The 133,383-nt window shown below is 39.6% G+C and overlaps 10 protein-coding genes and 1 long non-coding RNA gene across 13 annotated transcripts; 7 read left to right on the plus strand and 4 right to left on the minus strand.

Moving 5' to 3' along the window:
* Positions 1-9,482: 9,482 nt before the first annotated feature.
* LOC114243495 (ecdysone oxidase-like) lies at positions 9,483-13,199 on the plus strand. The gene is made up of 4 exons (XM_089731773.1): positions 9,483-9,624; positions 10,945-11,078; positions 11,590-12,361; positions 12,430-13,199. The coding sequence occupies exons 1-4, from the start codon at positions 9,483-9,485 to the stop codon at positions 13,125-13,127; spliced, it is 1,746 nt and encodes a 581-aa protein (XP_089587899.1). The 3' UTR covers positions 13,128-13,199.
* Positions 13,200-21,614: 8,415 nt separating this feature from the next.
* Positions 21,615-25,864, plus strand: LOC114243492 (ecdysone oxidase-like). Its single transcript, XM_089732076.1, has 3 exons — positions 21,615-21,756; positions 23,357-23,490; positions 24,043-25,864. The coding sequence occupies exons 1-3, from the start codon at positions 21,615-21,617 to the stop codon at positions 25,588-25,590; spliced, it is 1,824 nt and encodes a 607-aa protein (XP_089588202.1). The 3' UTR covers positions 25,591-25,864.
* On the minus strand, positions 23,310-30,805 carry LOC114243430 (ecdysone oxidase-like). Its single transcript, XM_028174915.2, has 3 exons — positions 30,433-30,805; positions 28,925-29,058; positions 23,310-28,464 (listed from the first exon to the last, which is right to left on the minus strand). Exons 1-3 carry the CDS (start codon positions 30,572-30,574, stop codon positions 27,973-27,975), a joined length of 768 nt encoding a protein of 255 aa, XP_028030716.2. The 5' UTR covers positions 30,575-30,805; the 3' UTR covers positions 23,310-27,972.
* On the minus strand, positions 24,264-27,988 carry LOC149501734 (ecdysone oxidase-like). The gene has a single exon (XM_089732072.1). The coding sequence runs from the start codon at positions 27,854-27,856 to the stop codon at positions 26,915-26,917; it is 942 nt and encodes a 313-aa protein (XP_089588198.1). The 5' UTR covers positions 27,857-27,988; the 3' UTR covers positions 24,264-26,914.
* A 2,362-nt stretch (positions 30,806-33,167) lies between the features above and the next one.
* On the plus strand, positions 33,168-35,997 carry LOC114243490 (ecdysone oxidase-like). The gene is made up of 4 exons (XM_089731774.1): positions 33,168-33,309; positions 33,590-33,723; positions 34,398-35,472; positions 35,526-35,997. Exons 1-4 carry the CDS (start codon positions 33,168-33,170, stop codon positions 35,936-35,938), a joined length of 1,764 nt encoding a protein of 587 aa, XP_089587900.1. The 3' UTR covers positions 35,939-35,997.
* A 1,969-nt stretch (positions 35,998-37,966) lies between these two features.
* chm (lysine acetyltransferase chameau) lies at positions 37,967-68,314 on the plus strand. 3 transcript variants are annotated; one of them, XM_028174917.2, is made up of 11 exons: positions 37,967-38,128; positions 38,924-39,736; positions 40,311-40,462; positions 40,697-40,833; positions 41,512-41,705; positions 42,561-42,766; positions 43,346-43,538; positions 43,958-44,152; positions 64,385-64,478; positions 67,595-67,848; positions 68,178-68,314. In XM_028174917.2, the coding sequence occupies exons 1-11, from the start codon at positions 38,114-38,116 to the stop codon at positions 68,283-68,285; spliced, it is 2,361 nt and encodes a 786-aa protein (XP_028030718.2). In that variant the 5' UTR covers positions 37,967-38,113; the 3' UTR covers positions 68,286-68,314. The 3 variants fall into 3 exon arrangements, with proteins under 3 accessions (XP_028030718.2, XP_028030720.2, XP_028030719.2); XM_028174919.2 differs by having other exon boundaries at positions 43,361-43,538; XM_028174918.2 differs by having other exon boundaries at positions 40,314-40,462.
* On the minus strand, positions 52,025-53,937 carry LOC114250529 (uncharacterized). Its single transcript, XM_089731810.1, has 2 exons — positions 53,803-53,937; positions 52,025-53,338 (listed from the first exon to the last, which is right to left on the minus strand). The coding sequence occupies exons 1-2, from the start codon at positions 53,808-53,810 to the stop codon at positions 52,720-52,722; spliced, it is 627 nt and encodes a 208-aa protein (XP_089587936.1). The 5' UTR covers positions 53,811-53,937; the 3' UTR covers positions 52,025-52,719.
* A 619-nt stretch (positions 68,315-68,933) lies between the features above and the next one.
* Positions 68,934-72,511, plus strand: LOC114243432 (uncharacterized). Its single transcript, XM_028174920.2, has one exon. The coding sequence runs from the start codon at positions 68,934-68,936 to the stop codon at positions 70,386-70,388; it is 1,455 nt and encodes a 484-aa protein (XP_028030721.2). The 3' UTR covers positions 70,389-72,511.
* A 4,655-nt stretch (positions 72,512-77,166) lies between these two features.
* Positions 77,167-96,063, plus strand: LOC149501735 (uncharacterized). The gene is made up of 2 exons (XR_016324029.1): positions 77,167-93,800; positions 93,903-96,063. It is a non-coding gene; the product is annotated as an uncharacterized LOC149501735 (long non-coding RNA).
* A 969-nt stretch (positions 96,064-97,032) lies between these two features.
* On the plus strand, positions 97,033-99,010 carry LOC149501736 (uncharacterized). The gene has a single exon (XM_089731811.1). The coding sequence runs from the start codon at positions 98,459-98,461 to the stop codon at positions 99,008-99,010; it is 552 nt and encodes a 183-aa protein (XP_089587937.1). The 5' UTR covers positions 97,033-98,458.
* Positions 99,011-128,099: 29,089 nt separating this feature from the next.
* Positions 128,100-128,879, minus strand: LOC149501737 (uncharacterized). The gene is made up of 2 exons (XM_089731775.1): positions 128,866-128,879; positions 128,100-128,574 (listed from the first exon to the last, which is right to left on the minus strand). The coding sequence occupies exons 1-2, from the start codon at positions 128,877-128,879 to the stop codon at positions 128,100-128,102; spliced, it is 489 nt and encodes a 162-aa protein (XP_089587901.1).
* Positions 128,880-133,383: the final 4,504 nt, after the last annotated feature.

Genomic DNA, 133,383 nt, shown 5'->3' on the forward strand with positions numbered 1-133,383 from the left:
CTCCGTCGGCTGGGCGTCCTTGGGGTGAGCCGCGCCGTCTGGTTGTAGTGTTGACCGCGGTAGCCCCCCTACCTCATCCGGGTTCTGACCTCGGAGGGGATCGGACGTCGGGTGTAAGAGTGCAGGGGAGTCGTTTAGTGGGTGGGTCCTAAAATCCTTGGGCCCGCGGTCTGCTCACAACACCATGCAGATCGTTGAGTCTCACATACCCCGCGCGCCCCTTTTGCGCGGGGACCTCGTAGGAGGTTCGGACCTCTACCCGAAAAAAAAAAAAAAAAAGAACATACAGCAGTTATCAAGAACATAAATGGACTTAGACGGTTTTTCATATTTGCATTTACGTATTTTAACTTGTCAGGTTATTTTATTTAAAATCACAAGTGAGATTGTATCCGCACAAAGTAATTGTAATTTATATGGTGTGATATTTTTATTTGACATGAATGAAACAAAATGGATACATAAATTAAGTAAAATTAAATTTTGGAACGAAGTTCCTTATCGCGCGTTGTGAAAGGAGGCTAGACGGAAAAAATTCTTACGAAAAGTTGTCACGACACTTTTTAGATCCAATTTCTGACCAATCAACATGTAGGCGCTTATCGCGTGACATTGCTCGTATCCGATTGGTCCGCATAATGAGTACAGTTTCTCGAGATAGCGTTTCAACAATAGTAATTTAGTTCATAGTATTGTTTTTTTTTTCTTCATAATGCCGTAATTTATTATTATAACTTAAAAAAAAAATTACAATTCCTTCACTAATTAATCGAAAGGAACTTCGTTCCATCCGGGTGTCCCTTGAGACCTCTGAAGTTTTTTTTTTGTTTTAAAATTTATGTGTTCTGCTTTTTTGTGTTGTCTGATGCTATAATTTTAACTGTCCTGTTTTTGCGAGTCGTAAACATAACAAAAACTGCTTTTACGAATTATTCTCGCCTTTACTATTCTATTCACACGACCACGTAAACAATAAAAGGTGCCGAACGTCACAAAGAACAAAATTAGCATTAGAAGGACGATAAAATTAAAGCGTAAAGTCGATTTAAATAATGTTGTTATTGTTGCGGAAAGTGATTGTGATAATAATATATGAGTGTATATCGCAATATCTTTCTATAAAACTGAATGTATAATATGAATTATTGAAATTTTCATATTATTAATGTTGTGGGACGTACAAAAAAGGACATTCGTTTTTTTTATTTATTATTAAAGTATTTATATGAACAAATGTTTTTCGTTTCTTTAAAAGCGTCTAATTAAATAATAATTTAGCGGTTCAGTTTCAGTTTCAATGGGAGCTTCAGGGTAATAACTTACAGGCTAGTTAACTAGGATTATCTATGCTGCTAAAAAGCATTCGAGAATTCTCAGATTTCTTTACTTAAGTCATTTTAAGCGATTAGATCCATTTAATTAAAAAAGTATGTATCTAAATTTACAACTGTGTAATTATTGAAGTTAAACTTCTAATGTGACTTCCAACCAGGTTGCGTTGAACGTTTAACGCTACCATGGAATAGAAAGAGACAGATTACGGAGTAACAAGTAACAGACGAGAGTAAATGCGTAGCACTCAAACGCATGCGCGTAGTATACCTGTTACAGGCCAGCGCGAGCACTAGATACGAGTAGAGTCCAATATTATAATAAAGTATCTAAAAAAATATAGATATTTATTTTTCTACCTATCATTTAAAATATATATGTCGGCGCAAATATCACTATTTACCTACTGATCGTCAACTAATTACTCTGTGATAAGAAATTGATGTTAAACAGTTCCTTTTATTGTAATTTCAATACTTTAAAACGTGTTTGAAAAACGTGTAAACCCGCTCACGTGTTTGAAAAACGTGTAAACACGCTCACGTGTTTAAAACGTGTAAACACGCTCACGGGTACGAAGCCCCATAAATACGGCCGTGTTGTGTAGCACTGATTTCCCGATCCTGCGGACAGAATGGAAAGCAGTCGACGTCGCCCAAAACACGTCATCTCGGATCCTCCCGATCCACTAACGGTGCTTTTAGGTACTTCAAGCACCGGTCACCGTTCTCGTCGAACCCGTCGCTTGCGACGAAGGGCTCGACGAGTAAATTAACTCTCAGACACAGCCCACTGAGTTTCTCGCCGGATCTTCTCAGTGGGTCGCGTTTCCGATCCGGTGGTAGATTCTGCAAAGCACGGCTCTTGCTAGGGTTCGTGTTAGCAACGTCATCAAGTTTGAGCCCCGTGAGCTCACCTACAAAAGTTAGGGTTACGCTGATATAGCCTCTCAAGGCTCTCAGCTTAGGCAGGAAAAAAAAAAAAAAAAAAAGGCACTGATTGATTCGTGTCCGAGCCATAGTACAGTACGGATCTCTCTGTAACGTTGTTATGCTTCTCGTGCAATATACGAAGTTCTCGTGAAGCTTTGTTTCGGAAACCCAAACATGAGTCATTCGTCAACCAATTAATAACACTTTTTAAAAACATCACGGCGGTCCCTCCTCCGTCATATATAATATTAATGTTGAAGATGTCGCATCTCATAAACACAGCATTCCCTATTACAAGAGCAATCTGATTGAAGGATGAAAAGTGAAGAAAACCACAATACTACACATCGAAAAAGAAGTTTCACTTCATTCACGTGCGCACCGGTTTTTTTTTCTCCATTCCTTTGAAGACCAAATCTCAGTTCTATAAAGCTTACTCAATTTCGCTTAGCTTAACTAACTTAGCTTGCCTTTCAAGCGTCGCAACGTAAAAATGACTTAAAATTTAATAACTACGAAAGTACCCAAATAATTATAATTGCATCAAAACAGTATTTTTGGAGTTTACTCCTTTAGAATCGATTTACATATATAGGCCCGGGGTATGAAAATTATGGGGACCAAAATCGTACTAGCATGTCACACGAAATGCGTTATGCGCATGTCACACGAAATGCGCGCCGGGCTGCTGCGCCGGCAGTCCGCCACAAAGCCTCGTACTGATCGCGCGTTTCTCTCATTATTGTATTTTCATATATTTGTTAGTCGTTTGTTTTGTGTCTCGTTAATTTGTTAATAATCTGTAGTGTATCGTGTTGTCGTAATATAGAACTATTTCTCGTATTGTTTCGTTTAATTTTTTATATCCAGTAAACTCCAGTCGTGCGTCGGAGCGGACACACACACTTTTTTTTTTTATTGCTTCGATGGGTGGACGAGCTCACAGCCCACCTGGTGTTAAGTAGTTACCGGAGCCCATAGACATCTACAACGTAAATGCGCCACCCACCTTGAGATATAAGTTCTAAGGTCTGAAGTATAGTTACAATATAGTACGCAGTTGTATGCAGGCAAGGTGCCTGTGTTCCACGTGCATGTTGGTGTGGCAAATTCATTAGATTGCTCAGTACCTAGCTGTAGTTCCATGCGGAACGGTAGCACGAGAAGTTCAACTTCAGAGAGAGCAGGAGAGGGGGTCGATACATTCAGAATTATAACAGCTGAGAGTTCCATGCGGAACGGTAGCACGAGAAGTTCAACTTCAGAGCGAGCAGGATAGGGGGTCGATACATTCAGAATGATAACAGTTGAGAGTTCCTGCTCAGAAGGCTTACCGCAATATCTGGTTACTGGTAGTTAACTTGTTAAATCTTCCCCTATATTCGAATGAACGACTGCTCTGCCTATCTCCGCCTAAGAAATTATCCCAGATCTAGTCTCGGATCCGTTTTTATAATCTTCTACCCCTCCACTAGGTTGAATCTCTTTGAGTAGTCAGGTAGGTACCAATATAATGTTCTCTGTCTGTCTGCCATGTTTTTACACTCATGACGTCCAAATCTGGACGACATTCGACATCGAAATACTTTGAGAAATTATACAGGTTACTTCATCCTACTTTTGAGCGCGGCTATTCAACCAAGGTATATATAAAGCAGTACACGCGAGCGAATCTGCAGGTAAAAAGCTAGTTCTTAATTTACGGAATATATAACATTTGTAATCCATTTCAGTCAATATTTAATTGGAATCCACGTTACGTTTTTTTTATGATTGAAAGTTTACTGGTGGCCCGAAGGCCTTTCCAGTTTCACCAGGACAGGTGGGCGAGCAAAGGCTCAGCCAAGAGGGGTGGGATTTGCTAACAACTGCCCGAGCGCCTCCGAAGGAGACCTAACAACTCAAGAGCAATTGTTTCGCGAATGAATCTACTGCCGGATCGGAATCACGACCCGCTGAGAAGATCCGGCGAGAAACTCAGCGGGCTGATGCATGGGTTAGGTTGCACGTCGACCTCTTTGTCGAGTTCGACGAGTACGGTTACCGGGGTCCCTAAGCCTGCCCCTAGTATTAGAGCTGAAGGCATCTAATGCAAAGGTTATTGGATCTGATGGATCCGTAAGGACGTGTCTAGGGCGTCGACGGTGACTGGCTCCTGCATGATCAGGATTCGGAGAGTAGTCAGCGGCGGCAACGATAAGGCGATTATCATGACGCATAGCCTTATCGAAGTATCGTTCCGACGCTGACTTCATGTATTTCCGAATTGATTCGAGGCCCAGGTCGTCGTGTAGGTCAACGTTCCTCACGAACCACGGAGCGCCGACAGCTAACCTGCAAAAGCGGGATTGTAGGGATTGGAGGGTGTCTATGTGTGTGCGGGCCGCGTGAGCGAACACCACACTCGCGTAAGTCATGACGGGCCTTATGCAAGTTTTGTAAAGTGTCACCTTGTTCCGAAGGGACATTTTACTCCGCTTACAGATCATGGGGTAGAGTCTACCGAGAATAAACGCGGCACGGTCACGGACTGATTTTATATGCGGGCGGAATGTCATCGATGCATCCAGGGTAACGCCCAGGTACTTGACCTTCCTGGCCCAGGGTATGGGTTGTCTAAAGAGAGTAATCGGGGGTGTGAGATTCCTCCTCCTAATCCGGGAGGAAATCCGTGTGGAGCTTCCCCTCTGAAATAGCACCGCAGTACTTTTCACTGGGTTGATGTCTATGCGCCATTTTCGGAACCACTGTCCTAGGGCTAGGGCTGCGCTCTGAAGCTTCTTCGCGATTAGGGACTTATTTCTACTAGAATAGTAAACAGTCGTGTCGTCGGCGAATAAAGCTAAATGGGTCGGCGGCGACCGGGGAATATCGTTGACGAATAAGCTAAATAGGAGGGGTGAGAGGACAGAGCCTTGCGGGACTCCAGCTGTGAGAGGTCGTGGGGAGGAGCGGGTTCCCTCAACTCGATATCGAAAAGAGCGGTTCGACAAGAAGTCCCGTATGATGAGCACGAGACTATCCGGCACGCCCATGTTGAATAGTTTGAAAATCAAACCATTGTGCCAGACTTTGTCGAACGCTTTTGCGACGTCGAAGAAGAGAGCTCCCGTGTATAACGGTTTTGGTCGATTAAGCCCCACAAGAATGTGCTCCGTGAGGCGGTGCACCTGTTGAACGCATGAATGATTTGTACGGAATCCGAATTGTTCATCGATGAGAATGCCCTTGGATGAGACGAAATCTCTGAGGCGCTTGTAGAGGAGACGCTCATACAGTTTGCCTAGAGACATGAGGAGGCTAATCGGGCGGTAGCTCGTCGGATGATTTTTTGGTTTACCGGGTTTATGTATGCCGATAACGTCCGCTTCTTTCCACACCGCGGGAAAGATACAGTTCGCCATAGCGGCATTGAAAATAGATGCCAACATCACGATGAGTTGGACGGGTAGAAGTTTAATAACGCGGTTAGATATACCGTTGGAACCGGGAGCCTTGCGAGGACGTAGGTCTTTGATCAAGTCTTTAACTTCCATCGGGGTGACGGGTGGTAACGCATCCGAGGGTGGCAAGGAGGCTCTGCGTTCTACCTCACTGTCTACTAATTCTACATGAACAGGGTCCACGGATTGAGTGCTGGGCGTGCACTGGGTTTGCAATGTATCGGCCAGCAGCTCTGCTTTTTCGTCATCATCAAAGGCCGTGAGTCGGCCTGAGGGGCCTACGAGGGGGGGCATAGTTACTACCGTATCCGATTTGAGAGTACGAGCTAAGCGGTAGTAAGACCTTTGGGAGGGCGCGAGTCCTTCTAAGAAATCAGACCATCTGGCATCTCGGACTTCGGCGATGCGAGACTTTACGTCGCGTTGTAGGGCACGCATTCGAATACGATTTTCCGCGGTAGGATACCTGTCGTAGGCGCGTATCGAGGCGTTCTTAGCTCTAAGGAGTTCCCTAATATCGTCGGACAATTTGAAGCGGTGAAGGAAGTCCTCCGCTACAACTTGTTTCGATGACCTATCTAATGTCGAGGTGATGTGTGACGTTAAGATGTCTATGGCTTCAGCGGTATCCTGAGGAGACGGGGTAGAGTCCGGGTTAAACGGGAGCGATGGTGGATCAGATTCAGCCAGGCTGATGCCCAGCGTGTGCCAATCCACCACAGTCCTCGTGACGGGAACGGAATCGGGAGCGCGACCGAGCTTCATGACGACGGGACGGTGGTCTGAATCTAACTCTGAAACTACTTCGATCGAGTGTAAGCGCAGAGTTACGTTTTTTAATAACGCTATGTCGAGTATATCCGGGCGATGCGCGATATTTAGCGGGTAGTGAGTCGGGGTTAACGGAGCGACGATATCGAAGGCGAGATCATCGACTAACGCGTCAAGCCGCCTGCCATTCGGGGTTGTGGTGTGTGAGTTCCACCTGATGTGTTTACAATTTAGGTCGCCCGCCAGAATGACAGAGCTCCCCATACCGAGCAGCGCCTCAATATCACTGCTTAGAACGATCTTATCCGGTGGAAGATAAACGGACGCGATAACGATCGGCGCGTGTCCCGTCAGTGAGATTCGGCACACTGATGCTTCGATATTAGCGAGCGCGGGAGGATCGAGCGGGACGCAATGCAGGGCTCTTCTATAGTAAATAACGGTACCACCACCACGGGCAGAGAGCCTGTCGTTCCTGACCATGTTATAGTTCGCGATTTTAGGGTCACGGCGCGCGGGCTTAAGTAGGGTCTCCTGCACTAAGAAAATGTCAATTTGATGGTCACGCAATAAATCACAAACCTGATCACGTTGATTTGCGAGACCGTAAGCGTTAAAAAATCCTATTGTTACGGATAAGGGTTTTATTCTACTAATGTACGCCATTGATTACCGGCGGAGTGAGGGGAGGACGTACGTATTTAACGACGCGTATACGTCAGCGTATTCTTGCACAACGGCGATGAAATGTTGTGCAGTGGAGGCGGCGCGAATGGCGTCACCCAAAGCGTTAACACGCTCAAAGTTGATCGACTGAAAAAAGTCAATCGCTAGAGCGAGATTTTCGGACGCGGTCGGAGGGCAGGTCGCGGGGGAGGGACGTATCGCGGGGGTGGGACGAGTCGCGGGGGAGAGAGTTGTAGCCGTGTTCGTGTACGGCAACGGTTTAGCCCAAGCCGAGACGCTGGGCACCGACGCCGGCACGAAAGCAGGCTTAGCCTTCGGCACAGAGGGTACCGTGGCTTTGATGTCTGGGCCGGAAGCTCGGAGGCGGTTTTGACGGGCGACGCGGCGATTTATTTTTGAAGCTCGGGGGCATCCACGGTAGTTCGCGGGGTGACCTTGTGTTCGGCACAGGACACAGCTAGGCGGTTCCGTCGCGGTTTTTTGCTCGCGAGCGCAGAGGGCCGTGGCGTGATCGCCCAAACACTTAACACATCGGGGGCGCGCGTGACAGTTACGGGAAGAGTGCCCGTACAGTTGGCAGTTATGGCACTGACTAGGAGTGCCTTTTTTATGGGGGACTTCGACGGCAATACCGGAGAGCCTACAGACGGTCCGAATGTTAAAAATTTGCTTACCCTCGGGGGTAGGCTGGAGGGCGACTAAAACCATATTGTATGGCTCCCTACCGCGGCCGGTGTGCATGCGGTGCACGGAATTTACTGGTAGGCCTTGTTCTATCAGATCTGCCTTGTTCTATCAGATCTGCCTTGACGAGATCGGCATCTAGCTCCTTCGGGATTCCACGTATGACAACGCGGAGTTCGCGCTCCTCCTGGAGCGTATAAGTGTGGAAACTTATACGCTCCTTTCGGAGGTAACTTGAGAGGGCCCTATGGTCGTCGGGTGTCGTTACTTTTATTTGAATCCCGTTGGCGAGATTACGGGCGCTGGCAAAATTAATATTTTTGGCCTTAAGGGCCAGGGAAACTCGGTCCCAAGCTGCCTTCTCTTGAAGGATAACCGGGGGAGGGGTCTGAGTTTTAGAATGCGCCACCGGTCGCGGCGACGGAGTGGCACGGGCTGGAGGCGCAACGGGAGTCTGAGGGCGGGGGCGCGACGCGTTCGCGGCTTTGCTAATTTTAGCGGCCGCGAGAGCTCGAGACTCCGCGGCACGCTTCTTACCCTTTTGTACCAGGGTGAATCCATCCGTCGATGAGGCGGGGGCGAGGTCGACCTCCATCTCCGAGTCAGAGTCGGAGGACGAGGAGGCGGGCGCAGGTGACCTACAAGCAGGAGTTTTGGAGGGCGCGACGGAGGCCGCGGATGATCGCGCTGCTGGAACGGTGGCCACGGCGGACGACGCAGTAGTTTTACTCGCCAGTATAGGCGACGCGGGAACGGCAGGCACGACGGAGGCTGCGGTGCTCGATGTAGACGCTTTGCACGCAGGTACAGGCGACGCAGGAGCAGCGAGCACGGCGGAGTCTTCGAGAGAGCTCGCAGTGTGATTGGCCTTGAAAGCCAGAAACTCTGAGGCGAGCTGTGGGTGACGAAGTCGGAGGAATTCCACGAATACAGCGTCCATGATCACTGAGTACCCAGGTGGGGCGGCCCCGGGTCTTGAAAACACTCGCCTTGCGGCGAGGCCCCAACTTCTCGGACCTGAGCGGTTCTATTGAACACAGGTGGCAATGCGGCGCGATTACTACAGGACAAAGAAAAAGCACAACAAAACAGAAATTACAAAAAGAAGCAAAACAAATAAATACTTGCAGGAAAACACTTTGTCGGCAAATGTTCCACGAACACAAAAATAACTAAAACAAAACAAATAAAAGCTTCCAGGAAACACACTTGGTCGGCAGATGTATCACGAACACAGGCCGCGCGAACAATGGCCGGGCTAACAAAAGCCGGGCGAACAAAGACCGGGCGATCGAGTGGACGATGAGCACGTCCGCACGTGACGGGTGCCTCTATCGGAATGGCCACGTTACGTGCGGTGGTGTCATTGATGAGACAAATCAAAATCAAATTAACTATTACAGTTATAATAATTCCGAAAATTGTTACTTATTCAAATTTTAGAAAACTTGTCGATCTTAAGGTGCGTAGCGTTATCTGCCTGTTACACCATTACCATTTTGCTTATTAACAGTGCGAAGAAATTATCACTTTCAAATTATTGTTAATTTATTAGTTACAAAAACAATACTTATTGTAATACAATGCGAAAAACGTATTAGTAATAATTCGTAGTTAATTTACAGACATAAATATGGGATTTTTCGGCGATTTGATTGCAAAGCTTGAGGTTATGTCGATTACACCAATATCGGAGCTGTTACAAGCCGTTTTCGCTATATTAGCAACACTAAACATGAAAATAGGAGGATATCCGGAGCAAACCGTTTTGCAAAGTAAGTGGCTATTCCAATATTCGACTATACTATACTAAAGTAAAGCCAACCAGACGAAATAAAAAATGTAAATATGATGACATATAATGATCGACCTTTCGAACGACCAAGGGGACTATTAACAACGGTGTATTAATAACAGCAGATTTCGTGGGGATGTAATGAATTGCTGAGAAAATTCATGGTGAAATTCTCAGAGAAACAACGAAAGGCTATGCTACTTCAGAAATTGCATAACAAAATAGCTTTATAGGCTTTATAGAGTTCAGATCTCCGAGGTTACAAAGCAAAAGTTTACCAGATATATGTACAAAACGAGGGTAAATACCTCCTTCGTATCTTTTTTAAAATTGGTAACTTAGCTTTTCAGGATAAAACGGTAAGTTTGTAAATGGTATTTTCTTCGATTTCCACGTGTCATGGACATAATTGAAAGTTGTTATTGTTTAAGTTGTTATTCGTTATCATTTAGATATTGTACTAACTACCCTCTATTTTACTATAAAAATATAATATTTCTAGAGTTTTAATTACTGACTTTTTACTATATGGATAGCTCGCGACCCACTTGGTCGTACTTTTAGAATCGAAAGTATAGACGACAAAACTTACAGCTTACTTGAGACACGGTGTCGAACTCTGAATTGTATTGTTATAACAGCTGTCTTACTATTCAAACACCGGTCACCGTCCTCGTCGAACACGTCGATCGAGTTCAACGAGCGAACTAACCCATAGACACAGCCAAATGAGTTTCTCGCCGGATCTTCCCGGTGGGTCGCGATTCCCATCCGGTATCCAGCGAAGCACTGCTCTTGCTGGGGCCAGTGTTGACAAATTCTCTCAGGTTCAGCCCATGAGCTCAACTACCATTTTTTTTTTTTTTTTGCCCTGGCGTGGCTGGTATAGCGTCTTAGGCTACCGACGAATAGATAGGGGAAAAAATATATTCAAACCGGAGCAAATTATTATTTCGCGGCAGAAATATGCAGCTGCGTAACCTTAAAATAATTAATTAACACTACCGGCAATAATGACGCAAGATAGATAGGTACCACCACCCTGCTTATTTCTGCCGTGAAGCAGAAATGCGTTTCGGTTTGAAGGGTAGGGCAGCCGTTGTATCTATACTGAAATCTTAGAACTTATATCTCAAGGTGGGTGGCATATTTATGTTGTAGATGTCTATGGGCTCCAGTACCTAGTTAACACCAGGTGGGTTGTGAGTTCGTCCAGCCAACTAAACAATAAAAATAAAAAAAAATATCCTCATTAGCCACTGCATGATTTAACTTCATTCACAATTTTATTCCATGACAGACTTTACATCTTACGACATAATTATTGTCGGTGGTGGTTCATCAGGCTGCGTCCTGGCCAACCGACTCTCTGAGATCTCAAACTGGACAGTGCTGTTACTGGAGGCTGGAGAGGATTCTTCAATCGAATCCACGGTAGGCTTCAAAATAATATAATAGTTTTATTTCTATCTATTTACGCTGTCTCTTTCTTTACATCGTAAGTGGTAAGATGGAACATTTCGATTTGGATATAATCGTGGCTTACAGGATAAAACGAACGATGTATTATTTTCAAGTGATACGAAATTTCCGGTGTGCCGGAATCCATCAAGCTTGTACGGATTTTTAAGAAAATACGTACCATGCATAGGAATAACATCGTGTAATAACAATCATACTCACAACATTTCTTAATTCGCGCTATTTCTCATTTACTGCTGTAAATGAGAGCACATTGTAAAATTTGTCAAAAAAAATTAAAGCTGTTCTGTTGTCGCTCCCGGGCAGGTCAGGGTTTATCGCTTTTTTCCCTTTTAATACGTCATAATGAATCTTCATACTTCATAATAGTTTATTTATAATCAGAGATTTCTGTTAATTGACATAGCATTTTGTATAACGAAGGTTTTGTTTATTATAATTCCGAGTTCGTTTTACTCAACAGATACCTGGATTGTTTCCGTTCGTTGATTATTCATACGAAGATTGGAACTACAGAACCGTCAATGACGATTATTCAAGTCAAGCGCACGCAGAAAAAAATATTCATTTGACCCGAGGCAAAATGGTTGGCGGCTGTAGCGGGTCAAACTACATGTATTACATTCGAGGGAACAGACACGATTATGATTGTTGGGAAGGAATGGGCAACAAAGGGTGGGGCTACAAATCAGTACTTCCATATTTTATTAAAAGTGAACGACTTGAAGATGACACAATATTGAAGAGCCCCTCTGGATCTTTCCACGGGACAGAAGGCTACCTCGGTGTTACGAAACCAGACTGGGGAGATAGGGTAGATGACTATTTGACTGCATTCCAACAAAATGAACGTAAAGTTATATTGGATCTGAACGGACCAGAGCAGATGGGTTACGCACTACCGACATTTACTGTTGCTGATAATGTTCGCCAGAGCACAGGCTACGCTTTCTTGAGACCCATAAAAAATCGTAAAAATTTGTTTCTTTCAAGAAACTCTTTTGTCAAAAGAATTTTATTCAATGATGCAAAAGAAGCGGTGGCTGTTGAAATAGTTCGAGATGGTGAAATATATTTCGTTGGATCCAGAAGAGAAATAATAATATCCGCTGGTGCAATAAACAGTCCGAAACTGTTGATGTTGTCAGGAATCGGCCCAAAAGAGCATCTGCCATTTCAGTTATTAGTGAATCACCTAATGTCGGAAAAAACTTACAAGACCATGCCACTGTTCCGTTCATCATCACTGAAAATAAAAGTAAGCTCACTGTTGTCCAAAATCTTGAAATTTTTGCTAATTTAGATGAAATGCCCGCACCGTGTCTCATGGGTTTCGCCGCCATCAATAAAACGCAAACTATACCAGACTACCAAGTAAAATTTTTCGTGTTTCCCGTTGGTACCATAATCCCTGTTTGGATTTGTAATTTTGTGTTCGGTTTGGCTGACAGCATTTGTTTGTCTATGGCGAAGGCAACACAAAGCAAAGCTGTTATTTTAGTTCTTGTAATCCTTTTGTATCCGAAATCTACTGGCAAAGTCATTCTTAAAAGTAATAATCCAGAAGAACCACCCTTAATTTACACAGGCTATTACTCTCAAGATGAAGATTTAGAAAATCATGCAAAATACATACAAGATTTCTTGACTGTACTCGATACAGAGTACATGAAAAAAACGAATGCGTTGCCTCTTGACTTGGATGTAACAAATTGCGAAGATTATGAATTTAACACATTCGAATATTGGAAGTGCTTTGCTTTGAACACGGCTACAACTCTCTGGCATCCTGTCGGTACTTGCGCTATGGGTCCTGAAGGAGTTGGGGTAATTGACTACAAACTGAGAGTACACGGTGTGAAGAAACTGAGAGTCATTGATGCAAGTTCGATGCCGAAGATAGTCGGTGGGAATACAAATGCTCCTACTATCATGATTGCTGATAAAGGAGCTGATATCATTAAAGCAGATCACGGTTTTCTTGGAGATCCTGACAACTAACAAAATAAATATGACGTAAAACGTTTAACAGATACGATTAAATTAATTTTGAAGAACAAACCTGAGTAATTTTGTTGATTTAAAAGCTTCTTCACACTCGCATGTGTTATTGTGATCTTTTCTCAGTTTTCATCTGAATTTTTAAGGAGCGTCTACTGAAAATTGTTTGTTGCTAGATCAACGGCTCTCAACCAGTGCGTCAATCAACAACGTAAAATTACGTTTTATATATAAATGATGTATTGAAAGTTAATAAATATATTAATAAATATATTCATTCCAACTATCAAAAACTTGAAAGTGACTATGTAAGTATTTTGAATTTTGATTAGTTTTTTTTTGATAACGCCATCTTGTTGTGTCTTTAAAGCGGTTAGTTGCCCTCAATTAAGAAAAATAATAATTATTATTCGCCAATAGATGTTGAGAAGAGTTGATTATTGAAAACACGAATAAAACAATTTTTTCTGAAAATAAATCGTAGCTAGATCGATTTATCGCCCCCGAAATCCCCTGTATACTAAATTTTATGAAAATCGTTGGAGCAGTTTCCGGGATTCAGATTATATATATATTAATTAATATACAAGAATTGCTCGTTTAAAGGTATAAGATAATAATAATGGTTGGTTCGAAGTAAGTATCAGTTGAATAGAATATTTGAAATGATTATTTTTAATAAATGTATATTTTTTATTTGATTGGTTTTGTTAATTTTAAGATGTTCCAAAGATACTATGTACACATATGGACTTGTTGTCTGAAACAAAATAAATCATTCATTCATTCATTAAAAGTTTAAAGAAGATAATTCCAAATTCAGATTAAGAATATTTGTGATTTTTATTTATTTTTCGTACTATCAAGATGAGTGAATATAATGAAGAAATTAGATACATTTAAAAATTTTACTACAAAAAAGGTAAAAAGGCAACGCAAGCCACGAAAAAATTTGTAATGTTTATGGACCTAGTGCAGTGTCTGTGAGAGTAGCACAAATTTTGTTTAAGCGCTTCCAATCCGGAAATTTTGATGTCTAAGATGTACGTCGCTCTGGTCGCCCTATTAAGTAAAATGGATGCCATATTTGAAAAAGTGGAGCAAGATCGGCATGTCAATAGTTACGACGTAGTTGAAGAACTGGGAATTGATCACAAAACAGTTTTGGCGCATTTGAAAAAAACTGGGTACACAAAAAGCTCGATATTTGGGTACCTCACGAGCTCACTGAAAGGAACCTAATGAACGGTGTACTCATTTGTGATTCTTTATTACGACGTCATGAAACCGAACCATTTTTGAAGAAGCTAATAACTGGTGATGAAAAGTGGATCACGTACGACAAAAACAAGTCAAAGGACCGGTCAAAGGCCGGTCAGGCTTCACAGACTGTGGCGAAACCCGGGTTAACTTGCAACAAGGTGATGCTGTGTGTGTGGTGGGATTGGAAGGGCATCATTCATTATGAGCTGCTGCCACCAGGCAGGACCATCGATTCTGAACTCTACTGCGAACAATTGATGAGATTAAAGCAAGAAGATGAGAGAAAGCGGCCGGAATTAAGCAACAGAAAGGGTGTGGTTTTTCATCATGATAACGCTAGTAGACTTCACACATCTTTAGTCACTCAGCAAAAATTAAGAGAGCTTGGCTGGGAGGTGTTAATGCATCCGCCGTATAGTCCTGACCTTGCACCTTCAGATTTCCACCTGTTTCGGTCTCTTCAGAATTTTTTAGGCAGTGTCACGAGAGGACTGCCAAAAGCAATTGTCGCGGTATTTTGATCAGAAGCTCCAAAATTTCTATAGCAATGTGATCATGTCATACCTACAAGATGGCAAAAAGTTATCGAACAAAATGGTACCTACATACTTTAAATGTAAATAAACTATATTAAAAAAGTTCTGAATTATCTTATCCTAAAAAATGCGAAGAAACTTTTTTCCCAACCTATTATTCCATAATTACAATGACCTTTTGCGCATCGGGTAAGCCGCTCACGATGCCCAAACGTACGAAATAATTACATGCTTTTTGGAGTTTTGTTGTCAGCGCCAAGCCTGATTATACGTGAATCTCGTTTAGACACAGAGGCTGAAGAAACTCGACTACAAAGTTATTCGCTGTTTGTTCTTAGGCCAGTGCTCTGCACCAACGCATAGCTACCACCCACTCGACCCAGACACTCGATATCGTCAAAATTTTTTTTAAATTCTAGGCGGTAAACTTTTGAGCACCACGAATCATTTCGCCGTGAAAGACAAATTTACCAAAGCGATAAAAATCCGTAAAATGAGTTATAAACCTAATTAGAGTCACGAGATTTATCTGACTCGCTTAGTCCAGATGTCATAATAGCTCTGTGATGACTTTCTGTCTCTTGGATATTGTGTACTTACATAAAAATCTTCCAATATTATGCTTACCAAACGAAAAAAAATGTGATTTTAAGAATATACAACTTACTTATATAGTCGGTTTTTCATATTTGCATTTCGACTCATCCGCAGAACAAAGTCCGATGTGATCATAGAGCAAAAACGAGTTATATAGCTAGGCGAAATAAGGGATACGAACTCTACGGACGTGTGTTTTTGGAATTTTTGTATCTCATTTAGTTTCGGAAATATATAATTGAATAACGTTCTATCTGTCGTTAGCTCCGCATAAAAACGTACGGAGTGATCAAGCGCCGGCCCGCACGGAGCGGCCGCACTGTTCGTTCGTCAGTCCGGCCGCTGTTCGTTGGACTTGTTGGAGAGAAGGCGTCTTTGTGTCAAGCGCTTAGGTTTTTACTGTTTGACTTTAAATTAATAATGTAACACGTATTTGGCTCGATAAAAGATATTTTTAGACATGTCACGATCACGGAAAATGTTGAATATGCTTAAGGCTGATACAGAAGACCCTGACCTTAGTTCATAATTTTCTAATGTAGCCGCTGTTCATGTGGAGAAAAATGTAAATAATATTAAGTTGCCAACTTTTCAGTTGTATTATTTCATAATTCACACGCTATTAAGTTCTAAATTAAAAAATATTATCTATATTGCTTTTTTGTTTCAATAAGTGCTTGTAGTCGACCGATGTTTTTATAAGACGTTTTTTGATGAATAGGTAACGAAACGCATTTTTAATGCAAAAACACAATTGGCGTAATGCATATTCACAGGAGTAATCAATATTTCTATAATAATTAACTGTTAAAAATAAAAGCGTTATGAAATATTAGGACGATATTTTACGAACACTATTGAACCTCTAAGCGTTCTATGTGAATATGGGACATTTTTTTACGAACTCTGTGACGCGATTTGTTGGTTCGTTAGTAAGATGAGACGTTGTTGCTGGGATAATGAAATCAGTTAGGACGTTAATCGTGTAAAAAAGTTGTTAAATATAACGATTTTTTATTTAAATTTTGTTTAATTATTTCTGTATAATTAAATTGTTTTGCAAAACACATAAATATAAATAGTATTTTATAAACTGTCATAAAAATATGAGTTTTTTTAAATTTTCTGTTATAAATGATGATGATACCTGTAAGACATACAAACGTCACCTTTGCCTCCTGGACCAGTAGAAATCAGTCAGGAACTAGCTGATGTATTGAAAAAATGCTAGATGAAGATAGTGGGACCAAGGAAATTACCTGCGACAGCTCAGTACCTAATCTCGTGCCTGATGTATCTGCCTTGGATGCTTACAGCAACCAACCTAGTATATTTTCTTTGAAAGTGCCTTTAAGTTACGAAAATTTACCACATATACAGCTTGAAGATTTATTAGATCACCACAGATGTACTCCGTTCAATTTGGAACTGTCAGTACCAGCACTCATGCAATCTCCTACTAATATCCATTCGATCTGCAACACCGTATTCTGCCCTAATCATGTATCATGACCCTGAAAAATACAACACTAAAGCCATAAAAGAACGCCAATATCGTGACATTGTCAACTCAAACTTCAATCTAGGTTTTCATACTCCCAAAAAGTATTAGTGCGAGGAATGTCACGTTTTTCGATTGAATAAAAATCCAACTGACCAAGAGAAAGAAGCTTTTCAATAACACCAGACAAATAAGAAGGCAGGGCATTTAAAAAGCCTAGATAAAAAAGAAGCTGAGGAGTCAAACGGAAACATGGTTACTGCTGTTTGATTTTGAAAAGTTTTACAGTGACTTCTAAGCAATATAAATATATTTTACTATAACAGAAAGCTATCTTCTTTTAACTTAACGGTTTTGGATATGGGTAAAAAGAAGGCCATTTGCTATTTGTGGGATGAATCTGTGGAAAAACGTGGAGCAAACGAGGTAAGCAGTTGCCTCTTAAATTTTATACAGACTAATGTTGAACAAGGGACCAAGGAGTTCCGCTTTTGGTCAGACAATTGTGCTGGCCAAAATTGTAATCGCTTTGTATATTCATTATACATTTATGCCGCAAAAAAGTTCAACATATACATTACACACCGGTTTTTACAGAAAGAGCATACCCAAAATAAGGGGGACAGTATCCGCTCTGTCATCAAGAGAGCTTCTCAAACCAAAACTATATATACCCCTCATTAATGGCGTTTATTAGTAAGATGGGCCAAGAATGAAGGAGAACCCTATGTTGTTCGAAACGTAACCCAGAATGACGTATTCGACTTTAAAAGTCTTGTTAATAATAAGGTTTGGATCAAAGACATTAAGGGCAAGAAGATTATCTGGAATAACATCCCAACAAATTTGTTTTTGAAATATGATCTAACTCAACCTGATTATGATATTTTAGTAATTTGTAGTAATACGAGGAACTAGGTACAAGCTGAACTAAAAGCTGCATATTCTGGACCTATTATGATTCCTACTGCAAAGTATAAAGATTTAATGGATATGTGCCGCTCAGAACTTATTCCCTTAGAGGAACTCCATACTTTAACTCTTTGCCACATCACATAACTGTTACTGCTTCTGAAGAATCGAATGATAATCTATCGGAATAATTTTATCTAGTGTCTGCTTCCTCTTTTTAGAGCTGAATTCTTCCTACTAATTTAGCGAAGCAATGTTAATTATAATATTTTATGTTTGTCTACATGCCATTTCATTGCTATTAAGTATGTGCACCAGTTATAAGTCTAGGTTACTATGTAAGACTGATTGATTAATTATGAAGGCTGATTATTATAGATTAGTGATTAGTAGATTAGTTCTATGATTAGTGAGTAGATAGTTTACTGCTGGTAGGACCTCTTGTGAGTCCGCACGGGTAGGTACCACCACCCCGCCTATTTCTGTCGTGAAACAGTAATGCGTTTCGGTTTGAAGGGTGGGGCAGCCGTTGAGATATATCTCAAGGTGGGTGGCGCATTTACGTTGTAGATGTCTATGGGCTCCAGTCATCAATTAACACCAGGTGGGCTGTGAGTTCGTCCACCCATCTAAGCAATAAAAAAAAACTTTGATACTGCTGATTTTAATGTTGTTATTATAAAAAAAAATAGTTTTATTATCTTCGTCCGCGTCTGCGTCCTGCAATGTTCTAATTGATACATGAACCTGTAAGTTTTTTTGTAATTTTTAGTGTTATGGTTGCTGTTTATATTGATTCTTTATACCACTTTTGAGATTTTTTCACTTAATAAACGATTTTAAATAATTACTATCTTTTTTATTTAGTTATATAGGAGGGCAGTGATGATATGAGGAACGTTATGTTTAAATATTTCAAGGTTGTTATTTACGTAGGACTCATTAGTAGTTAGTAATTCCAAAGAAAACCGACTCATGTTAATATAGAACGTCATTTAATTTACATGTGTCCATAAAACAACGTGTAACGTTCACTAAGGACCCTCGCTGTTTTGCCATAAAACGTCTTATGTTAATATAGAACTCACTATCTCCAGAAATAAAAGAATAACAGTTATAAACTACACAGTATTTAACAAAGCTGAGACGTAGTAACGACATACCAAAAAATCTAAACAACAAGTCGCATCGTTTAAAAGTTACACAAGTCAACAACTTCTTTAACCTCTACTGAAAACTATCAATCCTACAGATAGGACTATATTCTGCGGATGAGTCGATTTACTTATTTTAATTTGTTATATTATTTTTATTTAAAATCCCAAGTTATATTGTATCCACACAAAGTAATTTTAATTTATATGGTTTTATATATTTACTTAATATTAATGAAACGAAATGGATACATAAATTAAGTAAAATTTTTTTTTTTTTTCAAATTTATAAGTTCTCTGTTTTCTGTGTTATAATTCTCCGATGCTATAATTTTGACTGTCCCGTTTTTGCGAGTCGTAAACATAACAAAAACTGCTTTTACGAATTATTCTCGCCTTTACTGTTCACACGACCACGTAAACACTAAAAGGTGCCGAACGTCAGAAAGTACAAAATGAACATTAGAAGGACGAGAAAATTAAAGCGTAAAGTCGATTTAAATAATGTTGTTATCGTTGCGGAAAAATGATTGTGATAATTATAATATATGAGTATATATCGCAATATCTGCCGATAAAACTGAATGTATAATATGAATAAGTATTATTAAAATTTCCATATTATTAATGTTGTGGGACGTACAAAAAAGGACATTCATTTTGTATTTTTAATAAAGTATTTATATGAAATGTTTTTAGTTTGTTTGAAAGCGTCTAATTTAAATGAGAATTTTGCGGCTTAGCTTCAGTTTCGATCGGAGCTTCAGGGTAATAACTTACAGGGTTGTAACTAAGATACGTACATCTATGCTAATAAAAATAATTCTCAGATTTCTTTACTTAAGTCATTTTAAACGATTAGATCCATTTAATTAAAAAAGTATGTATCTAAATCTACAACTGTGTAATTATTGAAGTTAAACTTCTAAGGTCACTTCCAACCAGGTTGCGTTAAACTTTAACGCTACCATGAAATAGAAAGAGACAGAGTAACAAGTAACAGACAAGAGTAAATGCGTAGCACTCAAACGCATGCTCGTAGTATACCTGTTACAGGCCTGCGCGAGCGCTAGATACGAGTAGAGTCCAATGTTATAATGAAGTATCTAAAAAAATATAGATATTTATTTTTCTATCTATCATTTAAAATATATATAATATAAATGTTGAAGATGTCGGATCTCATAAACACAGCATTCCCTATCACAAGAGCAATCTGATTTAAGGATGAAAAGTGAAGAAAACCACAATACTATACATCGAAAAAGAAGTTTCACTTCATTCACGTGCGAACCGGTTTTTTTCTTCTCCATTCCTTTGAAGACCAAATTTCGGTTCTATAAAGCTTACTCAATTTCGCTTAGCTTAACTAACTTGCTTGCCTTTCAAGCGTCGAAACGTAAAAATAATTTGACTTAAAATTTAATAACTACGAAAGGACCCAAATAATTATAATTGCATCAAAACAGTATTTTTTTATTGCTTCGATGGGTGGACGAGCTCACAGCCCACCTGGTGTTAAGTAGCTACCGGAGCCCATAGACATCTACAACGTTAATGCGCCATCCACCTTGAGATATAAGTTCTAAGGTCTCAGGTATAGTTACAATATAGTATGCAGTAGTATGCAGGCAGTGCCCTGTGTTCCACGTGCATGTTGGTGTGGCAATTTATTAAATTGCTCACTAGCTGTAAGTTCCATGCAGAATGGTAGCACGAGAAGTTCAACTTCAGAGCGAGCAGGAGAGGGGGTCGATACTACTAGAACTAGAACTATCACTTTGCTAAGAGTTCTTGCTGTCAAAAGGCTTACCGCAATATCTGGTTACTAGTTAACTTGTTAAATCTTCCCCTACATTCGAATGAACGACTGCTCTGCCTATCTCCGCCTAAGAAATTATCCCAGATTAGTCTCGGATCCGTTTTTATAATCTTCTACCCCTCCACTAGGTTGAATCTCTTTGAGTAGTCAGGTACCAATATAATGTTCTCTGTCTATTTGCCATGTTTTCAAACTCATGATGTCCAAATCTGGACCACATTTCTATACTTTACATACATCGATATACTTTGAGAAATTATACGGGTTAATTCATCCTACTTTTGAGCGCGGCTATTCAACCAAGGTATATATAAAGCAGTACACGCGAGCGAATCTGCAGGTAAAAAGCTAGTTCTTAATTTACGGAATATATAACATTTGTAATCCATTTCAGTCAATATTTAATTGGAATCCACGTTACGTGCGGTGGTGTCATTGATGAGACAAATCAAAATCAAATTAACTATTACAGTTATAATAATTCCGAAAATTGTTACTTATTCAAATTTTAGAAAACTTGTCGATCTTGAGGTGCGTAGCGTTATCTGCCTGTTACACCATTACCATTTTGCTTATTAACAGTGCGAAGAAATTATCACTTCCAAATTATTGTTAATTTATTAGTTACAAAAACAATACTTATTGTAATACAATGCGAAAAACGTATTAGTAATAATTCGTAGTTAATTTACAGACATAAATATGGGATTTTTCGGCGATTTGATTGCAAAGCTTGAGGTTATGTCGATTACACCAATATCGGAGCTGTTACAAGCCGTTTTCGCTATACTGGCAACACTAAACCTGAAAATAGGAGGATATCCGGAGCAAACCGTTTTGCAAAGTAAGTGGCTATTCCAATATTCAACTATAGGTACATAGGTATGTATGTATATATCAAGAACGAGCAAGGGAACTATTAACAATGGTGCATTAATAACAGCATTTTTTTTTATTGCTTAAATCGGTGAACGAGCTCACAGCCCACAGTGTTAAGTCGTTACTGGCCCATAGACATCTACGACGTAAATGCGCCACCCACCTTGAGATATAAGTTCTAAGGTAAGTATAGTTACAACGGCTGCCCCATCCTTCAAACCGAAACGCATTACTGCTTCACGGCAGAAATAGGCAGAAATACTTCAGAAATTGAATAACAAAATAGCTTTATAGAGTTCAAATATCCGAGGTTATACAGCAAAGGTTTACCAAAAATATATACAAAACGAAGGAAAATACCTCCTTCGTATCTTTTTTAAAATTGGTAACTTAGCTTTTCAGGATAAAACGGTAAGTTTGTAAATGGTATTTTCTTCGATTTCCACGTGTCATGGACATAATTGAAAGTTGTTATTGTTTAAGTTGCGGAACAGATGGCCGTTGGGGCCAGAAGGTTCTTGAGTGGCGACCGCGTACTGGGAGACGTAGCGTGGGTAGGCCTCCCACAAGGTGGGCCGACGACCTTTTGAGGTTCGCGGGGATCCGCTGGATGCAGGCAGCGCAGGACCGGTCTTTGTGGCGAGGCTTGGGGGACGCCTATGTCGAGCAGTGGACGTCCATGGGTTGATAGAATAGAATAGAAATTGTTTAAGTTGTTATTCGTCGTCATTTAGATATTGTACTAACTACCCTCTATTTTACTAAAATATATAAATATTTCTAGACTTTTAATTACTGACTTTTTACTATATGGATAACTCGCGACCGACTTGGTCGTATTTTTGGAATCAAAGTCCATAGACGACAAAACTTACAGCTTACTTGAGACACGGTGTCGAACTCTGAATTGTATTGTTATAACAGCTGTCTTACTATTCAAACACCGGTCATCGTCCTCGTCGAACACGTCGATCGAGTTCAACGAGCGAACTAACCCATAGACACAGCCCACTGAGTTTCTCGCCGGATCTTCCCGGTGGGTCGCGATTCCCATCTGGTATCCAGCTAAGCAATGCTCTTGCTGGGACCAGTGTTGGCAAACTCTCTCAGGTTCAGCCCATGAGCTCACCTACCTGCCCGAGCGTGGCTGGAATAGCGTCTTAGGCTACTAACGAATAGATAGGGGAAAATATATATTCAAACCGGAGCAAATTATTATTTCGCGGCAGAAATATGCAGCTGCGTAACCTTAAAATAATTAATTAACACTACCGGCAATAGTGACGCAAGATAGATAGGTACCACCCCCCTGCCTATTTCTGCCGTGAAGTAGTAATGCGTTTTGGTTTGAAGGGTAGGGCAGCCGTTGTAATTATACTGAGATCTTAGAACTTATATCTCAAGGTGGATGGCACATTTACGTTGTAGATGTCTATGGGCTCCAGTACCCAGTTAACACCAGGTGGGCTGTGAGCACGTCCACCCATCTAGGCAATAAATAAAAAAAGATCCTCATTAGCCACTGCATGATTTAACTTCATTCACAATTTTTTATTCCATGACAGACTTTACATCTTACGACATAATTATTATCGGCGCTGGTTCATCAGGCTGCGTTCTGGCCAACCGACTCTCTGAGATCTCAAACTGGACAGTGCTGTTACTAGAGGCTGGAGAGGATCCTTCAATCGAATCCACGGTAGGCTTCAAAATAATATAAGCTTTTATTTCTATCTATTTACGCTGTTTCTTTCTTTATATCGTAGGGGGTAAGATAGGGACATTTCGATTTGGATGTCATCGTGGCCTACAGGATAAAACGAACGATGTATTATTTTCTAGTGATAGTTTCGGATTCCATCAAGCTTGTACGAATTTTAAAAAAAATACGTACCACAAAAACGTGTTCACCAATAAATTAAAAACGCCCACGACATACATAGGAATAACATCGTGTAATAACAATCATACTCACAAAATTTATTAATTCGCGCTATTTCTCATTTACCGTTTGTGAGTCTGCACATTTTAAAGTTTGTGAAAAAAAATTAAAGCTGTTCTGTTGTCGCTCCGGGGCAGGTCAGCGTTTATCGCCTTTTTCCTTTTTAATACGCCATTATCTGTACGTCATAATGAATCTTCATACTCCATAATAGTTTATTTATAATCAGAGATTTCTGATAATTCACATGACATTTTGTATGACGAAGGTTTTAGTTTATTATAATTCCGAGTTCGTTTTATTCAACAGATACCTGGATTGTTTCCGTTCGTTGATTACTCATACGAAGATTGGAACTACAGAACCGTTAATGACGATTATTCAAGTCAAGCGCACGCAGAAAAAAATATTCATTTGACGAGAGGCAAAATGGTTGGCGGCTGTAGCGGGTCAAACTACATGTATTACATCCGAGGGAACAGACACGATTATGATTGTTGGGAAGGAATGGGCAACAAAGGGTGGGGCTACAAATCAGTACTTCCATATTTTATTAAAAGTGAACGACATGAAGATGACACAATATTGAAGAGCCCCTCTGGATCTTTCCACGGGACAGAAGGTTACCTCGGTGTTACGAAACCAGACTGGGGGGATAGAGTAGATGACTATTTTACAGCATTCAAACAAAATGAACGTAAAGTTATATTGGACCAGAACGGACCGGAGCAGATGGGTTACGCACTACCGACATTCACTGTTGCTGATAATGTTCGCCAGAGCACAGGCTACGCTTTCTTGAGACCCATAAAAAATCGTAAAAATTTGTTTCTTTCAAGAAACTCTTTTGTCAAAAGAATTTTATTCAATGATGCAAAAGAAGCGGTGGCTGTTGAAATAGTTCGAGATGGTGAAACATATTTCGTTGGATCCAGAAGAGAAATAATAATATCCGCTGGTGCAATAAACAGTCCGAAACTGTTGATGTTGTCAGGAATCGGCCCAAAAGAGCATCTAACTGAAATGGCCATTCCAGTTATTAGTGAATCACCTAATGTCGGAAAAAACTTACAAGACCATGCCACTGTTCCGTTTATCATCACTGAAAATAAAAGTAAGGTCACTGTTGTCCAAAATCTGGAAATTTTTGCTAATTTAGATGAAATGCCCGCACCGTGTCTCATGGGTTTTGCCGCCATCAATAAAACGCAAACTATACCAGACTACCAAGTAAAATTTTTCGTGTTTCCCGTTGGTACCATAATCCCTGTTTGGATTTGTAATTTTGTGTTCGGTTTGGCTGACAGCATTTGTGTGTCTATGGCGAAGGCAACACAAAGCAAAGCTGTTATTTTAGTTCTTGTAATCCTTTTGTATCCGAAATCTACTGGCAAAGTCATTCTTAAAAGTAATAATCCAGAAGAACCACCCTTAATTTACACAGGCTATTACTCTCAAGATGAAGATTTAGAAAATCATGCAAAATACATACAAGATTTCTTGACTGTACTCGATACAGAGTACATGAAAAAAACGAATGCGTTGCTTCTTGACTTGGATGTAACAAATTGCGAAGATTATGAATTTAACACATTCGAATATTGGAAGTGCTATGCTTTGAACACGGCTACAACTCTCTGGCATCCTGTCGCTACTTGCGCTATGGGTCCTGAAGGAGTAGGGGTAATTGACTACAAACTGAGAGTACATGGTGTGAAGAAACTGAGAGTCATTGATGCCAGTTCGATGCCGAAGATAGTCGGTGGGAATACAAATGCTCCTACCATCATGATTGCTGATAAAGGAGCTGATATCATTAAAGCAGATTACGGTTTTATTGGAGATCCTGACAACTAACAAAATATATATGACGTAAAACGTTTAACAGATTACGATTAAATTAATTTTGAAGAACAAACCTGAGTAATTTTGTTGATTTAAAAGCTTCTTCACACTCGCATGTGTTATTGTAATCTTTTCTCAGTTTTCATCAGAAGTTTTAAGGAGCGTCTACTGAAAATTGTGTTGCTAGATCAACGGCTCTCAACTAGTGCGTCAATCAACAATGTAGAATTACGTTTTATTAAAAAAGGATGTGTTGAAATTAATAAATATATCTAAGATACCTTCATTTCAACTTTCAAAAACTTGAACGTGACTTTGTAAGCATTTTGAATTTATAAAGAGTATGTTACAGTGCGATGACCTCTGAAAGGTAGCCAAAAGGTGAATACCGGGCTCAGTGGTGTGGGTTGGGAGAGGCCTATGTCCAGCAGTGGGTAACTGTGGGCTGATGGTGATGACGATGTTAATATGTCATTGAGTAAAGGTCTGAATCTGTCGTGCAGTGTTAGGTTTTAATGAACTAGATAAATTTGGATTAAAAAGCCGGAATATTGCTTGATATAGTCGAAGCAGGTTTTCTCTGAAGTGGCTGAATTGGAAATTTTTGATGGTCGAGAAACATTTAAAAGAAAGATGACTCGAACTAGAGGAAAGAAGTCCACATTACCGACCAATGGGCAAGGGTCTGTCCTTGGATTGATAAATGAGCTCAAAGCTTACCTGGTGTTAACTGGATACCGAAATCCGTAGATCAATTCCACTTTCCATTTAGTATAAGGCCTGTCCTTCACTTAAAATTGGAACGCACAGAAATTAGTTAGATAGTGGAACAAACAGGCTACTACTAATCACCCTCCCACCAGTAAATGCCCGTTGGCGCATGCTGTACTCTGGTACAATGCTCCAAGAATGCTATTACCCATTATCCGATTAATCGCTTAGGCACTTCCTAAATTACCCACTGCAAGAAATGGCGTCGTTGTAGACTTACATCATACCGAATAATCGTCCACGTCCCAATAAATTCAAAGACTGCAAGAGCTATATACAGAAGTAATTAAGCGACCATTAATCGCTATAACATTTTATAACTAATACGGTAGAATTTTAAACCAATACCAATTAATGCAGGATCATTTTATTTCCATATTATAACCGACAGGCTTTTGAGCTTTGATTCAATTTAATGTTTACAAAAACATTACACTGTTACTAGTAAGTGCTGCCGCACATAATTTGCGTAGTACAGGAAATAATGTTATGAAATAATTGAAATGTTTAGATTCTACTTTAAATAACATGTACAAAAAATTTTATTCAAATGGTAATAATAAAATTAGATTTTGGGAAAAAGTGATACGTTTATACCATGATCAGTTTTGATCATGTCACAAGCGTTTTCAGCGATCATTATAGTTGGAGCATTGATGTTAGCACTCGGTATGATAGGGATAACGCTGGCATCTACTACTCTTAGACCAGAAACGCCTCTTACTCGTAGCCTCTCGTCAACCACACCCGTTGGGCCCATCGCGCAAGTGCCCGAAGGATGCCATTCTGTCGAAGCTGTATTCAAAATATGACATTTCCAATATTCGTGGCTGCCCAATGATAAAAATTTGCATTGCGGTACGTGCATATCAACTACATGCGCATTAACGCTTCGAAACAATGTAGTATTAAGTATTTTAAGGAAATCCTCCACACTACGAGCATGTTTGTCTAAATCCTCACCATTGCTATAATATCCCGTATATATACGAGGTTTATCATATGGGATTTTCGTGGGTAGTTTAACTTCACCTCTCGATTTTGGATGTAAAAGAGACAACATAACGAAAACCGTTTCGCTCTTTTTGACAACATTACTGAATGTATTACAAATTTCGTCGACTAATCCGTATGTGAATGAACAAACCAACAACGATAAGGGTGAATACATAGGGAGAGGAAAGACACATGCTTGATAATCTGGAATACTTTGTGATTTATTAAGAGCGCCGTGTCCGATAAAGACAGGCGTAGGGAATTTATCTAAATTGGAAAGAATGAATAGGTTGTCTATAACAGTATTGATGTCGTTACCACCGGCAATGCTTAGGACAGTTATTGGATGATCCATTAAATTTTGTCCTACATTTGGTGAATCAACTAGCACTTTAATATTCTTTTCTATTAAATGAAGACTTGGCCCGATTCCAGAGAGCATCAACAACTGTGGACTGTTAATTGCACCTGCAGATAATATTACTTCTTTTTTTGCTAATACACGAATCATTTTGAATTTCTTAAGTATCAATTCAACACCAACGGCTTTTCTATTATAATCGAAAATAATTTTCGTGGCTAATGCGTTTTTTAAGACAAATAAGTTTTTACGATCTTTGATAGGTCCTAAAAAAGCAGTGGCCGTACTTTGACGAATACTGTCATCAACGGTGTATTGCAAATGAGAGTAGCCAATCTGTTCAGGCCCATTAGTGTCTTCCAAACGTTATAGGCGGCTTCTTTGAACGCTGGAAAGTATTTTTTAGAATATTTATTCCAACTTGGTTTCGTAACACTGAGATATCCGTCCAGTCCATGCAGCTCAGCCGATTTGCTACGCAAAGTAGACACGTCGTTTAGTTTCTCGCTCTTCTTGAAATATTTTAAGACTGCGTCCCAATTCCAACCAGGGTTTCCTTGTTCGGCCCAGCTATCGTAATCCGCCTTATTTCCCCTGACGTAGAACATGTAATTGGCACCAGAGGAACCGCCCAACATTTTGCCACGGGTATAATGAATGTTTTTAGTTTTATGTGCTTGGCTCGAATAAAAGTCATTGACTGTATAATAGTTCCAGTCTGCTTCTGAATAATCTACAAATGAGAAGAGTCCAGGAATCTGTAATTAATTACACACAATACATACTTTGATATTGCTATTCATTCTATAAATATATATATAAAACGAGCGCACATTTTTTCGTAATTAAACCCAACATAAATATAGATAAACTATAATTTACGTACATGAAATATCACCACACACGCATATTCTAAGCTAATAACAACGTAATCTAAGGTAATGTATACAGACAGACATCCACTGCTGGACATAGGTCTCCTCAAAGCCCTCCAGAACGACCGGTCCAGCGGTGTGGGCATCCAGCGAATTCCCGCCACCTTTAACAGATCGTCAGTCCACCTTGTGGAAGACCTACCCACGCCGTGTCTTCTTGTATCGCCACTCGACCACATTTCGTCCCCAGTCGCCATTTGTTCTACGAGCAATGTACTCACTACTACTTCAACCTCGCAAACTGGGATAGTTCTTGCTTAATTAGTATTAACTAAAAACTCACTTTCGATGTAAGTGGGGGATTATCGCCCGCCTCTATGAGGAGTACATTCCAATCAGAGATTTCAGTAAGTCTATTGGCCACAACACATCCGGCTGAACCTGCTCCAATTACCACGAAATCAAACGCTTGACCATCTGTTGAAAGCAGTGTTTTTTTTAGTACATCATTGAAGCCGCTGCCTCTTATTTCTGGCATGGAGCATTTGTTTGTTTTGTGTTGAATTACCAGGGCCCTTTGACATAATAATGTGAATCCTGCCACACATATTGACAACTAAACTACTATATCGTGTAGGTAATACCTACTTTAAGATAAACCACATCGCTACTTCGCGACAGATGATCAGAACAGTGCTCAAATACCTACCCGTTTGGGCAAAGTTACATTTCATTTCCAGATTTGATTTTATCCCGTCATCATGGTAGTCGTCTTATATGAATAAAATGACATGTCATTGTCAAGAGTGTATAGAAAATTAACTTCTTTTGTGTTATCGACTGAAGCGCGGACGTATTCTCGTGACGTGTGTATGTTTCGGTGGTTGCGGGTGAACTGTCGGCATGTCGGCGCCCGAAGAGGCGCGCGCGCGGCTTGCTAAAATGAAAGCCCTTCGGTCGCTGCTCTTTGAGTCTTGCCGGGAGCCGACAGCGAGAGCTCCAGATTGGTCGCAACGCGCGGTCAGACGCGGCTGCGGACGCGGCAGGCGTTTGGGTTCCTATACTTAGTCTTCTATTTTTCAATTCAGCTAGCTAAGAAAAGGGTGTTTTTTTAGGTTATATAAACTATTTTTTATTTAGTTATGTTATTTCTTTTTAACTTTCACAGTGATAATTACTTAGAAAGTATCGGCCTTTTAGTGGTGCACTATATTTGAAAACAGGCTAACACCCCGGTCGTTCCATGATTTATTTCCTCACAAAACTACATGTTTCATCCAGTGCATCACCATTGCGTGAGACCTTGTGTGTGGACTTTAAGTACCTAATCAAGTTCTACTATACGATGATAGGCTCTGTAACTATTGGAACGTTAGCGGGGAATTAGGGTACGATTCCCGAGACGGATCCTGAGAAACGGCTATCATATCCAAGGAAGACAGCAGATGCTTACACGCCTTAGTACCTGGCACAAGAACTATGTTATTTTAACTTTCATTTTAAGGATAATTAAAAATTTCATTTAAGAATAACATATGTCATCGGTTTTTGATAAGTTTGCGAAGTTTCAACTCAAACCGAAGCTATGAATCTATGAAAAATCAAATTCAAAGATCCTGTTATATAGAAACACAGCAAGCTATTGAAAGTGTTAAAAAGAATCGTCTAATCAGTTCACCCAGAAAAAAGTTTTGAGGGAACCTAACCTAACCATATAATAAACAGTCGAGTTGGTAAGCTCTTCCTTTTTTAATGTCGCTTGAAAAAAGTAATATTATATGTATAATAATAGCGGCTGAACATGCTAAATTAATGAGGCCGGTAATAATTATTAATAATTGCATAGGTTACCTTGAATAACAGCTTGGTCTGGATAGTCTACTGCGTCATATTGTAACAATGATAAGGCGGTGAAGATCGTTTGCAATAATTTCGCTAAAGTAAGTATTTTAGTGACGCTCAATAGCAACGACATTAATGTTGTCAAGATCATCGCAAAGAACTGGGAAACAGTACTTCTGCAACAAAATCTGCAAAAAATTTTTTTACTAACATTATTAAATCTGTTATCATGCAATTAAAGCATTACCTAACCAAAATTTCCTTGCAAATTGTAACAGGAGAATAAACCGCCATATATTCAGTCGGTTATCTTTTTTATTATATATATATGTGAGACGAACTCAGAGGCTACCTGGTATTTGAGTGAACACAAGGCATAAATGCCGTCACCCATTTTGAAACGAAATATTAGGTTATATTGCACTAAGCTTGCCGCGCAATATCATGTGCTTTTAAGCTCAGAAATAAGTATGAAAGGTAGAAGTAATAAAGACTATCTTGTATAGGTGGCAAATTAGAAAAGTGTACACCTGTAAACACTAAGTTATTGTCGGAAGATTCACCGAAATAGCGCTAGTGTAAGAAGTGGAAATTATACGAATATAGCACTTTTAAACACAGTGAAGTAGGTATGCTGGGTTGTGCAGTAAAAAATACGAAGTATTTGAAATCTCGACTATTCATTTTATTAATATTTTCGTAGGAACTACTTCGAATTTAATACCCTGCTCTGATTACGGCGCTGTCTTTAAAATCTTCTTTCTTCTCCCTTTCAACGGACACTTTTTAATACGCTGATGATGACACAGACGGTCTTCCTTACTTCGACCATCCATAGAGATAATGGAGCACAGAACTGAACAGAGCGCCTCCAAATACAAACTATCGATTACAACTGACACATTGGGATCCCGTTCAAACCGGTGTTTTCGTGGTCTGACAATTTAAATCATAACACCATCCACAAGTGAACCTTAATGAAACTCATTAACCGATTGTTTTAAATTAGTTTACGAGTTTACCTCGCTAATTTCATTCTGAGCGATTTTTTAATTTGGTAATGATGGTAAGTAATAAATGTTTACAAATTTAACTTAATTATATTAAACTATTTATATATTGCAATGGAGCAAAGCACCTGTCGTTCCCTGCCTTTATTCTAGATAATCTTTAAAATACTCACGAAAATAAATTGATATTTTCAAAAGATTATCATAACAACTACCATATCTATAACATACCTAACAACGTTTGGCTGCTGGTCAATATGTAAAAATTACTCACATTTAACAGACAACTTATAAAAAATTTTAATAATTTATTCTATTTTTTTTAATATTATGCAGGCACCTTGTACCTCACGAATTTGTAGTATACGTTTTATAACTAACATTAAACCAGCATAAAGTCATAACTTACATAATATATCACGATCCACCTATAATTTAGGAATAAAAATCTATAGATAGGTACTATAATTAAAAGAAAAATAAACTTAAAAAACGAATGAAATTACTGTAACCTAATGTGCATGAAATACGTACCTATTCAAAATACAACATTATAAAATGTGGGCTATGATAATAATAAACAAAAATTAAACAAAATAAGTAAATAAAAATAAATTAATAAAAAGAAAAATAAATAAAAAATAAACAAAAAAAGAAGGTAAAAATTGTGAATTTTTAGTAGAGTTGTAGTTCTGTGTTTTTACGTATGTTTTCCCAGGGCTTCCTGACTATGACAATGTGTTCGAGTTCATCTTTCAATTTAATTTTTGTGTCTGTTTCTTATTTTTATTTTAAGTAGTAAACTACATTATTACAAAACTTTTATTTAAGTTTGTGCACACGTAGGTATATCCTTAAATCCTTAAATAAACCTACAGGGAAAGGGGGTGATTGAAATTCTGCGCTGTTTGATGCACATCCACTTTGAACAGCATCAGCAGAACCACCTACTTTTTGCCCTTTTGTCTTTTCTTTTATTTATTTACCTGTAATAATCTAAATGTGTGTTTATGGCAATAAGTAAATAATTGTATTATTATCATTCTTAAATATCAATTTCTATTTCTATCGATACACCTTGAGACGTGATGCTGAAGTTTTACTGAACACAAATTCACGAATGACTTTTACGATGAAGAAATAATATCGTGCAATAAAAATCAAAACTGCAACTATAGAACTGAAGCTTGGAATTTGCATCACAAGGCGGGTAGAGTCATATATGTTGTGAGTGTCTATGGGTAGTTCACTCATCTAAGCAATTAAAAACTTAATACCAAACCGCTAAATCGATTTTGACGATTTTTTTTATATTTTTGCTTAGATGGGTGGACGAACTCACGGCCCACCTGGTGTTAAGTGGTTACTGGAGCCCATAGACATCTACAACGTAAATGTGCCACCCACCTTGAGATATAAGTTCTAAGGTCTCAGTATAGTTGGCTTGGAAGTAATTTAAACCCTTTACCCATTGTTGAGGACGAGTCTCTACCCTTATTACCAAGGATATAAGTTTAAGTATACGCAGACCAAGTTGCGGGCGGAAAGCCAGCTACAATACTCTACTAGCTACTCTACTGTTTTATGATGTTCTTCAAAGGATTCCACGACCCACACAATGGCTTAACCCTGTAACGTGGGTCATTACCTAATTTACTCGTATAAGATATTTTTTTCAAATAATCCACAACGTTGCAGTTAAACTTATTTTTTATTTATTTTATAGATATCAGAATGAATTTTATCGGCAATTTCATTGCATCGATTAAGGTTATGTCGATAAAACCATTTACGGAGCTATTGCAAGTTGTTTTCGCTGTACTGGCAACATTGAACTTGAAGATGGGAGGGTATCCGGAGCAAAACGTCTTAAAAAGTAAATATATTTCTACGCTTCCTTTAGATACTTACATATCGGTTCTAAATTTACATAATAATATATATGTAAGTCGTTGTGAAGATCGACCTTCATCACGTATCACGGTGATCCCATGGCTATCCTGCAAAAATGGAATTGGATGACCTGGAGAGTTTACGTGGACGCGAGCCTGACCTAACACTACATTTGCACAGGCCATATTGCATACGACATGTATACGACTTCGAAAACGGGAGAAAATATTATGTTACATAAAAGTGTTTTTTTTTTTGAACAGATTTTTCATCTTACGACATAATTATTGTCGGCGCTGGTTCATCAGGCTGCGTCCTGGCCAACCGACTCTCTGAGATCTCAAACTGGACAGTGCTGCTACTGGAGGCCGGAGAGGATCCTTCAATCGAATCCACGGTTAGCTTACAAATAACAGACGCAGTTACGATTACGCAACATGATAGTAGCAGTTTCAAGATAAGTAATTGAATCATTTGCTGGTGCCATGCCGTCTTGTACTAGAAACCCCACTTTTGCCGTCAATTGTCATCGAAGATAGTCGAGCCGTTCGTTGTACAGTGTACGACAAGTACAGTGAACCTCCTAAAATATGGAACGAAATATTCGTACGTGCGATACCCCCCTCCCCCCGCCTTACCCCCGCTGAGACAGAGCTCTCAGGAGCCAGAAAATACGCGCCCTCGGCGCGCGTTGTCGACCAGCAATATATTGTACATCAGTCTTAGCTTTTTTCAACTGTTTTTTTTTTATTTCAGTTATTGTGTCGCTTTTCTATTAAAATCTCATACAAATCAATGTAAACATCATTTCCATATCTTCTTCGCAAACAGCCCGGAACACCGAACTCAAAAAAGCTCACAAAAGTCCCGCCAGTCGGACTTTTAGTGTTAAAACATATTATTACCATAATACTCAACACGTAGTCTAATGTGTGGCCGCTTATAACTTGATCGTGAGCTCGTTTCGTGCGGAGCAAGTGAAAATCAGACAAATACCATTCCATATCATTCTGAAACAAGAACTACAAATTACTACAAATTGTATTAAGCATTATAAATATCATTCCACAGATACCTGGATTGTTTCCATTTGTTGATTACTCGTACGAAGATTGGAACTACAGAACCGTTAATGATGATTATTCATGTCAAGCGCATACAGAAAAAAATATTCATTTGACGAGAGGCAAAATGGTTGGTGGCTCTAGTGGATCAAACTACATGTATTACGTCCGAGGGAACAGACATGATTATGACTCTTGGGAAGAAATGGGTAACAAAGGTTGGGACTACGAATCAGTACTACCATATTTTATTAAAAGTGAACGACTTGGAGATGACACAATATTGAAGAGCCCCTCTGGATCTTTCCACGGGACAAAGGGATATCTCGGTGTTACGAAACCGAGCTGGAGAGACAAAGTAGATTTTACAGAATTCGAACAAAACGAACGTAAGCATCTATTGGACTTCAACGGACCGGAGCAGATGGGTTACGCACTACCGACATTTACTGTTGCTGATAATGTTCGCCAGAGCACAGGCTACGCTTTCTTGAGACCCATAAAAAAACGTAAAAATTTGTTTCTTTCAAGAAAGTCTTTCGTCAGGAAAGTTTTATTTAATGATGCAAAAGAAGCAAAAGCTATAGAAGTCATGCAAAATGGTAAAATACTGATAATTAAAGCAAGACAAGAAATAATAATATCCGCTGGTGCAATAAACAGCCCGCAGCTATTGATGCTGTCAGGGATCAGCCCAAAAGAGCATCTAACTGAGATGGCTATTTCAGTTATCAGTGAATCACCAAACGTCGGAAAAAACTTACAAGACCATGCCACTGTTCCACTCATCATAACTGAAGATAAAAGCAAGGTCACTTTTTTACAAGATGTTCAAACGTTTACCAAAATAAATGAGATGCCCGCACCGTGTCGTATAGGATTCGCTGCGGTCAATAAAACGCAAACTATACCAGACTACCAAATACTTTATTACAGATTTCCCGTTGGTACCATAATTCCTGTTTGGATTTGTAGCTTTGTATATGGTTTGGCTGACAGCATTTGCATATCTATCGCGAAAGCAGCACAGAGTAAAGGTGTTATTTTAGCTCTTGTAGTTCTTTTGTATCCAAAATCAACTGGTAAAGTTATTCTTAAAAGCAAAAGCCCTGGCGAACCCCATTAATTTACACAGGCTATTATTCTCAAGACGTAGATTTAGAGAAGCATGCAAAATACATCGAAGACTTTTTGACTTTGCTCGATACAAAACACATGAGAAAAACTCACGCGCAACCTCTGAACCTAAATGTAAGGCAATGCAAGCATCACAAGTTTAATACTAGAAAATATTGGAAGTGTCTTGCTTTGAATGTAGTTACGACTCTCTGGCATTCTGTCGGTACTTGCGCTATGGGTCCTGAAGGAGTAGGTGTAATTGACTACAAACTGAGAGTACATGGTGTGAAGAAACTGAGAGTCATTGATGCCAGTTCGATGCCGAAGATAGTCGGTGGGAATACAAATGCTCCTACTATCATGATTGCTGATAAAGGAGCTGATATCATTAAAACTGATCACGGTTTTATTGGACACCCTGACAACTAACAAAATGCTATGACGTGAAACGTTTGACGAATACGATTAAATTAGTTTTGAAGTACAAACATGCGTAATTTTGTTGATTTGAAAGCTCCTTAACACCAACATGTGTTTTTGTAATCAATCAATCATTACATGCTGCTAGAGCAACGGCTCTCAACAAGCGCGTTGATAAACAATGTATACTTTCGTTTAATAAATAAATAATGTGTGACTTGCCTTGACTGATGTTTTTAAAATGATGACGTCTGTGTTGCTGACGCCATTTTCTTCATCATTATCATTGCCTTCCATAATGACAGTAATTAAGACTCACTTTTCCAATGAATTCCATTTATTACATTTCAAGTGTAAGTTAATAACAGAGAGCTCCGCTTCGTTAGACTGCTCGAGCCGGACTGCATAGATAATACACATAAATTATAGCTAAGCAACCCAAGCACTCCACAAAAATGTTTACGGGCGTCGGCTACTAGATGGCTTCACTTCGATTAGTTTCTCATTGCACCTGTTGATGGCAGTAACAAATTACCTATTTTCACAAATCACTAATTGATAAAATTTAATCAATTTGTCTTTAACAAATAAAGACTTGTATGATTTTTGTTTATTATATAATAATTAAATGCTTTAACTTTAATAAAATATAAGTTTATGGACATTAACTACAAGATTTCGATAGTTTCCATACAAAAAAATATTTGTCTTAAAGTATCGCAGTTTTAGGGCACTGCCGGACTGTTTTGTGCGACAATAGTCACTCGTATTTAAAGTAGAAAGTGGGGGTAGCTTAGTCATGAATTCTCATAAATACCGTCTTAGACAGTTGTTGAAATGCGTAACATTAAGGAAACAATTAACTTTAACTATTTTCAGTTAACTAGATAGTGAAATTGCGCCGACATGTAAAATTTAATAAATGTAGCTATTCCTTCACAAAACTTTGCCTAAAAGTATGTAAAGGTGTCACGAATTTATAAATACGTAGTATGTCAGTCTGTCGGTAAAATAGCTTTAATGGTATGATTCTGTCATTCAGTGTTAGGGTTTTATGAATTACTAGCGGCCTGCTCCGGCTCCGCTCGGGTCTTTAACAAAAATTTCAACGATATTTGACATGATGTATTTTTTTAAATAAAAGAACACTATTGCGGCATAACTATAGACCTATGCTGTCGCGACACTTTTTGTAAATATAATGTGCTCTACAAAGTCTTAGTACATTATTTTATTCTATCATCAATAGTTTTCACAGAGCACGCGATGTAAAGAATATTTTAGGTATTTTTTTACACCTTGGGTTACATTATTGGAGTTTTAGTAAGGATCCCTAATTTTTTTCAAAAATATTATAGCCTATGTCACTCGAGAATAGTGTAGCTTCCTAGCAGTGAAATAATTTTTCAATTCGGTTCAGTAGTTTCGGTGCCTATTCAATACAAACAAACAAATCTTCCCTCTTTATAATATTAGTATAGATTAGCATAGACATATATTTCGATTGAAAAACGGCGAGTTTTTTAGCGAGTATTTTATCGGATTATTTCGAAAAATGTCCAATGTCGACCATGGATCAAGAAAGACTGATTGTGAAACTAGTAGAGTAGATACGTTGTCTAGTAGAGTAGATACCGCGAGATTTGAGCGGGCCGAGACCGGAGCGAGATCGAACCGTGAACGGCGTCATAGAGTGGATCGAGCTTTAGTGTTTCTTTTGGTTATATCACTTATAACATGCGTTGTCCGTAGCTTGTGAACCATTTATAGTACTATCTGAGAAAGTTCATAAGTGAAGAAAAAAAGCTGGGTGTTGTTCATAACTTTATTACATTTTAATCTATTTACTGAATTATCAATTTCATTTCATTCAATTTCATTTCCATTGTTATTGTTATTTTCACATTCAGATGTTTTTTTTAATTTAACAGAGATGCCACTGGCCTTTTTTGAAATTTAATTGCTAAGTAGTTTATTTTCATTGCTTTTGCCAATGGACGAATCAAGCAAAAAACAAAATTGTCATACGTCATTACTGTCAAATGACAAATAATGGTTGATAGCCAGCTTGTAAAAATAATTTATTCATAGGTAAATAAAAATAACTGATAATATTAACTTCAAACAAATAAAGCTATTTGAGATTTTATATACTTTAGCCTGTTTCTATAAATAATCGGAAAAATGACGAATCTGGATGTAAGTATTGTTTGAATTAAACTCAATTCTATGACTAATATTTAGAAAAAAGGTACGTTTACATTTTGTAAATTGTCGATAGAAAGTACAATTGAAAAAAAAAACAAATATCTATCTTACAAGAATTAAAATACCTTAAAAGATACCAAACATGACTTACCTAACAACTTACTTATATATAAAACTAGCTGACCTAGCAGACTTCGTAGTGCCTCAATCGATAAATAACAGATCTAAAATTTTGTATAAAATAAACTTACAACAAACAAACAACCAAACACAAACCTAAAGGAATCCGTCCGACGGGGGACACATCAAAGGAAAAACAAAATTGTTATTTTTATTGAATTCCGAGCATTTTCATATTTATCTACCTTTTAAACCTTCTATGGACTTCTACAAATAATTCAAGGCCAAAATTAGTCAAATCGGTCCAGCCATTCTCGAGTTTTAGCGAGACTAACGAACAGCAATTCATTTTTATATATATATATTACTTTTAAGCAATATATGTCACTGATTAGATCTTAATCTAGAATTACTACAATTAAAAGGGAAAAAAAAACAATGAGTTTGATAGAAATCCTCTTAATATCGTACAAAAATTCTTAATGTACAATAGAAATATATGAAAAATAATATTTTACTGTTTTTATTGAGTTGATTGAGAGTGAGAGATTGAGAAAGTTCTCAAACTTGCCTTTTTCTCATTACATAGAAATAATAACTAAAACAAAAAAATTCAATTAAAAAGAAGAGTCACCATTGTAAATAGTTATCATGGTAATATTTCAGGTAAGCAATAGTAGCACAGACAGCAGCTCTGGTTCTTCATCAGACTCAAGCAGCAGTGACAGTACATCCACCAGCTCTGGCTCTGGGTCCAGCAGTTCTGATTCTGAGTCATCAACTTCTGACACTCCTGTAACCTCAACTGCTCCAGCACCTAAATCTCCTACTAAAGCTAAAGAACCTGAGAAAAAGGAAGATGATAATCCAGAAACCACCACCAAGTCTAAGGCTTCATCTTCAAGTGATGATGATGTACCAAAATTGGAGAGCCCAAAAACCTTACCTCCAAGAAGACGCTGTTCTGCAAAACCTAAAACAGTCGCAATGGTACTAGCCAAAGGTAAAACGGCACTGAGGTCCTCGGGAGCTAAAACACCAAAACCAGCAGTAAAAACTGGATCAAAACCAAAACCAGAGACACGTGATTCTAATGCATTAAAGAAAAAAAGCATCTTCTCTCCTGATAATAGCTCAGAATCTGAATCGGAAAGTAAATCATTGAAAAGTCCAAAAGAATCTCCGAGAAGTAAACGAAGCTCACGGAAATCGAGTGAGGAGAAGGTTGCCCCTGCAACACCATTAGGAAATGACGATTCAAATTCCAAAGATTCTAAAGACTCCAAAGATAGTGTAAAGAGAAAAAACGGAAACAAAGCAAATGGTCCACCATCAAAGAAATCACCAGACAACAAAAGTGTATCATCCTGTTCATCGAGTCAGTCCTCAATTGAATCTGTATCTTCAGACAGCGACAGCGAACCATCTACGAAAAAAGAAAATGGTAAAACTGGAAAGGTCAAACCGAATCCCACTAAGGTATGTTCAAAAAATAAACTGTTGATTATCAGATAGATTTTTACGTTTTGTACGTTTTCTGGTGCTTAGCAGTTGCCGGAATAATCCAAAGACTCGGTACTGGTGTATTAATGATGATTGTTATACTGTATAGAAGTAGACAATTGATGGTGCTGAATGAATGGTGAATGGGTAAAATTATTTACACTCTCACTTCTGTCACAGTAGACAACAAATACCACCCACCCATTATAACAAATTTAGAATATCTTACCAAAGTATTTTATTTACCAAACTAATTAAATTTTGAATCTATATTAAAGTGTATTAGACAGGTTATTCGTTCTCCTTTTAATAAAATGGATTGCTAAGTGTGGATCGTATAAAAACAGATACACAGTGAACTAAGCTATTACCAAATAGATGTGTTTATGTTCATAATTCACTAAATAAGAGAATAAAATTTAATAGATATTTATAAATTAATATTTTTAGCATAATATAATTTCTTATGAATGTCATACCTATCTATCCATCTCAAAACCATATTAACAAAAAATGTAATTATAACTCAATGTCTATTATATTGTCTCAGCAGCAAGAAGATGTAATAAAAATAGATACACTAGAAGCAACAATGCCTAGAAAGCTAACCAGATCACTTTCCGCCCGGGTTTCACGTATAGCAGCTGCAACGAAGATTAATAACACAGATACGGATTCTGAAGTTGATGAAAAAGAGAAAGGGTATGTCGGCATTTTACATTAGCTTATAAAAACGTTTTTATATACCAGTGAATATATGGATAACACATATGATTTGTGAAAAAAATATTTTTTTTTTTTTTTCTTGAAAAATCTAACTTAACATCTCTTTGTGTAAATGTTATCAGAATTTATAATATTTCATTATAAAGATGTTATAATAAATAAATGTGTTACAATATCAATTATATTTTAATTTCGTTTTTTTTTTCTCAGAAAAGATACCAAAAAACCTCTAAAAGGCAGGCCTAGTATTCAAACCCGATCACCAGTAATACCACCACTTTTGACAACGGCTGAACCATCAGAGCGTCGTTGTCCTGTGCGAGGATGTGATTCCTTAGGACATTTGGGTTTGAACTTCAAACTAGTTAAATAGTTGTTAAAGACATTTAATAAATACAGGTGGAGTGTGTCAAAGCAATATTCCTTGAAAAGTTGCATGATGAATTGTTGCCATGCTCTGTTATATACTATCACACGTAGCTTAATTTTTCACATCAAGTTGGTATTGTTTTTCTGTGGTATTTAGGCTTCAGATCATGTTATTGAATACGTGTTGTGCTTAGTTTTTTAGTGTGTACCTACTACTTTTATATATAACCAGATTTGTCAAGGAGTTGAATAAGTGAAAAAAAACAATGTTTTCATTTCCTGTTCGGTTCTCATATTTCCTTTGCAGTGGGTCATCCATGCTTTTATCTGGTTTTCGGTCACTTCTATAGAGCTTGTTACCGCGACTGTGACGTGAATAATAAAATATTAATACATTTTTATTTATTACTTATATTGGTGGACGAGCTCATAGCCCACCTGGTGTTAAGTGGTTACTGGAGCCTATAGACATCTATAACGTAAATGCGCCACCCACCTTGAGATATAAATTGTAAGGTCTCAATATAGCTACAACGGCTGCCCCACCCTTCAAACCGAAACGCATTACTGCTTCACGGCAGAAATAGGCAGGGTGGTGGTACCTACCCGCGCGGACTCACAAGAGGTCCTACCACCAGTGAGCATTGTTGCGGCAGGTGGCAAGGCGGAGCGGCACTTCACGTGGGCGGCGTGTCCGCTGTACCACAACGTGTCGGGCGCGTGGTGCGCCGCCGCCAGCGAGGAGCGCGCCGCCGCCGCCGCCGCCCGCCGCCGCGCCCTCGCGCACCTGTCGCAGCGGCCGCGCTCCATGCCCACCATAGAGCAGCGAGCCTACCAGCTCAAGGTCAAGGTCAGTCCGCCGCTGTCTGCGCGCCTAGCTGTAACTTAGCAGAAGTGAAAGCCATGTTCAGTCTTCTCTCCCACCATAAATAGATCGACAATGAAACGATATTTTTTGGACGAACGAATTCCTTATGGGACGATGCGGAGGGGTACCCTAACCGGGAAAGAACGTCCGTAACGTAAGATTTTTATTAGTAATGCACACAGTATGCGACTTAACTTTGTGATAGCGTACAAAAAACAACATATTTTTTATCATTCATTGACCACGATCTCAGAGCGTTCGTTTGCGCAATACACTAACTCTTATGCAAACAACCGTGAATGAAGTGTACCACAATAAGTTCGCACGTTACCGAATGACCGTGGGTTGTTGCGAAACCTCCAGTTTTATTTTCTCTATACCTCGAATAGAACTTAAAATTAATATTTTTATAATAAGGAACTTCGTTCCTATCCGGTGTCCCACGACATCACACATCTTTTTTTTTATTGCTTAGATGGGTGGACGAGCTCACAGCCCACCTGGTGTTAAGTGGTTACTGGAGCCCATAGACATTACAACGTAAATGCGCCACCCAATTTGAGATATAAATTCTAAGGTCTCAGTATAGTTACAACAGCTGCCCCGCCCATCAAACCGAAACGCATTACTGCTTCACGGCAGAAGCAGGCAGGGTGGTGGTACCTACCCGTGCGGACTCACAAGAGGTCCTACCACCGGTAATTACGAAAATTATAATTTTGCGGGCTTGTTTTTTATTGCACGACGTTATTCCTTCAGCGTGGAAGTCAATCGTGAACATTTGTTGAAAATTTATTAGAAATTAAATTAAATAATTTATCAAAAATTTTGCTTAAGGATATGCGTTCGAAATGGAAGGGTAGTCAGGAGCTAAACGAGAAGTTGGCAGCGTCGGGCAACGATGAGTTGACGGAAGAAAGGGAACCGATATTGGAGGGCTTCGCTCCCGATTACGATCTGAGATTGTTCCGGGAGGCTCAGGCCTTGGCCGCCATCAAGATAGAAGAAGAACTCGGTGAAATAATCACAGATAGAGGCACTAGGTGAGTTATCGTTAGTCTATCTTATTTTATCATCATCATTACATAATATAAAACAAAGTCGCTTTCTCTGTCCCTATATCCCTATGTATGCTTAAATCTTTAAAACTACGCAACGGATTTTGATGCGGTTTTTTTTTAATAGATAGAGTGATTGAAGAGGAAGGTTTATATGCATAATAACATCCATTAAATAGTGGAGAAATCAATAATAAATTACAGTTTCCGGAGCGAAGCGAGGAATCTGTGTATCACAATAGGTTTTAACTGGTGGTAGGACCTCTTGTGAGTCCGCGCGGGTGGGTACCACCACCCTGCCTATTTCTGTCGTGAAGCAGTAATGCGTTTCGGTTTGAAGGGTGGGGCAGCCGTTTTAACTATACTGAGACCTTAGAACTTATATCTCAAGGTAGGTGGCGGCATTTACGTTGTAGATGTCTATGGGCTCTGGTAACCGCTTAACCTAAGCAAATAAAAATAAAAAAGATTATTATGATCCCGTAATTCCTAATAGCTAGTTTTAAACACATAAAAATGATGTAACCCGACAGCAATAAAAATATAAAGTTTATCCTATTAAAGGACGTATCACGACAGGTTCGTAGTGATGGGTAAATACATGATGGAGGTGTGGTACCAGTCGCCGTACCCCGGGGCGGCGGCCAGGGTCCCGCGCCTCTTCGTCTGCGAGTTCTGTCTGGCGCACCAGCAGAGCGCCGCCGGGGCCGCGCGACACCGAGACAAGTGCGTCTGGAGGCACCCGCCCGGAGACGAGGTTCCGTATCATTCATAAAGCCCTAATTTTTTTTAAGAGATTTTATGACCTGGTAATTAAGACCTTTAAGTCGTGTCTTATTTTAATTTATATTCTTATTTTAACGAACAATGATAATATGAAGTGAAATGAAATGAAATGAGATGATATGGGATGATATAATAATATAATCTCAGTAAAATGGTGGTCATTTACTGAGACTATAAAGCCCCCATTATTGCCTCTCGATCACAGACACATAGGCCTCTCCCCCCTTCCATCTTCTTCTATTTTTCTTTTGATATCGTGATAGTTAACTTGTCGCAACCCTAGTTGTGATTGTAACTAATTTAAGGCAACATTAATATCATAATTGCCATTTAGGGTGTGCAAGTGTGCAAGACGTTACACTATACAACTGAGACTTAGAACTCATACAGGTGTACAGGAAGGACGATCTCAGCGTTTGGCAAGTCGACGGCCGGAAGCACAAGCAGTACTGTCAGCAGCTGTGCCTGCTGGCCAAGTTCTTCCTCGACCACAAGACCCTGTACTACGATGTGGAGCCGTTCCTCTTCTACGTGATGACCAACGCCGACAGCGAGGGTTGTCACATCGTGGGATATTTCAGTAAGGTACGATCGTTTAAAACGTTTTTTTTTTAATGCTTAGATGGGTGGACGACCTCAAAGTTGAAAAATTGTCCACATGTAAACGGCATGTTATTGTTGGAAGATTCGCCGAAATATGTGGTCAGAGGATATTTTTTAATACACTGAGATGGTGCTCCTTACTTCTACCATCCATAGGCTTTACGAATAAAATGCGATTTTTTTGTTTTTTTTTCCTGCCTTTTTTTATTGCTGCGATGGGTGGCCGAGCTCACAGCCCACCTGGTGTTAAGTGGTTACTGGACCTCATAGACATCTACAACGTAAATGCGCCACCCACCTTGAGATATAAGTTCTAAGATCTCAGTATAGTTACGGCTGCCCCACCCTTCAAACCGAAACGCATCACTGCACTTACGGCAGAAATAGGCAGGGCGGTGGTACCCACCCGCGCGGACTCACAAGAGGTCCTACCACCAGTTAGGCTCACAAACTTATTTTGTCTACTGCCCACTTCGAGAATAAATTCTTTTCCAGCGCCCCCATTTTTTTTCTGGGTCTCTTACCGCCCCCCTTTAGGCCTGTAGCGCCCACAAGGGGACGTTATCACCCACTTTGGGAAAGGCTGGTTCAAATTAATATCCAGTGCTTTTGCGTTTCGTTCCCTGTAAAACGGGGAGACGTCATGAAGGTACACAGTGACGTCATATTAGCAATGGATAATGAAACGTGCATGATGTGTTCACGGGTGCTCACGGTCGTCAATCTGCTAACAAACATTATAAAATGTTAATGCAATCTCGATATGATTTTTCAATAACCTCCTGCCGCTCTTTACTAAATACTCAACATTACTAAGTACCCTCCCGGAGTCGTAATTCTTGGGAACTCTCTAACAGATGCGGGTGAGTGATACCGATACATCTCCTAAAGTGTTCTTAAAAATTAATAAAAATATCACAAACAAGTGCTTGTAAATATGGTTGCTTAAAATTGATATTCCTCAAGAATTTCTTGAATTCTACAAAACAGCTGAGTTATTTCTGATCACTCTGGATAATTAGAATTATGAAATAAAGTTGTACATCCATTGTTGTTAATTTGCCGTATTATTAATAAACGTTGTCGTTATCCAGACAATCTTGGAATACTGACAATAATTTTATTTAGCTTTTCAATTACCCAGAGTATTTATTACGAATGGTCGTAGTACAATTTTGTAACTGACAAACTAATTGTTAATATTTTTTTTTTTAAGACTTACTTAAAAAAACAAAATATTTACAATTTATAAAACTGTAACAAACTTTGAAAATTACATCGTAATTAGTTTAATTTGAGAATGACCAGACGTCGTTTCAGCCGATACGTGAAAATATAAAAAAAAATTAAACATTTAATGTTTTTAGTTATATTCAGCAGTCAATAAATTCGCATTTCATAGCAGAACGAACAATTCTTTAATATCTTTAACCACACCTTCTTCGGAGCTTTCGGGGAGGGGGTATTTTAAAAAAAAAATCCTTAGTGCCTATTTAACGGCTTAGGTTCTAGGAGTACATTGTGAGTTAGTGAGTTAGGGAATTGTTTTACTAGTATATACATACATGAGCTTTGAGCATGACCTGTGGCAAGCAGTGGTAGCTTGGCAGCATCACTTGTGACCCCGATTAGGTATAACTACCCTGTAAGTGCATACAGTTTTAGAATTCTTCGCTAAATCGAAATATGTACAATTACAACAGATAACAAGTAATTTCATACAAATTGAATCATAGTATGTACTTATATCTGAAATCAAAACAAAACGCACACATGCACAGTGGTGTAGGATCGTCTGCATAGCGTAGCGTAGTGTTTACGTACCGGCGTAGTAGGGACGCCATTGAGCGTAGCGTCAGCTGTGAGGTCGACGACCCCCGAGACGACGCACCCCCATGCACCGCCCACTTCATAGGGTTGAATGTACGTCAGTTTATTTATTTTTAGCTTAACACGGAATTTATGAGGTTTTTATTACACAAATTAAACTCAGGTCGGCAACGTAATACTGCAATTTGTTTATATTTCCATTCACATAAAGTTGAGTGTGTACGTGTACGTTTACTCACCGTTAGCAAGATATATGTGTTTGAACTTGCAAACCCAGAATAATAAAAAAATATTATTATTTTATGCATAATAACAAAATCTCTTAATTACTCTTCCTGAATGTTGTGAAGACAAACCATCATGCATAGGGAACAAGTTGAAAAATTGTCCACCTGGAAACAGCATGTTATAGTTGGAAGATTCACCGAAATATCTGTTCAGAGGATACTTTTTAATACACTGAGATGGTGCTCCTTACTTCTTCCCTCCATAGGCTTTACGAATGAAACACGCAAGTATTTTAGATTACTCTCTGAATACAGTTTCTTTTTGGTTTTTTTTTCTGCCTTTTTTTATTGTTGCGATGGGTGGTCGAGCTCACAGCCCACCTGGTGTTAAGTAGGTACTGGAGCCCACAGAGATCTATAACGTAAATGACGCCACCCATCTTGAGATATGAGTTTTAAGGTCTCCATATAGTTACAACGGCTGCCCCGTCCTTCAAACCGAAACGCATTACTGCTTCACCACAGAAATAGGCAGGGTGGTGGTATCTACCCGTGCGGACTCACAAGAGGTCCTACCACCAGTAAAACTTTTTCTAGTAACCCCTCGAGGGTTATACTAGATTCACAGAGCGAATAGATGAACTCACGGGGCTCTAACTTGACGACGTTGCTAACACTAGCCCTAGCAAGAGCAGTGTTTCGCAGAATCTATCCAGATCGGAAACGCAACCCACCGGGAAGATCCGGCAAGAAACTCTGTGCGCTGTGTCTATGGATTAGAAAGTTTTTTAAACGCCTTACGCAGTTTTACTTACGCGTGTTTCTTTATCTCTCTTCCTCTGTCACCTTCATCTTTTTATCTTTTTCGTAACCTATTTTCCAGCTTCCTCCAAAAAGCTTGAAATCGTCTACCTAGACGTGATAGTGATCTTTGGAGCCACACTACCTACAGTCATAAGTCTGGATTCCAAGGCTGTGACACCGGTTTACAACACAATTAAGGTTTCCATCTCATGTCTCAAGCGTCGAAGCCACGGCATTCTCTTTCTAAAGGATCCAGCTTTTTTTTATTGCTTAGATGGGTGGACGAGCTCACAGCCCGCCTGGTGTTAAGTGGTTACTGGAGCCCATAGACATCTACAACGTAAACGCGCCACCCACCTTGAGATATAAGTTCTAAGGTCTAGTATAGTTACAACGGTTGCCCCACCCTTCAAATCGAAACGCATTACTGCTTCACGGCAGAAATAAGCAGGGCGGTGGTACCTACCCGCGCGGACTCAAGATGTCCTACCACCAGTAAAACTACCTAAGTTTATCTAAATTGGCCATAATCGCGTATATTTCTTATTCAAACAAAATCCATTGGTTTTTTTCATTCCCGACAAATTCTGTTTCTGTTTCAAACAAGTGATTCTTTGCACATTATAATGATTATATACATATATGTATATGAAACAAAAAAAAGCTAATTGCATTTTTTAACCCTTATTGAATTAATATTACGACGTAGGTTTTTTTTTAAACAATGAAGTTTTAAATTTTATCAATATTAAATTTTAATTAAAAGAAAGCTACATCAAAACCCTATTTCCTCTGTAGTACGAAGCGCTACGGCACTCGTAGCGCCGTAGAACCCTTGACGTAAACCTGGTGCCATTGCCCGTAGAGCGTCTACGGCGTAGTACAACGGTCCCAACGGTTACAATGGACGTGTACTGATAAAAAAATTTCATTCAAGTGATGAATAAGTTTACAATGACATGAATGACGTTTTGGAGTTTTAGGTAATTAGCTTGATCCGTGCTGTAGCTTGATTGATGAAAAACAAACAAATGTATGAATGCGATCGCTCTTTTGACCCGGTAACTTCTCGTTCGGTATTCAATTAAATTGATTTATAATAGGGGCATTCGTTTTCAATTGATTGTAACGTAAATTTTAATAATTGCACAAAAAATTTTAGTCTACAGGTGGATAAATTTAATGGTTGAAAAGAACACGAATAAAAGCTTTTTGAAGTGCAACTTCTTTAGGCGCATGAGGGTAAATTTTTTACAGAACGTCACGCAGGTATGCAACGGAAGTGACATCAAACTACTATTGAAATTAAGTACTTGTCAAATGTCAGTCTTGTCATATCTGTACTAAAAGTAGACTGTTTAGTATTCTTCTAATATTCCTCCTTGAGTCAGTTATCCTCAATGCTGAGGGTCGTGACCTCATGAGGCTTTTTTGGGAAAATACACATGGTGGGGTCCTCCCACGACAGTGCTTTTGGAAGAGATTCAGATCTTCGAGGCCGCTGAAGCCTTATTGAGGTCCTATTTAACCGCCGCCTGACATTCGTCCTTGACTGTTTTAAGGTATAAAGGTCAAACTACAACTAAACCCACTTCCTTTCTCATCCGGGCTTGGGACCGGCATTAGCAAAGTTAAAGTTCTAGTATAGTATACATTAATATTATACGTAGATGTGGAGATAAGCTAAGACAAAACTATAAATTTATCGAAAACACTACGTATTTTACTGGTGGTAGGACCTCTTGTGAATCCGCACGGGTAGATACCACCCCCCGCCTATTTCCGCCGTGAAGCAGTAATGCGTTTCGGTTTGAAGGGAGGGCCAGCCGTTATAGATGTCTGGGCTCCAGCAAGCAGTTTACAAGGACAATAGGGCAAGGGCTGTGAGCTCGTCCACTCATATAAGCAATAAAAAAAGTTTTAAACAAAACAAAATAGTGGCTCACATTAATGAGTCGATCCTTTGTCTTCTGATCATTCATTTCGGGAACGGTATGGAAAAGAATACCATAAAAAGTACAGTAGCGTACGCAAACATTAAAAACATAACAATATACGAAAAAAAATAAAAAAATCAAATAAAACTCATATCGAATTGAGTCAAAACTTGTTGTTGTCGATCGAGAAATGAATTTACGCCTTTTAAACTATCAAATAAATGATCAAATTGAAAAAAAATAATTTATTTCTTACTTAATTCGTATACGCGTTCTATTAACAGAAACAATAGATTAAGACAGTATCGTATCTTAAAAGCCATAAGCTAAGAAAAAACTGAAGCAAATACGCTGTTTTGATTAATTCAAATTTAAGTGTATAATCTTTCTCGTATGCTTAAAAATATCACAACTGTTTCTTTCTCTTAAATTGCCGACAAGAATATCCAGCCATACCAGCTATTTCAACAAACTCGACTATCACAAGACTTATTTTTCAATCGTTATTCATAAACACAATAAATCATAAATTAATTTATGGAATAGATAAATAGGATCATTCTGCAAACGAATTCTTATATAATAAAAATTCAATTAACTTGTAGAAAATAATACAGTAGGTAATATAAAAACAATATTCAAGATCATATTCTGAGAATTGGCTTGAATATTAAATAAACCGAATCATATCCAAGTGCCTGACATTAGTTATATAATATATAAAAACTTTACAAAAAAGAGACAACGTTTAAGATTTAATCCTTGAAGGAATAAGGAGGCGGGACTCGTCTCTCCCTTTCGTCAGTCGTCTAGACTCATCGATCGTAATAATACTGTAGACTGTAAAACTCACATCCGAATTTACGTACGGACAGTAAAACAACAGCTTTAGATGGTATCGTCAGCAGAACAGTTCAATATCAACAAACAATTATTATTAATGTCCTCGTGTTTCCAATACCAGGTTAACCGTCAAACTGTTTTGGTCGCGCAGTGCGCAGATTCAAAATATGTATATATATCAGACATCACTACTATGGGAGAAATAAAGATGTAAATGTGAAAATTATTCGGAAGAATTTATTTGAAATTAATATATAAAAATATATCTTAAGTGCCATAAATGTTACCTGATCAGGCGACATTATTTTTTTCTGATAATGATATGCTTTTTATAAATTTATTAAAATATCGAATTAAATCTACACAAATTTACTGAAGATAATTTGTCTATTAGATCGCCTTTGTTACGAGTAACAAACACGTTTTGTAATAGTGTTTGTTTTGCCGACGTTACGTTGCCAACGAATCGTTCGTCGACCCCGCACCCGCAGCCCCAGGTATTCCTGGGGAAATATGTTTCAATACGACTAGACAACGCCCAACGACAACGGCGTGGCCTGTTTCTGAAAAACTGATCAATATTTAGAACCTAGATTCTGAAGTCGTCGTGGCCTATAGGATAAGACGTCCGGTGCATTCGTATATTATATAGCGATACAACGGTGTTCGAATCCCGCAGGCGGGTAATTACGTACTTGACAAATGTTCACGATTGACTTCCACGGTGAAGGAATAACATCGTGTAATAAAAATCAAACCCGCAAAATTATACTTTGCGTAATTACTGGTGGTAGGACCTCTTGTCAGTCCGCGCGGGTAGACACCACCACCCTGCCTATTTCAGTGGGGCAGTTGGCAGGCATTACTGAGACCTTAGAACTTATATCTCAAGGTGGGTGGTTCATTTACGTTGTAGATGTCTATGGGCCAGTTACCACTTAACACCAGGTGGCTGTGAGCTCGTCCACCCATCTGAGCAATAAATAAATAAAAAATTGAATGCAAAGTTAAGATAAGGTAATAGGAAATTTGAAATCTAATTATCTCAGTGAGCCAACGTTATATAGCATCACACACGAGGCTGCATTAATTTATTGTCAATACAGGAAAAATATGTTACTATTTTTGTGTTGCGGAGGGATGAGTCAAGAACTGTTGAACGATGCAGACAAGGCTGACTATTCATGCGATGAATGCGAATCTCTGACCACAAAGATATGAGTAGGCAGATTGCATCGAAACTTGTAAAGCTTATTTTGACATTCTCCTTCACGTGGCCTTCGCGATTAGAAATAATTGGCTGTCAATGTCGCGAATTTGTCAAATCAAATCAAAAAGTTTTTATTCAACATAAATGAAAGTACATACTTGTTGAACGTCAAAAAAACTACCGCCAATTCACAAAAAACTAGCCTCCGTCCTGAGAAGAATTGGCAAAAAACTATTTTTTTTAATGTCAGATTTTTTTTTTTAATATTAGATTTTGTCGACAAGCCGGACTTCTGATCTGGGCTGAAGATTACCATTCGCTATATGAAGCATCGTAATTAACGCGTCTCCTTCAATCTTGGCTTGTAGGTACTTATATGTACAACTGCCTTTAGTGCTAATGCTTTGTTAAAAGCATCATAAAAAAAAGTTAAAGAAAATTGTATCGTATTCTTTAATCATGTTGTTACACGTCAAAATTAGATTTGATGAATTTAAAATTTAAACGCATCTGCAATGAGGGTAGTTTCGGAAAATCGAAACCGTAATGTGGCGAACGAGATCGTTGACCCTCGCGTCAGCTGATTGTTGTTTCCTGATAATGGTATACGTTTAAAAAATATTTTATAAAAGTTGCTAGGAATTACCAGAACGAATTATGCCATGTGTTATTTGTATTATTACTACATACTAGTAGTCCCGCAGTAGTCGAAATTCGACTATAATTAATTGAAATTATAATTTTGAACATTAATATGGCTCTATTGTCAAAGTCTATTATACTATCAGATTTCGCCAAGACTACACTATAGACAAATAATATTAAAGTTATACAATATTAATCTATTCTCAATTTGACCATACACTCTAAGCAAAAATAAAATTTGACAATTAACAAAGAGTATATATATTGTTATGTTATATGTGTGTCAAATACACGGTATTGTGTATAATGTTTTTTTATTGATTTAATGTATGTAGGTGTGGGTCTAAATGAAATACTCTTTTCTAGGGTTTCACAATAATTTTTATTTAATTCTTAGAGAGCACTTTGAACACGTCTTACTCCTAATGGCGGCGTCGTGCGAGAGAGCGAACTAGAGCTACATCCGTCCCTTTCACACATCATGCGTTCAGAATCTTTCACTCGTTCAGAAATGTTTTACAATAATTAGAAATGTTAGTAATAATTAAATAATTAAATCCTACAACTCGGCCTTCCTGCACATCAGTCTGGCCTCAGACTGAAAATACTGAGATAATAAAATAGTTCTTATGAATTAAAAATAAAAATAACAAAAATAAAATCTCTAACTTTACCTTAATGTACCTAATACTACTACTATGCAATTTTTTTTTTTTTTCTAAACATTTTTACACAATAATAACGCTACAAAATATTTTTAGTTAAACCTTATACTACCTATTACAAACAATCATGCTATAACTCTGCACACAGCTAAAAAAACAAATAGTAATTACTCTTACTTAGTACATAACACAACAAAACCAGTAGGTTTAAACTATCAGTTTAGAGGCAAACAAGTTACAATGACACAGAGAACAGCAATGCATGATAATTATTCACAGTTACTTATTCAATAACAAAATGAGCAATGTAAATACTAGATCAACCTAAAATAAACAAACAGTGTAGTGTTACAATGCACCTAAACACTCAGACCAGAGTTAGATTGAGTCAAGGCCACCTCTTCATGAAATCTAATGCTGATGTAGTTCGTACTGGCCCATCTTTGCTTCTGTCTATTTTTTCGACCTCATATCGACCTTTCCCCATTTCCCTAGTGATGCGATATGGTCCATAAAATTTAGGTTTCAATTTTAGGGCGTTCCCAAATTGTGTCCTTTGAATAGCTACAAGATCTCCAACCTTGTACATTTCTCCTACTTTACGTCGTTTATTATAAGTCTTTCTATTCTCCTCTTGCATTCTTAAAATTTGAGCTTTGGCTTCTCTTCGTGCTTCTTCTCTCCTATTCATAAATTGCAATCTATTTTCTTCTTCTAAATATTCTAAAATTGATAAATCTTCTTTCAGTTTAAGTTTCACTCCTGTTAACAGTTCGAATGGTGTAGTACAGATTGCCCGCTGGTATGTGCTGTTTATCATTTGTTGTAGTTTGCTTGTATATTTGTACCAGTGACCAGGTTCTTCAATAATGGCTAGTCGTCTTGGTCTTTGTGAAACTGGTACATCATCCTTCAACACAATCTTCAGCCTGATAGGTGCATCTTTAGTCTTCAAAGGTGTGTAACTGTCAATAATTTCCCTCACCGCTGTACAGTGGTCATCGCTACTGGAAGATAGACAGATAGCATTTTGATATGATATGTCATAACAAGGAGGCCTGACCTCAACCAAACCCTTGTCAATAACTGTGATAGTATTTACTAAAAATTGTTGACCCAGTATTACATCATATGGTATTCCACCTGTAGGTACAATATACAAATTAATACTATATCTGTGACTGTCAATAGTTAAATCTGTGTCGAACTTACCAATCGAAAATACTTTAGAACTTCCTAACCCAGTAAGCAACATTTTTTCTGGTATGTACTCGCATTTTAGTTTTGTAAACAAATCAAAAGTTATTAAATTTAAGTCGCTACCTGTGTCAATTAAACAATTAGTCACATAGTTACCAACTTTTACTGATTTTACACTCATGTTTACAGAATCACGTTTGTTTACACTTAATAAATTTGACGAAACAATATGATTTAGTTGTTGACAACTAAAATTTGGCATTTCACTCACTTGTTCATTTAAATCGCATTGCTCACGTTCGTATAGTTCGTTCTCGTTCTTCTCGTCGTCCTCCTGCTGTCGAACAAACATAGATCGCCGATCTTGTTCATCACCTCCTCCATGATAATTATTTGATGCTTTTTTAGCTTCCATACCTTGTGATGCGCGGCACTCCGTACCCTTGTGCCCGAACCCGTTGCACTTGAAGCATTTGATACCTCTGCGGCAGGAACTAGATAGGTGCCCTCTTTCACCACAATTGTAACATCGATGAATCTGCCTAGGCATTACCGCCGCGTCTCGCTGACCTCGTCTCATGGTATCAACACTTTTTTTGGACTTCTCTTTGAAACTTTCATATAATACTAATTTCTCCTTGAGCACAGAATACGACGTTACCCCGTAAAATAACAACTTGTTAGATTCATAGTCAGATATTCCGTCGATTATATACTGAATCGCGACGTAATCCGGAAACTTAGCTCTTTTTCCGAGTTCTTTCATTACGAGCATATATTGATAAAACGACTCATTGGGTTGTTTTTTCCGTCTGCTCATTGTCTCATGCATTTGTTTACTGTTTATCACCTCAGGGAATTCCTTCATCAAAGCCACTTTTAGTTCTTCGTAACTTCTGAAAGTTTTTTCGCTTTGTAGCCACAATTCTGCTGTTCCAGCTAAACATCGTCGCGCTATAATGAGTTTCTGCTGCTGGCTCCACCCAAATATATCGGCATTATCGTCTTTTTTTTTTTTTTTTTTTTTTTTTTCCTACCTAAGCTGAGAGCCTTGAGAGGCTATATCAGCGTAACCCTAACTTTAGTAGGTGAGCTCACGGGGCTCAAACCTGACGATGTTGCTAACACGAACCCTAGCAAGAGTCGTGCTTCGCAGAATCTACCACCGGATCGGAACCGCGACCCACTGAGAAGATCCGGCGAGAAACTCAGTGGGCTGTGTCTGGGAGTTAATTTACTCGTCGAGCCCTTCGTCGCAAGCGACGGGTTCGACGAGAACGGTGACCGGGGTTATCGTCGAGATCTTGTGTCCACTTCGCAGAAGAGTACGTGATGTCATCACCCGTGAACTTTGGCACAGCATCCATCGTGTAAAATAAATTCTTGCTATCGTCGTTTTTGCTCTCCGCCATCGTGCAGAATCGTCGTATATCGTCGTATAAATGCGTCTTTCGTCTTTGAAAAATGTAACCGGCGGCGTGGCGTCGGCGCAGGTTAAGTATGGCGGCCGCGGCGTTGTTCACACCACGCGACAACTTCGTAAAATATGCGTAGATACGTTAAATCATTTAGACCCTGATATTCCTGAGTATCCCGGACGAGAAATTGTAGGTGTGGGTCTAAATGAAATACTCTTTTCTAGGGTTTCACAATAATTTTTATTTAATTCTTAGAGAGCACTTTGAACACGTCTTACTCCTAATGGCGGCGTCGTGCGAGAGAGCGAACTAGAGCTACATCCGTCCCTTTCACACATCATGCGTTCAGAATCTTTCACTCGTTCAGAAATGTTTTACAATAATTAGAAATGTTAGTAATAATTAAATAATTAAATCCTACATGTATATTTAATGCATAATTTAAAAATAAAATTATCATTCTGCACTCCTCTATGTTCTCTATAAGTGTTAGAAATTTCTTAATTCTCCGTCCGCGCAATTTTCGTAAAAAGGGCTACAAAGTTTTTGCTTCACGTATAAAATATAGATAATATGTTCATTATTGTTCGGGAACATGTACCCATCGAAAGAAATGTATGAAATATTTGAATTCCTCTCCCCTCGTCTGGGTAGTGTAAATAAGCCGACTAGACGTCTAGCCAACCTGTGTTCGTGTGAACGACTCCCTACGATTCCACTGATCCAATTAACGAAAATATGTATTAAATAATTACACTTTTACGAATATGTTTCCTAGGATTTCGAGCACAAACTTGAATTTTGTTAGGTTATTTATTAGGTTATAGGAAGGGCGTGTACGCGGTCTTGAATTCAACAAGTGTACTTGCGATTTAAAACGGTTTTAATGACGAAATTAATTATTGTAATTTCCCAAAAACTAAATTAAAATTAGTTTTTCTACTTTGTAGATCAATGTACTTTTTTTAATGTTCATTTTCATCCAAATTCTGTTTGCTAGGAACGCCACACACTACCACCTGCTCACTAAGTTTCTCGCCGGATCTTCTCAGTGGGTCGCGTTTCCGATCCGGTGGTAGATTCTGCGAAACACGGCTCTTGCTAGGGCCATTGTTAGCACCACTCCGGCTTGAGCCCCGTGAGCTCACCTACACGTTAGGGCGAAGCTGATATAGCCTCTCAAGGCTATCAGCAAAGGTAGGAAAAAAAATCACCTAATCTAACTACCAGCTTAAAAGGAATATCAACGCAAATTTGCGTACGGTTAGATATCGTTCCACAATGGACCGTAACATCAAGGTTTTAAGATTAAGATCAATTAAAAATATCAACACAAGCTTCCTTTTTAATAGGCTCCGTATTCATAAAAAAAACACATTACATTACTAAAAGCACAAAGCAAAGCAATACCACGCCGCTATTGAATACTGACAGAAGCGCCTCCAATAACACCAAAAGTCCATATAAGTCATACCCGGCTTTGGTGTCATCAAAGTATTTATACATTCTACCAGAATTACCTGAGCTAATCTTTAATCCAAATATAATAGTCAATAAAACAAAGCATATATAACTAGTCAGGTCATAGGTATTGTCACACAGTAAAAACTTTTCTTTTAGAATGCTGGCCACAAAAAAGTTTATTGAATTCGAATTTCGAATTGTTCATGAAAATAAAAATGTATACTTTTTTAGAATTCTACTCATTTTTAAATATGGAGTGGACGCTTAAAGAAGACCGTGTTGCAGTTATTGCGTTGCATCGTTGCGGTTACGCGCCAATTAAAATTTTTAACATACTGAAAATTTTGAATATAACCAAAAGATTCGTTTATCGTACCATCAAACGATACAATGAAGACTCTAGTGTAGATGACAGGTCAAGAAGTGGTCGCCCTCGGTCTGTTAGGACTCCAGCAGTGATAAAAGCTGTGAAGGCGCGAATTCAAAGAAATCCCAAACGTAAGCAGAAACTGTTGGCCCTTCAGATGGGGTTAAGCAGAACCACGGTGAAAAGGGTGTTAAATGAAGACTTAGGGCTTCGGGCATATCGAAGAAAAACAGGACATCGTTTGAATGCTCGTCTAATGGACCTGAGACTGAAGAGATGCCGCGCTTTGTTGAAGCGGTACGCGGGAAAAAAATATCGGGAAATTCTTTTTTCGGATGAAAAAATTTTTACCGTAGAAGAGAGCTACAATAAACAAAATGATAAGGTGTACGCACACAGTAGTGAAGAAGCGAGCAACCGTATTCCGCGTGTCCAACGAGGTCATTTTCCATCCTCGCTCATGGTATGGTTGGAAGTTTCTTATTGGGGCTTAACAGAGGTACATTTTTGTGAGAATGGTGTAAAAACGAATGCAGTTGTATATCAAAATACAGTCCTGACGAACCTTGTGGAACCTGTTTCTCATACCATGTTCAATAACAGGCACTGGGTATTCCAACAAGATTCGGCGCCAGCTCATAGAGCGAAGAGCACACGAGACTGGCTGGCGGCGTCTGAAATCGACTTCATCCGGCACGAAGACTGGCCCTCCTCCAGTCCAGGTTTGAATCCGTTAGATTACAAGATATGGCAACACTTGGAGGAAAAGGCGTGCTCAAAGCCTTATCCCAATTTGGAGTCACTCAAGACATCCTTGATTAAGGCAGCCGCTGATATTGACATGGACCTCGTTCGTGCTGCGATAGACGACTGGCCGCGCAGATTGAAGGCCTGTATTCAAAATCACGGAGGTCATTTTGAATAAACTTTAGTGTCATAAGAATCTATGTTTTGTTAAGTTCATTTTGGTATATGAATGGTTACATAATGAATAAACTTGTTTCAATTATTTTACATTAAACATGTGACAGAATTTATGACCTGACTAGGTACTAATATATAAATTTATAATACAGTGGTTTTTACGGATGTTCCGTTATAACTGAACTGAACCATGCATCCGATTGACTTCGAACTTGGTATCCATGTAGAAAATACATGTACTTAATGGATAGGCTAATATTTATATGAATGTTGGACTCCCTACACCAGTTGCGGGGACGTTAATGATGAGAATCATTGTGGGGGTGAGAAATAATAATGTTAATTTTAAATGCCCAGCGAAGCGGACGGGCACAGCTAGTCTCTCTATAAAAACATAAATGATGCTAGTGAAGTCCGACCGTTGTCTAGGCAACGCGTGCTAGGAGCCTCCGCGGGAACCAAAATAGAATGCGTTGGACGTTACAGAGGATCGATATTGTAACCGCTCTCGTTCAGTATCTGAACAACTTAATAGTAAAAATCGACACTTATGCTGCCCACGTAAGGTTTATTTATAAGCCTTTGCCCGCGACTCCGTCCGCGTAAAATAGTTACTTTGGCATAACGCTAAATTATACTATGTTAAGGAGCTATTTAAACCCCTATTTTGAAATATTCTTTATTGGTGCTCCACTTGTATTGGTCTTAACGTCCTTCGACGTCCTAACGACTTCCTCAATAAATGGGCTATCTAATACTGAAATAATATCTCAAATCGGACCAGTAGTTCCTGAGATTAGCGCGTTCAAACAAACAAACAAACAAACTCTTCAGCTTTATAATATTGGTATAGATAGTCGTACTCGCCCGCTTCGCTGCGCATTTAAAATTAACATTATTATTTGTCGTCATTATTATTAGGGAGTCCAACACTGATATAAATATTAGCCTATCCATTAAGTACATTTATTTTCTACATGGATACCAAGTTTCAAGTCAATCGGATGCATGATTCAGTAGTTATAACGGAACATCCGTAAAAACCACTATAGATTTATATATTAGTATAGATAAAAAGGTCTGATCGCAACAAAAGACCCGATCTATTCGCGTTACCGCGTCTAGTGATTCTAAAAGGCCCGTTAAAGCAAATATTGATGTCGCAAAATCAAAATACCATCAGTTAAAGAGTAAACAATAAACAAGAGTCACGACCCGCAACGAATGAACGATTGAGGTAGGAGACGAAAACACAGACATATGTCTAGACTACTACACCGGTCTAGACGCGATGAATGTCTTGCATTACCATTGTTAGGGCAGGCAAATTACCATGAGATGCAAAGATAAATCTTATAACGGTATTTTTATTTATAACCCTTGTAGATTCGTTGATAAATGTTTTGTTGGGTATCTAATCAACAATGTTCTGATTAATTGTTTTCAACAATGCCTAGCCTTAAAATATTCATATCATGGTAAGGCATTTGCTTTTGTCTTTTTTTATTTTTACTGCTTAGATGGGTGGACGAGCTCACAGCCCACGTGGTGTTAAGTGGTTACTGGAGCCCATAGACATCTACGACGTAAATGCGTCACCCACCTTGAGACATAAGTTCTAAGGTCTCAAGTATAGTTACAACGGCTGCCCCACCCTTCAAACCGAAACGCATTACTGCTTCACTGCAGAAATAGGCATTGTGGTGGTCTCACAAGAGGTCCTACCGCCAGTAAAAAATTGTCTGATATTAAGGCCCACTAGACCTCTACTGCCCAGTTTTAAATATTGTTTTAGAATAGTGACTCGATCCGTGAACTATATATAAACAAGCTCAGTCGTCTAGACAGCGTGGGAACAACCGCGCCGTGTAGGGGATGATATTGAACGAAGATTCGGGTCGTTCAGCGATAAATATTTTCATCAAAAAACCGTTTGCTATCTTCTATATATTTAATACGTGAAGCAAAAACTTTGTAGCCCTTTTTACGAAAATTGCGCGGACGGAGGTGTATGAAATTTCCCACACTTATAGGGAATATAGAGAAGGAGTGCAGAATGATAATAGCTTTTTAAATTATGCATAAAAAACAAATTAAATCAATAAAAAAAAAATTACACACTACCATACTATTTGACACACACACGCATGCATACTATTTTTTTAATGTCAAACTTTTCTTATTGCTTAAAGTCTGTGATCTGGTGTTTGTCTTTATTAATATTTGTCTAAAGTGTTTTTTTGGCGACGTTTATTATTATAGAAGTATAATAGTCTTTGAAAATAGAATCATAATAGTGTACAAACTTATAATTTAAATTAATTATAGTCGTATTTCGACTACCGGGGGCCACTAGTCTATATAAAAATCAATTTGTTTATACGTATGTTTTCCATGCGTTCTTAAACCATTAATCGGATTGTGATGAAACTTGGTATAGTCGTTGTATGTATTTTGCCTTTAAAACAACGAAAGGGGGCGTGCCAGTAGTTTAAAAAAAATCTACGTTTTTCGTACAATTAACGATGCGTCACATTCGAGCGTGACCGAGTTTCACTAGTCTATACTAATATTATAAAGAGGAAAGATTTGTTTGTTTGTTTGTTTGTATTGAATAGGCTCCGAAACTACGGAACCGATTTGAAAAATGCTTTCACTGTTTGGAAGCTACACTATTTCCGAGTGACATAGGCTATAATCTATTTTGAAAAAATAATAATTAGGGATCCTTACCAAAACTCCAATAATGTAACCCAAGGTGTAAAAAAATTACTTAAAATATTCTTTACATCGCGTGCCCTGCGAAAACTATTGATGATAGAATAATGAAATGTACTACAGCTTTGTAAACACATTATTATTTACAAAAAGTGTCGCGACAGCATAATATGTCTAACTATTATAGTTACGCAATGAGTGTTCTTTTATTTAAAAAAAAAAAACCGTCAAATATCGTTGAAATTTTTGTTAGAGACCCGAGCGTAGCCGGAGCGGGCCGCTTGTGTATTAAAAAAAAAAGCTTCAGCCCACGACAAATGAGAGCTCCCCTTACATAGGTTATGCATATCGACGCTTGAACGGCAAACGTGACTAAGCGACAATGCGTGAACTTTACAGTAGACTAATTTAAAGTTGAAATACCTGAAAAAAATTATATTTTAACGAAAGGATTGAAATGAGTTTAATAGACCTAGAAATATTTTTTTTTGCGCATCCAATATGGTTATTGCCTATCATTTATGTAACAAGCAGTTATTGTCGCTTAGTCACGTTTGCCTTTCAAGCGGTCGATATGTTTGTGAGAAATATTCTTATACACGAGTGATTTGGAAACTTTTTACAATATCAAAAGATAAACAAGGCGCTGTTAGTTAATTTTATTGTTTTTCGTAATAATGCTTTTAGCAATCCAAACACCGTTTTATACGATGGGACCCTGAAGAATAATTGAATATGCAATTTCGAAAAGACACATCTCTGAAAATGTAAAATGTTCAGGAAATGAAAAAAAAACTGATTATTTTCTAAGCCAGTGTAAAATTTAAAATATTAACTTTTGAGATATATTTCAGTGTTTAATTATTATAAAATGGATGTAGGTAAGCCTCAAAACTCAACAAAAAACGTATTTGACAAAATATGCGACATGTGCCCTTTTCGAAATTACATATTCAATTGTAGGCCTGGTTTCCGTAGGGGCATCATCCTACACAGACTTTTCTAAGTTTACCGCCGCTTGGGCGTGATAAAATCAGATCCCTCCCAAGATTTTCTCTTGATTTCGAACAAAAAAAAATCATAGAAATCGCAAGGCACGAGGTCGGGGCTATATATCGACAATCCCAATTCCTAGAATTCCACTTTGTTGAGTATGCTCACGTGTTGTCCTAGTACAAAAGCATCGTCGCGAAACTCAAGAACATTTTTCAAAATAGCTGGAAATCAAATATTAGACAACACTCAAAAGAGACCACTGGTGGTAGCACGTCTTGTGAGTCCGCACGGGTAGGTACCACCACCCTGCCTATTTCTGCCGTGAAGCAGTAATGCGTTTCGGTCTGAAGGGTTTTTACCGTCGCCCATGGACTTCAGCAATACCAGGGGCAGAGCCAAGCTGCTGCCTACCGAGCCAAGCCGCTGCCTACCGCTCACCTACATCACCTACCTCATCTATTTGTCGCGCACGTACTTAATGCAAATTTAAGACTTATACGGTTTTCTCATATTAGAATTGGACTACATTGAAATGGAACCACAAGGGAAGCTACTTTCTAATATAAAAAAAAATCATCAAAATCGATTAACCCAGTCAAAAGTATGAGGTAACAAACATAAAAAAAACGTAGTAGAATTGAGAACCTCCTCCTTTTTTGAATTCGGTTAATTATCCGTTAGAAATGGGCAGGATGGCTCACAACACGCCCTACCTATTTAAAGTCAGAGGGGGGTTTCGTATATTTAACGTTTCAGGAAGTCAGAAATCACCACCCCCCTCCCCCAACCGCCCCCAGGTCATCGACCTGATGCTGCAGACTGCGCCCTCCATTCGTCTGGAATTAGGGTCTTAACCTCGGTTTAAATGCGCATTGTTATGTCTCGTTTTGAAGAGTATAATGATGGAGAGCTTATTTATAAGCTATCCGATTGATAATAAATTGCTGATCTAAGCGACATTATAATAACTCAATAAATATAGGTTGATTGATCAATTACTTTGATTGTTTTTGGGCAGTATTTTTTTCTTGGTTCCTCATTAGTTAGCGCCATCCTGCCATATTTTAAAGCGAATAAAAATCATATACCAAATTCGAATTCCTAATCGTGTAACCAATGAGGCGATTAATAAAATATTTCCACGGTGTCGTGTAGTCTCGTGTATTGTAATAAAAAACAAATATAACTTTCAAGGAACGTTAAAAATGACAGAAGAAATAAGAAATAATTCAACTCGAACGAAACTGTTATAATAATGCCGAAAACAAAAAAAAAAAAACAAAAAACCTCCGCATCGAAACCAGGCAACCAGAAATACACGCTCTATTTAATTTAGAAATCTAAACGCCTCATACTGGGAACATCGCGTTAATATCAATCGCGTTAATATCAAACGCGTCGTAGCGCTCGCGTGTTGATGCGCGCCGTGGAATTCCAACGATCACGGAAACGCTGCTCTCTACTTCTTCGACACGTTTACAGTCATTAAAAGGAATCTATAACGAGTATATTAGTATTTAACGGCCGTCTGGTGTAGTGGTAAGTGACATGGTCACTACACAAGGGGGTCGCGGGTTCGAATCCCGCCAAGGGAAGATATTTGTATGATAAATATAAATGTCTTTTCCAGGGTTATGGATGTATATTAAATATATGTATGTGTATAATAAAAATCTTCATTTATTTACGTTATCTGGTACCTGTAACACAAGTTCTTTACGAACTTATCACGGGACCAGTTAACGTGGCGTGATTGTTAGTAAATATTTATTAATACGTGAAGCGAAAACTTTGCAGCCCTTATTGGTGGTAGGACCTCTTGTGCGTCCGCACGGGTAGGTACCACCACCCTGCCTATATCTGCCGTGAAGCAGTAATGCGTTTCGGTTTGAAGGGCGGGGCAGCCGTTGTAACTATACTTGAGACCTTAGAACTTATATCACGAGGTGGGTGGCGCATTTACGTTGTAGATGTCTATGGGCTCCAGTAACCACTGAACACCAGGTGGGCTGTGAGCTTGTCCACCCATCTAAGCAATAAAAAAATCCTTTTTTGCCAAAATTGCGCGAACGGAGGACTACAAATATCCCACCCTTATAGAGAATATAGAGAAGGAGTGCAGAACGCTAATATGTTAGCATGAACGAGTATTTGACTTACACACGCATGCTCTTTTGTTTATTGTCAAAATTTTGTTAATGTTTAGGATCTGTGGGCAAATTGAGAATATATTAATATTGTTTGTTTTTAATATTATTTGTCTACAGTGTAGTCTTGGCAAAATATGTGATTATAGTAATATAATAAAAGCCTTTGACGTTGTAGATGTCTATGTGCTCCAGTAACCAATTAACACCAGGTGGGCTGTGAGCTCGTCTACCCATCTAAGCAATAAAAATAAAATAGAACCATATATAATGTACAAACTTATAATATCAATTAATTATAGTCGAATTTCGACTACTGGGGGACCACTAGTTAAACGGAATTAGACAGGACCTCGCGATCGAATTAAAAAGGCATCATGAGATTCTTCAGTGTAGACACGTCTTCAACAATTCAGTTTAAGTTTTGACCTGAAATCTCAAGGAGGGCCGTGCGGCATTCAGATTCCCGCATGGGCACTTAACACCCAGTGGGCTTTGAGTTCGTCTACCCTTGTAATTAAGTGGGTAGACGATACAATGAAATCTACCCGCGCGTCTCAAAATAGCTCTAATATTTATTACTGTCAGATTCAATGATTTGAAAATTTAATAGATTTTTTTATATTTTTTTATTGCTTAGATGGATCGACGAGCTCACAGCCCACCTGGTGTTAAGTGGTTACTGGAGCCCATAGACATCTAAAACGTAAATGCGCCACCCACCTTGAGATATAAGTTCTAAGGTCTCAAGTATACTAGAAGTATACTAGAATGTTCTAGCAGGACAAAAAAAAATTTAACATTAATAATTTGTTACAGGAAAAGAATTCGTTCCTGAATTACAACGTGTCATGTATCTTGACGCTACCGCCGTATCAAAGGCAAGGCTATGGCAGATTATTGATCGACTTCAGTGAGTATTTCTACTACATATATATAATTTGTAAGGTGTCTCTTGACCGACATTAAAATGACTTAGGCGCAATCCGGATTTTAAAGTTTAATACCATTTAATGTGTCGTCAAAACCTTCAGGGTCTACCCTTGGTATGGTATTCGTAACCTTATTTCATTTGGGGCTTAGCTCGTTTAATCCTATCCATATTTGCAAAAAGCCAGTATTGTTTCTTAGTCCTTAGACCCGTCCTATCCTGCTTTCATTGGACTAGACACTCGGACGCAGCTACCGTAAATGCCATCACCCACCTTGAGATATAAGTGCAAGGCCTCAATTGTACAATATTACAATTGTATCATACAACGATGTGGCAGTAGCTATCTTGGAAGAAAAGTATTTTATAGATGCCTAAATCTCGCTAACAACATTTTCAAGATAAGCTTGCATATTTACGAGTTGAGCTCTGACCAGATTCGGACTATCAGTCTATCAAGCGATAGCACTCGCCCGGTGGAAGCTGTTCTCTTTGTCTTTCTAAATTCTTGATAAATAACGTGTGTAATATGAAGTCATCAAATTATTATTGCGTAATAACTAGTAGGACGGTTTTTTTTTTTTATTACTTAGATGGGTGGACGAGCTCACAGCCCACCTGGTGTAAAGTGGTTACTGGAGCCCATGGACATCTACAACGTAAATGCGCCACCCACCTTGAGATATAAGTTCTAAGATCTCAGTATAGTTACAACGGCTGCCCCACACTTCAAGCCGAAACGCATTACTGCTTCACGGCAGAAATAGGCAGGGTGGTGGTACCTACCCGCGCGGACTGACAAATGGTCCTACCACCATACCACAAGTTTGTAAGCTCGCACGAATGGGTACAATTAGTCTGTGTATTTCTGGAACAGTAGGGCAGTTTATATACAATAGACCTGAAAGCTTATCCTCTTATCTCAAAGGCGATTGGAAGCATTCATTCTGTGGTGATATGTATGGTTTTGGGTAACTCCTTCACACCAGTGTGCTTAGCGCGAGTTTTTTAACGTCCTCGATAGCGTAAAAGTTAACTCAAATTTGTATGCAGTTCGAACAGCGCCCCTAGCGGCAAACGAAGGCAAACGTTCCAACTCCATACAAATTTGAGTTAACTTTTACGCTATCGAGAACGGTAAAAGACTCGCACTAGGCACACAGGTCGGCGGTGAGGTCGTACACTAAAATCTAATACAATAAAAAATGCCGAAAACAAATAGACTAATCACAGGCCGGTAAGTAAAAATTTACAATTCACTCGCACGTCACCTGTGCGGTCAAATCGTGACCCTCCAAAGGGCTGGGGTGTGTGTCGTCTCCCCGGGGGCGTTGACCTCGATCGATGCACTGCAGTATAGATCGGACCGCCGTCTAGACATCCCCGCCCCCACGACGGGACCTAACCCACGAAATATTGGCGTGAGGCGCTTCCGACGGGGGAGAAAACGCGGTTATTGTTAAACGTGTATCAGTTATAAGTGCTTCTGTACGGTTTAATTAGTGCTTATATAATTTAACTGGCGATCGCTCGACGATCGAAATTCCGTAAACATAGATAATATACATAAATTAGTTATAGATAAGCAACTCAAGCATTCAACAAAAATGTTTATGGGCATCCGCCACTAGATGGCGTCGCTCCGATTAGTTTCTCATTGCTCCTGTAGATGGCAGTAACATATTACCTATCCTATATTCTATTTTTAATGAAGGATTTTGAAAATTTTCCGATATCACAAATTGATAAAATTTAATCAATTTGTCTATAACAAATAAAGCCTTGTATAATTTTTTATTTCTTATTTTCTGTGTTTAGTTATACAATAATTAAATGCCTTAACTTTAACAACATATAAGTGTAGGGGCAACCGCTACAAGATGTCGCTAGTTTCCACACAAAAAAATATTTGTCTTAAAGTTTCAGGGCCCTGACCGTAAACATCTACGCCTCAAGATATAGATTCGTTTCTATTGATAATAATATTATATATTTTCAAAATTTTAATTGATAACACTAAATCTCACTAAAAGATTTTGAACTGTTTTTTTTAATTGTCTATTTATATACAGATTTTTAGTTTTTGGATTTCATAATTGAATTTGTGTGTATTAAAATATATTTTATGTAGCCCGGAAATGTATTTACGTCACTAGTAGTCACATGTAGGGTAGAAGAAAAAAACACATTGAATGATATTTTATAACCTATTGGTATAACACAAATAACCTATAGAGTAGAAAAGTTGTTAGGCTAATGTGATTTATATTTCGTACTGCAATCTCAGAAGAAATGTAATTGACGTTAGGACAATTCTTAATTACCTAATAGACCTAGACCTAGCTAGACCTGAACCTTATGCCGGCTCTGTGTCAATCAAAAACTTGCATTAAATAGTATTAACAGGATGACCCTAATTAAAAAATACTGCGAAGCAATAAAACAGTATAAATAAAATATGCAGAAACAGAAGGAATATAATACAAATGTTAATACCGAACATAACTTGAACTGTTCAATTCGGAAGCTATATTTTTAGAAGACATAACGGCTAACAAAATAAATTCTGAAAAAAAATATACAAATATAAAATTCTTGGCACCCTCTGGTATAATCTATACTAATATATAAATCTACTATGGTTTTTACGGATGTTCCGTTATAAATAATGAACTATGCATCGATTGACTTGAAACTTGTTATCCATGTAGAAAATACATGTCATTGTACTTAATGGATGGGCTAATATTTATATGAGTGTTGAACTCCATAATAATAATGACAATAATTAATAATGTTAATTTTAAATGCCCAGCGAAGCGGGCGAGTACGGCTCGTAACTTTATATTGATGAACGACATTTTGTCGGGCAAGCACTAAGTAATTTCCTACGTTCTTCATTTATCTTTCTTTACAAGCTACCCATACAAATTTTATAGCTAACACGAACGAATCTCTAATAAGATAAACTACCAAATAATTTGCATTTGTTTAAAAAAACGAATGTTCTGTTTTCCTTAAATTAGAGTGCCAATAATAGTATAGTCTACTAGTGCATTTATTGCTTAAATGACGTTTAAATATTATTCAATTACTAGGTTACCTACTGACTAAGGTAGAAGGTAAGGTGGGCTCTCCGGAAACTCCACTCTCCGATCTCGGCCTGATCTCCTACCGGTCGTACTGGAAGGAAGCTTTGCTGAAGAGACTGTGTAGCGCTTCGGGGTCCACGCTATGTATCCGAGATCTGAGTAAAGACTTGGCTATAGCATCGTCGGATATAGTTTCCACGCTGCAGGAGCGAGGGCTCATGAAATATTGGAAGGGCAAGCATATTGTCCTAAAGAAACAGGTTAGTTTAGTTATAAAGTTTTTTTTTATTGCTTAGATGGGTGGACGAGCTCACAGCCCACCTGATGTTAAGTAGTTACTGGAGGCCATAGACATCTACAACGTAAATGCGCCACCCACCTTGAGATATAAGTTCTAAGGTCTCAGTATAGTTACAACGACTGCCCCACCCTTCAAACCGAAACGCATTACTGCTTCACGGGAGAAATACGCAGGGTGGTGGTACCTACCCGCGCGGACTCACAGGAGGTCCTGCCACCAGTAAAAAATTAGAGTGGTTCCGTATTAATTAGAGTGGTTCCGTATATGACGTGTTGTGTCGCGACGCAGGAGGTGCTGGAGGAGGCGATGCGGCGGGCGGGGCGCGCGCGGTGCGTGGAGCCGGCGTGCCTGCGCTGGTGGGCGGGCGGCGGCGGGGGCGGCGGGGCGGCGCGCTGACGGCGGCCGCGGCCCGGCAGCAGCGCGGCGCGGGCGCTGCTCTAGGGCGCGCTGGGCCCGCAGCTCCGCCGCTTGTCGCGTGCGGCGCTGCGTCTGCCCTTCCGCCATCGCTCCTGCGCCAACTGCCGCACGCACACGCACAGCTTCCGGGAAATCGCCAAACTCATATACAAACTTATCGACGGGGAATACCTGCCCTGCGCCGACGCCGACGCCCTCATAGAATCGTTACAAGACTTATTCGACAAAGTGATACAGCGGCACCGTCGCGGCCTCGAGCTCCGCGCCGCTCGCAGCGCCGCCGACGACGCGGCCGCTGAAAACGTTAATTCGACTTCGACGCAACAAAACTCGACTACGAAATCGCCAGGACCGGGGACGAGTCCGACTCCGGCGCCCGGCTGCTCGAGTCCGCAGCCCTCGTGTTCCACCAGCAGGCTGTCGAACTCCGAGCGACAACCGTCGTGCTCTAGTCCGAAGCCGACGTGCTCGTCAGATGTACTAGCAGACTTTACTTTACCACTGGCACCGTCTAGCACGGAGTCTCCGTTCTCGACTCCTCGACAGACGCGCTCCAACACGCAACTGTCGAGTTCGAAGGAATTACCGACGGGTTCAACACTGTCACTTCCGTGTTCTCTCTCGCAAATGCTGTCCACAATTTCACGTTCGAGTAGCGCGACTGACTCCTTAGCGCGGGCGACCTCGCGCTCGGCCAGCCTGAACTCCCTCACGACGCTGTCGAGTCGGCGCTCGGAGACGACGCGGTCGCGCTCGGAGTGCACGGGGTCACGCTCAAGGTCACAGTCGACAAACTCGAGTCAGCCCTCACCCTGCTTCACTCCACGCTCGCCGAGCGCTAGTTCACTATCAGCATGCATGAGTCCACATTCGCCATGTTCTAGCCCAGAACCGAAGAGCTCAAAGCCCCAATCAAGGTGCTCCAGTCCGAAGCCAACTTGCTCGAGTCCAGAATTAGTGTGGTCAGTTCCGCTACCAACTTGCATAACGCCGCCGGCACACTTGAACCTACCGCCGCCTTACTCGAAACTATTACCGGCAAACTTAGATCCACCACCAGCAAACAGGAGTCCACCAGCAGAAAACTCAGATCCATTACCGTTAAACTCGGAACCATTACCAGCTGACCCGAATCCATTGACAACAAACTCCAATCTAATACCGGAAAATTTGAACAAACCGTCAACGTCTGGATCCACAGACACTCAACCGGCACCAGCGAGCTTGGAAACACCGACTGTTTCATCAAATGCGCCTACAGTTTCGACGACTATCCAAGCAACGTGCTCTCAATCGTCTCCAAAATCGACTAGTACTTTTTCAACTACAGCCTCTGCATCCACGTCCGAACCCTACGTAACGTTGGCCACATCTCCCATATACTGCGATACGCCGCCAGGCTCCTGCAGTGCAGTCACAGAACGCCCCGACACGCCTCCGATATCCCAAACACCCCCATTATCCTCTAATACCCCTATCGCATCCAAAACACAACCGTTGCCTTCGAAAACCCTCCCCGCACAGTACAACGCGCGCGCAGTATCTTATTACGCGCCCCCAGTGTTTTACAACCGAACCCCGTCGTCTTTAAAATCGTCACACGGATATTCCAGTACGTCCCAAGTGTCGACCAAGAAAATCGCGGTGTCTTCGAAGACACCTTCGGCAACATCAAGTACAACCCGAATTGGATCATACACCGCAGCGGCGTGTTCTTATACACCATCAGCTAATTCCAACACATTGTCGAATCCTATACGTCAAAGGAACTACCCAATTCCACCACCGGACTACTCGAGTCCTCCACCGGGCTGCCGAGTGAGTGTCTTGGGTACTACGGGCTCGGACAACCAGAGCGCGACACCGGCTCGCTCGACCCAGCAATTACCATGTCCGGTGCCGCCGCCCGACTACTCGGTGCCACCGCCGACGTACCCATCCATCCGGTTATCCGGGTCGCGACCACCTCGCCCCGGCCAACCCGGGTACGTGAGGCCGACGGTTCGACCGTTCCGAATGAATTTCGGCTCGCGAACAAGGACCGGATTCAAACAGTTTTACCCGAGATTTCCAAAATACTGATTCGAAACGAGATATTTGATTTTCTCGAACCGTCTACCGAATTGTGACTAGTTTTTATGAAATGCGATTTTCCAATGACTGTTCAGTGTGTGCAAGACTTGAGAACAAACAATATGTGTTAGTGTATTTGTTTATAGTATTTTCGTGCGTGTAATATGCAATCAGGCAATATGCGAATGAACAATAACGGTTCTGTGGCCATAATATTTATTATGTGCCGTAATATAAATAAATGTATACAAAATATATAAATAAACTATTTTTATTCATGTTTAAAATACATACATCCATGAATAAATAAAAATATATAATCGATTCTGTAAAATTAGAGATGTTCCATATTAATCTATTAGAACGGTGAAATTTGTTTTGTATTAATTTGTGTGTAAATGTTTCGTGGACGTGGTTAAGCAAAACGGAACCATGCAATTGTTGGAAGTTTAAATGATGATTTTCTTGTAGAAAGTGTTATATGTCGTCAGAGTTAAAATGCTAATTTTTAAAGTTGTTCACAAGGAAATTAGCTGTCTCAAATGACACGTTTATATTGTTAACATTTTTTTCATGGATGTGTTTTGCATAGCCCCGTCCATATATTGCTTTATCGTTTTAAATAGAGCAATATAATCAATCAAATATATTATTCCAGTTTTGAATTAATCGTAAAACAAAGTGTAAATAACAATTACTGCAAACTAACAAGAACGGTTCGAATCATTTCAAATGCGCATGACCCAGCGGTTATAAACGCGCACTTCGGGGACTAAGAGGTCGCGACTTCGAGACTGGGCATGCTTAAACGTGTTTTTAATTGATTTATAAAAGAAAAAAAATGCGTAACATGACACATAAAATTCGCTAGTGCTCACAGTTGGCACTAGACGGCAGCCGTTCCACATTGAATTGGCATTGTTAATGGCATCGGCAACATGAGGCGGTTAACAACAGGCGGACAGAGGTCTGCCAGGGTAGGGTGAGAAGCGTCGGGAGTTATAGTTGTGAGTTTTGTAGAGATTGTGTATTGTTATGATACATCTGTGCTGAGTTGTGTTCAATCAGAGGGCGGGAGACTGGCAGTGAACTTGGCATTGTTGATGTCATTAGCTGGTCGTGTTTTAATTTTATTTAAAACTAATCATTAGCGACTTGAGTCGTTTGTAAATTTTCGTTTTGAATTGAATTCGGAATGTGAAAATAATAAAATTAATGTTATTATTATTTTTATTTAATCGAAAAAGTGAATTGATGAATTTCGAAATGTTTTTATAAAAACCATTTTGCAGTAAATAAAATGTAAGTAGTTCAATTTGTAAATAATAATCTTAATTAAGCTAAGATTTATTGTAATAAGGGATTTATATTTTTTAGTACTTCAGCTGTAATTGGGATAAGGTTTTAATTATGATTATTATTATTACTTTAATCGCTCTTTTGAGCCAGAGATTGTCCTGGCTGGTTTGAAGCTCGGTAAGTGCCACTGTGCCGTCACGTGGCTGCTCACGAATGCTCACGGCTGGGAGGTCTCCCGGCAACAGTAAGTTGAGGATTCCATTGCGTGTCTCTGATCATTAGTCCTTTTCTAAAGCGACCGTTAGAGCGAGACAGAGGATCTTTTCCGACACAGTTGCCGTGGTATTTGTAGCCAGGATATCTCTTTGAATCAAGGATATATGTACACCCTTGGAGTTTTCTGTAATATACTATAATATATTAAACTAAAACATTGTATCTCAACTTTTTACGCTTCAATAAATGTAAATAAAACATAATATATATGTCAATCTGCAAACTGTTTCTCCAAGTTTCTAACTGTCACCTATAATAAATTCCACATAAAAATATGTATGCTACAATTTTGGATGTCTTTAAAAGTGGAATGTTTGTTAATAATGCGTTATATGGTTTCACAGCTGACATAATGAACCATAGAAATGACATTCAGGAATGTGTTTCTGACGATCCAGTGGCCATTCATTTGAAATATAAAAATATGAATAAAACTTTATGTTTGTAATGTAAATACAAGATTCACGAGCTTCTAATATTCAGTGTATGATATAAATAATTTACTCTGTTCTTATTGATACAAAAAAAAAATTAAAAATAAACTTGGTTCGAAAAAATGTAGTCGGATTTTCATTTACTATTTTTATAATAATAATAATAATAATTACTGGGAAAAAATTAAGCACGGTCGTTCGGCCCTAATTTAAGATTCCCTGTGTTATGGATACCAAAGACTGATAAACATACATATTTTATATACATTTAAACATATACGTATATAGATACCCTTTCATCGTGGCCGCCGGCAACTACATTCCCGATCCTGCGGACCGAATGGTAAACAGTCGACGTCGCCCAAAACACTTCATTTCGGATCCTCCCGATCCACTAACGGTGCTTTTAGGTACCCGAAGCACCGGTCATCGCTCACGTCGAACCCATCTCTTGCGACGAAGGGCTCTGCAAGTAAATTAACCCACAAACAGCCCACTGAGTGTCTCACCGGATCTTCTCAGTGGGTCGCGTTTCCGACCGGTAGATTCTGCGAAGCACAACTCTTGCTAGTGTTCGTATTAGCAACAATATCAGGCTTGAGCCCCGTGAGCTCACCTACTCGCCCGGTGACGCAAGGTCTCTCAAGATCATCAGCTTAGGTAGGATTAAAAATATATAGATAACTAGCGACCCGCCCTCGCTTCGCTTCGGAAACTGTAATTTATTACTGATTTCTCCACTATTTAATGGATGTTATTATACATGTAAACCTTCCTCTTCAATCACTATCTATTAAAAAAACCCGCATCAAAATCCGTTGCGTGGGTTTAAAGATTTAAGCATACATAGGGCTATAGGGACAGAGAAAGTGACTTTGTTTTATACTATGTAGTGATAAACACCCAGACAAAGAGTAAACGAATCTGTTCATCGCACAGTGTTTGCCCGATGTGGGAATCGAACACACGACCCTCAGCGCAATAGTCAGGACCGCTAACTATTGCACCAGCGAGTCTGTCAAAAAAGTTCTATGAAAAAGTAGTTAGTCAATAATCGTTTACGTAATGTTTATGCACGATATATACGAGGAAGATCGCCTATGAGACTGACTGACTGAGTGAAATCCGCGTCCTGAACCTGCTCAGGTAGGTACCATCATCCTGCCTATTTCTGCCGTGTAACAGCAATGCGTTTTGCTTTGAAGGGCGGGGCAGCCGTTATATTGTAAAACTGAGACTTAGAACTCGTGTCTCAAGGTGGGTGGCGGCATTTACGTTGCTGATGTCTTTGAGCTCCTATAACACTTAGCACCAGGTGCTCCGTGAGCGCATCCACCGATCAAAGTAAACAAAAGACAATAGCTTGGTTAAAAATTTTTTTACTGCGCTGCGGGTAGGCAGGTACCTACTTGCTTGCGTATTTTCTTTTTTCACAGTCTGGCAATCTGCTTGTTACGATGTCAATGTATCTAGTATATAGTTTATAAATATTTAATTGTGTGGAATGAAATGAAGTCGATTTATCTGAAATAATAATAAATCTGGATGAGATTAATTAAATTATTATCAATGAGACATGCTGAGACGAACTGAAATAATATCCCAGTAAAATGGTCAGCGCACTTTTTGAAGGTATCTGAAAAGCCAAGTAGAGGGACAATGGACATTGCTTCATTTTACACAAACACTAAACAGTTACAGTAGATTGGAGGGAATAGGGACTAGAGGTAGAATAGGGACAAATCTGGGATGTCACAATACTTTCGTTGAGTTCTTTGATTTAACTTTGTTGAACTGAAAATGACTTTTATTTAGTGTTTAAGAATATGAAATAATTTAACTTAGTCATCAAAGTTTGTCACTCATTAGAGATATTAAAAAGTTAATTACCTAAAGTTAGGTACCTACCTAACAACTAAATAGTGCCAGCCTTATCGAAAAACTATTGTCCCCATACGTAACCTGATTCACCCCAACGCCAAGGTGAATGGGGTCCAAGTAGGCAGCGGCTTGGCTCTGCTTCCGGAATTGCTGAAGTCCATGGGCGACGGTAACCACTTACCATCTAGTGGGCCGTACGGCCGTCTGCCTGCAAAGGCAATAAAAAAAAAACAACACAGTAAAAAAAAATTCGCCCCTCGCGTTCCCGCCGAAATTATCCTGTTGACATCTCATGACGTATCCTACGATGTTGCCAATGAATATAGAAACGCCTATAAAATAATAAATGTACAAAATAGTATCGATGTTTCGAGTGTTTTACCCTAACGTGTTGCACGAAGCGTGATCGAGTCGTAAAACGAAGTATTTTTATACTGTCTATGAAATAAATAATTGTGAAATGAAACCACGTCATGTTTTATGCGCGTTATTTGTGTGCTAATTAACTACATTTTATTTCCAGAGATCTACACAGTCGCTAATAGACATCTAGAATTTAATCCCAAACAAACTGCTATTTATTATGCACATTTGAGAAGGTGATATCAACTTGAAGAATGTTAGTTGCAGGTAAAGACGCTACATTGTTTTGAGGTTTTCATGTAGAAAGCCTTTTACGAATCATGTGTCAAGCAATTACTGAAGCCAGTACATTAAAGCAAACTGTGCACCGTTCAACATAAAAAAAGATTAACCGACATAAAAAAAAAACAGATTATCTATTCATATAATATCATATCTATTACCACTGTCAAAATTTTTGCACCTATGTACCTACCTTTTACTATACCTACTTATGAAATCTCTATTTTCCATGGGAGTGCTTTGAGAAAGTCCTCGAGATGTTCCCTTCGTCTACCTTTTTATGAACGCAACTCCCGCCATCAGAGCTGGGTTTATTTATACTATCAAAAAGCGGTGCATTCATCCACGGTGCGCTTCCAGAAAACTTTTTTAGTATGAATTTCCCCTCACGGTGCTTCCTGAGATTACTCAACGCTAGGGCAGCGACTCGGCTTTGCGCCTAACATTGCTGATGTCCATGAACTACGGTAACCACTCACTGGTCTTATTACGCGTCCTCCTACAATGAAAATAAATAAAGAAGTGAAAAATAACCATAATGTTTCAAGAGTACAGGAGATTGACAGTAGATTTATAATTATAACGTATTATATTATCTGTTCACAGTCGCTATTACGTAGTGCTCTACCTATTATCACTTTAATTACTCGTGACGTCATCATAATGCCGTTGAACTCTGCAACGTCAAGGTCTTGTACTTTTGAACATTTTTTTTTTTATTTAGTTACAAACCCAGTTCTCGATTTTTTGTGCTTATCAACAGCTCAGAGCTAGAGATTTCAATATCCATGAATAGTAGAAGCTAGATAGCCGCTATAAGTACGTCTCATTTGGATGCAAAAATATTAAAGTTGTGTCTACGTTAAATGATTGCATATTGATTGGTATAACATGCATTTTATGTTATTTAAACTGGCTTTATTTTGTGGGAACATTATTAACGAAATGTAAATTTTGTTTGTAAGTTCATAGTATAGGATACTCTGACTTTGGTTTTTGTACGTAAAAGATCAAATCGTACTATGAAAATTACAGTTTATACAATTTAAAGTTTTCGTACTGGAACCGATGAAATACGGGTCCAAACTATGATTTAATTCTTCTACTATTTACATGTTTAAAACAAAGCAATACAAAACAAAAATAGATACAAGACAAGAATAGTTCAGAAAGATAGTGAAAACAAATGTCTTAGGCTCAATATTTATTACAAAAACAAAAGAAAGGTCTTTAGATAACTTTAAATACCTAAGTTACACGTATTTCATTTAAATCTCTAACATACATAGTTGTTTTTATTTGATATCTAAAAAAATTTTTGGTCGAGTATTATATTAATGTGACTCTCCTTTAGATCTACTCCAGAGCAGTCTTGTCTAAGTGCCGTACAGCCCAGCCAGTATTTACGCAACAGAATTGAAACTTCGAATGACTTCGATCGTATTTCAAAATACAAAATACGCACGCACACACGCGCATACCTACACAATTGCCAAACAATGTCACTTAATTTTAACTTTTTTTTTTATCACCTCAACAAGGAAAAGGTCTCGTGAAACGGACTGAATTAGAAACGAATGAAATCTTCATGGTATATATCGCCCTTGGCGATAAGTAATGCTAAAGCTAGATGGTTGTGATGGATTGCCAATGATCGTAAGTAAGAGAGTGCCTTCTTTACATCACTTGAATTGGATGAAGGCGATAAAAAACTTTGGTCAAACTCAGACATTCCACTTACAATACACTAAAGTTTATCAATTCAAAAGTCACCTCGCAAGGGCAAGGGTAAAATGTCACGTTAGGACATCGCTTCGCAAAGGTCGGGACAGTGTCTCCGCCCAAGGCCGCGGTAGACGACCTAAACGTCACCCGAAGGATGGAGCGATATACTTTTATCATTTGTTAGTGAAGTTAATAAATTCTACAATACAAAAATCATTAGGCGGGCAACTAGTTCTCGTTATTTGTCAATAGATGACTGCCGCACCAAGTGCTTGTCGATTTTGATAGATCTGCTAAATCTGCTCAAGCCTAGGTGCGTGCGTCCAAGCACCCCTTGCCCGCGCAAAGGAGAAACTTGATCGAGCTTAGCACAGCGCGGCAATAGGACTGTATCCGTTATTTTAACGCTTCAAATATAATTTTAAAATTTTAATCGATTTTGATGGCAAAAAAACAGAGCGGGAGAGAGAAAGCATACTTTATTGCACAAAAAACATAATTAGCATTAAAACTCAGTGAACGGGCATTCATAATTTATATAACAGGCGGTCATATCGCAAAAATCTTTATCTTTCAGACAATCTTTTTTTACTTAAAGAAATTTTCCAAAAATATTATACACATTTACTGAAAAGAAAAAGTTTATGATCGATGCCATTGTTTTCGGGAATGGATTTATTCGTATATTTTTTTCTAAGAAGGTGGTGGTACAGTGCACTATGATCTCGCACAGGCAGAAGCCACCATGGCGAAGTTCTAGGAAAGCCGTGGTAGAATACGATTTCAGTTTTTTTTTTCTTTTATAGCTTAGATGGGTGGACGAGCTCACAGCCCACCTGGTGTTAAGTGGTTACTGGAGCCCATAGGTAAAGACTTCTGTCTCACATCATAAGGTGAGTGGCGTCATTCATGTTGTCTACGGGCTCCAGCAACCACTGAATACCAGGTAAGCACATTAACCAATCTCAGGACAGATCCTTGCTCAGCGGCGCGAATTCACGCCCCGGCTTATGAATTGTATGCGGTTATATATGTAGATTGATTATAAGCATTGTGACATCGATTCATAAAGAGAAAATAAACCTATTTTTTGTTTATTTATTCTATGGATGGGTGAACGAGCTCACAGCCCACCTGGTGTTAAGTGGTTACCGGGGCCCATAATACATCTACAACGCAAATGCCACCACCCACCTTGAGATATGAGTTCTAAGGTCTCAGTATAGTTACAACGGCTGCCCCACCCTTCAAATGGAAACGCATTACTGATTCACGACAGAAATAGGCAGGGCAGCAGGTTTAAGAAAAAAACCTTAAGAAATTACTTATTGAATATATAAAATGTACGATTCCTTAGCCATGCTACATTTAAAATATCGATAACATTAGATTAAATAGTACGGTACACGTCACTATTATAATGGTGTAATTGATTAAAATTGCACGTGCAGTTCCGCACAAAATTGATAGGGCATCAAAAAAAAATCAGGTCGATGATGAAATCCTACGACATCAAGCCAACGAAACTTGATAAGAAATATAAGTCACTCTATCGTGATTCATTTTGTTGATTAATTTAGATAAAACTGGAAATAAATCTCGTATTTCAGGCTCAATGATACGCAAGAGAACGCACATACTTTTGTTACTAACATCGATATCCGTCTAAATTAATTTCAAAACTCAATATATATTCTTCGAATAATTATGTGTTATTGTTAAAAATGACTTCGTAACGAAAGAGTTCAAAATTATTTTGATTAATTTAACCAACACTTGAACTAAATAGGTGAAACGAATTGCCTAATCTTTTCCCTCGTAAAACACCATAAAGCAAGTGAGTGACGTCAGCATCCATCAAATGTCATTACACTTCTTCAAGGCTCTTTAATTTTATGGTTCATGAACTGATATGAATTCAAATGTGGCTTATCGAATAAAACATCCGTCTGACTTGCCGTTCCGTCGGTTTTTCGGTTTTAAGTCATATAACAGAACATTGACGAGGTAGACATAAACATAAATCTGCAATTAGCATGATAAATGATTTAAAATAAATTTACTGAACAAACTCGATCTCAGTGAGCAATACAATCTAATTAGATTCAGACAATAATGTCATGAGGTGGGTCAGAGCGAAACTGAAGTCATTGAAAGGGCTAAATTGGTGAATGCGCGGCAAGTGAACGTAGGGTTGCGGGCGCGTCGCGGGGCGTCAGATTCGCGAGGAGGCTTCCGCGGGCGGGGTCAGCGACCTCACCCCCCGCGCGCCGGCGCGCCTCCAATGTCAGGGCCGGTGCAGCCGCCGTCAGCTGACGTCTGGGGACGCGCGGGGGACGACTGTCGGCTCCGATATGCAGTCGAGCCCCGAGCTTCATCGGAGACGTACGCTTCTCCGCCGCGATGCGCGATATAAATAGAAGCAGGCGGCAGCGCCGCGCGCTACTCCGGCGCCAGGACTGTCCTCACCGAGTCAGGTACCTGAAGTAGCGCGCGGTGTCTCCTCCTAGAACGACGACGAGCCGCACGGAGTAGCGACAGCAGCAACGACCGCCGCACGCCCATTGTACTTCATCAGGTGCTCTGGTGATCATAGTTCCAGGCGCTTGTTGGAGTACACTTACCGTGTCGGCGGTTATCTTCAAGCGCAATCTATCTCTAGTGTTCCTGGTGTTGGAGAGCACGTGCGAGGCGCGAGCACGTGGTGGCACCCCTGGCTCCGCCGGGAGGTGAGTAGAGCGTCGAGTGTGGAGACAAAGAGTTACGGTGAGTCACGCGTTAATGACGGCGCCGGGTAATGACCGCTGCAGGCTGCACATCGCCCGCCCTCGCCTCACCCTCGCGCCTCGCTCCTTGCCCCTCCAGCGCGAACACCCTCGCACCTAAAATCGCACGACCACGATCTGCAATGGTCATCGAACTCCTCGTGCACAGCTCAAAGCAAAGCAGCTTAAACTGGTTTCCGCAAAAGTTTTCGACAGCGCCGTATGTCGTCCCCGCCAACGCCGAATTAACTGTGGGTTTATCTGCCCGTGTGTCACATACGAATGTGTATCTGTTGAACATTTTTAGATGTCGGTTCGCAAAAACACAAACCCGAACATTAAAAACAAAGTGTCGTCACAAAAAACTTCAATTTAACTGACTAATTCACTCGACGGGCAGTGTCGATTGTCGAGCGGAGAGATGCCGGTCAGAAATCATACGTTGGATCAGTTTAATCATATGGTTTGGTATTTGTTTCGCATTTCAATTACACGTTGTACATTAGTCGGACGCGAATTTCGCGTGACGCTAAGCGGACGCTGTGATATTTTCCAACGGTCTCGTCATTACCGAGGTGATTTCAAAACGTTTTTACCATACTATCAAGTCTAAAACGGTTCGGTTAAGATTCAATAACGATTTTCGCACAAACTGACATTGGAAAAGGACAAGTTCATTCTAAATGTAACGAAAATATTATTAAGTCTTTGTTAAGACGCACAATCCGAACAGCCAATAAAAATCCTAGTCTCGCCTGGGTGATTCATAGGAATGCCTCTAATTATCATTGTGAACGCAAGGAATTCGTCTTGTAAATTAACGTGAAAAGAGATCGAAGATTTCCTAATACGTTCTGATCTTGGCGTCTCATTCTATCGCTTCTGAATTCAAAATATTCTTTTAGAAACCCTTCGGAGAATTTTAGGTTTCTTGTCAAAATTAACTAGCCCGGGTTTCTGTCTAGACGACCTTGATCTCTTCGCGGCAGACTGAAATATCCGAACTAGTTCGATACCTACTGGCCGGTTCCAGGTATCAGCCTAATGGCACCTCGCTTAGCAATTGGGTGCAGTGACACGAACGGCCAATGTGACTCAGTCAGTACACGACAAAGACCGTTTGTTAAACACAGACCAAAAAAGATACGATCGAACGAGGCATCACAAACAATTTCGTCCGTTGATTGAATAATTTTTTTTGTTTTTTTGTTTTAAATCGAATAAAAAAAAACGTGACGTTCGACCGTGAGGAGTTTGAATGAATATTAATTACGTTTATTATATCTGTTGAAAATGTACAGTTTCGGCAACTGTAACTGAAAGTATTGTTTTAAAAGCCATAATATGAATAGTTGTGATTCTTTTTTTCAAACCATTTCAAATTAATTAAATTAGATTATCTACATATATATTGTATTTAATTAAAACAAAATCGCAAATCTCGTCTGTGGATTGCTTTGTAATTTCTAAGATTTTTTTATTGCCGTTTTTGCAATCGATTATGATATTTCAAATAATGTGATATAAAATATTTTTACGGATTAATTCTACATTTATTTATTGTCAGTAACATTATTTCGGACGTTTAAAATACTTTTAACGTTTTCGTGGTCAAGGAACAGTGTACATAATTCGAAAATCGGTGAAGTACTTTTTATACGCCAAAAACCATAGAAAATAAGAAAAAAACATTTCGGACACATTCAGTGTATACTAACATTGATGCTAAAAACCTAAGCCCGTAATATAAAAGGAGCAAGAGAACCTAGCGAATCACTAATTACTGATTGAGTACACACATTGATAATACATATCACGTGTCAATGACACTAATTCTATTATTATTCTTTCAAACTAAAACACTATACAAAACTTACACTCCGTGGCACGATGAGGCAAATACGCGTGAAAGTAGACCGTAGAAATTTTGTATACATAATTTTTAGATATTTTTAAACTTATTTCTATGCATATTCACTAATTATATAATTTCCTCTTTGTGTCATAAACTTAATACAAAAAAAACACAATTTATACTGCTTTGCACAAAATAAATGTTGCGAAAAAAAAAAAAAACATGAGATCAATGGAATTAAAGTTCGCAGTGTGTGGGCGAGTGTCTCTATATACAACCAAGGAGCTTTTATCGAACATCTATTTTTAACACCCTTGCAATATTCCGCTATAGTTCTTGTACTTTCTAGACTGAGCCGCACTGATGACTAATGTACAAACGTAGCGGACTTGATTCCTCATTTTATCTTGAGACAGAATTTTGTTCGAGTCTCGAATTGAATTATTTTAATTAGTGTATGTACACGTTTAGGTGTGTTAAGTGTGTACACGTGTAAGTACACGACAAAGGGAAGATCTTCCATCGAACGGGTGATATTGCTCGGTAGAGCGACGGTCCGAATGTTGTTGTTCGGAACTATTATATTTTATATGCAAGCGTATCTTGAAAATGTTGTAAGCGAGATTCAGGCATTTGTCAAATATTTTGTGTTCTGTGATGACTACCGCGACATGTTTTTTAATCTACTCAACAATATTAAGAAATTAACACTAGATTTGGAGCTTGGGAATTTTCTTTTTTTTCATTTTCAATACCTGTTCGATCGACCTAAGTATCTATTAGCAGGTAAATGAAGAGTAAGAAGAAGATGGAAACACAAGTAAGCTAACTTTAAGTGGCCTACGTAATACTATACACACGACAACCTATGCCGCCGATATAAACCCACCAATATACCATACACTATAGTAACAAGACCAAGTTATTCTAAAATATTAGTTATTCCAAATTTAAGCTGTATCGCATCATAATTTCAAAAATAGGTGGAGCACTGATATCAACCAACGCCAGTTCACAGCCTAGATTACTTCCGTTACTCAAGGTAAGAAATTAAAGAGGCGGGTCAGTGATGAAATGCTATTATTCCTACTGCATATGGAGAATGGAGTTTATTAGTTAAAAATACGGATATGCGACCTTAAAGACCACGAGCTGCTTCATTAGCTGTCCGTCTATGGTAGGTGGATGTTTCTATCTAATTCTTAATCCTCTAGTTGTAGTACCTTAATTTCTGGTGCTTAGACATAAATGAGCACAGGGGATATCACTGCGTTACCTATTTCTGTCGTCAAGCAACGGCAAGGCGGCTATTTTAAGGTGAGTAGTAACAATTGTATTATAGTGGTGAACTGATTATCTGCCAACAAAAATAAGTTATGGATCAAGCTATGCGTTTCTTGCTTTCATGATTTGGTCTTCAGTAAGTTCGGATGATTCAGTACGAATTTATTTAAGGCAATCATAAACATAACATTTTATTTATAATCGTTTCTATTGTGGCAACACTTGAACATGTGGCAACACTAGTCGGTTGTAATTGTACAAAATTTCCGGTCGTACTTAGCATGTGTGTTGTATTATAAATAAAAGGCCTTCTTTCTAAATCAAGTTTAATTGAAGCTAGCCAGCGACCCAACACAAAATACAGTCCACTGCCCAAAATAGAGTACAATGGGCGCATTAATAATTAAACTACTAGCCACGCATGTCGCATATTCTCTGGTTAATAGTCGGACAAATTATTGAGAACCTCTGGCCTCGTTTACAATACTTTTTCGTTTTTTCTTTTCGATCCCGTCGAATATTCAAGGTCTATACCTACATACTATTTCATGGCGCCACGTCTTTTAGTGAACGTCATACAAAAGCATATGCTAAAGATAGACTGCCGTCAGCATATACTTCTAAGATATGATAGATTTGCACTAGCATTGTTTTGGCACCATGCATCATAATCGAGATGATTAAAAAAATCAAAACTACTTTTAGGGTTTAATCTCGCATTTTTATCGTCATTGTCATGTCAGTGACAAAGAAGACTGTGAGCCCTTTGAAATGCTGGAAATAATATGATAACAATAATAAGAGCGAGATTAAACCTTCAAAGAAGTTTGAATTATATCAACGACTCGTGAAAACCAAAGGAAATAATATTATTGAGATTGAAAACTCGAGTCTACAATTTCTCCTGTGGTGCTGCAGCCCACATGCATTGGCACTAAGTTGTCGTTCAAGCGGTTCGGCTCGAAGGACCATCCAAATGCAACTCGAAACTTGAATCTGGTCACGTTCAACAGTGATTACAGGCTCTAACAAACAATTAGCTACAGGCTGAGACCCGTCATCGAATATACAGTAGTACAAAATGTGTTCCTACCTAACTACGATATTTAATTAAAGCGAAACATAGCTGAGAAAAGACTTATACATCGTTGATTCGTTTGTACCTTATTTTTCGGATAACGATTTACCTATTTTCGTCTAAGTGGGCCACATTCGATCACCGTTTGGATAATTTTATGCGCTAAATTGAGAAATTTAAAAGAAATTCACCATTATCTGCTATAATTAAAGCAGTAACTTATTTAATTTTGATCCTTCGTGTCTAAACTATTCGGCGATATTGTGAGACATTATTTTTAAATGATAATTAATAAATTAGAATACCGGAATGTATAAAAATAGAAAATCGAACACAAATTCGAACGCTTTGAGTATTGCTCTTTCTATTTAATGATCCGAGCCATTTTGCTATAGAAGTTTTTTTATATATTTAAACATCGAGAATAGTTTTTTAAAGCTTAGATGGGTGGACGGGCTCACCTGGTGTTAAGTGGTTACTGGAGCCCATACACATCTACAACGTAAATGCGCCACCCACCTTGAGATATAAGTTCTAAGGTCTCAAGTATAGTTACAACGGCTGCCCCACCCTTCAATCCGAAACGCATTACTGCTTGACGGCAGAAATAGGCAGGGTGGTGGTACCTACCCGTGCGAACTCACAAGAGGTCCTACCACCAGCAACCCTCAACGAGTAAACGTGTTCGAACAATACGCAATGAAAGCCTTTTAAATACCGCCTTAATAAATACTGAATTTAAAAATATTGAAATCGATCGATTTTGTCCAACGCTTAATACGGAACGAGGCCTCATTTTTTATCTGTGGAGACAGAACGGTGCTATTGTTATCTATTCGACAGGCCAAACGGAATGCTACAAGAATTTTCTAAGTTTTTTATTTATTTTTTACATCACGACTCCGCGACGGCTACTTATCAAGCTTTGTTGTTAGTTCACTGCTTATTAAATGTTTTTTGCTGAAGCGACGTAGTTATTTGGGTTCGGATTTGCTTAAAATTGCAAAATTAATTTTAATTTTTTTTCTCCCTACCTATTCTGGTAACCTCGAGTGGTTATCCTAGATTTAGTAATTTTTTTGTTTAAATGGTAACAGAGTTTTGAAATATGCCTATAAAATACAAACTATCATCTAGTACGCATATTACAGTTGACCGTAGCATCAACTTGCAACCGTAGCATCAAAATAGTTAATTTCTTTTTTATAAGGTTCTGACTAAAAAATAGATTGGCACAGATCAATGAACCTTTGTGGAATTAGATTATGGAATCAGCGCAAAACAAGTGAATATCCTGTTATTGAAATCTTCCGTGACATATAACATAAATAATACAGTTGAGTTCAAAAGGATAAATTAAAACAACTAACAGCAGGATAAACTAAATTTAACAACATTTAATACCGACTTCGGCAAACAAAATGAGAATATCATCAATGTAGCCGAAGTCAATTAAATATGCAAAGCTAAAAATACACACCGCAACATACCTGCTATATTTTTTATATTTTCCAGAATTTCTATAAATTAAACGGTTGTCTGGAAGAGATCGCTTTTAGCCATAACACCGCCTATTGTACAAATGTATCTGCTTTTTTTGATTGTTTTTGAATGTAAATTGTGTTTTGGTGTGCAATAAAGTGTATTCTCTCTCTCTCTCTCTCTCTCTCTCTCTCTCTCTCTCTCTCTCTCTCTCTCTCTAAAAATAACTCAAAAAAATACTGGTGAAATCTTGATAAAATTGAAATGGGACCATATGAGTAGCACATCCTTACAAATTAAAATTATGCCATAGAATATATTATATGAATATAGCAAATCGGTGCACCTAGAAAAAGTTCTGAGTTAGTTCTGAGGTAGGTAGCGGCTTGGTTCTGCCCCTGGCATTGCTGAAGTCCATGGGCGACGATAGCCACTCACCATCAGGTGGGCCGTATGCTCGTCTGCCTATAAGGGCAATAAAAAAAAGTTCACAGAAAAAACCAGTCGAATTAAGAAACTCATATTGTTTTTAAGTCGGTTAAAAATGATCATGGAAAGTACCAAAATCAAAATAAACCAAATTCAAAATGTAACATGCCCAGTTTTTAAACCTCATATCTGAGTATTACCGAATTTAGAAGTGAAAGAGAAACAAGCTTTGATTATATACAGGAAACAAGCTAATATTTCCAGTATGTAGCGTAGAAAAAATATCTTAAAATTCATTTAAAATGCCTATTTTATAAATCGACGCTTGAAAGGTAAACGTGACTAAGCGACAATAACTGCTTTGTACATAAATGATAGGCAATAAACATATTCGATGCGCAAAAAAAAAAATTCTAGGTCTATTAAAATCATTTCAATCCTACAGCTAGATTCGTTAAAATGGATTTTTTTTCAGGTATTTCTCAGGTATAATTTAAATTAATTTCAACTTTAAATTAGTCTACTGTAAATTTCACGCATTGTCGATTAGTTACGTTTGCCTTTCAAGCATCGAAATCATCCGACTATGCAGGCTCAGTATTTAGAAAACAGGCTCGAGACGGTATTGTATTAGCAGCAGAGCTTTATTTGTTTTTTGACCTAAACGCTGACGTCAAGAACAAATGCGAAGCGATTCCGAGTAATAAACAGTAACTCAATATCATCGCATTCACTTTATCAACAGAGTAATTGTTTTAGCTTTTGTATTGTCTCGAGGAAAGAAAACATATTATTTATATAAGCGAACTAGCTGACCCGGCAGACTTCGTAGTGCCTCAATCGATAAATAAAAGACCTAAACTTTTATATAAAATAAACTTAAAACAAACAAAAGAAATACGTCCGACGGGGGACACATCAAAGGGAAAACAAAATTGTTATTTTTATTTAATTTCGAGCATTTTCATATTTATGTACCTTTTAAACCTTCTCTGGACTTCCACAAATAATTCAAGACCAAAATTAGCCAAATAGGTCCAGCCGTTCTCGAGTTTTAGCGAGACTAACGAACAGCAATTCATTTTTATATATATAGAAGATGTCAAGTAACGAAAACTAATAACAGCTGTGTTATTCAATATAGATTCCTTGGTAATGCCAATGCCAATTATTGGCAGATCGCTGTCGACAAACAAAGCCGGTCACGAGTCACGTACTTAAGCGGTTATGTTATTAGTGTTTTTGTCTTAATTCTTCTTCATGTTTGTCTGCTTTTGTCACTTCTACTGTTTTCCTTATTCAGTAATATAGTGTAAACTAAGGAAAATCTAGATCATTTTTTAAATTTAGTTTCTAAAACAAAATGCTCGTTTTTTGTAGATCCTGAGTTTTCAATTTATATTGAAATTAAGATTTTTTTTTTTTGTTTTCTTGTTCTTGCTTAAAACCTAAGTCATTTATTATTGTTTATTTTTCCAAGTATTGTTTTGCATAATGTACTGCGGATTTCTGTTCTTAGAATTGCAATTAGGTACTGTTTATTGTTTTCGTTTTCTTGGCGGTTAATATGCAATCATTTAATAAGGTTTAATTACTCGTCGTAAAAAAACAATTTGATTTTAATAGGCTAAAAATCATCGGAATTTATCTTCAATGGTACATTTGTAGGGCGAATTAGATTGGAAAAGTTAAATCTCATATGTATACAGGTAAAAATATTTTCATTCAGCGTTCGCTTTCCCTTTGCGTTAAAACAAAATTCAAAAACATTAGGGTATTGTGAATAACAAAAAAAAGAACTTCACATTGGCTTTTAAAATCGAACAAAACTAAAACTGACAAGCCAAGTACACAAACTCAACAGAATGAATCGTTTTTAATGTAAATTCTAAACGCAAGATATCCTGTATCGTTCTACACACGAAGAAACAATACTCGGGACGCGAACAACGTGACTTAATTAACATTTCAGTACAATATTTTTTACTAAACCTTAAATAAAAATACATACACCAAATTCGACGTTAATAATTTTTAAATATGTTCCGAGAACCAGATATATTTAGTTAGATTTGTTTTTTTTGGAGTTTACTCCTTTAGAATCGATTTACATATATAGGCCCGGGGTATGAAAATTATGGGGACCAAAATCGTACTAGCATGTCACACGAAATGCGTTATGCGCATGTCACACGAAATGCGCGCCGGGCTGCTGCGCCGGCAGTCCGCCACAAAGCCTCGTACTGATCGCGCGTTTCTCTCATTATTGTATTTTCATATATTTGTTAGTCGTTTGTTTTGTGTCTCGTTAATTTGTTAATAATCTGTAGTGTATCGTGTTGTCGTAATATAGAACTATTTCTCGTATTGTTTCGTTTAATTTTTTATATCCAGTATGGGGTCTTCTGCGTGAGTCTTGGTTCAGACAATATGGGGTTTAGATCCGTTACCGGAATGATTATGTCCAATTTCACACACACAGCAATTTATTACATAAAAACGATCAGAAGGAGAAAAGCGACAAGCACAAGCACAGTTGAATAGTTCACAGCAAACAGTAAGAAAAAGTCCAGGCAAAGAAGGAGACGTAAAACTATACACACTAAACATTCAACATAAACTTAGTCAATCGAGACAGGCGTGTGCGAGTAAATGTGACGTGAGCTTCGCGGTCAGAGGTCTGCGGACGACTGGCGCAGGAAACTGCGACGGCGCACCTCGCGCCGTCCACACAAAGACTTGTGAACTACGCAATCATGTGTAAGTCACCACACCACTCCCCCTCAGAGACCACCTCAGGATGGGCGATAGTAGTCTGGAAATGTGACTTTTCTACCCGATCTTGTTCTGTGAGACGAGCGCGGCGATTCCAGGCTTTCTTTTTCATCATAGAGTTGCTTAGGTATTTTTTCTGTGTTGCTATCTAATAAGTAAGCTGGTTTGATCCTGTCTATGGAAACGTTGATCTCTTTTCCGTTTATTAACAGCTTGTACACTTTGTTGTCTCTGTTAATAACTTTGTAGGGGCCTTTATACGCCGGTTGAAATCCACGTTTGACTGCGTCTTCTCTGAGGAATACGTGCGAGCAAGATGCAAGATCTTTGTAGATAAATATCTTCTGGGTAGAATGATGTGATGTTGGGACTGGCTGTAAATTGCTGGCAAATGACCTGATGCGGGCTGAAAAATCAGTTATATCCGTGTCATGCTTGTCAGTTTTATGACCAAAAAATTCTCCTGGTAGGCGCAGGGGTTCACCATATAGTAATTCGGCTGACGAGCACTGAATGTCATGGCTCGACAAATAACCGAACTAACAAAACAAGTCAGCGCCCTAACGATGGAAGTGCACACCCGGTCCCGTTCTCGCAATCGTCAGCAGCTCCACGGTCGTAGGCGAACCCCTACGAGAAGATCCCAGTCCAACTATAAGCGGTTCCCCCTTTGTTGGTACCACTTCAAATTTGGTCAACAAGCAAAGACATGTATCCAGCCCTGTGATTACACACCATCGGAAAACATTCGGGGCAGTCGATAATGGCGACTGAAGATTGCCCATTAAACACCGGTCGCCTCTTCGTGACGGATAGAAGATCACGTCGGGGTCACCAGTTATGGGGTCTTCTGCGTGAGTCTTGGTTCAGACAATATGGGGTTTAGATCCGTTACCGGAATGATTATGTCCAATTTCACACACACAGCAATTTATTACATAAAAACGATCAGAAGGAGAAAAGCGACAAGCACAAGCACAGTTGAATAGTTCACAGCAAACAGTAAGAAAAAGTCCAGGCAAAGAAGGAGACGTAAAACTATACACACTAAACATTCAACATAAACTTAGTCAATCGAGACAGGCGTGTGCGAGTAAATGTGACGTGAGCTTCGCGGTCAGAGGTCTGCGGACGACTGGCGCAGGAAACTGCGACGGCGCACCTCGCGCCGTCCACACAAAGACTTGTGAACTACGCAATCATGTGTAAGTCACCACATCCAGTAAACTCCAGTCGTGCGTCGGAGCGGACACACACACTTTTTTTTATCCTACCTAAGCTGAGAGCCTTGAGAGGACATATCTGCGTAACCTTAATAGGTGAGCTCACGGGGCTCAAACCTGACGTCGTTGCTAACACGAACCCTAGCAAGAGCCTTGCTTCGCAGAATCTACCACCGGATCGGAATCGCGACCCACTGAGAAGATCCGGCGAGAAACTCAATGGGCTGTGTCTGAGGGTTAATTTACTCGTCGAGCCCTTCGTCGCAAGTGACGGGTTCGATGAGAACGATGACCGGGTTTGTTTTCTAATCAACGTAATTGCAAACATAATTTGGAGTAAAGTTGCCAATATGAGCTGGAATTTTCAAAAATCTTCAACATTCTATTTGTACACGATATTGAACAGCTGTTACTAAGATAAGTCATTCCCTTTGCAATATAAAGATGTAAATTCTAGTGGCTGCCAGTGTCTCACAAATCTAATCTCTCCCCTACTTTTAACTCTACTTAGTACTGAACAGCATTATAGGGAAGTGGTAGCTAAGTCAATGAAAGAAAATTACTATTATGTAACAGTCATCTCCGATTTTGAAATAGTATTGTGTACTGGTGGTAGGTCCTCTTGTGAGTCCACACGAGTAGGTACCACCACCCTGCCTATTTCTGCCGTGAAGCAGTAATGTGTTTCGGTTTGAAGGGTGGGGCAGCCGTTGTAACTATACTGAACCTTAGAACTTATATCTCAAGGTGGGTGGCGCATTGACGTTGTAGATGTCTATGGGCTCCAGTGACTACTAAACATCAGGTGGGCTGTGAGCTCGTCCACTCATCTAAGCAATAAAAAAAAGCTTCTGTGTTTAAAATCGATTCCGAACCTATGTGCTTAGTGCGATTTTTTTTACTACCTACTCGATTACGTAAAAGTTAACCTAACTAAATTAGTATGGAGTTGGAACAGCGCCTCTGGCGGCAAACGTAGGAATGCTGTCCAACTCCATAAAAATTTGACGTAACTTTTACAAGCTCGAGAAGTTAAAAAACTCACACTAAACACACTGAAAGCGTTATTCGTTTTAAAAAAAATCAATAATCAGTTTTAGAACGCCTCGATCTACGATGGCTTTCGGGGTGGAATTAAAAAAAATCTAACACACAAAACGAACATAATCTGCCAAAATCTTTTAGACTGTAACTCGTTACAACAAAGCGAATTGACACAAATATATTTTGAGCGTGACAACAAAAGCATTTGATTCGATTAAGTTTCACTGAACTATTTTTATTTGGTTATCCATTAGACTAGTTAATTCAGTGGACGTGATCATATAAAATTTTCGTTGTTATCCGAAACAATAAGGTAAACTGCGGGAGCTCTAGTCGATTATGGTCTACCGAAGGGAGCTCTGGAGGTGACCCACTGATTTATGGGGGACACAATGATAGAGCTGTCTAAAAGATTAGAAAATTGCTGTTTTATTGCAGACCGTCTAGGTTTAAAAGATTTATTCTGTTTAGAATCTAGATTAGTAATTGTTTTTCTTTATGATTGTTAAGAGTATTTGATATTTGAAAAAACGTTTCGAATAATACTCTTATAATGTACTAGCGGCCCGCTCCAGCTCCGCTCGGGTCTTCACCAAAAAGAACATTATTGCGGCATAACTATAATAGACATATGCTGTCGCGACACTTATTGTAAATAATAATGTGTTCTACACAGTCGCAGTACATTATTTTATTCTATCATCAATAGTTTTCGCTGGTCACGCGATGTAAAGAATATTTTAGGTAATTTTTTTACACTTTGGGTTACATTATTGGAGTTTTAGTAAGGATCCCAAATTTTTTTTCAAGAAAAAATTTAAGCCTATGTCACTCGGGAATAGTGTAGCTTCAAAACAGTGAAAGAATTTTTCAAATCGGTTCAGTAGTTTCGGAGCCTATTCAATACAAACAAACAAACAAATCTTTCCTCTTTATAGTATTATTTATAGTATTATATAATATAATAAATGTATAATGTATTATTTTATTAACATCAAAATAAAGTTTAGCCCAGTAAAACCATAGCACAAAGTGAGTTGCTCTATAAAGAGAAATAACATTTAAAGCTTTTGCTCCACCAGTTTTTGTGTTTTTTTTTTATATTTCAATATTCAATATTTTACTGGTGGTAGGACCTGTTGTGAGTCCGCGCGGGTAGGTACCACCGCCCTGCCTATTTCATGCCGTTAAGCAGTAATCCGTTTCGGTTTGAAGGGTGGGGCAGCCGTTGTAACTATACTGAGACCTGACAACTTATATCTCAAGGTGGGTGGCGCATTTACGTTGTAGATGTCTATGGGCTCCAGTAACCACTTAACACCAGGTGGGCTGTGAGCTCGTCCACACATCTAAGCAATAAAAATAAAAAATAAAATATTTTAATATTTCTAATGTTTCTAAATGGTAACATATTATAACCTCCTTTAAGATTTATGTCATAAATCATATAGAGGTTACATTCTTTTTTAGAAAAGATATTCTAATGATATTCTTTCAACAATTCGTAATTTTTTTTCACGATTGATATATTTAAACCTTTCAATATGTCTATCTAAAAATCTTTGATTGTGTGTATGTATATTGTTGCCAATGTCATCTAATATAAGTATACGAAGAAAAAATTTAAGCTTAGCAACAACGCAATTCGAAAGAAAAACTTTCTAAAGGGCGTCTCGAGGTTAAGAGTAACAAACAGAAAGATCTCCCTTCGTCCGTCGCCCTCGGGAGGGTCTCGACTGGGGAGAGCCGACCTTCCTCAACGACCTTGGAGGGGTAAGGTCAATACATACAGACGGAGTGAGTGACGTCAGTGTCTGATCTTACAGGTCCACTATTCACGAATTCTTTTGCTTTTACTACAATGAACACAACACTTCAAAGGGAATTTTTCTATCTAATTTTTTGCAAAAGAATTGGAAGAATAGCTAGCGTAAATTTAGCACTTAGTAATAAACAACATTATGACTTTTTGACGGAAACTCGAGGTGCGAAGCTGTGTGTATTATTTTATCTATATATTAATACGTGAAGCAAAAACTTTGTAGATATCCCTTTTTACGAAAATTGCGCGGACGGAGGAGTATGAAATTTTCCACACTTATAGAGAATATAGAGAAGAAGTGCACAATGCTAATATTTTTTTAAAATAATGCATAAAAGATCCATTAAATCAATAAAGAAAACATTACACACACTACTATGTATTTATGTATTTGACGCACACACGCATTCATACTATTTGTTTATTGTCAAACTTTTGTTCTTGACGTCTGTTGTCAAATTGAGAATAGATTAAATATTGTTTGTCTTTATTAATATTTTTCTATAGTGTAGTTTTGGCGAAATTTGTGATTATAGAAGTATAATAGTCTTTGAAAATAGAATCTTAATAGTGTACAAACATATAATTTCAATTAATTATAGTCGAATTTCGACTACTGCGGGACCACTAGTTCTGTTAATTTAGTGTTGCTTCCGGTTCAAATGTGTAATAACGGTGGTTTATTAACTGCTTAGCATCCATAAAAGTGCTCAAATGTGCGAAAACTAAACAAAATCGCTGAACGTGAGTACTCGGATTCGTCTGGCAACAATGGTACCGTAAGAGTCCAATTGCCATTCTTAAAAATATAAGAAGAAATCAACATTAAAGTAACTACATATTACATTTTTGTATAATTTTTTTTTCATGAAAGTTGTGCTTAAACATAGTTAGACAAGTCCTGATGAATCAAATAAACTAAAATACGTGAGATCCCGGATCCTATAGACATCAACACAAAAAAATCAATTTTATAAAAAATCATTCACTAGATGTGGTCAGCGGTTGCATCATGTTACCTACTGTAATATAGCGTAATGCATTCGGTCAAATTTAATTTATACATATCAATCTAAGCAAGAATAAAAAATAGCCTAGGTCCATCGCAAGGAATATCATTACGGAATTGTTTTGTTGCCTTTAGGTATTCTTCACAGGCGAGAATTTTATATTTACAAAACTTTTTCTGTCATTAATCTTACATTAGTTCGTCTGTGACCACGAAAATTATAAAATATTCGAAACGTTGGCAATAATGTAATGATAATTAAAAAAACACGAAATTAAACCATAAAAATTGTTTTATAAATATGTCTACGTCTTTTAATAAATTAATTAATATCTAATTTCACGTTTGCTTCCTAGCAGCAGTACAACACGTGCCTTCGAACGAAGCGGTCATAGGTAAGGAAGTCCATGGCACTGTCTTTACAGACGAACACACGGTGTTTCAGACAGTAAATATTCTCATTCGCTCATGACCTGGAACTTTTTTTGGGATTGAAGTATTACAGTTGACTCGGAGACATTGCCGCCTCGGACTATCAACGCTTGAAGTCCGTAACGTTTGAAGAATGCAATGCAGCACTTCAGACGCCGTGAGCCACTACGGGTCCCGTCTCCACCGATTCCAGCTTCGATCCTGAACTCAGATCTCAAGTTTGGATAGATTTTATTACATAATATATTATACTTACTTATTACTGGTAGGAGGGCCTGTTGACCTGTCCACACGGGTAGATACTACCGCCCTGCCTATTTCTGCCGTGAAGTTGTAATGCGTTTGTGTTGGAAGGGCGGGGCAGCCGTTGTAGCTATACGGAGCTATCTTATATCGTAAGGTGGGTGGCGCATTTACGTTCTAGATGTCTATGGGCTCCAGTAACCATTTAACACCATGTGGGCTGTGAGCTCGTCCACCCATCTAAGCAATAAAAAAAAAAAAAAAAATCTCCGGGAACAACTTTTTATAGATGAACAAGCTCACGGCCGGTCAATACCATTGTGCTTAGTGTGAGTTTTTTAACGTTCTCGATAACGTAAAAGTTAACACAAATTTGTATGGAGTTGGAACGCTTGCCTATGTTTACCGCTAGGGGCGCTGTTCCAACTGCATACACATTTGAGTTAACTTTTACGCTATCGAGTACGTTAAAAAACTAGCACTAAGCACACGAATGTGTGGAGACCCATAGACATAGCCCACTGAGTTTCTCGCCGAATCTTCTCAGTGGGTCACTTTTCCGATCCGATGGTAGTTTCGAAGCACTGCTCTTGCTAGGGCCAGTGTTAACAACACTCCGGTTTGAGCCCCGCGAGCTTACCCACACGTCAAGGCGAAGCTGAAATAACCTCTCAAGGCTATCAGCATTGGTAGAAAAAAAAAAGTGGAGCCCCCATGGGTACGTATTGCCTTGAGACATGAGATTGAAGTCTGAATCGATGCCATGAAAACTTCAATCAGCCTCAACCTACGTTAATTTTGTTAACACTATTAAAGTTTACAACATACAACATTTCGTGTACAATATACTGAGAACTTCGAACTTTATCTCAAGGTGGGTGGCGCATTTACGTTGTAGATGTCTATGGGCTTCAGTAACCACTTAACACAAGGTGAGCTGTGAGCTCGTGAACCCATTTAAGCAATAGAAAAAGAAAAAAAAACAATAGTCTACTTGAACTCTTCATTAAGCTTCAATACTAACTTAATATGCTCAATTTGAGTGAGTCCTCTTGTGAGTCCGCACGGGTAGGAACCACCACCCTGCCTATTTTTGCCGTGAAGCAGTAACGCGTTTCGGTTTGAAGGGTGGGGCAGCCGTTGTAACTATACTTGAGACCTTAGAACTTATATCTCAATATGGGCGGCGCATTTACGTTGTAGATGTCTATGGGCTCCAGTAATCGCTTAACACCAGGTGGGCGGTGAGCTCGTCCAACCATTTAAGCAATAAAAAAAATAAAAAAAAATGATTGTAAAGTTTTAAATTAAATATGCCATTATAAATGCGAAAGCGTGTTTGCTAATTTTGGTCTTTTTTTTCAGCAGTAGCGGAAGAACGTGGACTAATTACTGGAAACCTTATGCATCATAACGAGCAAGCAGTAACTCGCTTTAAGACATGAGGTCAAATTGAGTCAGTCGAAGTCTCAAATGCAGTATAACATCAGATCCGCCTACATATGACTTATTAACCCTCTAACCTTTCAAATATGGCGATGTTTTCAAGGTCAGAGGTTCAGCTTCGTCATTTTGCTATTGGGATATCCCCAGTAGCAAATATTGATATCCTCAATGTAGTAATGTTGACATTCACAACAGTTCTTCTATAAATATACACCTAAATAAACAGTTCAATATATCGTATCGAGTCAAAGAACAAGCTCAAATCAATTAATGCAATGTATACAAACACATACACAAAATGATTACTAAGAATAATTATTCATATTTTATAATTAGCCCGATATGTTTTAGTCGACGACACGTCGTTTGCAATCACGAGAACTGTGACTATTCAAGATTTCAGCAGAATTCAATTCTATTGATACATCTGACGTCACATTTCAAGTGACATTCAGCCAATAATATTTGTTATTATTTATTATAATACATATTACATTTAATTAAACGTTCGTTTAATAAACTTAGTTTATTGTATAACATCTGTCTTTTATTTATACTAGAGGTCCCGCAGTAGTCGAAATTCGACTATAATTAATTGGAATTGTAAGTTTGTACACACACTATTATGATTGTATTTTATACTTCTATAATCACAAATTTTGCCAAGATTAAACTATGACAAAGACAAACAATAATTAATCTATTCTCAATTTGACAACAGACGTCAAGAACAAAAGTTTGACAGTAAAAAGTATGCATGTGCGTCAAATACATGGCATGTAGTGTGTGTAATGTTTTCTTTATTGATTTAATGTACCTTTTATGCATTATTTTAAACTTATTTAAAATTATTTTAAAAAACTATTGGCATTGTGCACTTCTTCTCTATATTCTCTATAAGTGTGAAAAATGTCATACTTCTCCGTCCGCGCAATTTTCGTAAAAAGGGATACAAAGTTTTTGCTTCACGTATTTCATTTTTGATGCACCTACAAAGTTATTTGCTGCATCACGCTCGATCAACTGGCCGAGAATTCCTTAGGCTTAAATTCCGCTAACGCTGAATAAGTAATACATTTCATATTCATTTTTGTATATATGTAAAGAAAAACCTTTATTATTTAAAACTCTTTAGTTTTTAAAACGGTATTTTCTTCAGTGTCATTCAGTGAAGTCTGTCATCTAGTAAAAAGAAAGTTTGGTTTGTTTAAAATATCAATTTTATTAGATTAAGGGCTTCAAATGTTTTCTTGTTATAGATATAACAGAAAACGCAATTATTAATTAATTATTTTTTTCATTCTGACGTACCCAATAACATTATATGTATAAATTAAAAACGAGATTAAACTGTTAATTGTATTATTGTTGATCATTGTATAGGTATATACCTCTGTACAGATTCTATAACTACTACTAGACAATATCTCATCTCATAATCAATATCTGTGGCAATAATAAAAATATTGCAAAATTACCACTTTAACTTTTGATTCGGTACCGGCTTAGCACTATAGTTGATTCCTTTCAGATCCACCCGATCCACTCTATCTAATTTCAGTGCTTTGAGGCATTCCGAATACCGGTCACCGTTCTCGTTTAACTCGAGAGTTTGACGTCCAACTTAACCCATAGAGACAACTTAAAGACTTTCAGGCCGGACCTTCTTAGTAGATCCCGATTCCATAGAAGGGAGCACGAGCTCACGGCTGATCTGATTTAAGTGACTACTCAATTCCATAGAAATGAGAAGGTCAACCTTGGACCTTGAGACACGAGCGCGCAGTCCCAATTCTATACCAACACGACTACTCTACCCTTGAAATCGGACTTCTTCGCAACTTCACGGCAGACACCTTCGCAGCAGAGATTGAGGAAATGTTGATGCCTGGCTGTGCAAGCTTTATAGTACGCTCTACCTACAGTAATTATGCAAATTATATTTTTCGTGGGTTTGATTTTATCACAGCGTGGAAAGACCGTCTCCGATATACTCCATAGAACTGCTTTAGCTACCTCTTATCTATTCTTATCTACTATATCTGCCACTCGCAGCCTCTCAGTGGTTTGGGTCTGCCTCTGGCATTGCTGAAGTCCATGGGCGACGGAGGCCAGTCACCATCAAGTGGACCGTATGCTTGTCCCGCCTACAAGGGCAATAAAAAATAAAATAAAACTACAAGATCACTAAATTACTCTGAAACTGAATTTTAGCGTTACCGTGCTTTATGCCTAAATTTTTCATGCGTCATTTGAATCATCAGAGAATTAGTCACCACCACAGAATTCCTAGGAAATTGTAAAAGACACGAGGCTAAACCTACACCGCTCTCCGTGTAGTCATTCAGCAACGTTTTGTCTTTAAAAGGTGCCCGTAAATTATAAGAATCACTTAAACTACTAATAATGTCACACTAGCATTATATTTTCCACACGTGGTTTGGAATTTGTAATCGGATTCACTCGATTTCGAAACAGATTCGTGATCGAACTGAGCATGAAATAAAGAGGTTTAAAAATATTTGCAATTTATATTAGTATCGGAAGTCTTTTATTTTATTTTATTTATATACTAGCTGACCCGGCAGACTTCGTAGTGCAGTCCGACAGAAGCACCCGCCGCCTGCGGACGTGCTCATCGACCACTCAGTCGCCCGGCCATTGTTCGCCTGGTTTTATTGTTAGCCCGGCCTTTGTTCACCCGGCTTTTGTTCGTGGCACATCTGCCGACAAAGTGTGTTCCTGGAAGTGTTTGTTTTGTTTTGGTTTATTTTTGTTGTTTCCTTTTTTTTTTTGTTCTTTCTTTTTCCTGCAGTAATTGTGCCGCATCGCCACCTGTGTTCAATCGAACCGCTAAGTACCGAGAAGTTGGGGCCTCGCCGCTAGGCGAGTGTGTTTAAGACCCGGGACAGCCCCACCTGGGTCAGACATCATGGAAGCTTTATTTACAGAATTCCTCCGACTTCGCCACCCAAAGCTCACTTCTGAGTTTCTGGCTTTCAAGGCCGATCACGCCGCGAGCCCTCTCGCGGATTCCGCCGTGCTCGTCGCTCCCGCGTCGTACACCGCAGCGTCCGCCATGCCTGCCGCTCCCGCGTCGCCTATACTAGTGGGTAAAACTGCTGCGTCGTCCGCCGTGGCCGCCGCTCCCCTGGCGCGATCATCCGCGGGTTCCGTAGGGTCCGACGGACGTCCTGCATCTGCTCGTAGGTCGCCTGCTCCCGAGCCTGCTGCCTCCTCGTCCTCCGACTCTGACTCGGACATGGAGGTCGACCTCGCCGCCGCCTCATCGACGGATGGGTTCACCCTGGTACAAAAGGGTAAGAAGCGCGCTGCGGAGTCCCGAGCTCCCGCGGCCGCTAAAATTAGTAAAGCCGCGAACGCGTCGCGCCCTCGCCCTCCGACTCCCGTCGCTCCCCTGCCCGTGCCACACCGTCGCCGCGTCCAGTGGCACAAAACAAAACTCAGACACCTCCCCCGGTAATCCTTCAAGAGAAGGCAGCTTGGGACCGAGTTTCCCTGGCCCTTCAGGCCAAAAAAATTAATTTTATCAGCGCCCGTAACCTCGCGAACGGGATTCAAATTAAGGTAACGACACCCGACGACCATAGGGCCCTCTCAAGCTACCTCCGAAAGGAGCGTATAAGTTTCCACACTTATACGCTTCAGGAGGAGCGTGAACTTCGCGCGGTCATACGCGGCATCCCAAAGGAATTAGATGCCGATCTCGTCAAGGCCGACCTTCTAGAACAAGGTCTGCCGGTCAATTCCGTGCACCGCATGCACACAGGACGCGGGAGGGAGCCATACAATATGGTTCTCGTCGCTCTCCAGCCTACCCCCGAGGGCAAGCAAATTTTCAACGTACGAACAGTCTGTAGGCTTTCCGGAATAACCGTCGAAACCCCCCATAAAAAAGGCACTCCGAGCCAGTGCCATAACTGTCAGTTGTACGGGCACTCTTCCCGTAATTGTCACGCGCGCTCCCGATGCGTCAAGTGTTTGGGCGATCACGCCACGAGCCTTTGCACTCGCGATCAAAAAACCGCTACGGAACCGCCTAGCTGCGTCCTGTGCCGAACACAGGGTCACCCCGCGAACTACCGTGGTTGCCCCCGAGCCCCTAAAATAAATCGCCGCGTCGCCCGTCAAAACCGCCTCCGAGCTTTCGGCCCAGACATCAAAGCCACGGCACCCTCTGTGCCGAAGGCTAAGCCTGCTTTTGTGCCGGCGTCGGTGCCCAGCGTCTCAGCCTGGGCTAAACCGTTGCCGTACACGAACACGGCTACAACTCTCTCCCCCGCGACTCGTCCCACCCCCGCGATACGTTCCTCCCCCGCGACTCGTCCCTCCCCCGCGACCTGCCCTCCGACCGCGTCCGACAATCTCGCTCTAGCGATCGACTTTTTTCAGTCGATCAACTTTGATCGCGTTAATGCTTTGGGCGACGCCATTCGCGCCGCCTCCACTGCACAACACTTCATCGCCGTTGTGCAAGAATACGCTGACGTATACGCGTCGTTAAATACGTACGTCCTCCCCTCACTCCGCCGGTAATCAATGGCGTACATAAGTAGAATCAAGCCCCTATCCGTAACGATAGGATTTTTTAACGCTTACGGTCTCGCAAATCAACGTGATCAGGTTTGTGACTTTTTGCGTGACCATCAAATTGACATCTTTTTGGTGCAGGAGACCCTGCTTAAGCCCGCGCACCGCGACCCTAAAATCGCGAACTACAACATGGTTAGGAACGACAGGCTCACTGCTCGTGGTGGTGGTACCGTCATTTACTATAGAAGAGCCCTGCATTGCGTCCCACTCGACCCCCCCGCGCTTTCTAACATCGAAGCATCAGTATGCCGAATCTCACTGACTGGACACGCGCCGATCGTTATCGCGTCTGTTTATCTTCCACCAGATAAAATTGTTCTAAGTAGTGATATTGAGGCGCTGCTCGGCATGGGAAGCTCTGTCATTCTGGCGGGTGACCTAAATTGTAAACACGTCAGGTGGAACTCTCACACCTCAACCCCTAATGGCAGGCGCCTCGACGCGTTAGTCGATGATCTCGCCTTCGATATCGTCGCTCCGCTGACCCCGACTCACTACCCGCTAAATATCGCGCATCGCCCGGATATACTCGACATAGCGTTATTAAAAAACGTAACTCTGCGCTTACATTCGATTGAAGTAGTTTCAGAGTTAGATTCAGACCATCGTCCCGTCATTATGAAGCTCGGTCGCGCTCCCGATTCCGTTCCCGTCACGAGGACTGTGGTGGATTGGCACACGCTGGGCATCAGCCTGGCTGAATCTGATCCACCATCGCTTCCGTTTAGTCCGGACTCTATCCCATCTCCTCAGGATACCGCTGAAGCCATAGACATCGTAACGTCACACATCACCTCGACATTAGATAGGTCATCGAAGCAAGTTGTAGCGGAGGACTTCCTTCACCGCTTCAAATTGTCCGACGATATTAGGGAACTCCTTAGAGCTAAGAACGCCTCGATCCGTGCGTACGATAGGTATCCTACCGCGGAAAATCGTATTCGAATGCGTGCCCTACAACGCGACGTAAAGTCTCGCATCACCGAAGTCCGAGATGCCAGATGGTCTGATTTCTTAGAAGGACTCGCGCCCTCTCAAAGGTCTTACTACCGCTTAGCTCGTACTCTCAAATCGGATACGGTAGTAACTATGCCCCCCCTCGTAGGCCCCTCAGGCCGACTCGCGGCGTTCGATGATGACGAAAAAGCAGAGCTGCTGGCCGATACATTGCAAGCCCAGTGCATGCCCAGCATTCAATCCGCGGACCCTGTTCATGTAGAATTAGTAGACAGTGAGGTAGAACGCAGAGCCTCCTTGCCACCCTTGGACGCGTTACCGCCCGTCACCTCAATGGAAGTTAAAGACCTGATCAAAGACCTACGTCCTCGCAAGGCTCCCGGTTCCGACGGTATATCTAACCGCGTTATTAAACTTTTACCGGTCCAACTCATCGTGATGTTGGCATCTATTTTCAATGCCGCTATGGCTAACTGTATCTTTCCCACGGTGTGGAAAGAAGCGGACGTTATCGGCATACACAAACCCGGTAAACCAAAAAATAATCCGACGAGTTACCGCCCGATTAGCCTCCTCATGTCTCTAGGCAAACTGTATGAGCGTCTGCTCTACAAACGCCTCAGAGACTTCGTCTCATCCAAGGGCATTCTCATCGATGAACAATTCGGATTCCGTGCAAATCACTCATGCGTACAACAGGTGCACCGCCTCACGGAGCACATTCTTGTGGGACTTAATCGACCAAAACCGTTATACACGGGAGCTCTCTTCTTCGACGTCGCAAAAGCGTTCGACAAAGTCTGGCACAACGGTTTGATTTTCAAACTATTCAACATGGGCGTGCCGGATAGTCTCGTGCTCATCATACGGGACTTCTTGTCGAACCGCTCTTTTCGATATCGAGTAGAGGGAACCCGCTCCTCCCCGCGACCACTCACGGCTGGAGTGCCGCAAGGCTCCGTTCTCTCACCGCTCCTATTTAGTTTATTTATTAATGATATTCCCCGGTCGCCGCCGACCCAGCTAGCCTTATTCGCTGACGACACAACCGTTTACTACTCAAGTAGAAACAAGTCCCTAATCGCGAGTAAACTCCAGAGCGCAGCGTTAGCCCTCGGACAGTGGTTCCGAAAATGGCGCATAGACATCAACCCGGCAAAAAGCACAGCAGTGTTATTTCAAAGGGGAAACTCACCGCTTATTTCCTCCCGCATTAGGAGGAGAAATATCACTCCCCCGATCACCCTCTTCGGCCAACCTATACCCTGGGTCAGGAAGGTTAAGTACCTGGGAGTCACCCTGGATGCATCCATGACATTCCGCCCACACATAAAAACAGTCCGCGACCGTGCCGCATTCATTCTCGGCAGACTCTATCCCATGATCTGTAAGCGGAGTAAAATGTCCCTTCGGAACAAGGTGACACTTTACAAAACTTGCATAAGGCCCATCATGACTTACGCGAGTGTGGTATTCGCTCACGCGGCCCGCACACACATAGACACCCTCCAATCCCTACAATCCCGCTTTTGCAGGTTAGCCGTCGGGGCTCCGTGGTTCGTGAGGAACGTTGACCTACACGACGACCTGGGCCTTGAATCAATCCAGAAATACATGAAGTCAGCGTCGGAACGGTACTTCGATAAGGCTATGCGTCATGATAATCGCCTTATCGTTGCCGCCGCTGACTACTCACCGAATCCTGATCATGCAGGAGCCAGTCACCGTCGACGCCCTAGACACGTCCTTACGGATCCATCAGATCCAATAACCTTTGCATTAGATGCCTTCAGCTCTAATACTAGGAACAGGCTTAGGGACCCCAGTAACCGTACTCGTCGAACTCGACAAAGAGTTCGACGTGCAACCTAGCCCATGCATCAGCCCGCTGAGTTTCTCGCCGGATCTTCTCAGCGGGTCGCGATTCCGATCCGGTAGTAGATTCATTCGCGAAGCAATTGCTCTTGAGTTGTTAGGTCTCCTTCGGAGGCGCTCGGGCAGCTGTTAGCAAATCCCACCCCTCCTGGCTGAGCCTTTGCTCGCCCACCTGTCCTGGTGAAACTGGAAAGGCCTTCGGGCCACCAGTAATCTCTAAATCATAAAAAAAAAAAAACTTCGTAGTGCCTCAATCGATAGATAAAAGACCTAAACTTTTATATAAAATAAACTTAAAACAAACAAAAGGAATCCGTCCGACGGAGGACACATCAAAGAAAAAGCAAAATTGTTATTTTTATTTAATTCCGGGGATTTTCATATTTATTTACCTTTTAAACCTTCTCTGGACTTCCAGAAATAATTCAAGACCAAAATTAGCCAAATCGGTCCAGCCGTTCTCGAGTTTTAGCGAGACTAACGAACAGCAATTCATTTTTATATTATAAAGATGGATAATCAACCATTTAGCCATAAAGTAAAAAAAACATTGACATGTCTTCTTCGTTTTGACATTTCAAATCTGTCAGTTGTTTTTTTTTTAAAAAGGCATTAAATGTCTATGTTTCGCTCTTTGAATGTGTTTGGCAGGAAATGACGACAGAATATAGTAGATAAACTGTAATACTGTAGCCTCACTTCGCAGATAGATACGTGCCTATGAGAAAGCCGTTATTAAAACGCTTTTAATTTATTCATTTAAAACTAACAGAGCTTGTTATTACAATGACACAAATTGGGAACAAGCTGTCAACCGTGAGCTCTCGTGAGCACAATCCACACTACGTTCACAACAATATGATTTTCACTTCTCAACTGTTATCACGACCGACGTATACGAGCATGGGATAAATTGTATCTAGATTGACAGAAGCAAAAACTAAGCAATCTTTCTGAAGATTTTGTTAGTGAAAATATGGAAATCGTATTTTTTTTAAATAATAACAACACCGAACATTTAATACATGAATGATGAAATGAATCTAAACCTTGAGTTGTTCTAATTATGGTCGAATTTCCATACACCAATAAGCCAACAAATGTTTATAATTTAATATAAAATGTTGTTACTCGTGAATAGAAAAACAAAACTTGAATCCGATTATTAACAATTAGATCCAACCTTCTGTCTCTAATGTGAAGATTACCAATTAACATTATTAATGAGGTAATTATACATTATCTAACTACCCGGCAACAGTGCTCGCATGAAGTTTACAGGTAGCTGTTGCGATGACGCCCGGTCGTTAACCCGCGACCTTGTACTGCCCACCGCCCGACGCGTCATGAAGATAAACAATCAATAACTCCTACATCTAAGACGTTTACGCATTGGTTTGTAACTGTTTTTCTTCTTCTCAGTCCTTCCCTAATTGTTGAGGATCGTGACTCTTCCATAGTTTTTCTATTCTCTTTCTATATTCTTTTTTCATTTCTTAAGATGGGTGGACGAGCTCACAGCCCACCTGGTCTTAAGTGGTTAATGGAGCCCATAGACATCTACGACGTAAATGCGCCACCCACCTTGAGATATAAGTTCTAAAATCTCAGTATAGTTACAACGACTGCCCCGCCCTTCAAACCGAAACGCATTCACGGCAGAAATAGGCAGGGCGGTGGTACCTACCCGCGCGGACTCACAACAGGTCCTACCACCAGTAAATATCTATATTTTGCATGGTGGAGAGCTTTGTAGATGCTGAGTAGTTCAGACCACCGCTTTGGGCTTCGGTCTCTAGGCCTCCCGTCTTCTAGTTTCACGGTAACAATGAGCCTCTTAAGGTTATCAGAACTTGTAACAGCCATGTAACTGAAATATTTAATTCGATTCACGACCGTATCATTGGCACTCTCCAGTTTCTTAAACATTCTTCTTCTTTGGTGCATTTTTTCGGAACGATTCGCAAGTTCAGCGCTAACACCGCATTTCCAAAGCGTTTCTTTGATGCCCTCAGTGGCTTTCAAGGTCCATGTTTTTGAGCTATGACTGAGACGGGAAACACGTGTATTCGAACTATATGTAACTTGTGTAACTCACAATTCATTAGTAATAATAGTCTCAAAAAGGACCTAAAAACATGAAGCTGGTACAGCGCTTAATAAGACCGCCACCAAACTGTCTATATCTGCCGTGTGAGAATAATACGGTGCTGTTTTCGATAAAGGCGATATCCAAAATGAGGCTTCACCCTTTTGTCTCTGTCAATGGCCACCGTGAATCTCTCCAAAGAATACAAAACGCAACACCCTGTATTAAATAGGGATATTGAGAACATAAGCCTAGTTTGCAAAATGAATTGCAAATAACTTTCTTTATTGCCTCTGCGAACAGACGGGCATAAAGCCCAACTGATGGTAAGTAGCTACCGTCGCTCATGGAAGTCAGCAATTCCAGAGACACAGCCAAGTCACTGCCTCATCATACTATACTTAATTAATTAAAAATGTATTATGTCTTAATTTTCCTTCCGATATGGTAATATAAACTTGTAGACTAATGACTGTAGACTAAACAAAATGTATTGTTAATATATTTTCAGTTAAGTGGATACATCAAGTTTTTTTACGATGAAAATGATATCTAAGAGAAAGAAAATATAAGTATGTAAATAGTGTGTACATTAACTTAATTAAAAAAGTTAATTTGAATGTTTTTGTACTGTGCATTATAATTTTTTTTAATTGTGTTTGTGTGCATAACGACAGAGACTACGGTTACGATATAATCCCGCCTTGATTACAAATCGACGGCTATGTGTCTGTCTGTTTGATTGCCGAAGTTGTAGAAAAAAAAAATTCACTTCATTTAGGAACGAGTCTAGAAAATCTGATTTTGAATCGCACAATTAAGTATCGCCAATCTGCCTATTAGCTATGTTATATGTTATATGTTATATTATGTTATATGTTATATTAATTATGTTAGAGGAAGTCCGAAAGTGGCACCTGTGACAGAGCAGCTGAGGAGTGCGCGTTTGGGATGCTATGGACATGTGATGAGACGAAATGAAAATGAGGTTGGTAAGAGAGTGTTGACTATGAATGTGGAAGGATATACAGGAAAAGGTAGACCTAAGAAGAAATGGATGGATTGTGTGAAAGACGATATGGGTAAGAGGGGAGTGAGCGAAGAAATGGTATATGATAGAAGAGTATGGAAGGAGAAAACATGTTGCGCCGACCCCAGGTGACTGCGAGAAGGGCAGGATAATGATGAATCTGCCTATTAGCATGGGTTTCGATTAAAAGATTCCGATGTCATTATAAATTACAATTGTGAATTTTAAAAACTCCACTAGCCACAGGAAGTCCGTGACCTGACCCACCCTTTTAAGTACTAAAAAGCACTTGAATTTACCTCCCGTCACCAGTTTCGCTCGCGTTCACTGCTTTTTATTTTGCTTGGCTGAGTATCTGTTTGCATCAGAATGAATGAAAAGTATCCTACGCCTCCTTAAAAGTTCCTAAGCTTCAAGCTATTTACATAGCGAATATAGTTTAAATCCATTCAGTGGCTCGAACGTGAAAATCTAACACCGTAGCAGAATTACTCTCGTATTTATAATATTAGTAGCGATATCGTTTGTACAGGCTTTTTAATTTTCAGACAATTGAAAATCAGCTGACGCGGTACAATTACAACACAAAATTGCAATGAAACTACTTTTTTCCCCTACGTAATAGCTGATAGCCTAAAGGGGTTATTCCAGCCACTCACGGACTGGTAGGTGATCTCATGGACTCAACCTGGAAAAGTTGTTAGCACTGGCCTAACAAGAGTGGTGACTCGCTAAATCTATCAACGGATCGGAATTGCGATCTACAGAGAAGATCCGATAAGAAACTCAGTGGGTTGCATCTATGGGCCTCATCTCAGGCGATAGCTGTCCACTACTGAATATAGGCTTCTCCAATCGATCGCCAGTGCCTAAAATGACAATAATGCTTAACTTAGAAAATATGCATGTTGGATATAGTGCTCCGTTCAAGTTTCATTCGCGCATCAAGTACAGGTTTTTTATTTTCCTACCTAAGCTGATGATCTAGAGAGACCATGTCAGCATCGTCGGGCTAGTAGGGTATTGCTAACCGAACCCTAGCAAGAGCCGTGCTTCGAAAAATTTACCATCGGATCGGAAACGCGACCCAATGAGAAGATCCGGCGTGAAACTCAGTGGGCTGTGTCTGTGGGTTAATTTACTCGCAAGCGGCGGGTTCGACGAGAACGATGACCGGGACAAGAATTGATACACCTTGTACAAAAAGCGATAGACGTAAATTCTCATTAAAAAATGTTTATTTTTTTAATAAATGACGTTGACACTTAAATTTTGTAATCTGTTTACTTTTAAAAGTTTGACATTTCTATTTTAATAAGCAATATGTAGTCTGTATTATCTATAGGTACCAATCTGTATTGGACTTTTTGGCGGGAACGCGTGGAGTGAAGTTGTGTGATTTGTTTTATTTTGTCTATTTAGTGTTTCTTCGGGTTTAAATGTGTAATAATGGTGGTTTATTAAATGTTTAATATCTGTGAAAGTGCACAAATGTGGGAAAATGAAACAAAGGCGCTGGACGTAACTTCTCGGGATCCTCCAAAAAGTCCAATGAAAAAATCTTAGTAAATGACCACCATTTTACTGAGATTAGATTTCATCTCATATCATCTCATTTAATTTCATCTCAGTTGATTAATGTCTCAAATTAATCATTTTCATTTCATTTCACTCCATAACATCATTTTTCATAAAATTAAGAATATACATTAAAATAAGACATGACTTAAAGGTCTCAGTTACCAGGTCATAAAATCTCTTAAAAAAACCAATCTGTATTAAGGTTAAATAAATACTTTTGTTTTATTCATTTTACGTTCATACTACGCTGTGAAAATAAGTTAACAAATAAAATAAAAGACTATAAGAATCAAAGCTTATTTTATTATCCAATCATTCCTATTTCCTTCATACGGCATAACCTATATTTCGAAGTTAATTAAAACTTAGTAAAGAGAGTAAGAATTACACGCATTTCACGTATAACAATATTTATGGCTTTAAGCTAATTATATACCCACAAAAATAAACCTTAAAAAATCTGTATCAAGACACAATACTGCCGAATCGAATTTATCACATGCTTATTTAATTGAACAATTAAAAACTAAATTGTCTCAATATGCTGTGTTAAACTCAATGAGTTCTTAGTTCGCATCTCAAAGCTGACGATGCATGAAATTTCGTTAGTTTCGTTAGTGCGGTATGCAGCGGCTTGGCTCTGCCCCTGGCATTGCTGAAGTCCATGGGCGACGGTAACCACTCACCTTCAGGTAGGCCGTATGATCGTCTGCCTACAAGGGCAATAAAAAAAAAAGTGATACTAATGAGATTTTGTCTGCTTAAGACATCGACACGACAATAACTATCCAAAAAAAAACTTCCATCTAATCGAAATGTGATTCATCCAAAGGAATGAAAATTAACTGCTATGATCACTGTAATTCATATTAAAATAATATACCTATTTAAAAAAATCTATATGCATTTTTTAATTCTCAAAGTTTACATTTGTTACTCAATAACAGATTAATCGAACGAATTATCACTCGAAGATAGTTCATAGGCTAGTTTACAAATACTATTACAAAGGATGGCATTTATAATGGTGTATGTAATGGCCTGGGCAGCACCAGACACAATGCTATATTAAATACTTTCTTCGAAATTTTAATTAACAATGGATCTAAAAGTCTTGTGGCTTATGGACCAAAGCATGCCTCACACAAACAATTCTTTACATCAGATAAACTCAATGTGTATCATTCTTTCTAAATCACATATTTAACGCAGGTGAAGCTGTGTATGATGCTTGTAGGCCTGGCCGACGTTGTCTTGCACTGAAAATTCTAGAAACTATTTGCACTATTTTAATTTCCAATGCCTGTAAATTTAAGTTAAACTCGCGAAACAATTCATCAAAACTCAGCCATTTACAAGTTCAGTGATATTTAGACATCTCGATACATTATATTCTAATCCCAGAGGTGCCACATGTATTCCTACCGCCTTAATTTGAAATTTTGAAAAAAAAAAACGAAATGTCTTTGCATTTTATACTTGAGGTATACTCATAAGAGTCCGCACGGGTAGGTACCACCGTCCTGCCTATTTCTGCTATGAAGCAGTAATGCGTTTCGGCTTGAAGGGCGGGGCAGCCGTTGTAACTACAAGTATACTGAGACTTTAAAACTCATATCTCAAGGTGGGTCATCATTTACGTTGTAAATGCGGGGTTCCGGTAACCACTTAACACCGGGTGGGCTATGAGCTCGTCCACCCATATATCCAATTAAAAAAAATATTTTATAAAAAAAATAAATAAAAAAAAATTGGAATTGTTTGTCTTTCTCTGGTATATAAACTGCTAGTCGATTTATCACGAACCAACAAACAAAACACTGTCGTATTTATTATAGCAGATAAATCCAGTGCGGCTAATGTTATTTGCTATGATAAAAACTATCCTATATGTTAATCCACATTATAAATTATCTTTATGCGAAATTTTATGAAACTACGTTCGGCCATTTTTACTTGATTTGCAGGATTGACAAACATCAAAAGACGCAATATTTCATATTCAATTTTAATATTAGTATATTATATACTCGTAGATTTAAAGATTGACGCATTAATGATTCAAGATATATGAACGATTTTTACTAGATTTGCAGGCCATTCCGATAGAGGCACCCGTCACGTGCGGACGTGCTCATCGACCACTCGATCGCCCGGTCTTTGTTCGCCCGGCTTTTGTTAGCCCGGCCATTGTTCGCGCGGCCTATGTTCGTGATACATCTGCCGACCAAGTGTTTTTCCTGGAAGCTTTTATTTGTTTTGTTTTAGTTATTTTTGTGTTCGTGGAGCATTTGCCGACAAAGTGTTTTCCTGCAAGTATTTATTTGTTTTGTTTCTTTTTGTAATTTCTGTTTTGTTGTGCTTTTTCTTTGTCCTGTAGTAATCGCGCCGCATTGCCACCTGTGTTCAATAGAACCGCTCAGGTCCGAGAAGTTGGGGCCTCGCCGCAAGGCGAGTGTTTTCAAGACCCGGGGCCGCCCCACCTGGGTACTCAGCGATCATGGACGCTGTACTCGCGGAATTCCTCCGACTTCGCCCCCCACAGCTCGCGTCAGAGTTTCTGGCCTTTAAGGCCAATCACACTGCGAGCCCTCTCGAGGACTCCACCGCGCTCGCTGCACCTGCGTCGCCTGTACCTGCGTGCAAAGCTTCTGCATTGAGCACCGCAGCCTCAGTCGTGCCTGCCGCTCCCGTGTCGCCTATACTGGCGAGTAAAGCTGCTGCGTCATCCGCTGTGACCATCGTTTCAGCTGAGCGATCATCCGCGGCCTTCGTCGCGCCCTCTAAAACACCTACACTTGCTCGTAGGTCGCCTGCACCCGCCTCCTCGTGCTCCGACTCTGACTCGGACATGGAGGTCGACCTCGCACCCGCCTCATCGACGGATGGATTCACCCTGGTACAGAAGGGTAAGAAGCGTGCCGCGGAGTCCCGAGCTCCCGCGGCCGCTAAAATTAGCAAAGCCGCGAACGCGTCGCGCCCCCGCCCTCAGACTCCCGTTGCGCCCCCAGCCCGTGCCACTCCGTCGCCGCGTCCAGTGGCACAAAATAAAACCCAGACCCCTCCCCCGGTTATCCTTCAGGAGAAGGCAGCTTGGGATCGAGTTTGCCTGGCCCTTAAGGCTAAAAATATAAATTTCACGAATGCCCGTAACCTCGCGAACGGCATTCAAATTAAGGTTCAAGCACCCGACGACCATAGGGCCCTCTCTTCTTACCTACGTAAGGAACGTATAAGTTTCCATACTTATACGCTCCAGGAGGAGCGCGAACTCCGCGTTGTAATACGCGGAATCCCTAAAGAGTTAGATGTAGAGCTCGTCAAGGCCGATCTGTTAGAACAGGGCTTTCCAGTGAATTTTGTGCACCGTATGCACACCGGTCGCGGTAGGGAGCCATATAATATGGTTCTAGTCACCCTCCAGCCTACCCCCGAGGGTAAGAAAATCTTCAACACACAGACCGTCTGTAGGCTCTCCGGTATCGCCGTCGAAGCCCCCCCATAAAAAAGGCACTCCTAGCCAGTGCCATAACTGTCAATTGTACGGGCACTCTTCCCGTAACTGTCACGCGCGCCCCCGATGTGTTAAGTGTTTGGGCGATCACGCCACGGCCCTCTGCGCTCGCGACCAAAAAACCGCGACGGAACCGCCTAGCTGCGTCCTGTGTCGAACACAGGGTCACCCCGCGAATTACCGTGGTTGCCCCCGAGCCCCTAAAATAAATCGCCGCGTCGCCCGCCAAAACCGCCTCCGAGCTTCCGGCCCAGACATCAAAGCCTCGGCACCCTCTGTGTCGCAGGCCTGGGCGAAACCGCTGCCGTACATGAACACGGCTACAACTCCCTCCTCCGCGATTCGTCCCGCCCCCGTGACTCTTCCTCTCCCGCGACTTGCCCTCCGACCGCGTCCGACAATCTCGCTTTAGCGATCGACTTCTTTCAGTCGATCAACTTTGAGCGCGTTAACGCTTTGGGCGACGCCATTCGCGCTGCCTCCACCGCACAACACTTTATCGCCGTTGTGCAAGAATACGCCGACGTATACGCGTCATTAAATACGTACGTCCTCCCCTCACTCCGCCGGTAATCAATGGCGTATATAAGTAGAGTAAAGCCCCTATCCGTAACGATAGGATTTTTTAACGCTTACGGTCTCGCAAATCAACGTGATCAGGTTTCTGACTTTTTGCGTGACCATCAAATTGATATCTTTTTAGTGCAGGAGACCCTACTTAAGCCCGCGCGCCGTGACCCTAAAATCGCGAACTATAACATGGTCAGGAACGACAGGCTCTCTGCTCGTGGTGGTGGTACCGTCATTTACTATAGAAGAGCCCTGCATTGCGTCCCGCTCGATCCTCCCGCGCTCGCTAATATCGAAGCATCAGTGTGCCGAATCTCACTGACGGGATACGCGCCGATCGTTATCGCGTCCGTTTATCTTCCACCGGATAAGATCGTTCTAAGCAGTGATATCGAGGCGCTGCTCGGCATGGGGAGCTCTGTCATTCTGGCGGGCGACCTAAATTGTAAACACATCAGGTGGAACTCACACACCACAACCCCGAATGGCAGGCGGCTTGACGCGTTAGTCGATGATCTCGCCTTCGATATCGTGGCTCCGGTAACCCCGACTCACTACCCGCTAAATATCGCGCATCGCCCGGATATACTCGACATAGCGTTATTAAAAAACGTAACTCTGCGCTTACATTCGATCGAAGTCGTTTCAGAGTTAGATTCAGACCACCGTCCCGTCGTTATGAAGCTCGGTTGCGCTCCCGATTCCGTTCCTGTGGCGAGGACTGTAGTGGATTGGCACACACTGGGCATTAGCCTAGCTGAATCTGATCCACCATCGCTCCCGTTTAGCTCGGACTCTACCCCGTCTCCTCAGGATACCGCTGAAGCCGACATCTTAACGTCACACATCACCTCGACATTAGATAGGTCATCGAAACAAGTTGTAGCGGAGGACTTCATTTACCGCTTCGGGTTGCCCGACGATATTAGGGAGCTCCTTAGAGCTAAGAACGCCTCGATACGCGCCTACGACAGGTATCCTACCGCGGAAAATCGTATTCGAATGCGTGCCTTACAACGCGACGTAAAGTCTCGCATCGCCGAAGTCCGAGATGCCAGATAGTCTGATTTCTTAGAAGGACTCGCGCCCTCCCAAAGGTCTTACTACCGCTTAGCTTGTACTTTCAAATCGGATACGATAGTAACTATGCCCCCCCTCGTAGGCCCCTCAGGCCGACTCGCGGCATTCGATGATGACGAAAAAGCAGAGCTGCTGGCCGATACATTGCAAACCCAGTGCACGCCCAGCACTCAATCCGTGGACCCTCTTCATGTAGAATTAGTAGACAGTGAGGTAGAACGCAGAGTCTCCTTGCCACCCTCGGATGCGTTACCACCCGTCACCCCGATGGAAGTTAAAGACTTGATCAAAGACCTACGTCCTCGCAAGGCTCCCGGTTCCGACGGTATATCCAACCGCGTTATTAAACTTTTACCCGTCCAACTCATCGTGATGTTGGCATCTATTTTCAATGCCGCTATGGCGAACTGTATCTTTCCCGCGGTGTGGAAAGAAGCGGACGTTATCGGCATACATAAACCCGGTAAACCAAAAAATCATCCGACGAGCTACCGCCCGATTAGCCTCCTCATGTCTCTAGGCAAACTGTATGAGCGTCTGCTCTACAAACGCCTCAGAGACTTCGTCTCATCCAAGGGCATTCTCATCGATGAACAATTCGGATTCCGTATAAATCACTAATGCGTTCAACAGGTGCACCGCCTCACGGAGTACATTCTTGTGGGGCTTAATCGACCAAAACCGTTATACACGGGAGCTCTCTTCTTCGACGTCGCAAAAGCGTTCGACAAAGTCTGGCACAATGGTTTGATTTTCAAACTATTCAACATGGGTGTGCCGGATAGTCTCGTGCTCATCATACGGGACTTCTTGTCGAACCGCTCTTTTCGATATCGAGTCGAGGGAACCCGCTCCTCCCCACGATCTCTCACAGCTGGAGTCCCGCAAGGCTCTGTCCTCTCACCCCTCCTATTTAGCTTATTCGTTAACGATATTCCCCGGTCGCCGCTGACCCATTTAGCTTTAATCGCCGACGACACGACTGTTTACTATTCCAGTAGAAACAAGTCCCTAATCGCGAAGAAGCTTCAGAGCGCAGCCCTAGCCCTAGGACAGTGGTTCCGAAAATGGCGCATAGACATCAACCCAGCGAAAAGTACTGCGGTGCTATTTCAGAGGGGAAGCTCCACACGGATTTCCTCCCGGATTAAGAGGAGGAATCTCACACCCCCGATTACTCTCTTTAGACAACCCATACCCTGGGCCAGGAAGGTCAAGTACCTGGGCGTTACCCTGGATGCATCGATGACATTCCGCCCGCATATAAAATCAGTCCGTGACCGTGCCGCGTTTATTCTCGGTAGACTGTACCCCATGATCTGTAAGCGGAGTAAAATGTCCCTTCGGAACAAGGTGACACTTTACAAAACTTGCATTAGGCCCGTTATGACTTACGCGAGTGTGGTGTTCGCTCACGCGGCCCGCACACACATAGACACCCTCCAATCTTTACAATCCCGCTTTTGCAGGTTAGCCGTCGGAGCTCCGTGGTTCGTGAGGAACGTTGACCTACACGACGACCTGGGCCTCGAATCTATCCAGAAATACATGAAGTCAGCGTCGGAACGGTACTTCGATAAGGCTATGCGTCATGATAATCGCCTTATCGTTGCCGCCGCTGACTACTCCCCGAATCCTGATAACGCAGGAGCCAGTCACCGTCGACGCCCTAGACACGTCCTTACGGATCCATCAGATCCAATAACCTTTGCATTAGACGCCTTCAGCTCTAACACTAGGAGCAGGCTTAGGGACCTCGGTAACCGTACTCGTCGAACTCGACAAAGAGTTCGTCGTGCAACCTAACCCATGAATCAGCTCGCTGAGTTTCTCGCCGGATCTTCTCAGCGGGTCGCGATTCCGATCCGGCAGTAGATTCATTCGCGAAGCAGCTACTCTTGAGCTGTTAGGTCTCCTTCGGAGGCGCTCGGGTAGCTGTTAGCAAATCCCACCTCTCCTGGCTGAGCCTTTGCTCGCCCACGTGTCCTGGTGAAACTGGAAAGGCCTCCGGGCCACCAGTAATCTTTCAATCATAAAAAAAATTGATTTGCAGGATTGACAAACATCAAAAGACGCAATATTTCATATTCAATTTTAATATTAGTATATTATATACTCGTAGATTTAAAGATTGACGCATTAATGATTCAAGATATATGAACGTATTCATTATTTTAATATAATTGATTTTTAGATTTTTTTTAAATGGAAACCCTTAATTTAAATACTGACTCGGAAACAACAATCTAATACAGGATGCGGTTTGTGACTTAATTTTGAGACTGTCATTTCGAATCTTGAATTATCAAGTCGCTTAATCCGAACAAACAGTCGTTTATTTAAACTAGAGGTCCCGCAGTAGTCGAAATTTGACTATAATTAATTGGAATTTTAAGTTTGTACACTATTATGATTGTATTTTATACTTCTACTATCACAAATTTCGCCAAGACTACACTATAAAAAATATTAACAAAGACAAACAATATTTGATCTATTCTCAATTTGACAACAGACGTCAAGAACAAAAGTTTGACAATAAATAGTATGCATGCGTGTGTGGGTCAAATACATGGTGTGTGTGTCAAATACATGGTGTGTGTAATATTTTCTTTATTGATTTAATGTATCTTATAAGCTTTATTTTAAAAAAAATATTAGCATTGTGCACTTCTTCTCTATATTCTCATTAAGTGTGGAAAATTTCATACTCCTCCGTCCGCGCAATTTTCGTAAAAAGGGATACAAAGTTTTTGCTTCACGTATTAATATATTTAAATAGATATAGTATCTGGTAATCTGTTATAGGTTACGTAGGTTTAGTAATTGTTTATTTATTACGTAAAAAGATGTGTGGTGTCGTGGGACACTGGATAGGAACGAAGTTAAGTTCTATTCGAGGTATAAAGAAAATAAAACTGGAGGTTTCGCAACAACCCACGGTCATTCGGTTACGTCCGAACTTATTGTGGTACACTTCATTCACGTTTGTTTGCATAAGAGTTAATGTATTGCGCAAACGAACGCTCTGAGATCGTAGTCAATGAATGATAAAAAAATATGTATTTTTTTTAAAGTTATTACAAAGTTAAGTCGTACACTGTGTGCATTACTAAAAAAAATTTACGCTACGGACTCTTTTTCCCGGTTAGGGTACCCCTCTGCATCGTCTAATCATGAGGAACATCGTTCCAATAATTTTACGGAGACACATTTTTTTTAAATACAGCTGTCAAAGAACGTAGATTTAAATCAACGATTTGAGAATCCAATACAGTTGGAATATATCACTATGCCAACTGCAAGTGTACCAAGCTGTGTTATAATTTTTATTTAGAACCAACCATAAATGAATCTGTAAATGTCACACAGCCCACTGAGTTTTTCGCCGGATCTCCTCAGTGGGTCGCGATTCTGATACGATCATATTAGCAAAGTACAATAGTGTTAGCAAATTATCTCTGGTTAAGTCCATGAGCTCAAGGACCTGTCCGCGAGAAGCTGGAATCGCCCCTTAGGCTATCAGGGAATGAGTAGGAAAAAAAATCAGAATGCTTTACACGAATTACGGTTCCATAGATTATGCTATTTATACCTTTAACTAGCGACCCGCCCTCGCTTCGCTTCGGAAACTGTAATTTATTTTTGATTTCTCCACTATTTAATGGATGTTATTACACATATAAACCTTCCTCTTCAATCACTCTATCTATTAAAAAAAACCGCATCAAAATCCGTTGCGTAGTTTTAAAGATTTAAGCATACACAGGGACAGATATGGGGACAGAAAAAGCGACTTTGTTTTATACTATGTAGTGATATTAATTTAGCTAGTTATTACGTTTAGCGGGTCTGTCATGATTATTATATTTACAATTATTATTGTTTACAGCGCTACTAATTAATTACATTATCGTCTTTGGTAGTGTTCGTACAGGAAAACGTTTCCTTGAATAATTGGTCTTGTTTAAATAATGAAACCTATCGCACGATTCATATAGCATCGCTTGGAACTTTGTAAACGAATCGTGGAGGTCAATTGTATTTATTAGCCTATTTCAAAAAAATTACCTTGTAGTTGATTGACATTGTGTTTCTAAGCCAATTTTTTTTTTCTACCTATGCTGATAGCCTTGAGAGGCTATTTCAGCTTTACCCTAACGTGTAGAGCTCACGGGGCTGAAGTGATGCTAACACGGACCCTAGCAAGAGCAGTGCTTTGCAGAATTTACCACCGGATCGGAAACGCGGCCCACTGAGAAGATCCGGCGAGAAACTCAGAGGGCAAGCCAATAAACTATATATGTACTTAAGATGAAAATAAATTAACACCTGTTTAATTAAATAATTAGATCGGTCGGTGTGGTATTGTACGAAAATAGTCTACCACATTCCCGTCACGGTCTATGAAATGAACGAAAATTAGTAGCGCTTTTGAACATTGACGTCATAGTACCAAATGAAGCGTTACCTGTCTATAGTGAAATTAAAATGTTTATAGCTTCTATATTTCAGTTTAAGTCAACCTTAAACTTGGTCGTTTAAGGTTGACTTTTTATTAAATAGAAAATACCGTAAACATATTAATAGTTTTATCGCGTTGAAACTTTACTCATATAAAGTTGATATTATCCGGGTGATCCGGATGATATTCCAACAATATGGACGATAGAGCTGGCGTCGTGATGAACATGGAAGGCTGGTAACGGAACCCTTGTTAACTCACCGGTCATTTGACCAAGTCGACCCGCTATCTCGTTCTAGAACTTACCTTCGCTACGATGACTGCTGATGATAAGCCATTCATTATAAATTGAACTAATAAACGCTGCAGAAAGAACTTTTTTTTTATTGCCTAGTTAGGTGGGCGAGCTTACAGCCCACCTGGTGTTAAGTGGTTACTGGAGCCCATAGACATCTACAACGTAAATGCGCCACCCACCTTGAGATATAAGTTCTAAGGTCTCAGTATAGTTACAACGGCTGCCCCACCCTTCAAGCCGAAACGCATTGCTGCTTCACGGCAGAAATAGGCAGGGTGGTGGTACCTACCCGTGCGGATTCACAAGAGGTCCGCAAACTTGCTTAGAAGCTTTAGATTTACAAATTATACCATTAGTAACAGTTAATCATCGAAACAAGCTGAGTGTTGTTAAAATCCACTATGGTTTTTAGAGAAGGGACGGAATTTGCTCCTTTTATACTGAGAGAAATTATTTGATGTACATTTTAGAATCAAGTACAGATATAGGAGCATATAAGGCACATTAATGTTTATGTACCACATTTTTGCATGTCTGCGTGTATTTTTAACTGTGGGCGTCGGGCGACGCGACCTTGCGACAGAGACGAAGCTCCCACCACTGATCAATAATATATCGGTACTTTCTCAAACTAAATTGATCCACTGCTTATTTAATGTGGAATATTGACAATGAATCGAGTTCTTAAGCAGTAATGTATGCCTACAAAAGCGATTATATCGCGGCAGTGTAGTGTTTAATGGCGATGGAATGGACAGGCTACTCTTCGGTCTCGTTCGCCAATTTCGCAGTGATAAGTTCATCGACTCGTTACAAGGATGTGTGAATCAAACGTAATAAAATGATATGGTTGTTCGCTCTCTGTTTATCCGACGTCATTGTTTTAAGAAGGATAAGCTTGTTAATAACATTTTAAAAAATCCACGTAATTAATTTCCTTCCGAATCCGAGATTAATTTGATTCAAAATAGAATTCAGTAATTTTTATCCTATCAAATCTTAACCTCTATGTTATAAAATTTATAACCAAAAATTTCAAAGTACGCATTCCAATTTATAGCAAATATTTTTAATGGGTATAACTCGTTCGTAATCAACCTTTTTATAACTATGGCATAATTAAATTAATCTAAACTGGCCTGCTCCATATACATTTAAGAAAAACAAAAATTCCATGATAGATCTTTGTGTAATGTTATATTCGACAAGATAAAAGTTCAAGAAATAAAGACTAGGGTTTACGAACTCGTTTGAGTCTGGAAACGTATTGTAGCGGGTAGCTATTATAGAATACCTACACGATATTTGACGGATGCCTGAATCGCGCTACCGATATTTTCAAGATAAGGGCATATATACAAATTCCGAACGATAACGTTCCCCGGTCATCGTTCTCGTCGAATCCGTCGCTGCCGACGAAGCGTTCGACGGGTAAATTAACCCTCAGACACAGCCCACTGAGTTTCTCGTCGGATCTTCTCAGTGGGTCGCGTTTCCGATCCGATGGTAGATTCTGCGAAGCACGGCTCTTGCTAGGGTTCGCGTTAGCAACGTCGTCAGGTTTGTGCCCCGTGAGCTCACCTACTAGTTAAGGCTACGCTGAAATAGCCTCTCAAGGCTATTAGCTTAGGTAGGTAAAAAAACCGTTGTACTTTTGCAACTGACCTTAGAACTCTTGTCTCAAGGTGAGTGGCAGAATTTACGTTGTATTTGTCTATAGGCTCTCGTAACCACATAACACCAGGCGGGCCATGAGCACGTCCACCTATATAAGCAATAATAATAAAAACAATATTACCCATACGGTGGACGACGACGTGGTATTTTGAATTAATTAACATATTCCGCAAGATCTAGGTTTTCAATATTTTTAAATAATTCGTTAAATTAAATTAAACTATTACTCCTTTTTAGAAAAACATATTTTACTTATTACGTAATCACAGTTCGTCCAATTACTATTAGTTGGTCGTTGTCTTTTTGCTATAGAATAAATAACCTTCAATGTTCAGCCTTAGCGCGTGACCTTTGACCTTAGTGCTAATGAAAACTGAAAACACTAATGTACGTTAATTATCTTTAGTTCTTCTTATTTTTATTCAATTCACAATTTACTAAAAAACGTAATAAAAAAAAACAATTCTACGACACGGAATAATAATGAAGAAATGTACATAGGTACCAACTATGTTTTTGTTGCGTGTTGAAAATTAAGTAGTAAGTAACGAAAGCGTGAATTATTGCATTAACAATGTCAATTTCAACAATGTCAACAGGTAACTAGCCTTGGTCAAATTTATAAATAGCAGAAGTTACGTATTATAAAAGTGAATGAAGAAAAACGGAAGTTATATTTTATATATTTTTATTGCGACTAGAGGTCCCGCAGTAGCCGAAATTCGACTATAATTAATTGGAATTGTAAGCTTGTACACTATTATGATTGTATTTTATGCTTCTATAATCACAAATTTCGCCAAGGCTAGAATATAAAAAAATATTAATAAAGACAAACAATATTCAATCTATTCTCAATTTGACCACAGACGTCAAGAAGAAAAGTTTGACAATAAATAGTATGCATGCGTGTGTGCGTCTAATATATAGTATGTAGTGTGTGTAATGTTTTCTTTATTGATTTAATGTATCTTTTATGCATTATTTAAAAAAATATTAGCATTGTGCACTTCTTCTCTATATTCTCTATGAGTGTGGAAAATTTCATACTCCTCCGTCCGCGCTATTTTCGTAAAAAGGGATACAAAGTTTTTGCTTCACGTATTAATGTATAGATTTCAAACGATAAGTAAATTTTGTTTCTTAAGATAAAAAATTATCGACTTAATATTAATATTAATGCAATAATAATAAAAAAATCCCCAACTGTTTTGAATTGTTTGGTATTTAAATGTGACCTTGTATTTTAATTTATTCCAAAATGTAACTATTCGCATTACCATAAGTGTTCTAGGTCATGCACTAAGCGTTTCGGCCTCAGTATTCTAAATAAACGTATCCGTGCCAATTCTACACACGTTAATTTGCTAAACCAGTGCTTCTAAACCTTTTTTGTTTTTGCTTTCCTTTTGTGTCCTTTAATATTTTATTTATTTATCAGGAGCCATCCCCTGATAACCTCATACTACTTTTCCGATTTTATCATTACGTAATTACATAAGTTAACTGCTTTAACTTGGAGTGCTCTGTGGAATTGTTTGAGATGCTACCATCCTCTCGTTTTTACTATCGCACAGCCCGTCACCGGAGTAGAGTTCATCGATACTACCTGGAGCCACTGCGTTCATCCACAATGCGTTTCCAGAGATCTTTTTAGCTTATATACCATCCAGCTTTGGAATGAGCTCCCCTCCACGGTGTTTCCCGAGCGCTATAACATATCCTTATTCAATCGAGGCTTGTGGAGAGTACTTAATGGTAGGCAGTGGCTTGGCTCTGCCCCTGGCATTGCTGAAGTCCATGAGCGACGGTAACCACTCACCATCAGGCGGGCTGTATGCTGGTCTGCCTACAAGAGCATTAAAAAATAAAAAAATAACTTCTTAGTATTTCTGATAATTTTTCTAACAATTTTCTACCGATATAATTTTAAAGTAACCCCCATCCCCCGCGCCGCAGATTGAGAATCTCTGAGCTAAACGATGTGCAACTTTGTTGATATTGTTGTGAATTTTGATATTTCCTATCAACAAACGTTTTAATTTTTGGCCAACATATTGAGGATTTAATTATATTTAGTTTGATATATATTATTACTATTTCATTAATGTACTAGCTGACCAGGCAGAGTTCGTAGTGCTTCAATCGATAAATAAAAGACCGATGGGGGACACATCAAAGGAAAAACAAAATTTTTATTTTTATTTAATTCCGAGCATTTTCATATTTATCTACCTTTTAAACCTTCTCTGGACTTCCACAAATTATTCAAGACCAAAATTTGCCAAATCGGTTCAGCCGTTCTCGAATTTTAGCGAGACTAACGAACAGCAATTCATTTTTATAGAGATTATAATAATATACCTGGACAAGTTCTATTTTAACCGCACCTCTCCTATTTTAAAGGATAAAGATTTATCTGTACTACTTTCTGGTCCATAACCTGTTGATAGATTTGCAAGTCCCTTGTCACAAGACCAATGACTAACGAACATGCTGTCATAGGTTTTATTTCGCATACGCCCGGCGTTGCCCAAACCATCTTATTTATTACGATCAAAATCTTATGCAGTATATAACCTAAGTTATAAATTATCATTGGACAAAATTTCATTCAAATCGGTTCGCTCATTTTTGCGTGATTGAGAAGCAAACATCCAAACAGAGAATCTTCGTAGAAGAAAGATGGAATACTAGAACTGTCAGTTCTTTTATATGGCTTTCATGAGTAGACGGGCTTATGGTCCTCCTTTTTTTTTTTTTCGGGTAGGGGGCCGAACCTCCTACGAGGTCCCCGCGCAGAAGGGGCGCGCGGGGTATGTGAGACTCAACGATCTGCATAGTGTTGTGAGCAGACCGCGTGCCCAAGGATTTTAGGGCCCACCCACTAAACGACTCCCCTGCACTCTTACACCCGATGTCCGATCCCCTCCGAGGCCAGAACCCGAATGAGGTAGGGGGGTTACCGCGGTCAACACTACAACCAGAAGGCGCGGCTCACCCCAAGGACACCCGTGGCTATCAGAGCCCATAGACATAAACAACGAAAAAGCCACCACCCACTTTTTTTTTGCATAGATGGTGGACGAGCTCACAGTCCACCTAGTTGTTAAGTAGTTACTGGAGCCCATAGACATCTACAACGTAAATGCGCCACCCACCTTGAGATATAAGTTCTAAGGTCTCAGTATAGTTACAACGGCTGCCCCGCCCTTCAAACAGAAACGCATTACTGCTTCATGGCAGAAATAGGCAGGGTGGTGGTATCTAACCGTGCGGACTCACAAGACGTCCTACCACCAGTAATATCTTCCCTTCTCGAGATGGATGACAGATCACGGTGTGAGTTTTAAAAACTACCACCAGTAAAAAGTCTCCATTTTTATAGTAAAACGGCTGCCCCACCCTTCTAATCTGAGCAGTTTAGTGATTCGCGGCAGAAATAGGTAAGTGGTGGTGCCTTGAAAGCTCGTAGGTATGTAGGTGTACAACAAATATTTTTGAGTAATTTAAAGCAATGCCGCTTTAACTATCTCTTTACATCGTTGCGGTATCTACGTATGTATGCGTTCCGGACACCGCTTAATATTTATAAGTGAAAGATATGTTTAGCATATTTGCCGTACCAGCCGTAGACAGAAAGAAACTATTACCCCTCATTCGACTCGATTATAACTATAATAACTACAAGAGTTACAAACGTTAACAAATGTGTTGACCAAAAATTGAATTTAAGTTTTTTGACTGCACTTTTTCCGTAGCCGTCGGAAGCTTAGCGCTTCATTATTGTTTGGTTCTTTTGAATTACCGAATTTAGAATGATGAATAACTCGCCTAACATTAGGACATTATGTACTCTGGCCGTGAACTCCTTTGCCGGTTTACTGAAGCAAAAAACGTGTTATTAACTCAATGTGACACAGTCTACATACTCTTCGATTTTCACGAGTCGAAGACCACGGAAGCTGTTTAATATTCGAAACATCAAATAAAACATAATATCAATTTAAAAAAAAAACGCGAGATTAAACCAGATAATTCTTTATAATTATATCAATTGGACACTTTAGTTGATAGAAATTTGGAGGCAACTATTCACGTTTATTTTAGGCCGCCAGCGCAAAAGTGACCTAACCCACAACTTTTCATATTCGTGCTTATATATTTCAATCTATTTAAAACATAATAAATGTTGATACAAAACCGGCCTATCCCTAGTTCCACCCATGGCTTACAGATAGATGGCTTTGTAAATATTATTTATGCGCGTAGTTTTTGCAAAGCAGTGTAAAAAAAATTAAAACCTCATTATCTCCGTACTAACTAGCTATAGTAAGCTTAGGCCACTTTTGCGCTGACTGACTCATTTACTTGATGAAAATGAATCTATACTTATATATAAAAATGAATTGCTGTTCGTTAGTTTCGCTAACACTCGAGAACAGCTAATTTTGGTCGTAAATTATTTGTGGAAGTCCAGAGAAGGTTCAAAAGGTGGATAAATATGAAAATGCTTGGAATTAAATAAAAATAACAATTTTGTTTTCCCTTTGTTGTGTCCCCCGTCGGACGGATTCCTTTTGTTTGTTTTAAGTTTATTTTATACAAAAGGTTAGGTCTTTTACTTATCGATTTAGGCACTACAAAGTCTGCCGGGTCAGCTAGTTTGCAATAACAATAATAGTGAATACAAAAAAAATAAAAATTACCATATCCAAACACTCGATAATTAATCATTAACAATCCAGCACACGCCCACATGTGAAATCAATTGTGTCGAAGAGCGGACGAAACACATGTGTATGTAGAGACAGCGTTTAGATGAATTTGCTCTTGTTCCGACCGTTCGTTGTTGTACGGTGACAATAAAATTTTAATTACACAATAAATATTTCTGTTTTAGCTACTGAATAACTCAACGAAGAAGTGATTGATAACAGATTGAGAGCATTCGAATTGATTTTCTTTAATTTAGAGCTGTGTATGCATCCGCCGCAGGGCTTTTTGAGTGATAGATAAAAAAAAATATAATTGAAGGATTACTAATGGCCCAGGGGCCTTTCCAGTTTCACCAGGACAGGTGAGCGAGCAGAGGCTCAGCCAGTTGGGCTGAGATTTGATAACCGTTGCCAGAGCGCCTCCGAAGGACACCTAACAACTCAAGAGCAACTGCTTCGCGAATCAATCTACTACCGAATCGGAATCGCGACCCGCTGAGAAGATCCGGTGATAAATTCAGCGGGCTGATGCATAGGTTAGGTTGCACGTCGACCTCTTGTTGAGTTTGACGAGTACGGTTACCGGAGTGCCTAAGCTTGCTCCTAGTGTTAGAGCTGAAGGTGTCGGTGATAGATAATCATTTCAACTAAACATATCTCTTTGTAACGTAAATCTAAGCCAAAAAAATACAACCTGCATTGGAGTCACATTATTATAGTGTTTTTGTGTGTTATAATGCAAAAGCAACGTAGCTGTTAGCTGAGTGATGTCACGCACGCAACCCATGAATCTCTACTAATATTATAAAGAGGAAAGATTTGTTTGTTTGTTTGTTTCGAATAGGCTCCGAAACTACTGGACCGATTTGAAAAATTATTTTTCCATTAGAAGCCGACATTGTCCCTGATGAACATAGGCTACTTTTTTTTATTTATTTTTTATTCTTTTATTTGGTTTCATGTGTGTTTTAATGTTTCCGAAGCGAAGCGAGGGCGGGTCGCTAGTGTTTTATAAAACGAATTAAAATTACTTGATGTTATATACTACTAAGTTCGAAGTATTTACTGGTGATAGAGATTCTTTTGAGCCTGTAAGGGGAAGTATCACCACCACCCTGCCTATTTCGGCCGCAAAGCAGTAACTTGTTCCGGCTCGCACAGTGAGGCAGCCGTTGCTGTATAAAATTGAGACTTAATAACTCACTCCTCAAGATCGGTTTCCGTCCGTAACCACTTAACGCTGTTAAAGAAAATAAATAAAAAATATTTTGCATTACCTACGGATCAAAGCGTCTCGTAACTTTTTTAAAAATCTTAAACTGTTACCGAACCTCACAGATATTATAGCTAAAGCCACGGAAAACGATAGGAACATAAAAGTATATCATCTTTAAATCAGTACAATATGTCTTCACTAATTCATGGTAACCCTACGTTTAGACCACAGCTGATTTATCGTCGTCAATTATTTTAATTTCGAAACTATTGCAACGCGGAAAATTTCACGAATTAATCTACGTTGAAATTTACACAACCTAATTTTTGTTTTTTAAACAATGTCTTATCACGTGTGACGATGAGGCCATTTTAGCTTGTAATTGTATGGTAGGGTATGTTGCGAGCTCGTAGGGATGATCACCATCATGCTAGCTTCTGACGGGATGTAGAAATTCATTCCTATTTGGTAGTTTTACTGGTGGTAGGACCTCTTGTGAGTCCGCACGGGTAGGTACCACCACCCTGCCTATTTCTGCCGTGAAGCAGTAATGCGTTTCGGTTTGAAGGGTGGGGTAGCCGTTGTAACTATACTTGAGACTTTAGAACTTATATCTCAAGGTGGGTGGCGCATTTACGTTGTAGATGTCTATGGGCTCCAGTAACCACTTAACACCAGGGGGGCTGTGAGCTCGTTCACCCATCTAAGCAATAAAAAAAAGTTAGGGAAGGCTGTATAAATGTAGAAATTTCGTCCTCTCGTGTCAAGTTGGAAAGCGGGTGTCAATCGTTGTGTCTTTGAGCTCTCCTAAACGCTTTAAATCAGACGTGCCGTGAGCTTATCCGGCCTGCATAGCTAGTATAAAAATAAATCATGAACAAACTACATTATGCGTGAATTTAAAAAAAAAAACTAATACGGAACGTGTAAATTCTCAGATTTGCGATCTAGTGTTTACATAACGCACGTCACGAAACCACTAGAAGTGTTTTCGACCTAATAGATCGTGCACGTGCAACCTAGTTCGATCATTAGAACACCTAGAATCAAGTAGGCATTTGACACTTGTCAGTTATCTCAGAATATTCATTGACAAGTCGCTGTTAATGAGTTGCATTAGCGTTTGACGTTTTGTAGAGGCTAAAACAAGTATTTTTAAGCTATTGCATAGCTTTTATCGCGGGCCTTGAGCGCGGCGACCGAATCATTAAATTCCGTAACGAAAAAAACCTAACACCCCTCACTCCGCCTACCATGTAGCTCGCGTTCAACACATTCACACGTTGCGCTTGTGTAGTGTTTGTGAATAAGCGCGTGGCGTGACGTCACACCACATGCGCATCATGAAAAGTCTGCCCATCTCTCTCTCGCGCAGTCTAGCTTATGAGTGTGAAGGGGACAGTTAATGTTTTGCTTTTATTAATGTTTAATATAGCGTGGTATCGTTTTATTATTGTTTGAATATTAAATTATCACTGTCTAATTATAATTGCTTAAGTTGATAAAAAATGCTATGCAATAGCTTTACCGCGGCAGTTCCCGAGTGCCACAAGTTTTTTTTTTTCATCGGCGTAGATCGGCAAACGTATTCGAGACCCGCTTTGTATTCACTGAAAAAAAAACATTTTAGAAGCTGAACGTTGTCTATTAGCATGAAATAAAAGAACGAAGTTTCAGTAACATTGAAATAACAGTTATCGTTTTAACACGGAACACGTGATTGTTGCGAGGAGGCGCTGGTGTGGACGCTGGCATGAACACGTGCGTTCTTGCCACAGATCCCCAATCAAATCAAAGATATAAATCCACAAGATAGTTAAAAAGGATAATAAGATGAATGTATCGCTGCTTCAGAAAAGTATGTGTAAAATGCTAAAGAAGTCACAGCTGTCTTTCCGTTGTATAGAATGTTATCATTTAAAACCCTCTGAATTGTTTCAAAAAAAAAAAAAAACTTTCTATTACACATATCGAGCGATATAAAAACATTTAAGTAAGGTTACGTTATCGTTTAAAAGTACTGAGACCGTGACGATGAAAACTGTAAAATTATTCGAAACATAGCAAATAATATAATAATATTTAGAAAAAACACAAGATTAAACCGTAAAAGTAGCTATAATTATGTGTAAGAAAACCGAAAAAAATAATCTATTAAAATATATTTGCTCTTAAAGTTCTATTACGAATTGGCGCGCGTGTGTCAGAATAAGTCGATATAAAATCGGTACTTGGTTTTACTGTAAACTGGTCGTCGACCTAAGACGTTTTCCTCGTCTGATCGCATCTGACTCATGTTTTGTTTATTTATTTTTGTCAACAGATCTTTCTGTGACGCAGCGTGGAGGCATGTTAGTAAATCGTATTATTGTTCTTTTTTTTTTTTTTTGCTAAAATCTAACTTTATTAAGTTCTGCTCTTTTAAATGCATTTTCTTTTCTATTTTTTAGTCTATAGTGTCTATACTAATATTATAAAAAGGAAATATTTGTTTATTTGTATTGAATAGGCTCTGAAACTACTGAACCGAGTTGAAAATTTCTTTCACTGTTTGGAAGCGTCACTATTTAAGAGTGACATAAGCTATAGTATATTTTGAAAAAAATTAGGGATCCTTACTAAAACTCCAATACTGTAACCCAAGGTGTAAAAAAAAACACTAACCCCCTACCACCCCACAGGACCTTAGTGTCGAGCACCGGGCGCCCCCGCACCCAGCAATCGACGGCCCCTGCAAGAGCCGGGTCAGGGCTTTCTGTCCGCACCACCCGCTCCACCTTCACTGCCTACGAACCGAGGTCAACGACCTCCTCCTCACGACTTCCTCTTCGGCTCATCAGCATGCCCAGTTCTTCATAAATCCCTGGTCTTCCTTGTGCTCGACGGAGGCTAGACGTCCATCGGAGTCGTCGTCTCGCCAAGCTGGCTTCGGTCTGCAGTAACGGGTGCGGCCGCGGGCGCAGCGACGTCGTCTCTCCTCGAATTTCTCGGAGGCCTTACACAAGCCTTGCCCCCCGAAGTGTAGTCCGCTGGTCTCCCGGCGGAGGCGCAGACGGTGCATCGCGGTGCCAGTGTGCATCCGGATGCCACGTGGCCGGTCTGTCCGCACCAGTAGCAGTCGTGACTGCGGTCAACCGACGACGGGCACCGGGCGCCCACATGGCCCAGCGCGTGGCCGCGAATACATTGTAGCCTCCGGGCCTCCAGCAGGCGGACGCGAACAACGCTCCACCCAATGCGCAGCTTCGTCACTGCGACAATCGTCTTCGCCGCTGCTATCGGGTAACGAACGAGAACTTGGCCCATTCCTCCGGGTCCGGGCTTCATAGAGCCAGCCTTGACTGCATCGACGGAGTATTCGCCGCTGTATTTTACAATGATAATCCAATTTAATGCTCACTAATACTCAAGATTAAATCGCCGGAAAATATGTTAAAATAATGAATTATTATAATTAATTAATTTCATGATGACAATTATGTTTACGAAATTATTAATGTGGGTTTACATCACAACGATTCCTGGTAATGAATGAAGGCCTTGAAAAAAGTTCATTGACCTTACATTACGTACAAATTTCAATTAATTAAATTTGTACGTCATCTATTATTTATATAATCTTAAGGTTGTTTATGAAAATTCTTGAATATTTCACGTTCTGGAACACATTTTGGTAATTAAGTATAAACAGACGCAAAAAAATGTTTCTTCTAATGACTTAATTAGTAATTTAGTTACCGACAAAGGATGAAAATAATTTTAGTTTTTTTGTACGAATAGCTAAGGGAAAAGTCTGGGAGACAGTATAACTTTTTTCATTTGTGAATGTAGAGCGTGAGCTATATCAAGTATTTGATTAAATATAGGATGCATTAAAATCGTTTTCCAAAAAATTAACATGTATACAGTTTTGAAAATACAAAGAATCATCACGATCAACACATATTTTATTATTTTATTTAAGTTACTTTCATAGAACGTAGTACGAAGAAGAACTTAGCCGGTGAGTGGGGAAACGTGGATTACCGCCTCATGCATTTTAACTAAAACAAGATTTTAATAAAAAAAGAAAATGAACTACAACAAAATTAAAATATCATGAATGCAGCCGAAGTATGCATAAGTATGCATTATTAAGAACAACTAAAAACGGAATAACTTGAGAAGTTTTTATTTATTTATTTTTTATTGCTTATACGGGTGGACGAGCTCACAGCCCACCTGGTGTTAAGTGGTTACTGGAGCCCATAGACATCCACAACGCAAATGCGCCACCCACTTTGAGATATAAGTTCTAAGGTCTCAAGTAAGTTACAGCGGCTGCCCCACCCTTCAAACCGAAACGTATTACTGCTCCACGGCAGAAATAGGCAGGGTGGTGGTACCCACCCGCGCGGACTCACAAGAGGTCCTACCACCAGTAAAAAAGTAAAAAGTATCATGTTTCAATCCAAAAAGTGATCATCAAAATCGGCTCAACTAGAAAAAAATATTCTTAAGTAACACACGCACATAAAAAATAGAATCGTATTGACGACCTCCTCCTTTATTGAATTCGATTACAAACGACAACCAGGTCTGCGTATTCCATGAGGAATGGACTCGATATCTTCGTCATCCTTTCGAAGTTCATCAGCTTTATCTGGAACGAGCGATCTTATCATTCACGCGTTAAGCTTTAGATAGAAATCCCTCTACGGTATTTCTAGAATGCAACTGCATGTTTTCCTTCAAACTATGGTGTTCAGTTTTCATGGCGTAGACTTTACCTTTCTGTCGGAGGCAATGACTTATATGTTATAATCTAGTATGTTTAGAGCTCTTGTGAGTCTGCACGGGTAGTTACCACCACCCTGCCTATTTCTGCCGTGAAGCAGTAATGCGTTTTGGTTTGAAGGGTGCGGTAGCCGTTGTAACTATACTGAGACCTTAGAACTTATATCTCAAGATGAGTGGCGCATTTACGTTGTAGATGTCTATGGGCTCCACTAACCAGTAACACCAGGTGGGCTGTGAGCTCGTCCACTCATTTAAGCAATAAAAAAAATAAAAAATGTTTTGACTGACTCAGTGGAGCAATAGTCAGCGCCCCTGACTGTTACGCCCAGGGTCGTGGGTTCGATTCCCGCATCGGCCAAACATTCGTGTGATGAACACGCTTGTTTGTTCTCTGGCTGAGCGCTTATTATCTATATACGTATATATTTAAACGTATATAAGTATGTATGTCAGTCTTTGGTACCCCTAAACCCCACTGAGTTTCTCGCTGTATCTTCTCAGTGGGTCGCGTTTCCGATCCGGTGGTAGATTCTGCGAAGCACGGCTCTTGCTAGGGTTCGTGCTAGCAACGTCATCAGGTTTGAGCCCCGTGAGCTCACCTACTAGTTAAGGCGACGCTGATATAGCCTCCCAAGACTATCAGCTTAGGTAGGGAAAAAAAGGGCCCCTAAGACAAGGAATCCTAAATTAGGGATCGGGACCGTGCGTGATTTGTTCCCAGTTTTTATCATTATTATTATCTGCCTCCATTTCGTATACAGCACTATAAGGTCGTCACGTGGCTCCTTGCTGATAAAAACAGAATGGTTCGTTAATTGTCCGAATTCGCGAAATCCCGAACGCCATTACAACAACTCAATTACAATATAATATCTAAATGGCCGCTTTGTTTTTATGGCTATAATCATATATTTTATGGCATTACTGTGTTGCTCTATTCAAATATAAATATAATGATAATACCTATTATATCTAGTTGAATAAAATGTCAGTAAATTAAACAGATGAACTCACCGTTACGGCTTTCGTGGTCACACTACATTGGCTTAAAACTTTTTAACGATAAAATTAGGTTTTATTTTCGTCGGGACAATGAACACTCCAAAATGGATCGATATGAAAGCTATCTATATATTTTTTAACTACGGGGTCGTCCGTGATCAAGAAAGCTGTAAAGTGTTCGACGCGTCGGGAAGATCAGAATGACACAAAAAAAGTGAGAAGCAACAAAAGAAGTGAGAAGCTAGAATAGAAGCGAGAAGATAGAAAAGAAGCTTGAAGCGAGAAAATAAGCGAGATTAAACCGTAAACCGTAGTTTAAACTACGTTTATGTTTCAGTTACGTTATACGTTTACGATTCGCGATAACCGATGAAAATAGTTGCCGTAATATTTGAGCCTTCACCTGATGGCGTTCCACCATTACGTTGAAACAATACGAATAAATAACACGGCCGAATAACTAATAAATTTTGTTATCATCAACTAGAAAACAGTGAGAAGCTTGCCTCTCATCAGAGAAGCAACAAGTTCGGCCCAATATATTCACGTGTCTTGAAAGCTATTGACCTGAATTGTCTCGACTCGTAATTAATATTGAAATATAAGCGGTTTTTTCAAAGGTTTCTAGAGTACAATAAAAAGAACCGCTAAACATTGAACATAAGTTATCTGTGGCTGATTTAAAAAAAAAACATGGCTGAGTGCGCATAGCTTTCTTCGGATCATTAAACAGCCATACTTTTAATACATTAACGGTGTAATTCGAAGAGTGGAATAGAGTAACATAACGTATCGCGTCGCAAGATCTATGGCAGTACTAACGTTGTGATGCCCATGGACTCTGGTAACTAATTAATTTCAGATACACCGCGAGCTCGTACATACGTCGATGTATTTTTTTTAAAGTGAAACTTCTTTAGGCGCGTTGAGAATAAAATTTAAATCGCGACAGATTCGTTACGACTAGAGAGAAAAGATATAATTTAGTAAGAGTGAGAGTGAGACAATAGAAAGAGCGTCTCGCGAACCGCTCGACCGTCAAAAGAGGGGAAGAACAAAGCTAGCTAGGTCGTTTTTCTTATACATAGCATTCTCTATTACAAGGGAAATTTGATTTAGGAATGAAAACTGAAGAAAATCTCGATACTATCTCAAAAGAAGTTTCATTTTCATGTGCGCCAAGTTGCACGGGCTCCATTTTTTTTAATCTACGATCTTCATAATAATTAAACATAGGCACCCTTCCGAACATTGATAATAACATCTACAGGAATATTTTCATATTGTTTGGTAAAGTGGTCTCGGCTTACAGGATAAGACGCCCGATGTAATCGTTAATATCATTTAGAGGAATATTTTCATATTTATTATGGGTCGTATTGTCGTTGTGGCTTAAAGGATAAGACGCCCGATGTAATCATTACAAGCGATGCGATTGAGCCTGTGTTCAAATCCCGGGGACACGTATCAATTTTTATAATTAAATTACTCCTAATTTAACATATGTTTTCTTCCATGATAAAAGAATGTGTGTAATAAAAATTAAGCCCGTAGAAATTCGATAAAAAACATACCTACCATATATAGAGTTTTCGATATTTCTGATCTGTGTATCCTTATATTAAACTTTACGTCAAAACTATATCGTTGGCATCCTGTAGACATTGAAATCAACGTATTTCGATTCCTACCCGAAGTGGTCCTACACGAAGCTCACCACACGCCGCATCACCAGTCAATATGGTAATGAACGCAGGATTCCATTGTTCATTGTATTGTAACATCCGACTCATATACAATACGTACTCAACAATATAATTTTAAAATCTATCGCTTCATAGTTCATTTTTTTTTTATGATTGAAGGATTACTGGTGGCCCTGAAGCCTTTCCAGTTGCACCAGGACAGGTGGGCGAGCAAAGGCTCAGCCAGGAGGGGCGAGGTTAGCTAGCAGCTGCCCGAGCGCCTTCGAAGTTCATAGCCCTGCATCATCACGACTGCTCTTTTTCCTTTTTGCTTAGATGGGTGGACGAGCTCACAGCCCACCTGGTGTTAAGTAGTTACTGGAGCTATAGACATCTACAACGTAAATGCCGCCAACCACCTTTGAGATATGAGTTCTAAGGTCTCAGTATAGTTACAACGGCTGCCCCACCCTTCAAACCGAAACACATTACTGCTTCACGGCAGAAATAGGCAGGATAGTGGTGCCTACCCGTAATTACTGGTCCGCAAGAAGTCCTACTTCTTGCGGACCAGTAATTACGCAAATTTATATACGCAATTAATTTTGCGGGTTTGATTTTTATTACACGTTGTTATTCCTTCACCGTGGAAGTCAATCGTGAACATTTACAAGTACGTATTTCATTAGAGAAATTGGTACCCGCCT

The sequence above is a fragment of the Bombyx mandarina genome, chromosome 12, assembly GCF_030267445.1.
Source record: "Bombyx mandarina strain Sakado chromosome 12, ASM3026744v2".
Lineage (NCBI taxonomy): Eukaryota > Metazoa > Arthropoda > Insecta > Lepidoptera > Bombycidae > Bombyx > Bombyx mandarina.

Bases quoted from the DNA above. Each gene is read 5' to 3' on its own strand.
- LOC114243495 (XM_089731773.1), top strand. From the start codon at position 9,483: ATGGGATTTTTCGGCGATTTGATTGCAAAGCTTGAGGTTATGTCGATT. The intron at 9,625-10,944 runs GTAAGTGGCTAT...ATTCCATGACAG, and splicing joins GGAGCAAACCGTTTTGCAAA to ACTTTACATCTTACGACATA. The intron at 11,079-11,589 runs GTAGGCTTCAAA...TTTACTCAACAG, and splicing joins ATTCTTCAATCGAATCCACG to ATACCTGGATTGTTTCCGTT.
- LOC114243492 (XM_089732076.1), top strand. From the start codon at position 21,615: ATGGGATTTTTCGGCGATTTGATTGCAAAGCTTGAGGTTATGTCGATT. The intron at 21,757-23,356 runs GTAAGTGGCTAT...ATTCCATGACAG, and splicing joins GGAGCAAACCGTTTTGCAAA to ACTTTACATCTTACGACATA. The intron at 23,491-24,042 runs GTAGGCTTCAAA...TTTATTCAACAG, and splicing joins ATCCTTCAATCGAATCCACG to ATACCTGGATTGTTTCCGTT.
- LOC149501734 (XM_089732072.1), bottom strand. From the start codon at position 27,856: ATGATTCGTGTATTAGCAAAAAAAGAAGTAATATTATCTGCAGGTGCA.
- LOC114243430 (XM_028174915.2), bottom strand. From the start codon at position 30,574: ATGATCTTGACAACATTAATGTCGTTGCTATTGAGCGTCACTAAAATA. The intron at 29,059-30,432 runs GTAACCTATGCA...TGCTTTCAACAG, and splicing joins AGACCAAGCTGTTATTCAAG to ATGGTCAAGCGTTTGATTTC. The intron at 28,465-28,924 runs GTGAGTTTTTAG...AATTAATTACAG, and splicing joins ATCCCCCACTTACATCGAAA to ATTCCTGGACTCTTCTCATT.
- LOC114243490 (XM_089731774.1), top strand. From the start codon at position 33,168: ATGAATTTTATCGGCAATTTCATTGCATCGATTAAGGTTATGTCGATA. The intron at 33,724-34,397 runs GTTAGCTTACAA...ATCATTCCACAG, and splicing joins ATCCTTCAATCGAATCCACG to ATACCTGGATTGTTTCCATT. The intron at 35,473-35,525 runs GTAAAGTTATTC...TAATTTACACAG, and splicing joins TTTGTATCCAAAATCAACTG to GCTATTATTCTCAAGACGTA.
- chm (XM_028174917.2), top strand. The intron at 44,153-64,384 runs GTACGATCGTTT...AATTTGTTACAG, and splicing joins TCGTGGGATATTTCAGTAAG to GAAAAGAATTCGTTCCTGAA. The intron at 64,479-67,594 runs GTGAGTATTTCT...TTCAATTACTAG, and splicing joins CAGATTATTGATCGACTTCA to GTTACCTACTGACTAAGGTA.
- LOC114243432 (XM_028174920.2), top strand. From the start codon at position 68,934: ATGCTGTCCACAATTTCACGTTCGAGTAGCGCGACTGACTCCTTAGCG.
- LOC149501736 (XM_089731811.1), top strand. From the start codon at position 98,459: ATGGAAGCTTTATTTACAGAATTCCTCCGACTTCGCCACCCAAAGCTC.